Below are 139,157 nucleotides of genomic sequence, written 5' to 3' on the forward strand. Positions count from 1 at the left end.
ATACCACACTCAGCCTGGCCTGGCCAGATGGGGACAGGAGTGAGACAACCCCAAAAGATGGGAGCTCCCCCAAAGAGGATTTACTACCTTGCTAATCAAGTGGCCTGTTTTAACAGGGGCTCCCCTCCCCCTCCCTCCTTGCTTCCCTCAGACATGGGTGCAAGCAATGGCTCCATTTTCTGCTCCAGGAATCGTGGCACTTCCTAAAGAAAGAAAGCGGATTAGAAGACAAACTCAGAGTCAGCGACAAGATGCTCCCTCCTCTTGTGAGGCCGCCCCCGCCTCGCCTGGGGGAGGAAGGCACCACCTCTCTTTTCCAAGCAAGACCAGGTCCCCTCCCCCTCCCCTTGCCTCATCGCCTCCCGCTCCCAACCTGCTGCCCTCTTCCTCTGCTGCGGTTCCCAAGCCCCCGAAGCGCAATCCCGACCAGAACAGTGTCCCTGGGGTGCCACAGCAGCCTGCCCAGACGGCTACCCCCTGAACCCGCCCGCACCCCGACCCCACGACGGGGGCGGTGGTGTCAGCCCGCGAGGCTCTCCCGGGCCCCGGGTGATCAGGTAGAAGGGCAGGGGGCAGGAGCGGGGAGCGGCGGCATTCCCTCTCCCTTTCAGGAAAGGGGTACACAGCAGGCATCGCCACCCCCGCATCGCCTCTCCCCGGACTGCCTGCGCCCCCCTCAGCCCCGAGCCCTGAAAACCCACCCCTTGCCGCGAAGGGAACCCCAGTGTGTCGCCCGCTTCCAAGAGGAGGAGGACAGACCCGCGAGCCCCCACCCCCACCCCGCCCCGGCTCCGCGTCCTTCAAACGCCGAGGCCGGCGAGGGGCTGGCCCGGCGCCCCCTCCGCGCTCGGGGGGAGACCACGCCGCCCGCCGCCCGCCGGCCGCCCGGGCCAGGGGCGCCCTCCCCACCGCCCCCGCCGCGCCTCCCCCGGGGCGCTGCCCTCCCCGCGCCTCACCTGTCCCGGCGCCCAGCTCCGCGGCAGCGGCCGCCGCCTCGGCCCCGCAGGCTCCGCTCGCCTCTCGCCCCGGCTCCCCGGCTCCCCGGCTCCCCGGCTCCCCGGCCGACCTCCGCGCGGCTGCGCCCCGGCCCCGCTCCCGGCTTCCTCCTTCCTCCCGCTACCCCGCACCGGAAGCCGCGGCGGCGACAGGAGCAGAGCGCGGCGCCCCCACCCCGGCCGGGACACTTCCCACCTCCACGATCGCGCGAGATCTGCGCGGCCCCAGCGGCAGTTCTCGCGAGATCCATCACCATGGCAGCGGCTGCAGCAGAGGCAGCCCGGTGCTGGAGCAGAAGCCTGGGCGGGGGCCGATGTGGGGGCTGCTAGCTGCCGGCGGCAGTGGGGGCTGAGGTGAGAACCCCGAGCTCCGAGCCGTGCCTGGAAGGAGCACTGGGGCTGCGCGCTGGCCGCTCTGCGCACGGCTTGGACTGAGAGGCCCCCCCAGGGCTCCTCGGGCAGGGTAGAGGGAGCTAGCCCTGCTGCGGCCCGCAGTACCCCTCCACCGTGCACCTTTCTTTTTAACCAGAGTTAGCTGGTGTGAGCAATGGCTCCCGCTGAGAGCGCTCACTACGCCGCCGCCGCCGATGTTGCTGCTCACGACTGCTAACCCAAGACTAGGTGACTTTGGGATCTGAAGCAAGAGATCCTTGCTCATAGGGAAGAAGAAGAAGAGGGATGAATTTAAGAGACAGAAAGAAACAGCTGGACTCTGGGCCAGTTGGGAAGTTGAACTTGAAAGACAAACAGGTGAAACCTGATGTGCAGGGATGTGATCTGAGGAAGTGTACCTAGAGGAGCATGCATTTTAGTATCCCAAGGAAAGTGAGGGACTTTGCACTCATGATTCTCTATTCTTGCCCACCCCCACTTCCCTCACACTTATTTCTGCACCTGGTCTAGACATGCAAAGCTGTCTTGGAACAGGCATCCTTGTCATAGAAGAAGGGCACTAGTAATGCTAAGAACAGAGGAAGGAACTTTAAGTGTTCTCTCTCATTTAGCAGTATAAAGAAACACATGGTTTTTCCTTAGGACTTGAGCCAAAATTTTCTGGATTTTTTTCTTTATTTCTTGTCTGCTCCCAAGAAGAATTAGACTGGAGATACCTATACCATATCTACCCCTTGTCCCTATCATTCCCAGATATAAGCATTCTCTGATTGCTTCCTCTTATCCCCATTTTCTTGCTTATTTTAACCTGAGAATAACATGACCCTAGAATGTGAAGCCAAGAGGGCCTTAATTTAAGATAGTGAGGGATGAGGTGGATAACAACAAGCATGTTTATAACAAAGGCAGTTTTCTCTGTCCTTAATGGTTGCCATTAAAGGCCTTTGTCCTGCTAAATTCTGTTTGTTTGTTTTAAAGATTTATTTATGCATACAAGAGCTGGGGTGTAGGCCAGAGGTGCAGGGGGAGGAGGTGGGAGGGGGGCTGAAAGGATTCATCAGAGACAGAGTGGGGAGCAGAACAGGTGGATCCACTGAAATACACTGCTGAGGGGAGCAGTGGGTGAGACAGGAGAGGTCTGCTGCGCCATGTGGGTCAGTTCCCTGACCTGTGATCTAACTCGTGCTGCAGTGACCGCTGATAGCTTCATAGTGCTGAGACTTAACCCCTTGCTCCACCAGGGAAGCCCTAAAGTCTGTTTTAAATGGCCAACCACTCCTTCAGTCTTGTTACAAACGTCTAGAGTGAGCTCTGTGATACCGCCACATGATTTTACTCTTCTCATTTCTTTTCCTAGAATTTTCTAGGACTACCCCAACAGGTTTGCCCCCCACACTAACCACCAAAATTGTCTTACAGCCCTCTTTCTTAGTACCCCAACCATACCACATGCCTTGTGTGAGGGGAAGTGGAACCTGTCAGTGTTCTTACTCAAGACTTCAGATCATCTCAAAGTTCGATGCCAGATGTGACAAAGGATGGAAATGGTGACAGCTGAATATGGTTGGCAGCAAGCACCATAGTATTTGAGTCAAAACTAATAAGGGGGACTGGAGAATTCCCCAGCCCTTCTGTTCTTCACCTCTCCAAGGCTGAGGAGGAGACTGTCCGTTGCAGCATCTCTGGGAGCTTCCCATGAGGCAAACAGCATACCTGGCCACTCCACAGCTTCCCAGGTACCCAAAAGACTAAGGGAGAAAAACTCCTCCAGAGCTGAAGGAGGCCAGTTTTCCATCCTCCTCTGACTGCCACTGAAGCGAAGTAGAAGCTAAAATTGTAGCCACCCGCTCTGTGGGTTGCACACTCCTACTGTTATAGGGCAGCCCCGATATTGAACGGGTTGCCTGGCTGTGGGTCCTCACCTGCGTGCTTAAAAGGGACTTATTAATACTCCACTACAGACACACACAAAAGGTTAATAAAAGGTTTATTTACAAAGGAAAAGGAAATAAGGAAAATGTACAACTCAGGGAGAAAATAGGGAAATAAAGTCTTTAATGCGTCCTACCAGATCCGCCGACCTGGAAACCCAAAAAGCAGTCTCAGAGCTGGCCAGAGGCTGTGAGCTGGGGGAGAGCCAAAATGGGGGATCCCTCCAAAGCCCACGTGTCTGGCTTTATACCAACCTGGCTGCTTAACCCCACCCTCATGTCCCAGCCACCTTCTCTTTGGTGGTGATGGGATTTGGCGTTCCCAGTGTCTGGCTTTGGCCTGGGGTGGAGGTGGAGTCCACAAAGTTTGTATGGAATTAGCTTTAGGACAGCCCTTTCCCCCTAACACTACTCCCATCACTGACCCCAGGCCTGGGCCTGAGCCCAGCACATGTGCCAGGAGCAAGGGTGGGGAAGAGGGGGTGTTGGTCTTGCTGACAAAATCCATTTGGAATCTCTCAAGGTTGTGGTTTGGGGCTTAAGTTTGCCACAGAGTGAGTCTGACAAAAGAAGAGAAAAAGCTAGAGAGGAACTAAAAGGAATCTAGAAGAATAAAACAGGGAAAAGCTGAAATATTTTTGCTGTGACTCGATTGGGGTTTACCCTCCTCTTCCCGAGTGTGAGAAATTCCCATTCTGGATATTCCTTATTGTTATAGGACAGGGAGAGGGGACATTATCATTAGTCTCTCTCACATCCTGTGTCCATTCTGGCATCTTCCCCTTCTTCCCCCACCCCCCATACACACACTAGGCTCCAGTGCCCCAAATAAGGGTGAGCTATCTTCCTGCATCTGTATAAAAGTTTAAACCCCAAATTCTCAATGCTCAAGTGGAAATTTGGGCCATAACATTTTTCCATAAAGTACTGTCCTGACCCAAGACTCCACAAAATGCCCTTGCTATCCTGGTGCTGCCATCATTTTGTTATAGGACAGGGAGAGGGGCAGCCCAAACCCCGCAAACCTGCCTTTTCTAAATGGGTTCTGCCATCCGCCGCATCAACACAAAACACATGGGACTTTAATGGGAAGGCTCTTTAATAAAACTAGGAAACAATACAGGTAAGGCAAAGAGTCTAGTTTCTAAATGAAGCACCCAAAGTTACCCGTCCCCTCGTGGGTAAAACTCCATCCATATGGGATCGTCCCAGAGCAAGGCCCCAAAGCCTGCCACGGGGCCTGCCACAAGTCTAAAGCATCTTCCAGTGGGGACCCACAGAAAAGAGTCAGAAACAACCAGACAAGCCCGGAAGGAAAAGAGCAAAATCAACATCAAGATAAAAGCTGCCATTGTCACCTCCCCACCCACGGGTCTCACCCACATCTGTGTCACCCAGTCCACGACCAAAAGACAAGCGCAGTTTCTTCACGTGTCTCTAGGCTCCATGCGCCTCCTCCAGGTCTCCTGGCTCCATCCTGCTTCCTTCCTCAGTCTCTTCTTCAGCTTCTCCTCTTCCTGCTCAGCTCCACCCTCCCTTGGGTGGGGCAGGGAACCTCCCCCTTTCCTGGGGACCACCCTGTTACAATTTCACTTACTCATCAGGGAAATTGGGTAGCATAGCTCTTGCCTAGAGGTGTGGAAAGCCAAGGGGATGACCTGTCAGAGTCAGTGTCTTGCAACCCCATAAATGTCGGTCATTTAGAAAGTTCTAAATGTATGTTATAGATCCCTTTTCCAAATCAAAATATAATGGTTTGGGGCCTCCCTGGTGGCACAAGGAGTTAAGACGCAACCTAGCAACCTATGAAGCTATCCACAGCCTCTGCAGCTCCTGGCCAGGAAGCTCCCCACATGGCACAGCAGATCTCTCCTGAATTGCCCACCCCTCCCCTCAGCAGTGTATTTCAGTCATTCTGCCTGTTCTGTTCCCCACTCTGTCTCTGGTGAATCTTCTCACCCCCACACACACTCCTCTGGCCTGTACCCCAGTTTTGGTATGTATAAATAAATAAATATTTAAATATATATAATGGTTTGTTTTCAAAGATATTGGGCTAATAATTAAAAGATTGGATAAAAGAAATTCTGCTTACTCTAGTTATGGTTATCTCCTAAAAGGTATTTTACTAAAATTAAATGCAGAAGAGCTCTGAATAAGAAAGAACAAAATAGGGGCCTCCCTGGTGGCTCAAGTGGTTAAGACACGACCTATGAAGCTGTCAGCAGCCACTGCTGCATGTGATCGATTCCTGCCCAGGGAGCAACCCACATGGCGCAGCAGACCTCTCCTGACTCACCCGCTGCTCCCCTCAGCAGTGTATTTCAGTCAGGCTGCCTGTTCTGTTTCCCACTCTGTCTCTGGTGAATCCTTTCACCCCCAATCCCACACCTCTGGCCTGTACCTCAGTACTTGTATGCATAAATAAATTAACCCTTAAAAAAAAAAAGAACAAAATACATAAGCAAATAATTGAGTGGGAGAACATGTTGATTTTGCTGATTTCCAGAGCAAAAGAAACTCCCCTTTTACATGTTTCCCCTTAGTCTTCAAATTACCTCCCAGGTTCTCTGGTTGGAGCCAAGATGAAAAATACCTGCTTTTCTGGGTTCAAATTCAATGTTGAGCTAGTCAAGACTGAAAACCCCAAAACAGAGGTGACCTCAGGGTACAGGGCAGGGATCAACAAACTGCAGCCAGAGGACCAAATCTAGGCTTGTAGTCGTTTTGTGAATTAAGTTTTATTTGACACAGCCATGCCCATTTGCTTATATATGGCCTATGGCTGCTTTTTGGTCTACAACAGCAGAGTTGAGTAATTATGGCAGAGTTGAGTAGTTGCGACAAGGTCTGTAAGCCTAATATATTTACTATCAAGCCCTTTCCAGGGGAGGAGGGGAAGTCAACCTTTGTTGGAGGGCGGTGACCAAGGTGAAATCTAGCCTGGAGTAAACTGGGCCTAGGTTTAGATCTCTAGTCAGTCGTGTCTAGAAGTCCCCCCTCATTTTTCATATTAAAAGTTGCCAAAAAGGTCACTGAAGATCATTTCAAATCCTCTGCGAAACCACAGAAAATATACATAAAGTCACCAAGTGCAAGAGGGTAGGATAACTCAACTGGAAAAGAAGCCGTAAACTGGGACCCCAAGTGTGAGCAGAAATTTCACCCTCTGAATCCACTGGTCCAGTAACTTAATTTATTTTAGTTACAAACAGGAACCAAGAACACGTCTCAGTACAATAAATTATCCATCCCCACGCCTCCTGCTGAAAAAAAAGAAAAGGAGGCTCCGAGAGTTTTAGGTAAAACTCTTCCCCTAGAGGGTTCTCTTTAACATCTAAATGGGAGGAAGACGCTTCCTTAAAAGGCCGGAACAGAAGACTCAGACTAGGGGAGCGCATCCCTCGCACCTCTTTCCTTCCCTAAGAAAAACCTCTCTCTCACCGGCTCCCGTTGCCCCATCAGAGGGAGTCCAGGCTGCAGGGAGTCCAGGCTGCAGTGGAGGAGTCGGGGAACAGCCAGCGGAGTCTATAATCTTTTTCTGGATACAGGTCTCCAGGCTCCCACGGATGCCTGGGGCGATCCCTCAAAGGAGAGGCGTGGTCAGACTGCAGGGATTCCCAGCCTACCGGACGATGAATCAGTTCAAGGGACCCCAGAGCTGGGGAGAGGGAGGTAATACAGTGTATTTCCTCTTAGTTCATTCAGGTTTTTCAGGAGCAAAAGAGGGGCGGCAGCTTCTGCCCCAAATCCCTCCACTGTGAATGAGAAGGCTACATGTCACAGACCCCATCTGACTTCCTACATCTGCAAAGCCGTTTCCAGGTGGATACCTTGAGTGGCCGGGGGCCAAGATTGACCATGGTGTGTTGGGGGGGAACAGAGCAAAAGGCTGCAGAGGTGCCCCTCCTTTCCGCAGTCCCGCGTGAGGCTGACCCTCACTTGCAGACATTGACCCACTCCGTGACCTTGCACTCATCACACAGCACGTAGCAGCACCAGTGGAAGCGGCAGTGGCAGCGCTCCACTCGCGTCTGCCGGAGCACGTTGTGTCCACGGCCACAGCACAGGCTGCCACAGCCATCCAGCAGGCGGCTGGTCTTGTTGCAGGCCCGTCCTCGGGTGCCGGGGGAGCCCACCGCGGAATCTCGCTCACAGAAGTCAGGAGACTTCTCAAAGTAGACCAGCTCCCCCGAGAGGCGGCGGGGACGCAAGCGGGGTTGGAAGGCTCCGGAGTTCCGATTGTGGGTATCGATGAAGATGGCCCGGCCGAGCCGCTCCCGCAGCGCTGCCCCCACGGCCCGGAACTCCGGGGCCGCCCTCCAGCAGGTCTTGAACTGGCAGCTGCCTGACGTGCCGTGGCACTTGCATTTCCGCTTCAGGTTTTCTGTTACCACCTGGAGGGTCACGGGGGACAGGTGAAAGGGAGGGCAGCAAGAGGACCGAGCGCAGAGGCACAGGAGAGAGGATCACCAGAGCCAGGAATGGAGGCAAGAATGACCCCGAACATCAGAAGAGAAAGCCGCCTGTTGCGCAGGCGGCCAACAACCCGACACCCTCATTTTATGGTGAGAGAACAGAAGCCAGAGCAAGGGGATTTGTTCACCGTCAGTCGCTAGTTGATAAGGGAGACTCAGTTGGTAGCTGGGTGGGAAGAGGACTCAACTCCAGTTGTTCTGACTCCCAGTCCAGTGCTCTTTCCAGAATGAGCATGGTTAAAAGGGGGGTCTGACCCACACCACACGACCCCTAAATTCGGTAGGTCGGACAACTATAATAATAGCTACCTTGTAAGGAGTACCTGCCAAGGGCTAGATACCGTGCGGTGTGCTCCCTGTGCTAGCTCTCCTCGGTGTGAGGTAGGTCGCATTAGACTTTTCAGATGCAAAACTGAGGTAGAGTGACTTGCCCGAGGCCAAGCAGATGGGGAGAGGCAGGCGCCCACCACTCTCATCCTCGTCCTCTGCTGTGCCTCTCCCACTCTAGCCAGGCCTCCAAATGCTAGGGAGACCCAGAACAAGTTGCACCACGTACCTGGCGCCCCACTCTGTTGTTGTGGATTCGCATTCGTGCCTGGATGTCCCGAGGAGCTTCCCTGGAATCCAAGAAATCCCGAGAGAACTTCTCTCCAAAGTCCATGTCATGGTTACAGCCACCCCATTCCCATGTGTCCTGGGGGCCAGGGCTGGGGCCTGAGCCAGGGCCAGGGCTGGGCAGGGAGTGAGGGAAACTCTTGCCCCGGGACAGCGCCTGCAGCTGCAGCAACTTGGCCCTCAGCCGATCCTGCTCGCCACTGCCCTTCCAGCCGCAGCTGCAGCTCACCAGCTTGCCCAGGCTGCAGGCCGTGGCTACCGCGTGCATGACCCCGGCGGCCAGCATGGAGAAGGAGAAAGCACTCTCGCGGAAACCTGGGGGTGAGAAGGGTGTGATGGTGGGGGTCAGGTTGACAGGCAGCCCAGAGTAGGGAAGCAGAAGGAACTCAACTTCTACCTTCCAATACCAGAAATTCCTAGCTGAATCCTGCCCCTGCCATGTACCAGCGGAGTAATTGGGGAGAAAATCTTAAGAGAAAGAGGGAATAGACAGCACAGAGCCTCCGTTTTCTCATCTATAATGGGAGAGGATGGGTGAGAAGCTCGCGGAGGCCTGTTCTCTCTCAGTCTGGGGTTTTCAGGTGTGGATGAAAGCGCCCGCCTGGAGGGAAGGACCCCTGGGGTTGGGCGATGACTAAGAGGGAATCCCTGAGAGCTTTGAAGGTGTGTTCTCGGAGCTCTACATCTGAAAGCCTTAGAAATTCCCCAGACCTGCAGGGAGCTTGGGTAGGGCGAAAACGGAGGCCTTTGGGATCCGTGCCCACCCACCCCCCCACTTTATTTTAATCAGTCCCTAAGCCAATGTGCCTTCCAACATCCCAATACCCCCAAAAGCACTGTGGAGCTGTCCTTCCCCTTTCCAGTTTCTTGTTTTATATTTGCCCTTCAAGACTGCCCTTTATGTTTATCCTAACCTGCTATTACTCTATAAAAGCCTGGGAGGGGGGGAGAGGTGGAGTGATTTTCCCTAAGGCCCTCTTAAAATGTTGACTTCTTTGTTATGTTTTGGGGGGTCACAGAGGCTCAGGATGACAAGCCTTTCTCAAGCTTAGACAGACACCATCCTCATGTGGGTGTCAAAGCCTTCTCCCCCACCAGGCCCTGTGGAGTAGGTGGGGGTCTCTGACTTCCCTTCATTTGGGGGCTCCCTGGGCCCAGAGAGAATGAGAGACAGTACCTCCTTAGGGGTCAGGCCTCTTCCACCCCAGGATGCAGGGCTCCTGGCTCAGCCTCCTGATCCCCCCAACCCCAAGCCTCCAGGGGTGAAGCTGTTTGCACACGTCTTGGGAATTCCCCCGCAGATGGCAGCTGCCTATTAACCCTATAGTCCCCGAAGTACTGCCCCCACCCTTGAGTTGCGCCTGGGAGGGATCTTTATTCCTCCAAGGAGTAAACTTGGGCATAGCCTGGCAAAGGGCAGCGATGTCGCCCAGACCATGCCTCCCAGACGGGGCCCCAAATGACCTGTTCCCAGCCCCTCCAACCATCCCTCACCTGCTCAGGTGAGAGCCAGCTGGGGCCCCCACAGCAGAGAGGAGGGGGCTGCTCCCCAGCTTCAAAGCCACCAGGGTCTTTGTTCCCAGCTTTGGCTCCTGGGAACCCCAGCAATTAGGGGAGTAGGTTTAACCCTTAAACGGTCGGGGGCGTCACCCCACCCCCGCTGAGGCTCTGGGGATACCAGTCTGGGCTTGTCCCTAGAAGAGGGAGGGGGGAGGCAATTGGAGGAGGTGGGGTGGCGTTTGAAACTTTCAGGACTGGGGGCATCTCTGCCTCACAGGTGCAAGCCAGCTCGAGCTGGGAGGAGGCGGCAAAGAGGGGCCCTCGGGTGAGGGAGCAGAGACCCAGCTGCCTCGCCCGCAGCGCGCAGGTGGAAGTCGGCAGCCCCGCGGCCCAGACGAGCGGTCCGACCCGGCTCGGGGCGGCTCCCAGGGGGAATTCCCGCCCAGGCCCCTCCCCGAGTCGTGAACCTGTCCCTTCCCTCCCCCGCTCGCCCCGGCCGGCCCCCACCCCGGCTCACCGCGCTTGAGGATGGCGCTGTGGTGCGGCAGGCGGCCGCCGCCCTCGAGCGCCGAGCAGTTCCAGCGCTGGTCGCGCAGCTGGTGCTGACACTCGTGGACCGCGATGTGCAGGCCCTGGAGCGCCGACGCCGTCACGTCGGGGCTGCGCAGGCACAGGCCCAGCTGCCGCTTGCTCAGGCCCGACAGCGTCAGGCACACGGTGTTGGCGGTCAGCGGCGGCTCTCCGGGCAGCTTCAGGCCCAGAATCTCATTGCTGAGGGCCCTGGGGACGGAGAGGGTGGTTGGGGGGCTCTGGGGCAAGCCCGGCGCGCCCTCGGACTGCACCCCCACCCAGGGTGGGAGCCTCTGGCCCAGGACTGTCCTCCCCTCGGGCTGGGCTCGGGGCTCTCCTCACCGACTGCACAACGCCAGCAGCAGAAGACCCGCGAGGCCCAGGGGCAGAGGCCGCGGCCCCGGCTCCTCCGGCGTGGGCATGTCAGAGCCCCCACCCGAAGGCCCGGGTGGGCAGATGGGTCAGGGCCTGCGGGACAGAGAGGCTGAAGATTTCCCAAGGGAGCGGGATCCCCCAGGCCCCCTCCAAGGACGCCCAACCTCAGGCTCCTCTCTCCCCCATGCCACTGGCCTTTCTCCTCCTGCCCCAAACAAAACAAGAATGCCCCCTCCATGCCCAGAGTCCCTGGGCCGGGGAGGAAAGTCCACAAGGCGGCTGAGACGTCCGTGGGCGCCTCCGCAGCCCCCCAGCCAGACCAGAAGTCGGGCTCACGCCGCGCACATGCAGATCCAGACCCACAGACTCACGGGCTCCTGCTCCTCCACGCTGCCCCCCGCTCCCTGCGCCGGGGCCCCGGCTCGCCGCCCTGCGGAGCGCAGCTCTGCCCGCACACGGCTAGGGGGTGTGATCAGGAGGGGGTTCCCCACCACCTACAGCTGGTGGGGGTGGGGACCGTCGCTTCCAGGTGCCTGTGGCGCGGGCAGCCTCCCTCGGAGGGCGGAGGAAGGGGGCGAGCAGGGACTCCAGGTGTGGCAGAAGCAGGGAGGGGACCCGGCTCCCACCTGAGCGGGACCCGGGGCAGGCGGCGTCCTCCTGCGCTCCCTCCACCTCGCCCACCACACGCCCCCTCCTCCGCCAGCCACCCCAGGAGTCCCCCCAGGTCCCAGCGGGGTCCCCGCCCCCTGGCTCTGCTGTTCCTCGCCCCCCCTCCCCGTTCCGGGGCGCTCCTTTACTCGCTGCGCCCATCCCTGGCCATCTCTGCTCCCCTCCGCATCGCCGCCCTGGGCGGTGCGTGTCTGCGTGTCTGACCCCCGCGTGTGCCCGCGGCCCGGCCGCCTCCCGCCCTGATCACCTCCAGTGGCCGGGCTCGGCTCGGACACCCGCGGGGTCGGGGCGCCTGGACGCGGCCGGCGCAGCTCAGACGGCGGGGCGGCTGCGTGGGCGTCTGCCCCCTCGGCGGAGCTGCGTTCTTCCCGGGCAGGGCCGCTCCTCTGAGCCGCGTCCCCAGCGGCCGCCGGGAGGAGGGAGGGAGGCAGGGAGGGGGTGATCGAGAACGCTCGGGAGCCGGCGAGCGAGGAAGCGGGGCTCGGGCGGTGCTGCGCCCAGCTCCGGCGTCTCTGCCCCAGCTGACAGAGCGGCGGCCCCTCCCCGGGCCCCGGGCATCCCCACCCCGCTGCTCCCACCCCCACCCCTGCCTTGACCCGGGGAGCGCCGTGGCCCCCCCTCCTCCCAGCGTACACACACCCTCTCCCCAGACGCCCGGGTCGGGCCCGGCCCCGCTGCAGGGGGAGGTGGCTGGAGCGCCTCTCACCTGCTCCGGGATGGCCACGGCTGCGAGGGGGGTGCGCTCACCCCAACTGGGGAGCCAGAAAGCCGCCCCACGGTCCAATCTTTCATTGTTTCTCTTTGCCTCGGTTTTCCCACCGAGAACAGGGTGGCCGGAGGGAGCCTCTGAAAGGAGGAAGGTGAAGCCGAGGGCCCACTTCGGGCACGGGGCAGCAGCACAGCACGGAGCGCCCTCGCCGAGCGAGCCAGGCCGGGCGCGGAGCCGGCAGGAGAAGGTCTCGTCCCCGAGGCTCGGCATCCGCCCACCTCTGAACCCCGCGCCTGCCCCGCGGGAGGGGTCGGGTCCAGCCTCAGAGTCCGGCCCTAGCGATCTGTAGCCTGCCCCTGCCCCTTTGCGGTCCCCGCGGCTTACAGGTGTCCGCGCCTTTCCCGGGGTGTCAGGTCTGCACCCCAGGTGGCCCACGTTCCTCCTCCAGACTCCGACCAGCTTCGCAAGGGATGAGAGAAACTCCGGGCCCCAAGCTGAGCCTAGCCCAAGGACAGCAGGGAAAGAGTCTGATCGTGGGGTACGCAGACCAAGGCACACCACCTTAGGGAGATAGGGCGGCAGCGAAGGGGTTAGGCGCCGCTGCACTCCTGCCTGACTCACCCTCCCAGTTCTAACCACTTTGGGCTATTTTTGCCAGAGAGGGGCCCCAGGCTTCCCAGCCACCACCACCCACCCCCGCCCCTGCCAGACCGCAGCCCAAGGCACGACTAGCCCCGCTCACCAAGCCTGGCGTGTTGACTCAGAGACGGGCCCCCAGGGAAGCAGAGCCACGGGGCTAGAACCCACAGCCATACTCATCTCTTCCTTGGTGGTGGCTCTGCAGCTCTACCAGGCAGCCAGCCTGCAGCCCATGCTGCTGCAGGGCCCGCCCCGGGCTGCAGGGGGCACTGCTGTCTAGGTGGCATAGTCGGGGAGAGATCAGCCACTGGTCTGTTGCGGTATTTCTCCTTTTTCTATTTATTTATTTATTTTTAATTGAGGTGATAGGACATCCTGTTGGGATATTTCTTGAGCACCTTTAAGTGCCAGGCCTTGAGCAAGCTGGGGGGGGGGGTGCAAGTGCCATGGCTCCTGACACACCTGTGACTACAGAAGATTGCTTTCCTCTGCTTCCCCACCTCTGGGGGGCAGGGGGAGGTGGAGGACAAGGAGCCTTCTAGTTCTTGCCATTGCCTCCCATTTAAGGGCCAAGAAGCAAACCATGTGTGACTTTTGAGCTCACCAGAATCTGCAAGTCCTATCTCAGCAGCTTTTGTCCTGGCACCTGGATTTAGGAATCCATGCCAGTGCGCTTGTCCTTCACACATTATAGCCTGAGACTCCAGCCAGCCCCTAGGAGGAGAGGTTTCCTATGTCCTTCTTCTCTCTTAGGGACCTCTTGGATATATTTCTCTACGTATCTTCAGGTCTTCCTTAAGTACCTTTTTTTAAAAAAAAAAAAATTCTATCCATGGCAGGCTGCAGTAGAGTCAAGTGCCAAGGAAGGGGCAGGGTCTGAAGTACTACTGTAGATTTCAACTTCTCAGTGACCCCCAGGGCTCTCCAAGCTGGCCTGTCTCAAATCTCAGGACTGACACTTGTGTTCCCTCTCCCTGCAGAAGCGCAGATCTGGGACAGGAGGCCACAGGCAGGCAGACTGGGTGGCCTCAGTTGGCCCACAGTGCCCTCTGCCCGACCGATTGGCCTGAGCTCTGACCCGCGGGCCTGGAGGTTGGTGGGGCAGGCGGGGCCTGGAGAGGGCTGTGGGTACACACCCATTGCCTAATACCCCAAGCACGCGGCCAGCTCCAGGAAAGGGGAGGAGCGAGAACCAGAGAGACCTTGACAAGGGCTGGGGCCGTAGCAGGAGGGGGAAAGCAAGGAGCTGTCATTACTTCAGGGAGGGAATGGAAGCTAGCGGGTCTCCTTCCCTCTGTGAGAGGAGCAGAGGGCCACCTTCCAGTCATGGGGATGAAGGGGGTAGCAGAGCAATCTAGGAAGAATACTGGGGCCCTGGAGGGTGGGGGTCAAAGAAAAGAGTTGGGGGGGCCCCAGAGATTGGGGGATCGAGCAACCCAGGCGGTGGCTGAAGCTGAGCACTGCCTGGGGAACCTCCTCCTCTCCCCCTCCCTCCGTGTTTGCCTTGGCCCAGGGTCCTGGGTGACTCATCTATTGCTGAGCTGCTGATAGGGGGAGCCAGGCCCAGAGAACCCAAATTATAGGCCCTGGAGGGATGGATGCGCCTGCAGCGGTGAGCTCAGCTACGCTGCCCACCCTCTGCCTCTTGCCGCCTGCTGCAGCACCACAGGCCACCACCAGGAGGCGCCAAAGTGTCTATAGCCCAACAGTGCTGGACTATCAAGGAAACCCTCACATCCAGCAGTTGGCACCAACCAAACTGTGGGATTACCCTAGTCAGTCAGAATTTTGTCCCTTTTTCTACCAGAGGCGGATACCTTCCCCGCCCAAGGAGGCAGTGCCGCCTGCTGGTGCTTCAAAGGGAGGTAGTTCCCTCTGCCCGCAGACTGTCAGCCTCGTCTCCTGTATCCTTCCCCACTTTGGCATCAAGGTTAAATCCCCTCAGACATCTCCCTTATTCCTGTTCCAAAGGGGAGGGTTGCAACTGATTTTATTCTTCGAACTTTTAAAGTAAGGATGCTCGTAAGTGATAAGGGAAGAGGGGAAAGGAAATAAGAGAACAAACAACCATGGAGATATCGGAATATTCCAGAAAAGAGAAAAACAGGTACAAAGCTCCCTGAGACTGGAGCATGCTTAAGGAATTAACAAGGAAGCTGGGGAGGGGGAAGGAACCCGCAGAGGAGAGAGCAGCAGGTAATGAAATTGGAGGTCAAGGAAGGAACAGAGTCAGAACACATAGGCCTTGTAGGCCACAGTAAAAATTTTGGCTTTTCCTTTGAGTGAGAAGTGGGAATTCTGAATAATGGAATGAAATGATCCAACTTCTGTTTTAGAAAGAAGAACTCTGACTGGGGGCAGGTAAGTATAGAAGCAGGAAGAACATTGGGAAGCTATTGCAATAATGCAAGAGAGAGATGGTGGTGACTCTGACTGGGATTGTAGCAGATCTTTCTTACTGACTGGGCAGGAAGAGCAGGTTCTGCATATGTTTTGAAGACTGAGGGCAAATTGATTGATTGTTTTGACATAAAGTATAAGAAAACAGGAATCAAGGATGATTTCTGTCCTGAACAACTGAAAGAATGGAGCTGGCATTTATTGAGACAGGGATGATTGAAGAAAGAGCAGGTGCTCAGCTTCAGAGATGTATAGTTTAAGTGCTCATTCAAGTGTTAGATATGCAAGTCCGGAGTTCAGGACCAAAGATATAAATTCTGTAGCCTGAGACTCAATAGTGAGTGCAGACTGAGAAGCCCCAGACTTAGCTGGGGTGCACGCCAATGTTTAGAAGCTGGGTGCAATCATATAAGCAGGCACGCAGTCAGGGAGGTAGGAATGGTGTTCCAGAGGCCAAGTGAGAAAAGGAGGATGTGTTCAGCTGTGTCTGCTGGTCCTGAAAGGTAGATCAGGACGAGAACTGAGGGTTAGCTGTAGAGCAACATGAAAGTCTCGGATGCTTTTGATAAGGGGTGGGTTTAGATGTGTGACTAGGGTGGAAAGAGAATACCAAAGGAAGTAACACTAGTGAGCAAAGCAACAGTCTTCAGATTTCCAGTAAAAGAGAGCAGTGAAGTGAGACCATCTTGGGTGGTAAGTAAAGTCAAGTGAAGTTTCTGGGTTTTTTTAGATGGAAGATACTGCAGTGTATTTGCAGGCTGATGGGTATAGGCCAGTAGAGAGGTAAACTGATGCAGAGATGAGGGAACAGTTGATAGAATGATGATCTGATCTAAATAGAAATTTGAGCCAGTTCATACATAGTGTGAGCCCGACTAAGAACCCACTTACTCGTTACTCCTCGAGGATGGAATGGGGGAACAAAGGATGCTGGCTCTTTCTTTCCACCTCTATTTATCACCAGTGGCCTCAGACAGGGCTTCACTGTCAAGTCCACTTCTCACCTCCATGGGGTTTTATCAACCTCTCAGACCAAATTATGGAACCAGATCCCAGTGGGGGAGAAACTCCTGAGGGACAAGGAACTTGAGCCACTTGTGTTGGGCGCCCTCTGCAAAGACTGCTCACTTTTGGACTCATGGGGATTCCTAGGGCAGTGCACCTCATGGGGGTGGGGGCGTTCCTGGGTGTGCCAGACTCACTGAGCTGGATCAGGGAAGGACACGCCCCTCAAAAATAACCTCCTTTGGGTTTCATTTAACTTAAAGTGCATTTCATTTAAAATGCAAGTGCCCCTGAAATATCACACTTACAAAGTATTTACTCCTTAGAGTGATTTTCCTCCCTTGAAGGGGAGACTTGGTCATTTCTGGGTCCTGGATTGGGCCTGGATACGTCACTCTGTTAGAAGCATCCGGAAAGCAGAGGGGAGGGGAAAGAAGGGATCTAAAAGCGAGCCAGAAAGGCCCCAAAGATCATTTCTATTTATCTGTCAGTTTTGAGGAGAGCCCCCAGCATGCTCTCTGCTATGTGCACTCATAGCAGCTGGTAAGGTGCATGTTCTAGGTTTAACCCAGCTCTAGCATTTGTTCATTGTTAGCTGCGTGGACCTTGTTAGACGTGTGTGACCTAACAAGTGTCTATTCTGAAGTGGGGGGAGAGGAGAAGAGTGAAGAGAGAGCTCCTGTCTGGGTGATCGGGCCTGATATCCAGGCTGGCCGTACCCCCTAGGCTCTGTACAGGGAGCAGCAGCCACTTTAACAGACGTCAAGATGGCCTTTAACCTGAATAGTGTGTGTGTGGGGGGAAGTGAACAGCTGATGAGATGAGCAAGTGAGCTGTAAGTGCAGGACCTAAACAGGGTGGGAGAGGAGACAGGAGACGGCCAGAGTTTGGGGGGAGACAGAACTTAGTGGGAAAATCCCAAAAGAAGCAGACACAAGCTCTCTGTTCTGTGTTCAGTGCAGCTAGCAGCCCTGCTCTTCCCAGCCCACCCCCATCTGACAACCACTCTGCTGCCCGTCCTTTCTGAGCTGACAGACACACTCAGCCACTCCAGACCTCGACCATCTTGATACCACTTGGCTGTAGGTTCAGGCTTCTCCTCCAGTGACACACACCGGTCGACACAGGCCTCATGTCACTGAGGATGACATGAGGTACAGAGGGTGACAGTGAGACATATATGCATATTTAGCCCCCTCCCCCACATGCACACTCATCCATCCACCTCCACACACTGTCCCAGACAGTCTCTGTCCCTCAATCAACCTCCTGGGCCTTTCCTGACCAGTAGCTGCCACCTCCATCCAGACTCGCAGGGATGACGCACTACCACAGGGCGTGGCTACGATAAGGGGACTTTTTGATGTCTGACCTGAGCTAAATTCCCAGATTCCTTGGAAAGATTCCTATTATCCCAGCTCAGAATACGCCCTTAAAGCACACTCTTGTGCACTCACATTTTCACACTGACACACACACACAGAGCCACTGTGCACTCTTTCTAGCCCACGGGCACAAACGTCTGCTGCCTCAGTTTCTCTCCACTGCCGACTATTTGGTCTACACACACACAAACACACACACACACACTCACTCTCCTTCCCCTGGGATTTCCCTGACCACAACTCCCTCTCCACCCCTGGACTCCCACCTTTACTTCCCAGTCCAGCATCAGCGGCGGTGGGGGCTGGGCTGGGGGTGCGTCTTGGGCAGAGTCGCTGCCCAGAACCGCAGCTTCCCTCTCCTCCGCCTGGGGAAAAGCCGGGCCCCGGGTGGCGTCGAGGGGCCAGCCCCGTGGAGGACAGCTTGGAGCCTGCGCTGCGGGCACAGCCTCCCCGGAGCACACGGTCTCCGCGCCCCCTGGCGGACGCTGGTCCCCGACGGCCTCCGGCCGCGCCGAGGAGCGAGGCGAGCGCGCGTGGGAGGGCGGCCCAAGGGGAGGGGTCGGCGGCCAGTGCAGGCCCGGAGGCGGGAGCCACCGGGCAGGGGGCGGGGGTGAGCCCCGACGGCCAGCCCGTCAGCTCTCGGCTCGGACGGCGGGAGCCACGGCCCCGCTCGCCGCCCCATTGTCTGCGTCCCTGACCGGTGCGCCCTGGTGCCCCAGCGCGGCCCGGCGGGGCAGCCTCCTCGCGTCACTTAAGCCAGAGCCGCAACTATAAGAGGCGGTGCCGGCCGCCGGGGCTGCCTCAGCCCAGCAGCGGGGACCGAGAGCCATGCTGCCCGCCGCCCGCCCCCGGGGCTGGTAGAGCCAGACTGCGACCTCGCGCCACCGCCGCCGACCACCGCCGCGTCGTGCACCGCAGCGGGCCCCAGCCAAAGCCGCCCCAGCCGCAGCGCAGCGCGGGCCGGGCCGGGCAGGTCATGGGGCGCTGGGCGTTGCTGCCCGGCTGGGTTGCTGCTGCGCTGCTGCTGGCGCTGGCCGCTCTGCCCGCAGCCCTGGCCGCCAACAGCAGTGGCCGATGGTGGTAAGTGAGCGAGGTCGGGCGGCCACTTGGCCCGGGGCGCAGCGCCAGGAGCCAGCCCACCCAGCTCCCAGCGCCGGGATCGGTCTGCAAACAGGTCCCCTCCACCGCGCTGACTTCCCGCCAAGACACCACCCAGGGGCGCTCTGGAAAGAAGCTGCTCCAGAGAATGCAGCTTTGCCGAAGTGGGGAGAATGGTCCCGCCTCAGCGGTGCACGGTTCTCCAAGCGGGGAGCCACTGCCACCTCCTGAGGCCTTTCTTGCTGGTGGCCCAGACCCAACCTCCCAACCTCGGGGTGGCGGCCACACCACAAGGTTCCCTGACTCGGGAAGCAAAGGGGCAGGCAGGCAGGAGGCAAGAAGAGGGGGGGACCCTCCGCATTTCATGCCTTGGGTGGACATGGACTGCAGGCCGGGGTTTCCTCACGCAGGCAGCCGGGAAGCAGGCTCTGAGAGCCAAGGTGGACACCTCATCTGCATGCCTCCTCCATGCAGTCCCTGGATGGGCCATGCCACCCCCAGCAGCCCTAGTACGCCTCAGGCTCCTCATACAATATCTTTTATCAACAGATTTGTCAGACAAAAGTTGGGGTGACCAATCCTTTCGAACTAGCGAGCCCTGGAATGGAAGAGTGGTTACCTGATTATTGCACCCCCACCGCTGTTCCCAGGCAGAGAGCCCCAGAAAGAGACCAGGGCGGGCGCGGCCTTTTTGATTAGGTCCCTGGCAGAGGCTGAGCCCCTATCCTGCATCTCCCCAGGGGGATTGTCAACGTAGCCTCCTCCACGAACTTGCTGACCGACTCCAAGAGTCTGCAACTGGTGCTTGAGCCTAGTCTGCAGCTGCTGAGCCGCAAGCAGCGGCGGCTGATCCGCCAGAACCCGGGGATCCTGCACAGCGTGAGCGGGGGGCTGCAGAGCGCCGTGCGAGAGTGCAAGTGGCAGTTCCGGAACCGCCGTTGGAACTGCCCCACGGCTTCGGGGCCCCACCTCTTCGGCAAGATCGTCAACCGAGGTGGGTACCCAGGAAAGTGGGTACGCTTCCAGGACCAGGGGAACGCGGGGTCACAGTATCAGCCCTTCCAGAGTTTCCTGCCCAGCGCCAGCTCATCCAGACTCATTCTCGCAGCTGCTTTCAAACCACGCACCTTGGGCATGAAATTAACTTTACTGTGCCACTGCCCCCCAAGAAGGGAGCTAGGAGTAGTGGACGCTGCCCAGCCACCCCTCCCCCCCAGCCCCTTAAAGGTGCCTGGGAAGCTGCTCTCTGAGGTCCCAGCAAGGCTGCATGGATGATGCGGCTGAAAGGCTGGGCTGTGGCGAGGTCTTGGGAATGCAGAGTTCTTCTGCTCCCCACATGTTTTATTTTTCTCTCCGTCCGGGGTTGCCCCACTTTCCCTGAGGAGCCAAAATGCATGCTGAGCCTCAACAAGACGCGATTAGGAGTGTGGCTGTGGCCGCGCGCCTACACACGTGCTTCCTCGGAGACCAGCTTCCCAGCCCTGCCTGCCCGGCCTCGCAGAACCTCAGAGGCGCTGAAGCCGGAACTCAGGGGCCCCGGGCCCTCTCCTGAGGGTGCTGGTGGCACCTCCTTGATCCCTGCTCCCTCCTCCCCCCCAGGCTGCCGGGAAACAGCTTTCATCTTCGCCATCACCTCGGCTGGGGTCACCCATTCGGTCGCGCGCTCCTGTTCCGAGGGCTCCATCGAGTCCTGCACGTGCGACTACAGGCGGCGCGGCCCCGGGGGCCCCGACTGGCACTGGGGGGGCTGCAGCGACAACATCGACTTCGGCCGCCTCTTCGGTCGGGAGTTCGTGGACTCCGGGGAGAAGGGGCGCGACCTGCGCTTCCTCATGAACCTTCACAACAACGAGGCGGGCCGCACGGTGAGCGACCTGCGGGCTCCGCGCCCTGGGCGCAGCGGCGGGATCCCCGGACCCTGCGCGGGGCCTGACCTCGGGCGGGGGAGGTGGCGGCCAGCGGTAAGGCCGGGCTAGGGTAGGCAACCAGGAGGGGGCGTCCTGAAGGAGCGGGGAAGCTTGCGGAGGCCAGAGGAGGGAGGGCGGCGGCTGAGGTCAGGGGATGCCTGGGCTGAGCGCAGGTGGCGCCAAAGGGGTTAGAAGCGCCGCAGAGGATGCGCTGTCCACCTGCTCACGCCGTGCAGGTTCCAAACGCTAAGGCTGAGAGACGCGTGCGGACCCTCCGGCGCGCAGCAGAGGCGGACCGGGTGTCCCGATCTCTGCAGAGTAGTGTGCACCCCCTCGGCTCGGGCTCAGCCAGTCTGGGCCCTTGATGAGGCTCCGGGCGGCTTAAGGCTGGGGGGGCTGGGGGCGGCATCTGTGCTCGCGCCCCGGCACAACTTTCTGCCCCCCCCACCCCGCAGACCGTCTTCTCCGAGATGCGCCAGGAGTGCAAGTGCCACGGGATGTCCGGCTCCTGCACGGTGCGCACGTGCTGGATGCGGCTGCCCACCCTGCGCGCCGTGGGCGACGTGCTGCGGGACCGCTTCGACGGCGCCTCCCGCGTCCTCTACGGCAACCGCGGCAGCAACCGCGCGTCGCGGGCCGAACTGCTGCGCCTGGAGCCCGAGGACCCCGCGCACAAGCCGCCCTCGCCCCACGACCTCGTCTATTTCGAGAAATCGCCCAACTTCTGCACGTACAGCGGCCGCCTGGGGACCGCGGGCACCGCGGGGCGCGCCTGCAACAGCTCGTCCCCCGCGCTGGACGGCTGCGAGCTGCTCTGCTGCGGTCGGGGCCACCGCACGCGCACGCAGCGCGTCACCGAGCGCTGCAACTGCACCTTCCACTGGTGCTGCCACGTCAGCTGCCGCAACTGCACGCACACGCGCGTGCTGCACGAGTGCCTGTGAGGCGCCGCGCGGACTCGCCCCAGGAACATTTTCCTCAAGCCCACCCCACCCCCGACCCGAACATTGTCCGGCCCCTACGACGCCGAGCTGCACCCCCCGAGTCCCCCCAGCCACCCTCCGGATCGTTTCTTCCACCTCCTCCTACCTGGGCACTCCTGAAACCACTTGCCCTGGCGGGCAGCAGCGTGAACCCTCTGCCGTCCAGATGGACCTGCCCGGGGCGCACCTCCCTCCCTCTGCGCGGGGACCCCTAGTTGCACTGCCCCCTGCTCGGGCAGGAGGTGAGAGAAGGAGCCTCCCCAGCCCTGAAGGGGTTTGCTGCGTGACTCTGTCTCCCCGTCGGGCCAGCGAATTCCCTGCCTCTCCCCTGTCTGCCCCTCGGGCCCTCTCTGGTCACCCGGCCAGGAGTGCAGACCCTGAAGACAGACCTGGGCGTCAGGGCCCTTCTGGTCCCCCCCTACAGCAGAAGCCGGAGGGTCCAGGGTAAAGGGCAGCTGTGGTGACGTGGAAAGTGAGGTTGGGGACTCAGAAGAACCCCCCCCTTCTCCCAGTCTCTGTCGAGGGCCACTGAACAGCTGTGACCCAGGCCTCCCTCAGCCGCCTCCTACCCCTTCCTGTCCTGTCTCATCAGTGTGTAAATAATTTGCACTGAAACGTGGCTCCAAAGCCACGAATTTGGTTGTTGTAAATAAAAACTATTTATTGTGCTGGTTTGCAGCCTGGTTTGCAGAGACCATTTCCACGCCGCCGCCCCACTGCCCTGCTCTCTTTTTCCTCTCCAGGCTTTTCTGACCCTTCTCTCCAGCTCTCTCGCGTCTCCAAGATGCCTTTGCCTACAGGGATCAGCATTTCCTTCCACTGGAGCTATTAGTGGCTCCTCGCCCCCACCAATGTAGTATCTTCCTTTGCAGAATAAAATCTCTATTTTTATCAAAGACTTGGTGACTTTTCCTCGCATCCAGGGCACACACCGCTTACCTCTCTCAAACAGAAATGACACCTTGCCTGGGGATTATTTTCTTGGCCCTGCAAGAGGACCTTGAAATTCTGGCCTCTCAGTGACCCTCCTGGGCCTGAGGAGGTGCAGACCCAGGAGCACCTGACCAGGGGCCACAACACAGTGCAGGGAGCTTCCTCCTGACAGAGGACAACCGTGTGAAACCCGGCAGGCGCATAACTGCCTCGGGGTCTCCCCTTGTCCAGTGGGGTTAACACACTCAGGCTGCCCTTCCTACCTAGAAGAGTTGTTGTGAAAACAGTGGCAATTAACAAGACTGTGTTCTGAAAAGAAACCGAAGGAGAAAGAGAAAGAAATCCTAAGCACAGGGGGTGGCTGTACCCACCCTCCCAACCCCCCAACCCTGTGTAGAGCTGGAGGTCCCTGAAGTTTATCTGCTGCAAGATTGGCCAGGGCACTGGGCGGTGGGGGAGGCTCTCCCCTCTCTCCTGACAAGACAAGGAAACACTTTATTAGGACCCCAGCTCCCCACCTTGGTTTCAGGAGGCTCCAAATAACAAATAACAGGGGATGGGAGCTAGCCCTGAACCCAGAAACTCAGAGATGATGATGGGGCATGAGAGGAGCAGGAGGGCTAGAATCCCCACGCAGGCGAGGCGCACCCCAGCAGAGCCTAGAGGAACCTAAGTGTGCTCCGCAGCCAAAGCCCCAGCTAGCCAGCTGTGGAGAGAGGGTGCGGGTCTGAGGCTCACAACACTGGTACCTCTGCAGGTGCGTTGGCCTGGGCCAGCGGGACACTAATCCTGCCCACAGCCCTAAACCTGTCTCTAACTCTAATCCTCTCCCTGGCCTGAGGTCTAGCGCTAAGCCGAACCTTAACCCTATCTCCAGACAGACACTGGCCCCTTCCTGAGAGCTAATGCTGCCCCTAAGCCTAGCCCTCCCCCCAGGGGCAGGACCTGAGGGTAGAGGGAGCTAGGAAGCACCCCACCCCTCACCCTAAGGGCAACTGCTAGAGAATTTTCCTCTCACCCTGAGGCTCTTAGCTCGTTTACTGCCTCCCACCTCTCCCGGACCTGTGAACTTTGACCCCCCACTGGCCTTTGGGATACGAGTGGGGGTAAGGAAGTGAGCCCAGAGCAGCTCAACCCTGAAGGGACGTCCTCTCCCCCCTTTGTCTTTGTGCCCCAGCCAGCGTGGCTCTGATGGGTTGCTGAGGAGAGGAATAGATGCTGGGTGGGAGGCACCTGACAGTCTTGGGTTCCTAGCAGAGACCCCCTCCAGAAAGAATGCCCAGTCTATGATCCAGTGAGTTATTAGATCCCTCAGCTCCTAAAGACAGAGGTTAATGGGTTGCCAGAGGCAGGAGGGAGGGCAGTGGCCTCTGCTGGACAACGCTGAGGCGGGAGGAGCAGCAGGGCCAGGATTGGAAGGGCTGGCAGCTGGCCCCGCAGCGCACCGGCTCACCTAACCTCCAACTCCAGGCACCATAGTGGGCACCTGCACTCAGTTCTGGAAACTACGGGCAAGGGGTGATGCTTCGGGTAGGCCTGCTGGTCTGGGCTGACACGAAGGAGCAACGAACCCTACTGTGGCCTAAATAGACTCCACAAACCTCTGTCCTTCTCAGCCTCGGTTGCCTTGTGTTAAACAGGCACGGTGATCCATGGCCTTCTCCTGCAGGAAGGAGGTGAGGTTCACTGAGAGCATGTATATGAGAGTGTGGGTCACTGGGACACGTGCTGACACCCTCCTGAGCCAGGTGCTGGGAATAGGGTCCTATACTAGCCGTGCCCACCTGGTGAGTTTAGCTGGGGCCCGGATGAAGCTGTCCGTGCTATTGCCCGTGCAGTGGGGAGTCAGCGAGGTGCAGTGAGGAGCAACACCCCTGCATGGGGTTTGAGACAGATTCTCCTATCAGGTCCTGTAATGGGGCCCTTCACCCCCAGGGGCTGGGGCTTTGAAGGGGTGTAGGGAGTAGCAGAGCGTGGCTGCCCTCAGTGGGGCATACACCAGAGGCGCTGCAGGGTCTGCAGAGCGTTACATAGGAACGAGTTATTTTGTTCTAGTGATCATCTGCGTCCTCCGCACAAGGGGTTCGGGCGGGCAAATCCTGGGGAGCAAAGCTCTTGTGCCTAGAGCGAGACCTCCAGGTCCCGAGTGGCCTCACGCTGTGGGGGATGGCAGGGACCCCAGGCACAGGGTTGACTTCAGCAAGTGAGGGACACGCTCGTCCTAAAATATCCCCGGGAGGGGGAGTGGAAAAGCTGACAGCACTGAGCCGGCAGGCCCGAGCAGCCCCGGGGGGTCAGTGAGCTGGTAGCACACGCACCCTGCCCACAGCACCCTGGAAAAACCCCGTCAGTGGGGCTGCAAATACCCCAGGGTCTAGGTGTCTCCCCCACCCCACCCCCAGGCTGGCTCAGCCCTCCTCTCCAGGCCAGATCGAGAAAAATAACAAAATGAGGAGAAAATAAGCTGTTTGGCTGTGGTGTGAGCAGGAATATCCATACAGAGCTGCCCACCACTCACCCTTACTCACTCTTTCCACACCCAGCCGGGGCGCCCGGCATGAGACAGACCACCCCCCTGCCCCCTCCCCCGTCTGGGCTAAAAGCAGACGCTGGTGAGCGAGCCCAGGTTATAAATATGCCCGAGGCACTGTGGCCAGCTCTCTCTCTTGTCATCCCCTGGGAGGGGATAGGGCGGGGTGGCACCCAGGGAGGAGCCAGGGCTGCCCTGTTCCCTGAGGCCCAGGAGGAAGTGGGGCTTCCAGAGTCTACTGCTTTTTTTTCCCCTTTTCAAAGGGAAGGAACCATGTCACTCTGTTTTTTCTGGACATTTGCTCATCTGCCCACAGGTGGGGTCCCCAGCCTCCCCGCGCCTGGGCTGCAGCTCAGCAGGAAAGAGCCAAGGCCAGGACGCTGGCTGGGGGGGGGGGGGCAGCCCCACACTAGCTCTCTTCCCGACATCACTCCTTCTCAGCAAAACTGAGGTTCCTCCGCTCCTTCCGCAGGCGTCTGCGAGGCCCTGCTGAGCGCCAGGCCAGGCCCCTGTGCAGCACCTGAGAGCTCAAGCGGTGCACCTGCCCACCTGCCCACCTGCCCACCGGCTCCCGCACTCAGGCGGCTGCAGCCCCCACCACAGACGCTTGGCTTTAATCTGGCGGCCTTATGGGGGGGGGGGTGAGCCTCAGACTCCTGGTTTCCCTCCGAGGAGGTCGGGGTAGGGCTTGAGAACAGGGCCCTGAACATTCCTGACTCCACTACCTCCCTGATAATGGAGAAGGGCCTTTCTCTACCCCAGTCACCCTCCGAGGTAGGGCCCATGTGAGGGAGAAAGGGCCGCTCCACTGCGTGGGATGCTGGGGCGCATCTGCTTGGCTGGCACAGCCTCCTGTCTCTCGTCCCTTTGCCAAGTAGGTGCCAAGCTGGGCAGGAGGAGGCGGTGCCACCCTGGGAAGCTTCCAGCTCTTCTCCCCTAGTGCTGATCCCCTCCGTCTCTTCTCCCTCCTCCCTATTAATCCTCGGAAGTGAAGGGGCTGTCCCTGGCTGCCCCTCAGCCCCATTGTGGCCCCTCACCCTCCTCGGCTGGCGTCTAATTAACTCCTCCTGCCCCTGTTTTTGTGTGCCCCCTTTACCCCACCTTGTCGGCCCCGCCCCTCCGCTCGGCCAGCTTCCCCCCACGGACATTCCAGCCAGGCCGCGCTGGCGTGCCAGGGCAACCAGGGCCTGACTGAGGTCTAATCCCCCAGCCGCCTGGCCCGGCTGGGGGAGCCCCACTCACCTCCCCACTCTTTGGGGGCTTCCCGGCTCTGCTGTGTCGGAGACACACAATTGGGACAAAGACACAGCCCCCAGGGGGCTAACTCAGCCTTCACGCCCAGGTTGTGCGGCATTTGGGGAGTTTAATGAATTGTCCATCATGCCTTTCAGGGCCCGCCCGTCAGGCTGGATTAATCTTCGGAGCCCTGGTGGGGTAGGAGACACTAAGCCTGTATTTATTACTCTCCCATTGTCACTAATTGAGGTAATTATCTGTGACTCTGGCCTGGCCAACAATGCGGCATTCACTCCCGGGGACCTCGTTGGGCCTGGCTCCCACTCTCAGCACTAACCCTCCCTCCTCTCCTCTCCCAAACCTACCGAGGGCTAAGTTGGGCCCTGGAGCATGCTGGGAAAGTGGACAATGTCCCACCATGCTTCACCTTCAACCAGTGTCTCTCACCACTGCCGCAATGCAGCTGCAGCTAGGAGAGGCCAGGTTGCCCAAAGTAGGTGAGGAAAAAGGTGGCCCGTCCAGAGACAGGTCCAGCTGGCAGACCCCTCAGCCCACGGAGAGGAAGGCTTCACAGGTCTTCGGTTTTCTGGACTCTCCAGCTTCTCCTCTGTAGGCAGGTGGTACCAGGGGCTCACCACGCCATTCTGCGAATCCACCTTCATGTTCCTGAGGTCTCCAGAGTTCTAGGATAGCGGGTGGCCCTACCCCATAGCAGGCCTACTCCGGGGAGCCCCTGAAGATCCCAGGGCTGGCAGAGTGGCTGTGGGTATGATGGGGGGGGGCTGTGAGAGAAAATAGGGAAGGGTCTGTCATCAGGGGGTTCATGGGGAGGGCAAGAGGAGCTGTTCCAGGGAGCAACATCTACAGTCGCATCATTCAGGGGCACGCTCAGGTGGCGGCAATCTTGGGTTGAAACTTGGTTTAGAATGGGGAGCAGTGCCTAAGTGACATTTCTTTTGGAGATAGCTTCCCAGATCAAGGGGACTGGCTTTGGGAAACACGCGTGTGCGCGTGTGTGTGTATGTGTGCATGAGTGTGTGTGTGTGTAAAAGAGAAAGAAACATAGGAGAGGTAGAGCTGGACAACGACTCAGTGGTGAGTTCCTTGAGCACAGGCACTGTGCCTTAGTCACTTGTTTTTCCAAGAACCTGCCACTGGCAGCCATGTGTGTAGATACCATCCAATGAATGGATGACTGTGAGGCCTGTTCTTGCACTGGGGTTGGTCTGTTTGTTCTTCTGTTACATAGCTGTCCTTGGGCTCTTCATTCTCTCGGGAGTTGTGGGAAGGAAATGTCTAGACCATCCACGCACTGTTCTTTGATGAGCAGGCACTGCACCCGCTGCAAACGTTAAGGACCTTTGCAAACTCAGAGCGGGTAGGGACAGCGCCACCTTGTGGTGTCTCTTGGGAGAGCGCCTGGAGACACCCCAGCAAAGAAAACAAGGTCAAAGCGGGTGGGGGCGTCACATCGGGCAGAAGCCACCCCTCCTCTTATATAGCTGACGCAGAATTGCCCATTTCTGTGGCACCGTTTTATCATTTCTTCCTTCTGGGAGTATTCGTTGAGATCCTGCTGCAGGGCAAGCTCGTAGGGGATACGGAGCTAAATCGAAGGCACGACCCTTGAGTAACACGTGCTCCCCCAGGTAAGGACTAACAGAGATTCTAACCAAGGAGTAGGAAAAAGTTTGATAGATGTTAAGGAAGCAAAACCCTCTGTCCCTCACCCCTCCCTTAGTTCCTTCCACTAAAGCCCAGAAGGCGTGTGGCCTGCTTTCCAGAGACCTTCATGATTGCCTCCCACACGTCTTCCCAGGACCCCGTCTGCTTGCACCTCTGCATTTTCTAGAGCCTCTGTTCCCCCTGAAAGCTGTGAGCTTTCCCACCTCGCCACCGCTGCCACAGTCTGGAAGGCACCTCTCTAGAGCCCACTGCTGAAAACCATCTCAAATGTTCCTTCCTCCATGAAGGCTCTTCAATTTTTCTTCATAAACTAGAATTGCCCCTTTTGAGCTCCTGAAGCCTCTTCTCGGCAGGGTGCGCAGACAGCACGTCCTGGACCCCCTATGGGTGGTCATCTGATGTTACCCATCACGGTGCCAGGCTTCCAGCTTCCTGAAGACATGGGCTCTGTGTTTTGCTCATGTTGGCATCCCTTGAAGAACTGACCTAGACACATCATATGTCCTCGTTAAGTGAAGGTGGGCGGATGCATGAATAAGCGCATGATGGAGAGATGGAGACACGGACAGATGGATGACAGATGAGTTGGTGGCTGGATGGATAAGTAACGGCTGAGATATATGCGTAGATGGATGGAAGGACGCATGGATAGATGGATGGGTGAACAAAAGGATGGATGGATGGACGGATGAAGACTCTATAATGGACAGATGGATAATCTCTTCTCTAAAAGGATTCACAGGCTTCCCTGGTGGTGCAAGGGGTTAAGTCTCAGCACTATGAAGCTCTATCTGCAACCACTGCAGCCGAGTTCAATCTCCAGCCAGGGAGCTACCCACATGTGCAGCAGACCTCTCCTGGCTCGCCCACTGCTCCCCTCAGCAGTGTATTTCAGTGGATCTGCCTGTTTTGCTCCCCACTCTGTCTCTGGTGAATCCTCTCACCCTTCCTCTCCCACGCTTCTGGTCTGTACCCCAGTTCTTGCATGCATAAATAAACAAATGTTTAAAAAAAAAAAAAGGAAGGAATCACAGAAGGCTGTATAATACCAGGGATGCCTTCTGGGATCAAACTCCTGCTGCAGAAGCTGTGGATTGCTTCATAATTCTGTGCTTAACCCCTTGCGCCACCACGGAGGCCCAATACCAGGGATTTTTTTTTAAAACAGGGAGCCCAGGGCCTCCCCTGTGGCACAGCTGTTGAGCGCTGGGTTGCAAAGCTGCCCGCAGCCTCTGCAGCGCCGGTTCGATCCCCGGCTGCTCCCCGGCCACCGGAGGAGGGTCCCACATGGCGCGCAGACCTCTCCTGCCGCCCGCTGCTCCCCTCAGCAGTGTACTTCGGTCCTTCTGCCTGCTCTGCTCCCCGCTCTGGCTCTGATGAACTGTCTCACCCTCCTGCGCTTCTGACTGTACCCAGTGCTTGGATAAATAAAAAAAAAAACAATTAAAAAAAAAAAACAGGGAGCCCACTCTATGTCAAAACATGCAGAGGCGGGAACAGCTTCCAGCTTCCTTCACTAGCATATGCACCCTCAGCAACAGGTTCCCCAGGGGTCTGGGTTTATTCCCACTCCCCAAAAGACAGAGTCTAGGAGCTGCCCCTTCCTTCATGCTCCCCTGGGCCCCACAGGAAAAACTCCACTAACATATATTACGCTGTGCTGCCTGCACTATAGCCACTCTTGGTTTCTCCTCCACACCCCCTTCCTTATCTCATAACACCCTAGATTGTGAGCTCCCTGAAAACAGCTCCCATGTCTGCGTCTGGCGTGGCTAGGGCCTGGCACGCATGTTTAATAGGTGAACAAATGGATAACTGAGTAAATGCCAACTCTCTTTCTCATAGGCGCACTTTGCACAGTCCCCATAGGCTCCCCTTCAGCCACGCTCCTGGTGCTGTGCTCTACACACGTGTGCAGTCACTCTCCTGATGCGGAATGCCTCAAGACTCAGAATGATGGCCTGGCTCTTCGTTTCACGAATGACTGTGGCTGATCTAGACGAGTCTTAGGGCTCTAAAAGGGAAGCAGATGCCTAGCTTCCCTAGAGCCATCCTCACCGGGCCTGGGAGGGCCAGAAGAAAGGCAGGTGGGAAGAACCTGGGTATTGAGAGAGTAGCCGGGCCTTGTGCTGGTCTGAAGGCCGCTGCCCTGCCCTGATCACCTCCCCGCATCTGGTGTCCCTACCCCGACCTCTGAGGCTGTCCCAAGGTGGGGGAGGGTTGTGGCCTCTGCCTTGAGGCTGCCTGGCTGGCAGACACGGCCAGACTTAGAAGTCATTTTCGCAGCAGGGAGCCTCCAGCCTCCCACCCACAAGGTCCTGCGGGGCCAGTCTGAGATATGGCTCCCCAGGAGCCGGGCCCCAGGCCTGCAGTTGCTCTTCCCCTTTTTCCTCAGATCATTAGCAGTTGGTGCTGACTCCACCCTTAGGCAAACATGGAGGAAGTCTTGGGAAGGAGGGCTGCTGCACTGACACCCTAAACACCCAAGTGCTCCCCAATACCCAGTCAGGGGGCTGTTTTCTTTCATCCAGGGCTCCCCCCCACTGCTCAGCCTGGCTGCTTCTGCCTAGTCCTTCCCTTTCCCTCCCTCTACTCGCTTTGCCGTTCTCCTATTCCCAGACCCCAACACTAAAGAAATAGTCCTAGGGAGAGATAATCAAAGCTTGTAAACCTATATGTCACTAATTATATACCAGGCAATGTTCTCAGTGCCTTACACGCTGAAGCATTTAATCCTCCCAACAAGCCCATGAAAAAAGCACCATTAATGCCCATGTTTGTACGCCAAGGCACAGAGCGGTGAATAACTTGCCCAAGGTGAGTATGAGGTTGTGGCAAGATTTTAACCCAGGCTGCCAGACCCCATAGTCCATAATCTAATGTAATAGTAGGGCCTCCCAGGCCTTCCCGGTGGCGCACTGGTTGAGCGCTGGGTTGTGAAGCTGCCCGCAGCCTCTGCAGCGCCGGTTCGATCCCCGGCTGCTCCCCGGCCACTGGAGGAGGGTCCCACATGGCGCGCAGACCTCTCCTGCCGCCCGCTGCTCCCCTCAGCAGTGTACTTCGGTCCTTCTGCCTGCTCTGCTCCCCGCTCTGGCTCTGGTGAATTCTCTCACCCTCCCGCGCTTCTGACTGTACCCAGTGTTTGTATAAACAAACAAACAAACAAATAAATAAACAAAACAATAGTAGGGCCTCCCTGGTGGCCCAAGGGGTAAAGTCTCAGCACTATGAAGCTATCAGCAGCCACTTGTAGCACAGGTTTGATCCTCCCCACTCTGTCTCTTGTGAATCCCCTCTGCCTCCCCCCCCACCTCTGGCCAATACCCCAGCTCTTGTATGCATAAATAAATAAAATAAATCTTTAAAAAACATAGTAGCGGTGTTCAGTCAAAGAGCCACCTCCGGTCACCTTATGATTGCACGCAGCTCCTCTTGCACCAGCCCCGGAGCTCTGGAGCCCCTTGTGTGTAGTAAAATCCAGGCAGATGTTCTCAGTGTCGCCCTGGCCTTCCTCTATCTTCCCCATAGCTCAAAGCCTAGCCTCTTCTCCAACCCAGAGGGCTAAGGCACACACTTTCTCAGCTGGCCCAGGCTCACCTCAACCTGGCCTCAGTTTTCACTCCCGCCTTTGTCTTCCAACAGCACCCCTGCCTGTGCGCTCCAGTCCGCCATTGGATAAGGTGCTAACAGACCTGGTTCCCACACCTGTGCCTCTGTTTTTGCTGTTTCCAATACTTGGAGTCTCTTTCCCCAAATTCTTTCTCAGCTGCCACCTCTTCCACGGAGAGTTTCTGGATGTCATAAAATCCATGCAAACTCCCTTGTTTGACTCTATGCTACTTAACAGTCACTGCTCAATACTACCACTTACATTTTAAAAATCTTTTTAAAGATTTATTTATTTATACATACAAGAACTGGGGTACAGGCCAGAGTTTTGGGGGATGAGAGGATTCACCAGAGACAGAGCGGGGAACAGAACAGGCAGACTGACTGAAATACACTGCTGAGGGGAGCAGCGGGCTAGTCAGGAGGGGTCTGCTGCGCAGTATGTGGGCAGCTCCCTGGCCAGGGATCCAACTACTTGTGCTGCAGAGGTGAGCTTCATAGGCTGCGTCTTAACCCCTTGTGCCACCAGGGAGGCCCCTTAAATTTTTTTAGTGCTATCATCTTGGTGTGTTTTCATCTTCACCCCTACTCATGTCTTTCCTGGAGCCCAGACTAGAGTCTGATACCTCTCAGGTGCTCAGTAAATGCTCAATTGTTAGAATGGATGGTAATTAGAATTGTAGGTGGAGGGGTACAGACTTCAGGCACCTCTGATCTCTACCCAAAGTGAGCCCCCACTTTCTTTACTTCCTCCAGCAAGAGTCTGGGCTCCAGGCAGGTTCTGGATGGATCTTACTGGGTGACCCTGACCAGTGGTTTCCTCTCAGTTTCAGATTCCCAAGAGCAGTCAAGCCAGACCATTTGATAATGTCCTAAGCAGACCTTGGTTCCCCACTCGGTGGCCCCATCTTTGCTGTGCCCGCCACTTGGAATCCCTTTCCCCAAATTCTCTTTCAGCTGCCACCTCCTCCACCGAGGCTTTCGGCGTGCCATAAAATCCACGCGAACTCCCTTGTTTGACTCTACACTACCGAACCCCCCCCCCCCCCCCCCGCTGAACCGAAAGCCGCCTGCGGGTGGGTGGAGAGTGACGTCGAGATAATTGGAGACCAAAACCGTAAGTGGTTTGCGAGCAGGGACTGGGGCTCCGCAGCCAGTCGGAGGGCGCAGGAGTCGGCGGGACTCCGTGGGGGTGGGGTGGGGTGGGGTGGGGGTGGGGGTGGGGGTGAGGCCCTGCGGAGCGACGGAGTCTGGGCGAAGCCCCCGCGCTGCCAGAGCCGGTGGCTAAATTTACCCAGGTGACTCAGTCCCTGCCCGGAATGGGGGCGTGGGGGGTGCACCGGGCAGTGGGAAGAGCCAGCCTGGGTGCGGCGGGGTGGGGTGAGTGGGGGGCAAAGGAGAATCCCGACGGGGGGCGACAGGGTGCGCCTGGAGTCCTCCCCAGGCCCCCGCCGCGCGGAAGGAGCGGGGAGCCCCGAGGGACGCGGGGCCCGGGTGGGGGACAGGAAGACCGCGGCCTGGACGCCCGGGAGCAGAGGTTTATTGAGCGCTTGCTGCGCGCTGGGCGCTGTACATACATGACCGCGTGAAATCCTCACAACAACCCTGCGAGGTAGGTGTTTCTAAACCCCCATTTGACAGATGAGGAAACTGAGGCTCAGGGAGGTGAAGTGACTTGGCCAAGCCCCCGTGGCTGTGCAGAGCAGAGGCAGAGACGTGGCCAAGACCGGAGGGAGACACACGTCGGGGTCTGGGGCCCCAGCCGCTCGGGGTGGGCGCGTCGGAGGAGGGGCCGGGCGCGCCCCCGAGGCCTGGCGGTCCCTGCTCCCCTAAGTTGCCGCCACAAGGCGGGGAGCCCGCTCGCTGCAACTGGGGATCCGAGGATTGACTGGTAGAGCTGGGGGGGGCGGGGGGCGGTGGTGGAAACTCCGGGGGAACCGCGACCTGCGCGCGCCCCGTAGTGGCTACAGAGAGTATCACACCCCCGCACCTACACATTTTGGGGTATCGACCTCCCTCTTCCTTCCCCGGCAGGTTTCTGGAAGAGGGAGAAATATAAAAAATTCCCAGGAGTTTTTCGGGCGCGGGATACCGCCTAGGTGGGAGATCGTGGGGACGATCCAGAGGCTCACTAGAGGACACTGGGGCGGGGGCAGGGGCGAGGCCTCAAAAGGTCCCGAGCTGGTTCATTGGTTGCCTTCCCTCTGCAGCCGGGACGCGCGGCCGGGGACAGTGACGAGGCCGCCGCCCTGCCCTGCCTCGGCTTCACCTAAGCCGGAGAGACCGGGGTAGGGGCCCTGACCCTCCCGCTCACTTCTGCAAACTCTAAACCTTGTCTCGGTTGAGAAGGAGGGTGACAAGGAGCCCCCCAGGGGCGCTCAGGCTCTGTCCAGGGACTCCGAACTCTCTTGGCTTGTGGAGGGGAGGAAGAGCTAGAGGCCTCCCCCACGACACCCCAAAGGTCAAGAATGCACCTTGCAACCCCCTCGTTTTCCTCGCGAGGATGCCTGGAGAGAGGCAGTGACTTGCCAAGGCCACCCAGCAAGTCAGCGTCAGAGCTGGGCCTGGAACCCCAGACTTGTGGCAGCACAGTCAGGAGGCGCCCGCTGATCTGTCTGGACCTCTTCCTCTTCTGCCCAGAGCCTGGCACCTGCTCACTCTAGCCCTAAGTTCCTCCATCGCTGTCCCTCTCCTGCTCTGAGGTTTCCCTGCCCAGACTCTGCCACCCGCCCCGGCCCCGGCCGCTCCGCTCACCTGCTCACCTAGTGCCTGGCTCCTGCTGACGACCCTGCAGGTGTGGTCTGGATGGAGCCGGCATAGCGGCTGCTGCTCACCCTCACCTCTCCCTTCCTTGCGCTCGGGCGGCTCCTGCTGCGTGGACGGGCACAGGTATGGAGGGGCCACGGGGAGTCTAGAAGGAAGGAAGGGGCCCCGCAGGCCCGGCGGTGGCCAGGTCAGGGGCATAAATACAAGAAAGGGCTGTCACTGCCACTCTCTGCTTCGCTGCGGGGTCCCCTCAATGTCCCTCGCCCTCGAAAGGGCCTCGTCGGTCTGGCCGATGACCCCCAGGATCTCGCGGGTGTCCTCGCCCCGCTCCGCGGTCTTCCCGGCCGGCGCGGGCCGCGGGGCGTCCCCAGGCCCGGGCGGGGGCCGCCGTGTCCGCCAGGAGGCGCCCGAGGCCTCCGTGTCGCTGCCATCCGAGGAGCCGCTGTGGGCGCTGCGCTCCGCAGCCTCGTCCGAGTCCGAGTCCGGGGCCGTGTGGCGGCGGATGCGGGACACGGCCTCGCGCAGGGCGCCCGCGTAGGGCCCCGGGGCCGGCGGCCGGCCCCGCCCCGCGCGCCTCGGCGCTGCGGCCCCCGCCCCGCAGCCCGCGGCCTCGCCCGAGCCTCCCGGAGCCGCCGGGCCCTCGGCCGAGCGCGCGGGGCTCCCCGGCCGCGCGGGGCCTTTCTGCAGCTTCGCCTCGCCGGCCCGGAGCCCCGGCACACCCGCGGCGCGCTCCGCCCCGGAGGGGTCCCCCGGCTTCCCGCCCTCGGCTTCGACTTCGCGGCCCCCGCCGGGCTGGGGAGGCGCGCGGCCGCGCGGCGGCGGCTTCTGGCGCGGGGAGGACCCCGGCGCGCGCTCGCCCTCCTGCGCGCGGGGCTGGGGCGGGCCCGGGGCCTCCCCCTCCCCGCGCGGCGCCCCGGGCGCGAGCTGCCCCTGCCGGGCTCGCGGGGCCGCCACGTACCGGGCCCGGACCGCCGCGCGCGTGGCGTCGATGACGAAGACGCCGCCGGCGCCCGCGGGGCCGCGGGAGCTGCGGGGCAGCGTGTGCGCGCGGCGGGCCGCCGTCCAGCTCCCCGCGGTCTCCGGCCCGGCCCCCAGCGCCTCTCTCCAGCCCGTCCCCCCGGGAGCCCAGGGTCTGGGAAGGGTCTGGCTATGTTGGGGTGGCTGCTTTTTAATGGAGGGAATCCAGCATTTGGGGGGCCAGTTCTGTTCTCTACCTTCTTTCCCGTCCCCCGAGCTCTTGGCGGGGGGCCTGGACCTCGGGGCCGGGCGCGGGAGGCCGGGAGCCGCCGCCGCGAGCCCCGCAGGCGCCGTCTCCGAGGCCGGGCGCCCCGCAGCCGTGGCCTGGGGGGGCCCGTCGCTGCCGCCGCTCCCGCCCGCCGCAGCCGGCCCCGGGCTTTCCTCCGCCGCCGCCTGGCCGCGGTCAAGCTTCGCCCTCACCGTCCCGCAGCCTGAGGATCCCCCCAGGAGACCCCGGCCGGGGCGAAGACCCCAAGCCCCGAGGACGTCCCGGTAGATTCGAGGGTCCAGCCTCTTCTTCGCGCCCCCTCCCTCTGTCCTGGCCGGAGCCAGCGCCGGGGCCGGCGAGGGGGGCGCCTGGCGGGGCTCGGGGCCTCGCTTGGCCCCCAAAGTCCGGTGCGGGCCCTCGTAGGAAGGAGGAGCCACGTAGGGCGGCGGCCGGTCCCAGCGGCGTCGCGGGGCCATCCCGGCGGCGCCTCTCAGCAGCAGGTGAGCCTCGTAGCTGGGGGGCCCTGCGCGCCGACCTGCCCAGGGCCCCGCCCACGCCGCCCCCGGGTCGCCCTGCGGCTGCGCGCCCGGACGCGCGGGGCGCCCCACCAGCCCGAGGCGCGGCGGCCGGGCGAGAGCGGGGAGTCCCGCGGCGGGCGCCGCCCGAGGGGCGCTCCGGGGCTCCGGGCCGGCCCAACCCGGGGGGCTCCTTCGGGCCCCAGCAGCCTTGCGCCTTTTTCTCTCCGTCTCTTTGGCCTCCCGCTCCTGAGACGCCGCCTTCCTTTTCTCCTGCTCCCGGACTCGGGCCTCGGCCGGAGGCCCCACCCGCCAGTTGGTCGCCTCCTGCAGCACCCTGGAGGCCCAGGACCGGCGGGGCGGCGGCTCGGGGGATCCCGGGGGCGGCCCACACCTGGGACAACGAGCAGGAACCCAGGTGAGCAGCTGGCGAGGGAAGGGAGCGGAGGTGCGGGCGGCTGGGAGCCCGGGGACCCCCGAGGACTGCGTGTGGCGGGGGGTGTGTGAGTGCACGGGCGTGTGTGCACGTGCGTGTGTTCGGGCTGAAGTCGGAGCGGGGCTCCGCACCCCCTTCCACGCACACTCTACAGCGCCTGCCCTCCTGCCCCTCTTCAACCCACGCCTGTCCCCCAAAAACGGGCGCGTTGAGTCTGGGCCTCTCGGTGTGAGGACTGGGGGGGAGGGCCTGGGAAAGAGAAGGGGGACCGGCGGCGTTGGCTGACGCCTGCGGGGAGGTCCGGACCCCACTCCCCGCCCCCCCTCCTCCCCTGACCCGCTCACTCACGTGCGGCTCTGGGTCGCGCGGGCCCAGTGGCCGGGCTGGAAGTCCATGGGCTGTCGAGGAGGGGCGCGGCGGCTGTAATGACAGGAGATGGTCTTCACTTCGATCACCAGCAGCTTGGACTTCTGCACCCAGAGGCAGCTGCCAGAGTCCTCATCCTGGAACTCCCGGGGGCTGTCGGGCCCCTCGGAGAAGAGCTGGCCATCCAGCATCCTGCCCCACCCCACCCCGGCCCCCCACCCTCCCACCCTCCCCTAAAGCCCCCTCCCAGCCCTGGGAGCCGGCGCCCACTGCAGAGCGGCGGACCCAGTAACTGGGGACTATATATACCCGGGCACACGTGTGTGCCTGTGTGTGTGTGCGTGCGCATGTGACACGGAGCGGGATGGCTCCGCGTTGCTACCTCCCCCATGTGCAAGCCCCCCCCCCCCAGGACTGGGCGCCCCTTCCCACAGCGCTTTCCCCCCAGCGGATGGGAAGTGCAGGACTTATTATTCTTAACTGACAGGGCCCCCCACCTCCGCCCCCATTTCTTGAGCCTTCTTGCCAGTTTTAACCCTTCACTCTCCTGCTTGTCAGGGTGCCTTACCCACCGGGGTTCTGCCCCAGACTTCCTGCCCCGGACTTCAGTTTCTCTGATAAAGAGGTGATGGGAATGGAACTCAAGGTCTCTCCCTGCCACTCTGCTGGTTTCCATGGGGTTGGGGTGCAGGAGGGGCTGGTCCAGGCAGGGGGGCTATTTTTAGCGGCTGTTCGGGTGCAGAGATGAGTAACCAGCTTCCATGTAGGGAGGGAGGAGGCGGTGGCTTTCTCTGCTTTTGTGTGACTCTGGGGGAAAGCTACCTCCTCCAAGCTCAAAAAGAGTGACCCCCAAAACCCTCTGTCTTGGCCACAGAAGCTGCCCCACAACTACCGTTCCAGGTGTTTGTCCTTGGGCAAGCATGGAGCCCTCTCCCAGCAGCAGGTTCTCTTCCCCATTCCAGAAGCCAGGACTTGGCTTTTGTGTGCCCACATAGTTCTGCTCAGCCTTTTAGAGGATAGACTAGGGTGCTTATATACTTGCAACCTTTCTGAGGTGACGAGGAATGGTGTTTCCTGGCCAAAATCAATCCCCTAGCAACTGAAATAGTAAGCAGCGCCTGTTTGTCTGCAGAGCTCTCCATCCCCACTACCACAGGCCTGGGTCACTCAGCACCCCCACCCCACCCCAAGTGGTGCTCAAGATGCTCACCTTTCAGACTCATTCTGTCCTAGGAGGTTGTTGCTTACAGCCACATGATTCTTTCCTCCTAAGCCTATACCAGGTGTCCCCTGATTCACCATGGTAATGTTAGTGGCAGCACAGCCCACGCCAACCCTTCCAAGCAGAGACTTAGCAACCATGCCTGGCAACCATGGCAGCAGCTCCAGTGGAGGGGCGGGAGGGGTGTGAGGAGAGGGGGGAGAGTGTATGGTAATGGTTCTGGAGGAAGAAGGGATAATTTGCCCGAGAGGGATATGTAAGAATAGAAAGCTATGAGGGTCCTAATTTTGTCCCTTGTCTTCCCTTTCTGCCCCATCCTCAGTCTTGAGGCTGGTTAGGGGGAATGGGAGAAGCAAGAAACCCCAATGTGTTTTCTAGTAAAGAACATGCAAGGCAATGCTTTGGGGACAAGGGGTGGAGAGAGGAAGGTTGTTGTGGGGTAGAGACTGACATACTAAGAACCAAAGTAACAAATCCCAGGCCCTCTGCCCCCTAACACACAGACCTATAGTCAGAACCCGAACATTCCCTATCCCATCCACTTACCTCCCGCCGCCACACACCTACCAGCTGCACTGACAGCTCTTGAAGTCCTTCCTTTCACTCCAGGGCTTGCCAGAGTCCTAAGGCTTTTTAAAGTCCCTGCCTTCTCCCTGTACAAACCCACCTTCAGGATGGAATGTGACATAAGGAGACATCTGTCCTTTCCACCATGCACCCACCCCCACATACATAAACATGCGCCAATAACTTGGAAACCTCCTCCCGCAAGTCTGGAAATGTGCTGAGAGAGCTGTGAAGAGGTGAACACAGAAGCGGGGGCTTCTTTGAAACCCAGAAGCCCTACAGAAAGCTGACCCCTGATGAGTGCCTTCCAAATCCCATCAGGAAGCCTGCTTGGGGGGAATCAGTATGGTGTGGCTAGGTTCCTCAGGACTCTCATGTTGTGCAGGTAGGGGCAAGGAGTCACTTGCTTGGAGAGAAAATGATATCCTACAAAGCAGTGGTGAGACGTTACCCAGAATTCAGCTTATACCCAACAGTCTAGCAGTCCTATGGAGTTGGGTGCTGAATCCCATTTTGATCCACATGGTCAGCACAGGAAAAGGTCTGATGGCTGACCATAGTCTTGCTGCTCCTTCACACCCACTCTCTAGCTCATTCTCCCCTTGGAAGAAAGGCCGGGAATCTGCAAGTTCAAGGACAGTGCCAACTTAGCAAAACAGAGTCCAATCTCCTTTAAGAGGAGGGGATGATGGCAGGTCTGCCTGAAGGAGCTCTTCAATCTGTCTACTCTTTGGAGAACTAATACTTCACGGCATTTTTCTGGAGTCCCAGCTGTGCTACAGGCAGAGGGCAAAGTGAGGTAATAAGAATTGCAAGGAACAGAATAAGAAACATTTCATCAATGAGTGTTAGAAAAGCAGTAAGTTTAGTGTGATAAAGGAGCATGAGCTGTGGAGTCAGCCAAACTGTTTGGGTTCCAATCCAAGCTCTACTTTACATTAGCTGTGTGATCTTGGGCTAATCAGTCTCTGTGCCTGAATTTAAAAGTAAATCTATAAAACTGGAATATCTACCCTTGTTCTGAAGATTAAATGACTTAAACATTAATCATTATTAATAGCAGTCAGTGTTTAATATTAAATGAATATACATAAAACACTGAGACTGGTGCTCACAGCTTCGTGTGTGTAGATGTGTGTCCTATTCTTATTGCTGTTGCTGCTGAAGAAGCCATACGAAGCAGGAAAGGTGAGAGCAGCAGTGTCTATCAACTACAAAAAACAAACACCGCAATACCATGAAGAGGTTCCTGTCATTTTAATTAGGTTTACCATAAAAAGCAATAACTTCAGCTAACCACTCGGTCCTCCTCCACCTCACCCAAGTCTCCCCTCAAATGCCTACGGCACAGGAACCCAAGGCCCTCCTCCCTACAACCCTCCCCACTTCCCATTATGGGAAGAAATGTCTCTAAGTGGACTCAGCCTCCTCCATACAGCATGAAACAGAATGAATAAAAATATCTTTTAAAGACTTTTGTTGTGCTATATTATCTCAGGGCAGAGTCAAGGGCAGAGAGAGAGGGACTGGCTGGGTGAGGTCTGGGGATCTCTTAGAGATCAGATTTGCCTGAGGGGGAAAGAGTCCATCATTTACCCAGAAAGGGGGCGATGTCTAAGAGGACAGGGGCTAGGGTGGGCGAGGCGCCACAGTTTGTTCCCCTGTGTGTGAGGATAAGAACAGCTGAGAATCCACTCTCTTTCCTCCCCACTCTTTCCCCAGCCGCAGACAAGAGGCGAGGTGGCGCCCGTGCAGAGCATGGAGTCACAATTCTCTCAAGGTTTCATCTGTGGTTCCCGGAGCTGTGGGCAGGCAGTGAGTGGGGATCTCCCTCAGCGCTACCTGGCCCGTCCCCCCCCTCAGGGCTTCTTCTCTCCTCCTGTGAGCACCAGGGCCTGCAGGATATCAGACAGCGATACAATGCCCTTGACCACATCATTCTCATCCACCACTACAAGCCGGTGCACCTGGCACGGAGCAACAAGGGAGAAAGAGGATGTTTAGTGCCAATCTCAGCTGCTCCTACCATCCCTGCCAAACCCCACTCTGTAGGCTGGTCCCCCTACCTCTGCTTCCACCAGCCTGTTGATTATGGTCTCCAGGGTCTCATGCAGGTAGCACTTGAGGACGCCCTCGAAGTAATGCGAGCGATGCTGCAGGGCCCTGGTCACAGACACGTCCAGGTTGTTGTAGGTCTTCTCTGCAGCCAGGTTCTGGGGCGGGAGGAGGATGCTTGCAGGGACGTAGGAAGCTGGGCCCCAAGCCCCAAGCCCTCCCAGCCTCCCCAGAGGCATTCAGGGTAGTTATTAGCCAAGCCCACAAGCCACAATCAGCTCATTCAATTCTTTTTCAAATAGGACTTGAAAACCTGCAAGTTTTCAAAGACTCTCTTCCCTCTTCACACGCAACACCCCGCCCCTTTCCCTACCTCCCCGCCCCTCCAGGATCACTCACGATAACATCAAACTTGGAGTAGATGTCCACCACACGCCCTAGGGGGACAGAGGCAGCTCAGCGAGGAGGATCTGGCATCCAAGGATCCCTCCCCTCCTTCCACAGAATCACCCTCCAGGCTGAGCTGAGGGGACAGATTTTCCCAAACCACCCCCCCCAATCTCCTTGGAGACCTCCCTCTCTTGCCCAATGTCTCACCTTTCTCATCTACCACTGGCAGGGCTGAAACCCGGTGCTGTACAAAGATGCCCAAAGCCACATAGACTGGGGTGGTAGTGCGGACCATAGCAATATTGGCATAGGTGCCAATCTGTAGCTCTTGCAGAGACTTAGACATGAATTCTGGCTTGGGGAACTCAGTGATCTGAGGAAAGAGCCAACAGCTTGATTTTTAAGGTTCCCCCAAACCACTCCTGAATATCCCTCCAATCCAGAATAAAAGAAGTAAAAACTGGGGAAAAGAACACTTACAAATAATTTGAGGAACTTGAGAATGCGCTTATGGGTGAGGATATACAAAGTGTTGCCTGATTCCGGGTCAATAACTGGCAGCCTGTGGATCTTGTTTCGAATTAACGAAGAGACAGCATCAAATAAGCTGTGGGAAGGTGGGGGGCAGTAAGTTCCATAGTGCTGGGGCTAAGGGTGGTTAAACAGCTCTTTAGAGTATGTTTAGAAACAGGGAAAACTGGTGGTTGAAGGAAGGGGGCAGAGGTCCGAACAGAACTAAACAATGTGTGTGTGTGCGTGTGTGAGAGAGAGTGAGAGAAAGAGAGCGAGCGCACAAGAGAGAAAGAGAGAGGGGGTGTGTGTGTGTGTTTGAGAAGAGAATTTTCTCTCTTCTGCCCCTGGATCTTTTGGTGTTTACAGCTTTAGTTATGCTGATAAGTCTCTTCCCCTTCTAGAAAAATGGGTAGCTAGAACTCACCTGGCATTAGGAGAAATGCAGACAAGCGGTTTAAAGGAGTCCTGTAGATACACCTCTGAAGAGAAAAGGGAGGCTCATAAACTACAAGTGTTGAAAACGGTTTCCCAGGAATTCTCCATCCCTTTATCCATTCCTAGCCCCAATTCTCAACGCACCTCTCCAGGTTTCTATCTTGTGTTCTTCTAACTCATAGATCTGTACCTGGAAGAAGCAGCAACAAAATTTAAGAGTTGCTATCCCTCCTCCATTAACCCTTGCGGCTTGCTTGAAGGAAGAGAGATGTGAGAGGGTAACTTTGGAGAGGAGCAGTCATTTTGGTCACTGGGCTAACATTTCTTACCAAGGCTGATTTATAGTAGCGATGCAGGATATTGATGAAATCAGTGATGGTCAGCATGCCTAGAGGCCAAGACAAAGAGTCCTCAGCACTGCTCAAAGCTTCCCTCCCCTACCAGCACAAGATGCTGATAATATGGTGTTCCAAAAACTTTTGCTTACCTACGAAACTTTGCTTCTTACTGTCCCACAAAGGGGCAGCTCGTACTCCATTAGTCACTAAAGCAAAGAAAGCCTTCTTCACCTAGAGAGAGCCAACAAGAGTAATAATCACAAAGGAAATTCAGTTGGGAGATTTCAAAATATCAGGATTGGGTGTTCTGGGGAAAACACAAGACTAACCCCAAAGAAGGACAAGGATATTACCCTTGGTGAGAGAGACATGACGAGAGGTTTGAACCACAGGCTCTCAAGGAGGGAGAAAGGAAAGGACGGTCACCTACCTGCAGAGAAGTATCAAATACGACCAATTTGGAGCTTGTGGGTATCAGGTCATAGCAGCGATGAGACTTCATGAAGGAAGTATACACGCTATTGTTGGACTCTGGGGTCTCTGCATAGGGTGGGATAGTTAGTAGCATCCTTCCATGTAACAACTCACAATCAAAAGAACACAAAAGTGCTGGAGAGCTGCTGAAATAGTTGCAAAATAGTTGCCAAATTTTAAAAATAAGGTCAATAAATAAAATAAGGTTTTATTATTGTCCCCACAAAATCTGGATAAACTCCTTAGAAATCACTTCCTCCAACCCTGATCTCCAGGTGGGACTATATCTATCGGCTCCTTAGGCCAAAGATGGCTGCTAACACAAAACCTGTACCATCCTCATTAGCCTGTTCTAGCCTTAAGTGTTTTCTTACCTCTCACTATAGTTTTCCTTTTCATACAGTCACTATATTTTCACTTGTTCTCTTTTCTCAATTAAGATGTAGTTGTTTCTTAAATTCTTCTGAGAGCCAAAGATGTGAGTCATAGTCCAAGTTGGGCTATTTCAGATCAAACTAGACTGGAGCCTAGAGCTAATCAGCCTGGCCAAGATGACCCTGAGAATCCATCTTGGGATGGCCTTGTGAATCAGAAATCATTCTATATGCTCTATGTTTTTAAGCACATCTTATTTATTTTTATTTATTTATTTTTGCATAGAAGAACTGGGGGGCAGGCCAGAGGTGGGGAGGGGTAAGAGGATTCACCAGAGACAAAGTGGGGAGCAGCAGGCGACAAGAGATGTCTGCTGCACCATATGTGGATGAGCTGCCTGGCCAGGAATTGAACTCAGGCCAAAGGGGTGATGGTGCTGAGACTTAACCCCTAGACAATCAGGGAAGCCTCCATTCTACATACTCCAGAAAAATGGGAGACCATGGATGTGTTACTTTTCCATTCCTCTGATTTTAATTGCTTGCTCTAAACTGGAAAAGCACCCCTCCCCCATAATAGCCTGAATGTACTACACACTATGTGTACTTTTTTTTTTTTTAAAGATCTATTTATTTATGCATTCAAGAGCTGGGGTACAGGCCAGATGTGCAGGAGGTGACAGGACTCACCAGAGACAGAGTGGGGAACAGGACAGGAAGACTGACTGAAATACTCTGCTGAGGGGAGAAGCAGGCAAGACAGGAGAGGTCCACTGTATCATATGGGTTAGCTACTGGCCAGGGATCAAACTCATGCTGCAGGGGCTGCCGAAAGCTGCATAATGCTGAGACTTAACCCCTTGTGCCACCAGGGAGGCCCCATACTATGTGTATTTAAAAATATTACATAATTTAATCCTTACAACAAATCTGTATGGTAAATACTGTCCACATTTTTCATATGAGAAAACTGGTGGAAAGTAGTTATAAATAAACTACTCAAGGTCACCTACCATCAGTATGACAAGAAAGACTCAAACACAGATTTATTTGATTCTGAAGTTCATGCTCTTTAATCAGTTATTTTTAATTTTTTACCCAAGTATAACCAAGGTTATATAGTTACACAGTTTAAAGTCAAACAGTTCTACAAATACTGTTTTAAAAAACTGCAATCCCTGGCACCCACCTCCTTGTACTACTCCTAATCAAAGATGGGTCCTCTTTTAACTGATTATTTGGTACTTAGAGTTTTTAGTTCTCTTTCTACCAGGACTCCACAAACATGAACCTCCCACCACCTCTACCCACACTCTTCCAGAAGTTCAACTACAATGGTGGTTACATCATTATTTCACTAATTTCGACTAAGTATTTATTGCTCAGAGCTAAACCAAATAGTAAATTCTCATTTTTTTCTTTCTTCCACAACTTCTTCCTAGGGTTAATAATTATTTTATCTTTTTATTTGCTTAATTCTCTATGCATTAATACTTATAACTAATTCAACCCCCAAACTCTTAATTGTTTAACTCTCCTTTCAAGAAGTTCAGAAGCATTAGCCTGCCAATTTAAACTACCAAAGTCTTCTCTGGAGCCTTCTGACCTGCTCGAATCTGGGCTGTCTGGCTGGTGAGCACTGCTATCACCCTGACAGCTTTCTTTGGTCACTACCCAGGAAGCCCATGCACACCTCCAATACTGACACTCCTGTATTCTGTGGCCCATGTTTTCATCTTTTTTTTTTTCCCCCAACCCCCATGTTTTGGTGGAGCAAAACAAGCTTCCAGTAGCTTTTTAGGAAACAGTGCATGGAAAGGAAATTTTTTGAGAACTTGTGCCTGCAGGTATTTTTTATTTTACCTTTATCTTTATAATTTGGCTAGATATAAAATTCTAGGTTGCAATTTATTTTTCTGCAGAGTATTAAAAATATTGCTCCACTGTCTTTTAGTTTGGGTGTTATTGAGGGTCTAAGTCAATTCTGATCCTTGGTTTATTCTTTCTGGGGACTTAGGGTCTTCTGTTTCCAGTGTTCTGAAATCTGATGATTGTGCTTTGGTTGGGTCAGTTTCATTCACTGTGCTAAATAATCACGAGTCTTTTCACTAGGGAAACTAATACCCCTCAGGAAATGTTCTTGAATTGTTTCCTTGATTATTTCTTCCCTCTGTATTGTCATTTTCCTCTATCTGTAATTCCTATTATTTAGATACTGGATTTCCTAGACTGTTCCTTTGTCTTTGTTTTAAAAATGTCTTTTCTGTCCTATTTTCCATTTCTTTGATTTTTAATTCTACTTTCTGGGAGACTTTCTCTGCTTATTTTTAAACGTTTACGCTATTTTCAATTTCTAAGAGCTCCTTTTTGTTTTTCTAAAATTCTCTTTTTAAAAAATTGTATCCTGTACGTGTTACTTGTTTCATGGTGAAAATATGTTCTTCTGAGTATAAAACAATGTTAATTTTATTTTATTTTCTAAAGATTTATTTATTTTTTCATACAAGAACTGGGGCACAGGCCAGAGGCATTGGGCGGGGGGTGAGACAGAGTGGGGAACAGAACAGGCAGATCAACCAAAATACACTGCTGAGGGGAGAAGCAGGTGAGTCAGGAGAGATCTGCTGCGCCATGTGGGTTGCTCCCTGGCTGGCCGGGGATTGAACTCGTGCTGCAGTGGCTGCAGATAGCCTCGCAGTACTGCATCTCAACCCCCTGTGCCACCAGGGAGGCCCTAAAATAATGTTAATTTTAAACGTTTTGTTCTCTATGCATTAACTTTTCCTCTCCATTGCTTTTTTTCCCTTTTTTTTGGGGGGTGGGGGGGGGATATGTGTGTATGGGAGTACAGTTTAGACCACTCTTTTCATGTTAGAGATTTTCTTTAAATGTCGGGTAATCCATGGTTTAAGGAGGATTCAAAACATATTTAACAGTGCAATCTTTAAAGCTGATTAGAACCTCTAAGTATGTAAGTAAACTTCATTGCCTGTTATTTAGATGGGACACCAATACCAAGGCTTTCTGCTTAAGGGCATTCTGGAGAAAATTCAATTTGCTCTTGGAGGGTAAAGTCTTCTCTGTCACCATTCTGGAAACTGAATGGGGGGAAGTGGGATCTCAGCATCTAGTATAGTTTGTTTTGCTTCATACTCCCGTTTCTAGTACATACTTCAGCCCTCAAACAGTTCTAAGGCCTTTCCAACACCGCCATTTTTGCCAAGTTGGGAGCAAAGTTGCCCAGCTGCTCTCAGTGGAACAGGGAGTCTTGCGATCTGACCGCTTCTTAGGCCATCAATGCTGCTTGGCTTTACCTACTGCTAGTATGTAATTTGGTCTTCTCAGGTCTGCCAAGTCATTTACCGCTCTTCTGTTTGCTTTCCAGCTTCCAAAAACTCACTGCTATTGTCTCTTCTCTTGTTTTCCCTATTCTGGTGGGTTTGTGACTTTTTTCCTAAATTCCTTTATAGTAGTTTTAGTAGTTTTCTGTGAAGGGATGAAAATAGATGTGTGTATTCAGTGCATCACCTTTAACTGGAAGCCCAGCATTGTTTCTATTTTCTTTTTTTTTAAGATTTATTTATTTTTATAGAAGAGCTAGAGTACTGGCCAGTGGCATGGGAGGGTGAGAGGATTCACCAAAGTGGGGAGCAGATCAGGCAGATAACCAAAATATACTGCTGAGGGGAGCAGTGGGCGGGACAGGAGAGGTCTGCCATGCCATGTGGGAATCTCCCTGGCTGATCAAGAATTGAACCCGCACTGCAGAGGCTATGGACAGCTTCACAGCGCCGTACTCAACCTGCTGCGCCACCAGGAAAGCCCCCAGCATTGTTTTTCAAACAATGAAAACTCACAGACTCCTAAGAAATTGTTTTTTGATTCCAGTTTAAGTCATGCTACATTAACAGTTAAAAACTATCATTTTAGGCCTATAAATATAGTCCTATATGTTTATATATTTAGTGCTATAAATATATTTGAAATGGCTTTCCCAGTATTTAAAAATAATTCAAATGAGTTAAATTTTAAAATATGGAGATTTATATAAAAATCTAAATTCCCAAGTTTCCTTTAAATATCAGAAGATCTGACGAAACTAGATTTTAAATTCCTGAGTAGTAACAACTGACTAGGCAAACCTAGCTGCTGTCTCCTCTCAGACATCACAGGCATATGCAGCCCATGTCATTGATGGATCCATGTAGAAAATCTGCGTTTTTAACCCCTGCCTTGGTTCTAATGCATATGCACTCAGAAACATAAAACAGGCACTGATATTACGTGGCAATGCTACAGCATGAACGGTCATCCAGATAATTCAAAACATGACTACATTAACTTTCTTGGATACCGACAAAATGAAAACAGAACATTTAAAAATTCTTGCGAAGAACTCACAGACCCTTAATAACATGTCCTAGCATTTCAGCCTATACATCAACCCTCTGAGAAAGTGTATATCCTAATGATATAAATGTGTCCTACAAAGACCTAGGAGGGTTCCTGGGAAATATTTTTTTAGCAGAGATGCCTGTAAGTTCTGGTTCTCTCTAGATGGACTTGGGTAAGCTATTCCATCCTAACCAAGTATACCTTCTCCTGTACCCTGGATTTTAGGGTTTAATGCCTCTATTTCTAGACTTATCCTAAGGGTTCTTAGGGGAGCAGCGGACGGCAGGAGAGGTCTGCGCGCCATGTGGGACTCTCCTCCGGTGGCTGGGAAGCAGCCGGGGATCGAACCGGCGCCGCAGAAGCTGCGGGCAGCTTCGCAACCCAGCGCTCAACCACTGCGCCACCGGGGAGGCCCCTATCCTAAGGGTTCTTAAGGCCTGTCTATAATTTCTTTCTTTCTTTTTTTTTTAACTGACATTTCTTCCATTTTATTTATTTAAAAAATAGTTTATTTTATATAATTCTTACATCATTTTTCATTTTTGCACAATGTATGCATTTTCATTTTGGTTATATTCCCCATACAATTGCACCCCCCTTATTTTGACCCTATTCCTTTCTCTTCCCGCACCCCCCCCCCATAATTTCTTATGTACACTTAGTACACACGATTTAGTGAGCTCACTAAATGCTAGTTAGGATGATAAAATCCTAGAGGCACCACTTCTGAGTTACTCAGAAAGTAACCAGAGACTTTCAAAACATGGTCAGCCAGCCCAGAGCTGCCCATGGAAGTTTTCCCTCAAGTGGTATGATAGGTGAAGATATAAATCATCCCCACTCTGCCCAAGATTTATTCCCAGGTGATCTTGCCAAATTATTGTTTCTGATTTGTATGGTTTGGCTTTGATTTTCCCTGGGGAGACCCCAGGAGAGACTCAAAAGCACTGTTGAAGACAAGATAGGGTCCGGCTACTAACTTCATACCCATTTCCTTTCTTTAGGAAACTTACCTTGAGGATGCTCATTTTCTAGAGCTGGGGAGCTATCTGAAGAAGTGACCTGGACAGACAAGAAAAGCAAGGATTCAGTCTATCCTAGGTTCTGTCCATTTTAGCCTAGTCTTGAATTAAGGTCTTTCTTTCTTTCTTTCTTTCTTTTTTTTTTTTTTTTTGTGGGACCCTCGCCTGCGGCTGGGGAACGAACCGGCACTGCAGAGGCTGCGGGCAGCCTCGCAGCCCGCGTTCAACCGCTGCACCATCAGGGGAGGGCCGAATTAAGGTCTTTCTTTAAAGCACTTTAAGTCCCTTTCAAAATGTTATCTAATTTAGTTTCTTAACAGTCCTGACATAAATTATTCACCCTTTTTTCACAGATTAGGAAACTGAGAGTCAACAAATATTAAGCATCTTACCCAAGGTCACATGGCTGGTAGGGGTGGAGGAGAGATTTGAACATAAATCTGCGTGACTGTAAAGCTCATGTCCTTTTATACTACACTGCCTACTGAAACATTCAGTCTTAAAAGCTGAGATTAGAAAGCACAAGATTCCTACAGATCTACTTTATAAAAACATAGAAGTCAGAGAAACAACACTGCTTTCCCCCACTCACTCACTAAGCATAGTCGTGGGTACTAGAATCATTGACATGTCCCTTACATTGAGGGAGGACCACACCTGGGTAGGAATCCAGCAGCTGACTGTCAGAAAGAAAGTCAATGCATGAATAACCGAGGGGTAGATGCGGAGCATAAAATAGGTTGTTCAGGTCCTCAGTTGGCTGCTAAGCCTAGAAGATACTGGTTTTCCAAGTTTACTTACCCACAACAGCCTAAGATTAGAGAACGCTTTGAGTACAGAGAAACCTTCAGAATCATCTCTGTGCTCCCTCAAGTGGGAACATTTGGAAATTTCATTGTTATTTAGAAAACCTGGAGGGATCATCATTTTCACCCACTGGAATTTACAGTTTGGGATCCACTTGCTCTGGGTAATATCCCAAAACTAACTTAAAGTCATGCTTCACCCCCATAGCTTCTGTAGGAATAAGAAGCTGAAGGCCTTAGCCTGAACGGTGGAGGGTGGCTGGTATACAGGGTTAAGCTGGCAGGACAATCCTAAATTTTCTCCCCTAACAGGCCAGGATGGGGACAGGGGGAAGAGGGAGGAATAATCTTCCTCTTCTCTCTGGGTTGCATAAGACTATCATCTGGGCCTCGTAATTTGGCAAGGCTATGGGAACAACAGCCTAGACACTTACAAGTGGGAGACAGGGCTGTTCAGTCATAATGATGCAGGAGTGTCTCACAGACATCTCTGCAAAGATACAGAAACAATACCCTCCAAAAGATACACACTGTGCTGTGCAACAGTTATTTTGTTTATCTAACCAAACAGATGGTAAATTCCTGGAAGCCTGGAACTATCTTATACTTCTTTATATATATCACTCATAACACTGAGCATGGAGTTTTCAATATATTTCTCAATTTTTTAATCTTTCTAATGGATAATGATAATAATGTACTCTAATATGAACAAAGACACCTAAGACTCAGTTACAGAGTGAAAAGAAGAGTTGTACAGCTTGAGATACAGATAAATTAAAGAGTCAGACACAATTGAAAATGTGACTTTGTATTTCTACCCATTTCTCCACAGTGGGGTGGGATAATCATGACTGTCCCTCTCTATTTCTAGTAACACAGGGGACTGAAGAAAGTACCACTATATTACATAAGTCTAAAATATTATTAGAGACATGGCTAGATGTGACACATAGACTCACAATTCCTTCCAAACTCCTGATCCACATTTCTTTCTTTTTTTTGGGAGGAAAAAAAAGATGGACTTACACTGCTAAGAGAAGCAGAAGGCAAGACAGGAGAGGTCTGCTGTGCCTCCTGATCCTGTTTCTCATTGCTCAACAACCAGAGTCAGAGAGACTCCGCAAATGATTCAACACAAAACAAAATAGTGCATGTCCTCCCACCCTTTCTTCTTCCATGGTTCCCCACCTTTGTTCTGTTTTTGCATTTCTGTGTTCCCAGGTACCAAGAATGAGTTATGCCAACATGTCTGGTTCAAACTACAGAGGAGGGCATCACCTAAACTTGTCCTTAACATCTATCAGCTAATCTGATCTGTGAGGGATGTCTCAACTTCATCTCGGCGAAAACTTAGCTTTCACCTCTCATTTCTGCAACGTTCTTTAAATCAGTTTCTCTGCCCTAAGCCATGGCCTCAATTTATCTTTTTTTTTTTTTTAAGATTTATTTATTCATTCATACAAGCATTGGGTACAGTCAGAAGCGCGGGAGGGTGAGAGAACCCACCAGAGCCAGAGCAGGGAGCAGAACAGGCAGAAGGTCCGAAGTTCCCCGCTGAGGAGAGCAGCGGGCGGCAGGAGAGGTCTGCGCGCCATGTGGGACCCTCCTCCGGTGGCCGGGGAGCAGCCGGGGAGCGAACCTGATGCTGCAGAGGCTGCAGCAACCCAGCGCTCAACCGCTGCGCCACCTGGGAGGCCCCCTCAATTTATCTTTGATGTGGTCACCAAGTTCTCACACCAAGCAGTTCAGGTTTCATCTCCAGCAACCAGGAACTCACTACTTCCTGAAGTAGCTCCATTCATTTACAGAAAGCTGTTAAGAACATTCCCTAAGCTATTCACTGCCTTCCTTATAAATCATCCCTCATTACAAAACAAAGTTCAAACTTTGCATGGTATGTAATAACCTCACCCTGCTCTCAGCCTATTTTTCCAGTCTTTTCTCCCACGGTGACCAAAATCCAAAGCTCCAGTGCTCTCAAACCACTGATTCACCCTCAGTGAATTTCTCCATACCCACATCTCTATCCCCTTGCTCACTCTCTTCTTTCAACCTGTGATGGTTTCTCCCTGGCCCGTGTTCCACAATCCTTTGTTTGCATCTCAATAGCATTTATTACTGTCTACTTTAAATGACAGCAGTCACTGACTTGCCCCTACTCTCACTTTAGTCATGCTGAGCATTTTCTCCTCTTTTTAAAGCAATTTCCATTCCAAGAACCTAATCCGGTACATAAAACATGACGGCTAAATTTGAAAATTCTTTGTAAACCACAACACATTTACAAGTAAATACTTATATTATTTTAAATTTAATGAAATCACACCTTTTATTCTTGCTCAACATTCTCTTAACCTGTAAGAACTGACTCCCTTGTCTGAGTGAATAATTGCAAGTCACTTGACACTTTGGTCTGTTTCCTTTATTAACTCAGGGGCATGAACTCTCTGCAGGCAGAGAAAGGGGATGGTAAAGGAGTTACTCTGGGCATGTAACCCATCCAAAGAAAGGTGAAGCTACAGCCCTTCACAACTACAGTCGCAGATGTTAACCAAGATGGGCAGAGTCACTCTGTCCGCCAGCGGATGCACAGTTAGGGTTGCTGGAGAAGGAAGTGAATGGGAGAGGTTTTAGAGTATTAGAAAAAGGATCCTAGTGGTGGGGATGCAGCAGGCAACCTGCAGCATCTCTCTGAGAGGGTGGTGACCAGCTACAATGGCCAATGCCTGCCTGCCAAGAATGAGCTATGGCCAACATTCCTTCTCAGAATCGCGGGGCAGGGCATGACCTAAACTTCTCCAGAGACACAGCAGCCTCTAAAACGGAAAGCTTCCCACCTTCAGGCAAACCCCACTTGTTTTATTAAGGAAACGGGACCTCACTGGCCCTCGATGCCGCCTAAGTGGTCTTTCAACTGCTCCTTCTGCCGGGAACTGCAGGGTCCCACTCCCGGGGCCGGGCGCTCCCGCAAGCGGGGCGCCCTCGGACCCCGCCCTCGCCCAGGAAAGCCGGGTCACACCCCTACTCTCAGGCAAACCTCTGGGGCCTGAGGCGCTGAGCCGCCCGGAGGCCGGAAGCCGCCAGGAGCGCGCGGGCTGCGCGGAGGCGGCGGGGGTCGCGGCCCGAGGAGCGCGGGCGGAAGGCGCGCGCCGGCGCGGCCCAGCTCCCGGAGGGGCGCCCCGCCGAAGGCGGAGGGGCAGGGTCGCGGCTCGGGGTGCTCGTCTGCTGGTTACCGGCGGCGGCCCCGGCCTTCTAACGGGGACTGGGGGGTGTCGCAGGCTCCACAGCGCCCCCCGCCGCCCTCCCGCGCTCCTCACCGTCTCCATTACGAGAGGCCCTGGCGGAGTTCGCCCGCTTTCGGCGGCTCGCTGGCGGCGCGGTGGGGGAGGGGCGCGGAGGCCCCGCCCCACGCCCGGCGCCGCGACGCCACTTCCGCCTGCGCCGGCACGGACGCAAGCCGAGGGCGGAAGGCCCCGCCCCGCCCCCCGCCCCCCCCGCCCGGGCTGGGCCGCCCCCGCCCCCCCCCCCAAGACCCCGCGACGGGTCCTCCCGGATCTCACGCGTCCGGCCGGCGGCGAAGGTGGCGGGAGGAGGGTGACGGGACGGAGCCGCTTGTATTTAAAATGTTCTTTTTTTATTTGTCGTTTAAAAACAAACTTGGAAGAAGCAAAATCCAAAACTTGCCCTTTGCCTCTTGCAACATAAATTATGTACAGTTCAGAATGATCGCTGATACAAAACATGCCAAGGACGGGGGCGCTGAGGGCGGAGGGAGAGAGGGCGCTTTAAAAAAGGTAATCATTTCATCCGCTGTTACGAAGGACCAACCTTGCTGTACAGGATACACACAACACAAAATAAAGTCTTCACGGGATTCACACTTGTCAGCGATTTATTTTTTAAAAAGGGGGAAGGGTCCTGGAGGTGAGGAGTAGAGGACTGTAAAGGGGAAAAACTGAAAATTGAGTATGTGCAAGTGTAAACCAACCCAAAATACAAACACGGGGGTGGGGGGGGTAGGGGAGGAGGGAATTCTGATGCAATTATACAGGCGGGGTACTTAAAAAAAAAAAAAAAAAAAACCAACAACCAAAATTCCAACCTTGTAGCTTGGGTCTGAGTTAGTTTATATAAAAATTAAAAACAGTATAAGGTTTCTTCTCTAACTTCTACAGGACTACCGGATACCTAGCATATGCTTACAAAGTCTGCCCCATCCCCTTTCCCAGGCCCAAGGCCCAAGCCCCAACCAGAGCCTGACTCACGGGAGCCAATCTCCCCCTCCCTGTAGCCTAGGCCTTTTGCTCTTGGAAAAGGAACGTCCAATGGTTCGGGGGCAGCAGCCCAGTTACCCCACTGTAAAATTTTATTACAGTGGTTTCTGTGGGGGTGGGAGATGTTCTCTTAAACATCTGCAGCTTGAAACAGTTGAGGAAGCAGCTTAAAAAAAAAAAAAAAAAAACTCCCTATCCCCATCAATCCGCAACCCCCCAAATTCAAAAACAAAACAAAACAAACCTAAAATCACAACAGCAACCATGCTCCCCCTCCAGCAGGCCTGCCCATCCACCATCACCAAGCCCACCACTACACTCCAGACATTTGATTCTTGAAAATATTAATTACAAAATGCCCTTTGCCCACAGCCCCTAGGAAAGAACTGCATATAAGCTTCATCTTCACCCCCATGGCTCCCTATCAGAAAGGGGTCTGGGGCCTCACCCACCCCCTGACCTACCCCTACCCCCAGGAAGAGGTTCAACTGCAGCACAAGCTTGGGCAGAAAGGGGAAGGAAAGGGAGGCAAGGAACCCATCACCCTCTGGCTCCCGCGGGGCCAGCTCACTTTTGTGCGTTATAACATAGTCCAACTATACAACAGGGGGTGGGAATTGCCCAGCCTCAAGACCCCCACCATACAGCAGTCACAGCCAAGGGGTGGGGAGGAGGGGGTGAGGAAAGGGCGGTAGGTTGGGTAATGGAGGGGGCCCCCCCACAAGGGGAGCTCCATGTGTCCGCCCCATGCCCCCCTACCATTTATAAACTGGTTTTGTAAAAAGAAAATAGATATATTTATATAGAATATATAAAGCACAAAAATTAGTAGTTTTACATTTGCTCTCCCCGGGGGTGGGGGGAGAGGAGAGGGTTCTCACCTCCAGCCGGCTCCCCCATGCCCCACAAGACTATGTACAATCCCATGTATAAATAGATAAATACCCCCCACCCTCCCCGTGCTGACACTAAGCTCCCCACCCCCACATCACCACCCCTTCCCACCAGACCAGCAGCAGTTTGGTGACTGAGGGAAAGTGGGAGCTCCGGGCCACACACCCTGCCTCATTGGGTATGGGCATGCCACTCAGGGATAGCCCTCACCCTACCACCCACCTACCCCACCTAAGGGTTGGAGGGCAAATGGGCTCATGATGGGGTTGGGAAACAGGAAAGAGATATCCTGGTCCTAGGTTTAGCACACTCCTCCTGCCCCCATGTCCAGATGGAGAAGGAAGTCCGAGAGCAACGAAGGGCCAGTCATCCCCAATCTTCACCACCATTAGCCTCAACCACTATCCCATGCCCATAATTAAAAACAAAGATGGATTTTTTGTTGTTGTTTTTTCTTCCTCCTCCTACCCCCCCTTCCACCCACTCAGAAGAGGGCAGTGAGGTGGGGGAGAGGGTTGGGGCAGTAGGGGGTTCAGAGAGGGTCTCACATTTCAAAACAGCAAAAAATCCAACATTTAAATGAGGTAGGTGTGGGTGTGGGGTCTCCTTGCCTGGCTTGCCGAGCTTGCCCTCCTGGGCAGCTGGTGCCTCTTTCCCGTTCATGTTGCATTTGTCAGAGTGGAAAACAAGGAAACACAACCCATAGAGAGACAGAACACAGGGGAGAAGAGGGAGACAAAGACGGATCGAAAGGTAAGGGGATGGGGGTGAGGGTGGGGGCAGGACCCGGCAGGCAGGGCCGGGTGTGGGTCCCGGCCTTTGGGATTGTCAAGCTTAGTCAAGTCTCTTTGCAGCCTTGAGTTGGGCCGGAGAGGTCGGTGGGAGCAGCAGGGCTGTGAGGCCCGGCCACACATCTTCCTCCCCTCTCCCTGCTGCCTCCCAGATGCTTCTGGGTAGTTCCCGGCCCATATCCCCCTCAAACCTGAGATGCCCAATGGCTGCTTCTGTCTGGCCCCTCCCGGAGCTGGGGGCAGAGATGCCAGCCTAGGGGCCGGTAGCGGGGAAGAGGGTTGTCCCTGGTGCCCAGGGTGGGCTTGGCCTAGGACCCTCCGCCCCAGCCTCCTGCTCCAGGGGCTCCGGTCAGCCGGCAGCCCCAACCCTGGGTCCTGGCTCTGGCTGCTACCTCTCTTCCCCTCATCCCTTTCAGGGAAGAGGTTGGGGTAGGGGGATTCCCCTGCCTGGTAGCCTCAAATGCTCCTTAGTTCATCCATTTCCGACAATTCCAGGCTCCACAGTGGCAGGGGATCTTGTGCTGATCGTCTTCAAAGTCAAACTGATAGTCGTAGGTCAGCTGAAAAGAGAAGAGGGCAGAATCAATGCCAGCCCCCTAGAGAGAGTGAGGAGGGCAGAGGACTTAGAACTGAGCTCCTGGTAAATGGTAGCACAGAGGGAGTTACTCCGTCACTCAGGATGCTTCCTCTCACCTCCTCTCCTTTGGGGATTCGCCGGCTGGAGATGATGATGATTTTATCCTCCTTGTCAAATGTCACAACTTCCGCCACGCAGTTCGGGGCACAGGAATGGTTAATGTACCTAGGCAGGGGGACAGGCAGGGATGCCAGAGAACTGACTTGGGAGGATTCTGGCGCTCTGTTGGCCAAAAGTGCCACCCTCAAGGACCCCTAAATCCCTCTGTCCCCATCCCACTCTCACCTGGCAGGGCCTCCAGTCAACGTAGCATCAATCACATGTTCGTTGTTTATTCGGAACATGTAGATGCCTCGATTCTAGAAAGGGTGCGGACGGAGCAAGAGAATCAGAGAGCGGCAGTGGTGGGGACTCTGGGAGCGGGCTTGTCTTCACTTGTCACTCTTCCTTTCACCTCCCTCCCTCCCTCCCTCCCCCCCTCACCTGCTCCTGTGGCCCCCGATCCTGCCCCGGCTCTTAGACTGAGCGCGTGGACCACACACCCCCACGGTCTCTCTGCCAGCCCATACCTGCTCCTCATAAATTTTCTCCCGCCGGTTGGCCACCTCATTTCGAATGATGGTGCCAATGTACTCGATGACCATTGTGTGCTTTTCTAGGTCCTTGGCTGCATAGAGCCCCAGGCCCTGGATACGGGAACGAGCCAGATACACATTGTTCTTCCACTCGGTGCGAAGCCGCCGGTACTGAGATGACTTTGAGTGCACAAACTGCTTGCTGTACGGGGTGTTGGTCTCGCCTGTGAAGGTGCTCTGATATGCCTTGGACATGCTGGTGCTGTTCAGGGTGTGGGGCCTGGGAGGTGACACAGTCCATGACAAGATAGTTCTCCTTCAGACCAAGCACAAGCCACCCACCCTGGGAGGTGCAACACGCCAGTCAGGGGTGTGTGGTGCCTGGGGAATGGATCGGGGGGGCATGTAGGTCTTGGTTTTGGTGAGGCAGCAACTAGCTACTGGGACCCTTCCGACAGCTGGGTAGCACAGAGAGCCCAGGGTAGGGGGTAAGGAGTGGAGGGGGGGGGGCACCAATTCCCCTACACTGAGCCTGCTCTCCCATCTCCCCGCCTCCTACCACACCACCCTCCTGCCAAACCATACTCGAGGCCTTGCTCCTCTGGGAGGTCTTCCCCAAGCAGCCCAGGCCTGGAATTTAAACTCATGGTTTGCTCAAATGTCAGAGACCTACCCTCTGGTACAAACTAGTAGCCCTGAGAACAGAGACTGTGTTTAGCACATCGGGCTAGATTTGAATTAAAACTGGCTCTGAATTCACAGCCAAAAGGTGGGATCCTTTCCCTTCTTCAGACCGTCCCTTTTTGGACATAACATTGGGCTCTGTGCAGATGGCTCAGTGCAGGGGAATAACTGCTGCCTGGCAAGATGCCTTTTCACCACCCTAGGGCATCAGCCAAATTCTTGCCCATCCCAGAACAGTGGTTTTCAAACATTTTTGTTCCTTTCTTTTTTATTTAGCAGAAATCTTTTTAATAACAAAATGTTATTGGAACTCCAATACATAAACTAGATGAGAATGGAGCTCTTCTAGATGAATCCAATTTGGGGAAGGGGGAGTTATGCATAGGAAGTGCCAAGTTCTGCCCACTCATATGTGTTCCAGGGCTTTTTGGAACACACCAAAAAGCAGTTTGAAAACCACTGCTGTAGAGTATCGAGGACTAGGGAGAACTGGGGTAGAGTGTGACACTCTACAGCAGCTGGAGGAGCAACCGAAGGCCTTCAAGAAAGCCCTGCTACCGTGGACTCTGCCTCCCTCTGCCCAAGGGCCAAGGTCATGCCACTGCAGAACACAGAAAGAACAGTGACCCACAAGTCAAGAGGTAAGGTTCTAGTCCCAGCTGTGTGACCTTGGTCTAGTCACTTAACTTTTCTGGGTCTGTTTTCTCAGCTGTAAAATGGGGGTCATACCACCTGCCCTACCTACCTCATAAGGTTGTTGTGAGGATCAAATGAGATAATGGATGTGAAAACGCTTTGAAAAAAAAAGTATAAAGTGCTATACAAATGTAAGGTTTTAATATTTTTCTATTATATTTCTATTTATTTTTGACACCAACTCAGCCTGGGGAAGGGAAGGTGACCCTGGGCACTCATGGGGTGTCTGAGGTTTGGGAGACTCATAGGCACCCACCCCCTAGAAGCAAAACAAGAGCAGGAGTCACTGGATTCCTTATATATTCCATAAAGTTTTACCAGTGTCTACCCAGAACCACCCAGCAACCATTCCCAAGGTCCCCAAAAGAAGTCTGTCCTAAAGCCCAAGTGAACCCTGTACACCTGGGCAGGTTAGGGGACACCCTAGCAATACCTGTGCACCCTCTATCCAGAGGGCCTAGAGTGAAGCCCCCGTCTCTCCAAGGAAAAGCTTGATATGTAACCCTAAACTCCTGTAATTGGTCAGAGCACCCCTACCAACCCCCACTCCCATATCCCTTGGCCCCAAACCCACAAGCTCACCGTTTGTAGTGTGTGAGGATTTTAGGCTCTGATCGGGCACAACCAGTGGGGTTGATCATGAGGGGCAGCTCCATCAGAGGGTGGCGTCCATAGCGGAATAAGTAGTTTTGACAGCTCTCTACTCCAGGCAGCTGTGGGCAGATTGTGCTCGCCTTAGCATGAGCGCTTCTGGGACAGGACCTCAGTTCCCCGTGTCCACCTGGCCCCTGAGTCCCTGCCCCTCACTTACTGATTCAGCGATGCGGAGCACAGCGTGCACCGTCAGCCCGAAGAGTTCCTCGCCTTTCAGATACTCTGGGAAGAGCCGCAGCATGTCGGCCTCTTTTCTCATGGCGGCCACCGGCTCAATGATGCGATTCCACACAGCTGAAAGGTAAAGGAGACAGCAGCTCTCAGAGGCAACTCTGCTCACTGACCTCTAGCTCCTGATCTTGATCCAGAGCAACAGCTGTTTTCTGTAGCCTGCACAGCTCCCTGTCATTAGGTGTGTGTTCTTCGGGACCCCCATGAGGGAACCCCAGGCCCACTCTCCCTCAACAAGCCAAGAGACTTCCAACCCTGGAGCAGCATCACAGAATCGTGAACCCAGGCCCCAGGAGACCCAGTCCAGCTATGCTTTGGAGTTGGGAAGACTTGGGTTCAGGTTCTAGTACTGACCATGGGACCTTAAGCCAAATGCTGACGTCTCTCTAAATTTCAGTGTATGTATACACTGGGCAGGATAACAGTACTTACCTCAAAGGGTTGCACAAACAAAATAATCTATAAAAATCACTTAGTTTAGTTTGTGGTATGCTCGCTAAAAGGAAACTGCTCTTGTTGTTATTTTTATCGTTAACGCTAAGACAAAGGACAAAAGAATTTCTTCCAGGGAAAAGCAACCACAAGGAACTCGAGGTCAGGATCAGATTGGGTGAGCCAGGTGACAGGGTCTCAGAACGCCTTTCGTTCCACTGAATATAGGAAAGAGCTAGAACATGTGAAATTAGACAGCAAAAATATCTTCAATTACAAGGGAACTTAAGGTGACTAAGTGAGGCTAAAAGACTTTCTCAGGGGATCTTCAAGAGACCTCCGACTGCCCGAGGTGGGGGAAGGATGGTCACTCACAAGCACCCTGCAGAGATCTCTTCTCAACACTGTAAAGGTGATTCCAGGAGAAACTTGCCCAATTCCATATTACTATTTCAAGGGCCCAGTGCTCACCCTGGGGAGAGGCGTCGGTGAAGACCAGGTCCTCCAGACCCTGCTCGATGACTTTGATAACAAACTCTGGCCGCCCGTTGTTCTCGCCAATAGAGCAGCGGTAGCAGCAGCGGCGGTTGTTGGTGCGGAGGCTCCAGTAGATGCGCGTGGCCTCATAACCCACAGGATACAGGGCAGTGGCACTGTGGAAGTCAGCCATCTGGTGGGGCAGCAGCTGTCCGATGGCATGGAACACAAGGCCTCCCACACGGAACATGTGCACCCGCTCGCCCCGCTGGATGATGCTGGCAATTTGTTTCACCTCATCCCTCTCAATGTAGACCCGTCGGAAGACGGCGAAAGAGCTCAGCTCCTGCTCACAGGTGCCCTTGATCTTATGCATGGGACAGAGCATGGTCTTGTCCTTGAAAAACATACATTTCGCACGAATGGCGCAGGCAAAGTGGTAGACGTTGGGGCAACGCATGCGATTGCAGCTGCTGGTGGCACCAGTGCGCTGGCACAGGGAACACTTGGTTAGCAGGCCTCGGTGCAAGGCGACCTCCACGTTCATGAGCGCCCCGCCCTGGGTCTCATACACCTCCGTGGACCACAGGGCACAGTTGAGGTGCACCCACAGGTCCAGGTCCAGGTTCAGCAGGCGGGCAGGCCCATCGGTAGCCCCGTCACCCTCCTCGTGACAGAAGCAGCAACGCCGCATGTCTCGAGGCACCTTATCAGGTCGCAGGGCTGTGCCAAGCTGTTCCATAAACTCTGCCACTTCCCGCTCATCCTCCTGCCGCCCACTGCCCTTCTGGATGGTCAGCAGCAGCCTCAGCCGCTTCCAGCGGACTCCCTTCCACTTCTTGAGACGAGGGGGGCGGGCATCTTCACTTTCTTCGGGAGGCCGCGCTCGGGGCTTGGGCCGGGCTGACTCAGGGGATGAGGCCAGTGGCAGAGGCGAGGGGACTGGTGGCTCAGTTGAGGGTTCAGTTGGGAGTTCAACCAGGGGTTCAGCAGGGGGGCTGGCAGGAGAGGGTGCCAAGGGGGATGGGGGTGGGGAGGGTTCCTCAGGTGGTGGGGCGGAGAGCTGTCGCACATCCAGATTGGAGACGTTGTAGGTGTAGCTGTGTTGGGTGGGTGGCTCTGGGGCGGGGCTCTCCTATGGGAGGGCACGTGCCCTGTATCATTAGTGCCAGCTCTTCACTTAACCAGCCCCTTCCCTCTCCTCCCACCCAGATACACTCTCCCCAAAGCCCTCTGCATTCTTTGCCCTAGCCAGCACCTCTTTCCTAATATCCACCCCCTGTTCTCCCCCCGACCCACCTGTTTCAGGAGGCTCAAGATGTCTAGCTGGCTCTTGAGCGTATAGCCAGGCAACACTGCATCAAACTGCTTCAGCCAATCAGCTTCGGGGCTCTTGCCTCCCAGACCCTTTTCTTTCCCACCTGCGGGAAGGAAGGGGTCAGAGCCTCCCACCAGAATCACTGCCCTCAGATCCCAAGTTGTTTTCTTGCCACACTCACCAAGGCCCTCAGCGTCCCCCTTCTTATGCTCAATGCCTGCTCGGGCAGGGCCTTCTGGGAACAGCACCTCGTAGGAATTGGGGATCTTCATGCTAAGCAGTTCTGCCACTGCCACCATCACACCATTCAGGTTCTGCCAGGGCAGGGAAGGAGATGGGAGAGCTGTGTCAGAAGTGTGTGGTGGTGCAGCGGTTGAGCGCTGGGTTGCGAAGCTGCCGGCGACCTCTGCGGCGCCGGTTGGATCCCCGGCTGCTCCCCGGCCACCGGAGGAGGGTCCCACATGGCGCGCAGACCTCTCCTGCCGCCCGCTGCTCCCCTCAGCAGTGTACTTCGGTCCTTCTGCCTGCTCTGCTCCCCGCTCTGGCTCTGGTGAATTCTCTCACCCTCCCGCGCTTCTGACTGTACCCAGTGCATGTATAAACAAAGAAACAAACAAATAAATAAATAAAACATGCCTCTATAAAAAATAAATAAATAAATAAAAATTAAAAAAAAAAAAAAAAAAAAAGAAGTGTGTGGAGTGGGCACTGCCACCAGCTTAGTGGAAACAAGGATAGCCAAAAGGCCAGTCAGGCCTGCCCCTGTGCCAGCCAGCTCTTCCCACAGACTTCCTTTATAGCGGCTTTTCCAAACTGCTGTGGGCACTGATAGGAGTGCCACAAAAAGGGACCCATGTCAACTGAGTTTAGGAAATGGTGTACATTACACCCACTAAAAGATTTACATACACGTTAGCAAATTAAAGAACCTGAGGGGTCCCATGGTAAAGAAACCTTTAGGTTGTTTTAACTGGGATTTCCTAGTTCCACAAAACCCTGCTAATGTTTGAAAAACAGAGTGCCACCTAATGTGCCTGGGGACATGCTGTCTTACAGTATTTGTCATATGCTACACTTTCCTTACTCGCTGACTTGTGCTTTACCACTGGCCTATGAGGCCCTGGAGGGGAAGGGCCATGCTTCATTTACCCTAACCCCCGAGTCCCCAGCCCAGGCTTTCACACACAGTAGGTCCTCACTGCATAGTTTTGAATGGTCAATAATCCAGATACGCTCTGACCAGCATTCCCTTGCCTCCACGGCACCCCCCGGACACACCTTGGCTGCAGCAGCGGAGACTGTCAGCATGACTGACACCTCACTTCCTTTGCCCTTTTCCCATGTGGCAGCAGGCAGCTTTCCAGGGGCCTCCAAGTCCAAGGCCCCACAAGGTTTGGTATCTGGGAAAACTGAACAAAAAAGAGGGGCTCCAGTAAGTTCCCGTGGCCTCTCTTCCCCAGCCCCTGACAACTCGGCCCAGCCGGGCCTGGCTCAGGCTCAGAGCAGCCCCTACCTGGAATGCTGGCCCGGGGAATGATGGGGATGACAGGGGAAAGCGCCCGATCTTCCTGCTCCCACCGGCCTGAGCCCAGCTGAGGGAAACGAGGGGCCTCTTCTCCCAGGACGCTCTCAGGGGACGAAGCTGGCACAATGCTGTCAGGAGAATCGCTGTCCTCGTCACTCTCCATCCTGAGGGAAAAAAACAGACATTTGTTTAACAGCCTGTAGACAGCCCTTCCCAAATCTAGATTAGTCAATATTGTAGCCTTACTTGAAATCTGTCATTGGTCAAAGGAAAAACGCAAGCGCTTATCCCCCACCCCGGTTCTTCACCTCCCGTCCTCACCTGACATCCTCAGTCTGATTGTGAGGGGGCGTAGGCAAGGCGGCCAGCAGGTCTAGACTCTTCACCTCTGAAGCATCTGAGGGATAGGTAAGGAGAAGAAAAGTTGGGTTGAGGGTAGACAGACCTGGCAGTGCTGTCCCCTCACATTTCAGGCCTCCAAAATCTAGAACAGGCACGAGGACAACTTACCACCTGCTACTGCCCTGCCAGTTTGGGGCAAATAGGTTTCATTTATTGAGCTTTCCTAATGTGCCAGCCCCAGACTCTAGGTACACTTGTTATTTATTAGGTTGAATATTAAAATACCTATTTTTACAGTGGGGAAGTTGAGGTTCACACCAGTCAATCCACTGCTTGGCCACAGTAACACAGCTAAACCAACGCAGGAGCCAGCATTCAAATCCTCATCTGACTGTAATTCCATAACCACTAAAGCTGGGTGCTCCTTATAAGCAAAACTTAATTTATACTCGCCCTGCCCCCACCTCATCATTGCCCTTGCTCTAGATACCAGAAGTCCATCCTTATCGCCAATAAGTGGGTCAAAAGAGGGGCTTCTTATCTCAGGCATCCTATCATGCATACACAAGGGGCAACATGCCACCTACTCTTCTCTGAAACTGTGCCAAGGCACACCAACTGGCTTTGACCCCCACCCCCAAATCCTAGGGTTGGAGAGGGTCACTCTGCTCTTCACATACCTCTCAGTGTCCCTTCGGTCTCCTGGGCAGAGGCGGCGCCCTTGGGCTGCTCCCCCAGCTCTTCAGATGGAGTGACACCATTGACCATCTTCTGCTGCACCGATGGGGGTGGGGTGGGGGGCAGCGACGAGGGTGGTGTCGGCGGGTTACTCAGGTTATTCTGGGGGTGGGGTGGGGTGTTGTGTGCAAGATGGCATAGGGAGACTGACATAATTTCCAGGCCCCACAGTACATCAGCAATTCCCTCAAATCTCCTATTCCCACCCCCACCTTCCCAAGAACTTTATCATCCCCTCAAAGTATTGCCATTTTCCTGACCTTGGTAAGCAGTTGGGAATAGTAGTCAGGGCCAGTGGGCAGCGCGCCGCTTCCAAAGGCCCCCCTCAGCTGGCACTGCCCATTGATTGGGCTGCCACTGCCAAAGGGAGCAAAGAGGCTAAAATTGGCGGTGATGGTAGGCTCCGTCAGGGGCAGCAAGGACAGCTCCTAAAAGGGGCAAGATGACAAGGTTGACAAAGTGCAGCATGTGCCACCGCACAGTGGGGGCCAGGGTGCCTCCCTATCCTGGGATGGGACCAGGGGAATAGCTCCTGGGGGGCTCACCTGTTTCAGTTGTTTCAGCAAGGCCTCGCTGGCCCTGACCCCGTCCTCCTTCCGCAGCTTCTTTCGAGAGCTCACCAACCTGTCGCTTGCCTTCTGTACCCTCTTTGGCTTCGGTGTTAAAGGCTTCCTTGCTGCTATATCCTAAACCAGAGAAACCCACAGTGAAGGCTGTGGTTGTCCTCAGAGCCCTTGCCTCTTCTGTTTGACCCAGAAGTGCTCACTCTGTCCATGGGCTCCAGGCCCCTCTATCTGCTCCACTCAATCTAGAATACTCACCTCCTTATTGCTGGGGGTACCCTGTAGTTTCTGTTCCAGCCCAGCCAGCTTGCTGTCAATGTGCCCGTTGATCTCAGTTCGCAGCCCCTCAGGCCCCCGCCCAGTGCTGAGTTGCACATTCTTTGCCCGTAGAAGCTTCTGCAAGAGCAGATGCCCGGCCTCTGAGCGGGGGCCTGCCAGCAGGAGGTGGTTGCTGGTACCTGGCACCCCTACTGGCTCCCCATTCGCCTCCCTCTTCATAGTCTGGGTTCCCAGGGCACATGATTCTTCCCGAGGCTCTTGTTTGATGCTGAGATGGGGTGACTCAGGCACCACCTGTCCATTCATCTGCTCCAGATGCCCAGGCACCAGGCTGCTCTGCTCCGGCTTCTGGGCTTCCACTAGGTTGTCTGGGGGGTCCCAAGGTCCTACTCCCTTGCCAAAGAAGGTATCTGCAAGCTGGACGGCAGCAGGTGAGACCCTTCCAGGAGGCAGCTCCAAGGGTGGCCCCTGGGGTTTGGGGGTTCCTGGCTGGGTAGGGGTGAGCTGGGCTTCAGAGGGAAGCTGGGAGCTGGGGGAAGATAATTGTGAGGATTTCTTTGGCTCTTGGGGGCTGGATGGTGGAGGTGTGGGATGGACAGGGCCAAGGACTGGTCCTGTGGATAAGGCTCCTTGTGGGGCGGGGAGCCGGGGTGGGCCCTGAGGTCGAAGCCCTGCCCCTAGCTCTTGGAGGGGGCCTGTCTGGGATCCAGGGAAGGCCCCAAGTTGGGGCTGGCGGCCGAGGAGCCCCTGGAGGGGAGAGGGCTGGGTCCCAGGCTCCTGGTAGGGTGGAGTCTGGCGTACTGCCTGACTCTGCTGTAGCTGCCGCTGCATGAGGAGTGCCTGTAGCTGCTGCTGCTGCTGAGGGCTCAAGTGCCGTAGCTGCGGATTTTTGGCCAGGACTCCTTGGAGTTGTGCTCGAAGCTGACCCACTGTGGGCATGACTGCAGGCCCAGGCAAGCCCTGCCCAGACGACGGAACAGGTCCTGGTTTGGCAGGCTGTGGCCCTACGTTATTTTGCATGGGCCGTTCTAGTCCAAGGGTCTGTTGTGAGCCCAGAAGGTTCTGAGTCATGGACGCAGGCTGCTCCCCCAAGGAAACAGAGGACTGGGTGAGCAGGTGAGGCACAGATGAGACCTCAGAAGATGATCCACTGCCTGGCTGCCCATGATTTCCCATACCTGCTGTGTGGATTAGGTTAACTTGAGGCTGCTGTCCTGGGAGCCTCAGGGGTGGTTGCAGCTGCACAGGGTTGGGCTGAGGCTGGGCCGGGGGTTGGATAAGCAGGAGTTGAGAGTCCGAAGAGAGTGAGGGCTTTACCTCTCCTGATTCAGCAGCCACTGGCTCAGTCATAGTCCCCATTGCTAAGGGCCCTCCCTGATGAGTGGAGGGCCCCTCAGTGACCTCTGGAGGAAGAGTTGTCTCTACAATGCTTTGTTCCTTGCCAGTTAGGAGAAGGGTTGGACCCAAGGTTCCAGGGCTAGAAAAGTGTTGGAGAGGCTTGGCTGGCATGCTGGGGCCAAGCGTTACCTGCTGCTGCGGTTGCTGAGGAGACAGTAAAGTTCGACTCTGGCTCAAGAGACCCATCTGCTGCTGCTGTTGCTGTTGTTGCTGCTGCTGCTGCTGCTGCTGCTGCTGCTGCTGAAACTGCTGTTGCTGCTGCTGAAGTTGTTGCTGTTGCTGCAGTTGCTGCTGCTGCTGCAGTTGCTGCTGCTGCTGCTGCTGCAGCTGCTGTTGTTGAAGCTGCTGTTGCTGTTGAAACTGTTGCTGTTGCTGCTGTAATTGTTGCTGCTGTAATTGTTGCTGTTGTTGCTGCTGTTGCTGCTGCTGTTGAAGCTGTTGCTGTTGTAAGGAGCCAATGGGTTGAGTGCCCAGTTTGGGCTGCCCACTGTGTGGCATCAGACCCTGCTGAAGATGAGAAAGTCCTGCCACAGATCCCTGTTGTTGGTGCTGCTGTTGCTGCTGCTGCTGCTGCTGCTGCTGGGCTGTGACCAGTCGGTGTCCCATAAGGCCTTGACCCTGCGGTGCCACCTGGGGGGAACTCAGCACCCGGGGCTGGGTCAGAAGCACCTGTCTGTGAGGGCCCTGGGGGCCCAAAGCTCCAGGGTGTTGTTGTTGTTGCTGCTGCTGCTGCTGCTGCAACACTGCCACCTGAGCGGGGCCCAGCATGCCCTGGGATGCCTGGGGTGGTTGTGGAGATAGCTGCTGAACTAAAAGGCCCTGATGGCTGCTGGGAGGCAGAAGCCCCTGGGACTTAGGACCCAGAGCCTGGTTTGCCTGTATTCCCAAACTCTGCTGCTGCTGCTGCTGCTGCTGCTGCTGCTGGATTGCCACCTGTCCTAGGAGGTGCTGCTGCTGCTGTTGCTGCTGCTGCTGCTGCAGTTTCTGGGCCAGTTGCATCCGCTGCTGTTGCAGCTGCAGCTGCCTTTCCTGTAAAAGCCTCGAATCAGGTCCTAGGCCTCGAAGAGCAAGATTGCCAGGAAAAAAGCCCCCTGAGGGGCCGGCGAGGGCTCCAGCCCCACCAGAATGTTGCTGTTGCTGCTGTTGGGCCAGGGTTGTGTTGAGGAAGGGGCCACCAGGCTGTCCAGGTAATGCCATGCCCCCTGGAGGCAGGCGAAGACCTCCAGCTTGCCCACCCGGGGGTCCTTGTGGTGGCTGTAGCCCATGGCCAGGGAGCAGCTGACCAGGGAGTTTGGTGAGTAGCCGGGGACTCTGTGAAGGACTAAGAGCCAGCACGGCTGAGTGCTGCTGCTGTTGCTGCTGCTGTTGCTGCTGTTGCTGTTGCTGCTGCTGCTGCTGTTGCTGCTGCTGCTTATTCCGATATTCTGCCATGAGATTAGTGTGCTCCTTCTGCTGCTTCCGGACCTAATAGGAGGTTCAGGGAGGTCAACCCAGAGCCTGCCCACCCATGTCATCCCTCTTCCCAGGTTCCTAGTTGCTAGGCTCAAGTTTACTTTCCCCACCTGATCCAGCTGTTTCTGGATCTTGCTCTGCTGTTCCGTAACCAGCTTGAGCTTTTCAGCATCAGCCTCTGGAAACTCACGGCCAGCCTTTTTGGCAGTGCGCTGCTTGGCACACAGAGCTTTCCGGGACTTGCGGTGCACACCAATCTGTTCCTCTAGCACCTTTAGCTGCATCTGTAAGAGCTGCTGGGTATGGAACAGCCACTCTTCGTACTGCCGCTGGTCAGTCTCATCTGGGAAAGGAAGCGGGCTGTCAGATCAGGCCAACAAAATGGTGATCCCGACCCCTTTTCCTCCAAATGCTTCAAGCCACTTCCTGCACAATCTTCCCTTTCCCATACTCACTGATCACCCCCTGGGCAAAAGTGGGTGGATTGGGACGAGGCTGGGAGGGGTCACCAGCATTCCGTTCCTGCAATAAGAGTGACTGTTAGAGGGTCACTGTCCCACACCAGGTCCTAAGGAAGGTGGCCCGATTGCATGGGATACTTCATTCCTTACCTGGCCACTCCCAGCTGCCACATGGTTCTGCAGATCACCACCAGGGCCTCCTGAGAGTCTCTGGGCTAGGAGGGACACTTGCTGCCTGCAGTCCACCAAAGCAGAGAGAATATATTGGTGGTGGGGAAAGGTGAATGGCAAAGAAGAAGGACAAATAGAGAGGGGGACAAGAAGGGGAGGGACTGGGAAAACAAAGGGCCATCCCTCCAGCCCCCAAGTCTTACCTGTTCATACCAGGTGCCACTCCAATACTGCCCTGAGCCATCACCTTCTTGATGCCTTTCAAAGCCACCATCTTGGCCTTGGCAATGGGATCAATGATATCTTCTGCAGCAAATTTGTCTAGGTCTGGGGAAGGAAAGTCAAGTGAGCAAGTGGGCATCGGATCAATTCTCGATTTGCTGTTCCTTCCCATACCTTGACTTCCACCAGGCGGGCAGAATGATGGCATGGCACAGTGGCAAGACCACTGGACTAGGAACCGGGCAGCTTGGGGTGTGACTCAGCTCTACCATTCACAGGGTATGTGGCCCCATTTCCACTTGCACGTACCAGGAAAGGTATTCAGTATTTGTTGAGCCAATATATCCATGTCATTTCACTTCTGGGTTTCGGTTTACTCCTCTATTTGATAGAGATCATGACCCCTACTCTGCCTACCTCATGGAGCTATCAAGAGGGTCAAACGTACAAAAATATGAGTATACATTATGACCTAGAAAGCTTTCTTCAGAAGTAATGTTCTTAGGGTAACTGGTACCTCCCAAGAACCCAAAATGTGGGCACTCTGACACAACCTGAGATGCCAGGGCTGAGCATCACCTACAGCGGACTTTCCTGCCTGCCCAAGATGCTGGTTACAAAAGGAGAAGTAATCGCAAAAAAAAAGGTAAATCTTCCTGAAGTTGTATACACTGAACATTGCTCCACTTCTCAGAAGTTTACTGACTCCCTGTTTTTGAAAGGATTAACAAAGATTTGAGGCTTCTGGGAGGGGAGCAGGAGGGACCAATGGGGTGGGGGAGAGGAAGAGCATAATGGACTATGCTCTAAAGCAGAGAGGACTAGGGGTGCTTGGTGGGAGGAGAGCTATGGTGACCACACCTGAGGGGAAAAATCCTATGCTACCAAAAAATTAATATAGATATAAGAAAGTGTTACTTTGCCAAATAAATAAATACACAGATAAATAAATGAACAAACAGACTAACCAAACTCCCTCTCCTGGTATTTTGAGGAAGTAAAACAGTTAAGAGGATCAGAGGACCAGGGTGCAAACTAGCTGTTAGTTGTGTATTCTTGGACAAGATCCTTATCCTCCGTGTCTCAGTTTCCTTTTCTAAAATCAAAGATCATAGCAGTACTGATTTAATGAGTTTGTTGGGATGATTAGACAATAAATGTAAAGTACCAGGCACACTGCTTGGCAAACAGTAATCACTCAATAAATACTATAATTTATATATAAACGCTATTGTAATAAATGCTAGGCCAGGCCTTACTCAGTATGGCTCTCCTTCTTCTCCAAAATTATGGCATGCCCATTCACTCTACCCCCTGCAACAAAGTATCCTCCAGCCTATCTACTTCACTGTCCCCAAGTATTTTCCTGCTGATGACAGGCCCACAAGTCACTTCATCTACCTGGTCTGCTTCTTGCACCGCTTCTCTCCAAGTCCTAAACTGTCAGCTTCACCACAGCTCCTAGGTCTTTGCTAATTAGATTTCACACACTCAGCCCATTCATTCAGTCAACTATCTCAATGCCAGCTATGCCGGGAACTGGTTCCTCCCTTTTTGAAAGCTGCAGTGCTTCCGCCTATACCACTAGCATAGTGGTTACAAGGTTCTTTGTGTCCCATCTCCCGAAACTAGGGATTATTTTAGGTCTGTAGCTTCAGTGCCAATTTGGTGGTAGCAGTGACTACCCCTGAGTAACTAAGCCAGTGCTCCCTGCTGAGATTACCTGTGTCTGGGAAAAAGCTGTTGGCCAGTTGCTGCTGCATTGCCAGTTGCTGGGGTTTCATGCACATGGAAGGTGGCATGGCACCCATGGGCTTCTGTGCCAGCACTGGCTGTGAGCTCTGCTGGGCCACTAAGCCTGCCTGCCCTCCATGCTGCCCACTCAGCATGTGTCCTTGATTGGACACCATGGCCATGGATGGGGCCAGGCGCTGCTGGAGGGCATGAGCTGGTGGCTGGTTGGGCATCAGTGGCTGTGTCAAGCCTGGCTGCCGAGAACCTCCGAGTCCCAGGGCAAGTTGCTGTTGGGGCCCAACCAAACTGGGAGAAGAACCCTCATGGGGCAAAGTCATGACCTGGGCAGGACCAGGTGTGGACAATAGGGAATGCTGCTGTTGCTGCTGCTGCTGCTGGGTAGGCTGCAGCTGTGCCGAAAGCTGCTGCTTCTTCTGCAGCTCCTTCTTCTCATGTTCCAGCAGGTCCTCGATAAGCAGGGGTAACTCACTGGCTACCAGTGAACTCTCCATCTTGTCCAGCTCATCCCCAGGTGCTGTATGTCCACTGGGCAAGGTGAGGGTTCCACTCTCTAGCTCAAACTTTTCCAGTAAGGAGGATCCTCCTGGGCCACTCAATGGGCTGGGGGTCAGCAGGTGAGCTGGTGGTCCTCCTGTGGCCCCAAAGGGGCCCTTCTCAGCTGTGTGCCCACTGCTAGAAAAGGGTCCCGGGCCCATCCGGGTGTCCCGGCTGCCCATCACAGTCTGTCCTGGTTTCAGTGTCAGACCTAGGGAAGTGGTGGCTGGTGCTGCCTCCATTTTGGGGGTGGTAATGGTGAATTGGCAAGGGGAAGGGTGGCGCCCACTCTCCTCCACCTTGGGCTTCACCTCAGGAAGGACCGATGCCAGCCGGGGCTCAGAGTTATCAGCAGCAGGGGGAGGGCGCTCCTCAGGGACCAAGGGTCCTGGCTCCACACCCCGCAGCAGGGCCTCCCGCTCAGCCTTTTCATTGGCTGACTCCACCAGTCTCAGATGCTCATTGAAGATGTCTTTCTTATCCCCAGTGTCCAGCTCAGGGTCAGTATAGGCCAGCAGGTCAAACTCATCCCCATTGAGGAGGTCATCGAGGTGAGGGTCATTGGTCTCCAGGTTTTCCAGGGTGCCCAGCTCATCATCTCCCTTGGCGACATCCACACCCAGGCCCAGGTGAGCAAGCTCCTCATCATCCTCTAAGGCCTTGTGGGCGTCAAAATCATCGTCCAGTTCAGGATCCTCACAAGGTAATTTCCCAGCCTCCAGGGCCAGAGGAGGGGGGCGGCCAAGCTCAGTGCTTGAGGGGGGCCGGCTGACCAGCTCCAAGCCAGTGGGCAGGGTGGGACCCTTGGTGTGGGGTGGTGGATGAAGGCTATTGTTCAACTCAGGGGCTGGCGGGGCTGAGGGCTTCTGTGGGGGAAGACCTGCCACGACCAGTCCGCGAAGACCTTCAGGAGCCAGTCGGTGGGAGTCCTCACTAACAGGGTAAAAACGGGGCCGCTGAGGGAGCCCCTGACCAGGAAACGGAGCCCCTCCAGGTCCCAGTCCTTTCTGTACATTGTGCCTCAACTCAATGAACTGGGCAGGACCAGCCGGACCAGGCACTGGCTCACCAGGGCCAGACAGGCGAGTGGGAATTCCTGCCAAAGGGGAGGCTAGGGCCTGGCGGCCAAGTTCAGGCCCAGAAGTTGGTGGAAAGCGAGCAGGCATGGCAAGTCTCATGGAGGTTGCTGCTGCTGCCTGTTGCTGTTGCTGCTGCTGCCACAGCTGCTGCTGCTGCTGCTGCTGTTGCTGCTGCTGCTGCTGTAAGGGCAGGGGCCCAGGATAGGGTGCTCGCTGATAGAAGGCTTGGGAACCTCCCACCATTTGCCTGGAAGAATATGCAGAAGTTAGTAAGATGAAATTAGAGCCTGGGCTTAGGGCAGTGAGCAGGATAGTTAATGATGGTGAGGGTGGGGAGAGAACGGGAAATTGAATGACACTGGACAAGAATTAGTGACAGAAAATCAGAGGCAGCACACAACAGCAGTACAATCTGTGCCTTTGGTGTACCCCCCATGGAACCTCCTAGAGCCTCACCGACTATTCACATCCAAAGAGGAAGGGGTGGCTGGTGGAGGCGGCCGGGAGAGTCGGTCATCACTAGGGAAAGCCCCAGGCCCTAGGATGGGGCCACCCACTTTGCTTGGGGGCAGTCCCACAAGGTTACTCTTGTCCTGGGAGAGAGAGAAGTAGGTGAATGGGACCACTCTCCGTATCAGACCCAGCACCACCCCTTGCCACTCTACCCACCTGGGTCCCAGCGAAGGGGGTCTGGCCTCGACTCAGCTGCTCAAAGGCAGGGCTACCAGGTTCAGCGCCCCAGTTGCTCGGGGGCCCCACTGCTCCCACAGCTGCTGCAGCTGTTTCCTTCTCCTGCCGCAGGGTGTTGCGCTGGATCTGCTGTCGAATCAGCAGCTCCCGCAGCCGCTGGCGCTGCGCGGACAACAAAGAGGGTGAATCCATCCTCTTCTGCTTACAACGTTGGCGCAGGACAGCTCATATATGGGAGGATGCTAGGATGTTAACTTACCTGACGCTGCTTCTCCAGCTCTGTCTGGCTGAGGCTGGACATGCCTGGGTCTTGGGTACCTGGAAGCTCAGGTGCCGCCAAAGAACTGCCCATTCCAGTCCCTGAATCTTCTCGCTTATCGACTGGAGAGGTGATGCCTGCCCGCTGTGAGGCTCCATGGGACAGGTAGGGGAGGGATCCATCGGGTGCAGGTGGTAGGACTGATGGGGGTCGTAGTGGGGACAGCCTATAGCCCTCTCCTGTGGACCCACTGCTAGGTCCCAGGGGGCTGCCCAGTGGGTGGAAGTTCCCTGTGGCTACTGCGTAGTTTGTGCTTTGAGGCTTGCCCAAAGTAGGGCCAGGCCCAAAATGGCTGTTGATCCCATGGGGTGGAGGGAGACCAGACTGGGGGACAGGGGGCTTTAGGGAAGATTCCCCTACTGCCTGAGGGAAAGTGAAACGCATAGGAGACGGGGTGCCCACAAATGCACCTGTTCCAGGGGACCGGGCAAAATTAGGGGGCTGCCCACTTGGGACCTTGGCATGGAGTTCACCTGCCGGCCCCGAGGGCAGGGCTGCTGGGAAGCCCCCAGCCCCCAGCGGAGTGTGGGCTAGCGGTCCAGCCTTGAAGGCAACTTCAGGGGGCTGGGGTCGGGGTGGCTTATGCAATGGAGCAAATGGGTCACGGGACTGAGGGCGTGAGGGTGGGCGGGAGTACGGGTCAGGGGACTGGAAACGAGGGGTAACAGGGGATGGGCAAAAAGCTTCAGCAGACAGAGGACGGGGTGTCAACGGGGACTGGGAGCTCGACTGGGACTGGGGGCTGGCAGGCACTCGGGAGAAAGGGTCGGAAGGCAGTGAGCGAGGGGGCAGTGAACAGCAGCTCTCAGGGGGTGGGGGCTGGGGCCGAGGGGTCAGTGGGGGCTGGGCATAGGGGTCAGGGCGAAAAATATCTGAGTGGCTGGGGGGAGAAGGGGCCAAAGCCTGGGCGGGGGGCGGCTCCTGGGGCCTTAGGCCTAAGCCCGGGCTCTGGGGCTCTACCTGAGATGCCCGAGGGGTCATCGGGGCTTTGAAGACATCAGGTGCCTTTAGCTCCAGGCCACCCAGGTGGGGGCCTGAGGAAGGCGAGTCAACAAAGCCCAGGTTTGGGGGACCATAGCTAGGAGAGGAGGCCCCAAGCTCTTCCTTTTTCACATCTAGGGCCTTGCGAGACTCCCCGAAAGGCGGGGGCGAGAGCAAGGGCTCAGGAGCCTTGCCTCCCCCTCCCCCTGTGTTCTCAGGCACTGCCAGGTTGTCCAGCGAGGGGCAGCGGGGTTTGAGGAAGGGGTCAGGCGTGGAGGGCTGGTGTCGGGGGGTGCCAGGGGGAGTAGTGTGGAATTCCCCTGGGTGGCCAGTCCCAGGACGAGATGAGGTGCCCAGCGCTTGGGGCTGCGAGGGGGCCCCGGTCGGACTAGGATAGGGAGGGTAGGAGGGGGGTGCCGAGGGGAAGCGGGGCTCCAGAGCGTACGCGGGGGTCAGTCCAAAGGGATCCTGCGAAGGCACTTGGGCGGGCACCTGGGGTGGGAGCTTGAGGAAGAGCTCACCGGGCGAGTCGGGGCCGGGCACGGTGCCCGCCGGCGGCTTCAGGAACCCATCCGCAGAGGTAGACAAGCCGGCGGGGGTAGTGGGGCTGCCAATGAAAATGGTGGGGGCGGCAGCAGGGGGCGGACTGCCCAGTGCCCCTGGCTGGGGGGGAATGCGGAGATGGAGGGCTGGTCGGTCAGTCTTACGGGCCACGTCGCCCACCTTGGTCTGCTTGTTGATCTGGCTCTCAGCCTGCTACGGGGGAGACCAGGCACAGAGCAGTCAGGCTGCTGCGGGCGGGCCCTGCACTCCCACCCCCTCCCTGAACAAAGCCACCCACCACAGTGGGACCCCAATCACCTTTTGCACCTTGTTGATGCGGTGAGCTGCCCGGTTATCTTTGGCCTTTTGCTGAGGAACACAGGACACAGCCTTAGGGCTAGGGCTCAGTCCCAAGCCGAGCCTTCATCCCTCACAATGTCACTCACAGTCCCTACCCAGAGGCTGATCCCTTCTGGCCCAGGCTGCTTCAGGAGTGGGGAATGGGAAAAACCGAGGTGAACTTCCCAAGGACAATCCCCCTTTGTTCCCACACGACCCAGCTCCCCTCTATCTCACCAAGTAGGGGGCTTTGTCAGCAGCTGGAACCTTTCTCCAGAGTTTCATGATTTGTTTGCAACGGCTAGACCAGTCTGGAGGGCAGAGGGACTGTGTCAGAAGAGACTTGGGGACCCCTGCACCCACCATGTTAGCAGATTGTCTCCCTTCCCCTCATCCCCCCAGTACCTGGGTAATCTTGCTTGAGATTGGGGAAGTTAATGTTGGCATAGAGCACAGGTGAGATGGTGGAGAGCTGGCCCAACTCTTCATCCTTCTCCCAGCGTTGAAGACTCCTCTGGTTATAGGAGAGCCCGTCGCCCTCACCCTCTGTGGTGGGGGTGGTGGGAGTGGAGGGCGTGGTGCCTCCAGAGCCTGTCCAGGGGCTGTCTGGCTCACCGGGTTCCGGGCTAAAGAAGCCCCCGCGCTCCCTGGGGCGCAGGGGCAGAGAGTCACAGGGGGCAGGGATGCCAAGTCCCACCCCAGACAAACTGCAGAGACCCCAGGCCACTGCCCTGACCTAACCGAAGGCCACAAGAAGGGAGAACAAGGGAGAAGTCCAAGGTTCCCTCCCTCCTCTCTGCATGGCCCCAATAAAAGGGAAGTGGCCATGGGGACTCCCCAGGGAGGCTAAGAGTGGATACCAACCTTGAATCCAGGAATGGGGACTGGCAGAGGCCCGGGTAGGAGTCCATTGGGCTGCCAGAGGGGAGACTGCCCAAAGGGAGTCCACCTATAAGACACACAGAGGAGAGGAGGAAATGGCCTTTCCTGGGACCAAGCTTGGCTCCCTCTATCCACCCAGTCTTCAAGCCACTCCCACCTGTATCACCTTGAAGAAAGGGCCTCTGCAGGGGTGTACGGCTGCCATCTAGGCCAGGGGTCCCACAGCCTAGATGCTGCTCTCGTTCAGAACCCAGAACATCCTTGAAGAGCTGCTGCAGGTCCTTGGATTCCATCTTGGGCAGTTCTGTGGTGGATTGATAAAGAATGCTACTGAGGGAGACCAGAGAACTGAAGGGGCACCAAGGTCGATAAATGGTCATGACCAGGGAAGATACTACAGACTCCCCACCAGAGTAACTGTACACAAGTCCCACAGACAGGAACTTCCTCTTCCACAGAGGGCCCTTTAGCATGCAGAGTGTGGGTCACAGCCTCACCTTCTGTGGGAATCCTGTCTAAGTCAGAGCTAAGCATCCCTTCACCTGGGGTGCCTGGTTTCTCAGGGTCACTGGGCACAGGGGATGCCTTTACGCCCCCATCCTCAGGTCCTGCAATTGCCAGGAGAAACCCATCAGTCAAGGTCAGTATGGAGGTACCACCACTGGCCACCCTGAACTCTGGAGGACACAATAGTTTCCAGCCTCTAGCCCTAAGGGTGCTCAGGTGCGAAACAGGACGACAGGGGCAAAACCAAAATCGGACCCAGCCTTCTCAGCAGCGCTCACCTGGTGTATCAGCTTTGCCCTCTGGGCCGCGGGATTCTTCATCTGCAACATCTGGGCCATCATCTCCTACAAGCAATAGTTCCCCACTCCAGTCAGAAATGTCTTACACTTGAGGCCCCGAATGGGTTCCCAGGGCAGAGGCCAGACCCTTGGCCTCAACGCCTACACACCAACCATTCTTCCCCAAATTCTCTTGCCAGCTCCTAAGCACAGAGGGAAGCTGAACCCCATCAGACTGGCCCCTTCTCGTATGACTGACCTTTCTGTGAGGTGGGAAGCTCCTTCCTATCTGAGCCTCCATCTCCCTTGGCTTTTGGGGTTCCTAGTCCAAAGCTTGGCCGGCCCACTCCAACTGCAAAAAGGGCCTTCCGGCTCAGGTCCAACAGCTCCTTCCCAAAGAAGGCCTCCTGTGGGAGAAGTCAGGGAGAAACAGGCTTCTTCATGCCCTATAGGACAGACACTGCCCTTCACCCCTCAGAGACAAAGGCCGACCTGCAGGTAAGCAGGGAACATGTCCTCTAGTTTGCTCTTCTTGCGTCCTCGCCGCTGCTGCTTCTTTTTCTCATCCCCGTCGGCTAAGCTCTGGTCCACGGAGCTTTCTGCAGGCAGGTCAGCAGGCATCACTGGGGACAGAACTGGAGGTGTCAGGTGCTCCAGGAAACATGGCATGCTGCTCCCAACTCCGCCTGGGGGTATTTTGTCAGCTCTCCTTCCCACACCAGCTGGGCCCATCACGCTCTTGGCCCTTTCAGGGAGCTTCCCCTGACCCCAGCCCACCCTGGCAGCACCCAGAGATCCTGTGATCCCACCGCCCCCCCCAGCCCCACTGGTGCCCTCACCCGTCTCACCCTCGTCGGGCTGCCCATCCCCACTCAACACCTCCGCCTGTGCAGCAGGCCCCTTTTTCACACGTGTGTGGGATTTCCGCTGTCGCACCATAAAACCACCAATGCCTGTGAAGAAGCAGAGCCGAGGCTGAGACGCTGCTGGCGACTGCAGAGCTGCCCTCATGCCTGACCCCTCACCCCAGGGCCTCACCAGGCCGGTAGGGCTTGCGTTTGCGTTTCTTGCTCTCCTCAGTCTCCTCCTTGCCAGGTTCCACATCAGGGCTGACAGGGCCCTCCAGTTTGATTTCACATTCCATGTGCTCCACACCGCCTGTGCGTGTAACAGGAAAAAGAGGAAGCAAATCAGAGGCGTGGGTCATTTCCACCCTGCCATGCTGTCAACCACACCTGAGCGCTGGCTGCCTGACCAGTCATTAGAACAAGACTGGCAGTAGCTGGAAGGTGACTGGGCGTGACGGTGCTGCCCCCCCCCCCGCCCCCCCAGCACCCTCGACCCTCCCAGGCGTCCACCACCATGGCACTTCCTGAAGATTTCCCAGCCTGACCTTCACCCTTGAGCAGCTCATCAGTGTCCATGTCCCCGTCCTTTTTATCATCAGGGCCAAGAGCATCTGAGGGCTCAGGACCCTCCAGCCCTGCCTCGCCTGGAAGGCCAAGCCGTCCTCGCCGCTGACGCCGCTTATGCAAGGGTGACATGGTCAGGTTACGCAGCACAGCCATGCCAGTTTCTGTCAGCCACACGCCCTCGAAGCGAAAGTACTGAGGCTCTGCACAAAGGGGAAGAGAATGTGATCCCTGGATGGCGGTACCAGGGAAATCAGAACTCCAAGTTTCAGCCTAAGTCCCCAGCTGGGACAGTATGAGAGAAACCAAAATCCAGCCTGGGGTCTGAGGGCTGGACAGGAGAGCCCACCAAAGGGCGCTAGCTGCGACCCGAATTCCCAGTGACCTAGGGGGATTCAGAGGCCACTAGTGTAGAAATCAGACTGATGATTAACTCTAGGTCCACTAACTACATTCTCTGGCTGTCTGTGGCTAAGCGGGCCACTATTTGCTGAATGCAGCACACCAGTGCCCCTGACACCAGGAGCAGCACTCACATTATGATGGAGGAGATGGCTAAGCACCTTCACTGAGGAAAAAGAGCTATGTTCTCTAGGACAAGATGCTGGCAGTATAGAGGCCACGTTCCCTGGTGAAAGGAAATGTGCCTGGGAAACTGGAGGCCTTGGTTCTAGTCACAACTTTGCCACTAACCTAGAGGGTGACGTTGGGCAGGCCACTCAATCTCCCCGGGTCTTAGTTTCCTCCTCTGAAATTGAGGAGATGAAATTGGGGGTTGGAGCTGGACTAGATTCTTTCTAAGGTCACTTCTGGCTTTGCCATTCAGAATTTCTGTGACTTACCTGGTTCTTTCACCTTCATAGGCACCAACTCTGGGGGCGCAATAGGTGCTGTGGAGACAAACCAAGGCAGCTTGAAGCCCTGCCCCTCAGCAAGGCTCCCTTGCCCTGACTTCCTGTCCCCTTTCTATCACCTAGAACTCACCTGCAGGCTTTACCACATAAGGCTGGCAGGAGACACAGTCAAATCCCTCGTCGGCTGCCTGTTCCACATCATCCTCTGTGAAGAGACTCTCGCAACCAGCATGCATCCACCTTGGAGAAGGGCGATAGCAGATATGAACCCAGACAATGAGAAGCTGAGGACAGGGAAGAGAGGGCCCATATGAGGGGAAAAGGGAGCCCTCACCGTTCACAGTGGCGGCACTGGATTAGTAGGTCTTCTTCCACGTAAGGAGCATGGCAGATAGGGCAGGTCACCAGGCTGGCACAGGGCCCACAGTGTGTGTAACTATTCTGCCATTCACAATGGAAGCCAGGGGAGGCGGCCCCACACTGCATACAAGACACACACCTGGTGGGGGCAGAAAGAGAGGCCTTCAGCACCTAACCTACTCAAGGAAACCAGAGGCACCCTCACTGAGAAGCCAGCGGCCAGCCTTGTCACGTATTCAAGATCACATCCAATCTAACAGCTCAGGTCCTGGCCCCTCTGAAGATCCTGGGTTTCCTTACCACTTGCACTTCCAGCCGCCCTTAGGCACGGTGAGCAGTGGGGGGTCCAGGCAGTATGTGTGGTAGCTAATGTCACAGTCATCACAGAGCAGCAGGCGTGAGGGGTCTGAGGCCTGGCCGCACACCTCGCACACGATGCACTCCACACAACGCCAGCCCTTTAGCAGCATCACCTTGGTGATCTGGTGTAGAAGACGGCAATTCCTCAGGGTGTGATTCAGAGGGAAGGACTGACATCTTAGGGGAGGGTGGAACTTACACAGGGAAAGGTGGGGTTGAAGGACCCCAATGCACAGATCAGACTTCCACATGACCCCAGGGAGGCTATGCAGAGCATTCTGCCGCAAAAACAAGGACTCTAACCTTAGCTTCCCAGGGATCTCTGCTCATCAGAGAACAGCCTCACCCTGCCATTGTCTCATTACAAGAGTAGAATGGCAACGTGTCACTAGCCAAGTCCCCCAAAAGATTGTGGAGTTAAGAATTAGGTTTCCCCCAATCTTTCTTGAGCATTTAGAACCTGTTGCTGTTGCACATTCGTGAATACTGGCAGTAGAGAAGTGTTAATATTAATGAAAACACCGAAACAACTGATCATACATGGGTCAAAAACACAGCTTTATCTGTGCAAACACAAGCCCATAGTTCTGACTTCATATTTTGCCTCGAGACCACATCATGTTTCCTACCAAAGGAGTTCTTGTAGTTTATATGACAGATTGATTTATATTAGTAAGTCATGGTCTCCCATAAGGAAACTATAAAGACCACCACCATTTCTAAAGTACTTTTCCCCAAGCTGAGTTTCATAACCACTGATGACCAGTGAATTACTTCCATGACCAACAGTCACTTTTAGGAAGTAGTCTGGTCAGGACAGGGACGCAAGATAAAGACCATCCCCAGCACATGCCTCTTGCCCTGAACTCACCTTGCTGTTGACACAGTAAGGGTGATAGCACTGAGAGCACTGGGAACAGGCAAGGAGATGGCCCTCTGCCCCCCGGCCGAAGCTGCCACATACCACACACATATCCTGGAGAAACACAGAAACCCAAATGTCCAACTGAGCATCCTTGTCCCACTCGGCCCCAGCAAATGCCTTCAACACTATTCTGAGAGGGAGGCAGGGATCCAGGAGCCCACCCCAAGCTTTAGGACTCTGTACGCCATCACAGGATCCTAGTCCTTCCCAGGAGGCCTTGCTCATCTGCTGGCCAGGTAACTCGCAGTGATACAGCCTGACGTGGATTAAGGTAAGAAGTGAAACGAAGATAAGCTGGGTAAAGACTAGTCAGGTCGAGAGGGTACGGATGTGACAAAATTCCATCAGCTTTGAGCTTATTCAGGAGAACATACAAACTCCCTCGACCACACATCTCAATAGAGCAAAGCCCATTCCTGCCTTTCTCACTATTCCATCCCGAGCTCCTAGCTCAGGGCCAACCTCAAAGGAGACACTCAAGAGAAATCTGATGGATGGACAAATGAATGTGATCCTGATGCGCTGACTGTTTTCTGATGAGCCGGTTATCCCCACAGGCAGGTCCTTGGTTTCCCATCTACACTCCCACCGGAGCATGACACCGACGCTCAGCCTGCCCTGTCACCACCGAGGACGCTGCTCAGCCGCGCGGTACCTGCATCAGGACAAACTTGTCGGTGTTGGAGAAGAGAACCACGGTGTTCTGCATGGTGTCATCATCGTCGTCTTCCTCCTCCTTGCTGGGGGAGCTGTCGATGTCAGCGACCTAGAGCCGAGAACAGCGGAGAGTGAGGCAGGTAAATCTGCCCCAACCAAGCTGCTTTCCCTCTTTGGTTTTGAAGGACAGTGACCCCCGGGCTAACCTGAAGCCCAGGAGCCTGGACTAAGGCAGAACACCCCAGCTCTTAGGCCGATGGCAGAGACTTCAGGGAGGGCTTTAGGAGCAAAGCCAGATAGGCAGGCCCCGGGCTAGCAGGGAGGCAAGTGAGTACGTAGGGAACAGGCAGGGTTTAAGGTATATTTAATCTTCTGAAGGGGCAGCTGACGTATGTTTGGGGGGTGGGAGGCGTCTCCTTACTACCAGAGTCTCAACAGAAGAAGTAGTTGACTTTAGCCGGGCCCGTCCTCTCCCGCGCCCTCCATGTGCTCCTCCTCGCGGCCGGCGTCGTCCTGGGAAACTACTGCTGCGACCCTGAGTGATGAAAAAGGACGATTACCCCACAGCCAGGGAAGCTGGAGGATCCTATGTTGGGTGCACAGGCTTGAAGGAAGAGAAGAGACAAACGGAAAGACAATGGGCAGCAAAGCCAAGGAGTCCAGCCAGGGCAGGAGGGAAAGCACCAGCATGCGGCTCTGGCCCCAAACCATGCCCCTTCCCAAGAGTGGCCAATGTGGTACAACGAGAAAAAATACTGGCTTGAGAGATCCAAGTTTCTAGGTCCAATTCTATTACTGAGTAATTACGAATCTGAGCACATTACTTCCCACCCTATGTACAGTACAGTATCCGCCTTAATAAAACAAGAGGACAGATGAACGGATCCCCGAGCGCCGAGGACCCAGCAGGCCCGGGGAGAAGGTAGCAGTAACAAAGGGCTCCACCTCTGACAGTGGCATGGCACTGATCACATCCAGTGGCTGGTGAGCTCCTCACCTGTTTGATGCGGGAACGAGCTGGGGAGCTGCGCCGCCTCCCTTTGTCCCCCTCAGCTTTGCCTCCACCAACAGCTGTCCCAGCATCACACAATAATGAGTCATCAGTCTCTGGCAACGAGTCAGTGCAGAGCCGCAGGGAGCCCTCATCTCGGGCTGGACTGACGTCTGTAGATACCCCCAACTCCATAGACAGGGAGCCACCGCCCTCAGGGTCAGGAGAGCCCAGCAGGGGCTCTGAGCCAGGAAAACTGGCACTGGCATCCCCCTGGCTCAGATTGGAGATCTCATTAACGATGTCAGATTTGATCAGAATGGGTGGGGTAGGGGCCACTGGTGCACGTGGCTCCTCTTGATCTTCACAGGGTGAGCCCTGCCCTGCCTGTTTGCATTCTGGGCCATAGACCTCCATAGGGGTCACAGGGGCCAGCTCCTCGGGATCCAGGAGCACAGGGGAACCCTTAAGTTCGTTTGTCAAACTGCCAGGGGTCTGCCCAGCCTCTGGCTGTGAACTAGGAGTGTCAGTCCCATCCAGAGGGGCAGTGTCTTCCCCCAGGCCAGAGAAGTCATCCAGGGCTGGGGCAGGGCTGGGTGCAGGGCAGGAAAGGTTCCCCATGGGGGAAGGGAGAGGACTGGTAGGGCTGGGTTCCAAGGCTGGGCACTCAGGCTCTGGGATTTTCTCAGTCTCCATCTCATGAAGCTCAGCGTCATCTGCGTTCTCCACTACCTTCTTCATGGGACTCAGTGGGGAAGGAATGGACAGTGGCAGAGCAGGTGGAGAGCACTGGGAAGGAGGGGAGTTCTGGGGAGGTAAAGAATGCTGGAGGAGTGGAGAACACTGAGGGGGAAGAGGCTCCATCAGAATGGGAGAAGCCAGTCCCATGGGGGAACCTGGGGATGGGGGAAGGATCATAGGGGGTACAGGTTCAGGGTCAGTGCAGTTAGCTTCTGGAGGAGGGCTGATGGGTGTCTCTAGGATGGGGGCAGTCAATGGCGACTCAGGATCACTGTCCCCCTTGGCACCAAAGGGGTAATCCAACTCCCTCAAAGGAGACAGGGCTGGTGGGGCCACAGCTGTGATCATGGGTGAGAGCGGAGGAGGAAGAGGATCTGGAGAGAAAGAAAAAGGCAGGCTCTTAGATTATATGTGCCACTAAGAGCTAAAACTCTTTCAGAGTAAGGGGGTACTAACATCACCCTACCTGATGGCATCAATTGAGGTGACAAGGATGGCTCCTCAGATGGGGACAACGGCAGTTCTTCTGGTAGAGGGGACAGAGGTGGTTTCCCAGGCTCAGACAGGGCCGGCTCTCCAAGCGAGGGAGATAAAGGTGGCTCCCCAGGTGGGAGGAACAAGGGCAATCCCTCAGGTGCAGAGCATACACCTGGCTCTTCAGGTGGAGGGGTCAGGTGCAGTTCCTCAGGCCTGGGGGACAGGCGCGGCTCCTCAGGCCTGGGGGATAGGCGCGGCTCCTCAGACCTGGGGGACAGGCGCGGCTCCTCAGGCCTGGGGGACATGTGTGGCTCCTCAGGCCTGGGGGACATGTGTGGCTCCTCAGGCCTGGGAGACAGGCGTGGCTCCTCAGGCCTGGGGGACAGGCGCGGCTCCTCAGGCCTGGGGGACAAGCGCGGCTCCTCAGGCCTGGGGGACAGGCGCGGCTCCTCAGGCTGGGGGGACAGGCGTGGCTCCTCAGGCTGGGGGGACAGGTGTGGCTCCTCAGGTAAAGGGAAAAGACACGGCTTCTCAGGTGCAGGGGACAGCTGAGGCTCCACAGGTCGGGGGGACAGATGCAGTTTCTCAGGTGTAGGGGACAGAGGTGGCTCCTCAGGTGTAAGGGACAGGTGCGACTCCTCAGGTGCAGGGGACAGAGGTGGCTCCTCTGGTGCAGGGGAGAAGTGTGGTTCCTCAGGGCCAGGGGATAGGTGTGGCTCCTCAGGGGCAGGGGACAAGTGTGGCTCCTCAGGGGCTGGGGACTGGGGTGGCTCCTCAGGCTGGGGACAGAGTTGTAGCTCCTCAGGCCGGGTATGAAGTTGCAACTCCTCAGGCAATGGTAACTCCTCCAGCGGAAGGGACATGAGTAAGCTGTCCGGTGGCGGGCAAGCAGGTGAGTCTTCAAGTGGTAGGGATGTAGGCGAGTCCTCAGGCGGTGGGAATAGGCGTGAAGCCTCAGGTGGAGGGGATGAGGGCGACTCCTCAGGCGGTGGGGACAGGGGAGATTCCTCAGGCGGTGGAGACAGGCGTGACACCTCAGGTAGGGGGCATAGGCATGACACCTCAGGAGGAGGAGACATAGGCGAATCTTCAGGTGGTGGGGACATGGGTGAGTCCTCAGGTGGTGGGGAGAGGCGTGATGCTTCAGGTGGAGGGGAGAGAGGAGATTCCTCTGGTGGAGGAGACAGAGGGGATTCTTCAAATGGTGGGAACAGACGAGAAGCCTCAGGTGGTGGAGACATGGGTGACTCTTCAGGTGGAGGGGACATGGGTGACTCCTCAGGTGGTGGAGATAAGCGTGATGCTTCAGGTGGTGGGGAAGTGGGCAATTCTTCTGGTGGAGGGGACAAGGGAGACTCCTCAAATGGTGGCGACAGGGGTGATGCCTCAGGTGGTGGGGACAGAGGTGTCTCAAGTGGGGGAGATGGGGGCGACTCCTCTGGTGGAGAGAAGGGTGACTCCTCCAGTGGAGAAAAAGGTGATGACTCAGGTGGGGGAGACAGAGGAGATTCCTCAGGCAGTGGAGAGAGAGGTGATTCCTCAGGCGGTGGGGACAGGCGTGATGCCTCAGGCGGCGGGGACGTGGGTGATTCTTCAGGTGGTGGGGAGAGGGGCGACTCCTCAGGTGGGGGCAGCAGTGGCATCTCCTCATTTAGGGGGGTGTCCAACTGGGGCTCAAGTTGGGCCCCTGCTCTCCCTGTAGACACAACACACTATGCTCCTACCTGGCTCGGTTCCAGTCCACAGAAAGCACAGGGTCTGGGGCAAAGCAGAAACTGTCCCTCGCCACAGAATAGACGGAAATTACTTTTGGGGACCCTCGAACCCTACTCACCTAGTGGTTTGGCTTCACATTGCAGGGGCCCCGGTTCCTTGGGTTGCATAGAGGTCACGTGCCCACCCTTTGGCTGCCCTTGGCATGCAACGTACAGAGCATCGGGCTCATCACTGGGGGTATCGCCAGGCTCTGGGGGTGAGAATCTGCAGAGGGTACAGGGGAGCAGGCACCGTGGCTCTCATCAGCTAACAACTCCTAGAGAGCACACTGGGGCGAGGCACGATTGCTATGGATTGTACTGCCCGCCTTAGGGTTCTCCTCTAGAAGTCCAACTGATTAAAGATGGCGCCTACCAATCTAAACACTTCCTACTCCCCATCCCAATCTCCTCCAGTCCATACCACCTACCTGTGACAGACAGGGGGATGCTGCTCAGCAACAGAACTGATAGGCTGACTTCCCTGGGCCTTGTGACAGCGGTGACAGAGCGAGTAATTTTCAAACCACTCGGAGCTGGGATTCAGCTCTGCTGAGCCTGCTCCACAGGCTCGGCACACCCGGCATGCCTGGGGAGAGGAGTGGGCAAAACAGGCACTGGTCAGACAGTCGAGGCTGGACGAGAGCACGGGACTTGTCATAGGAAAGAAACTCAGGATATTACAAGAGGCAAAATCGGGGAAATGGACAAGCAGGGGACACTCACCTTGCACTTCCAAGAATGAGCAGGCAATTCCTCCATAGGTGGTTTCAGGCAGAAGGTATGGTATCCTTTGTCACACGTCTCACAGACCAACATCTTAGAGTCATTCCCAGGTTTCCTGCAGGGGCACAGGGCACATAACAGGTTCGTGTCTGCCCTCAATTTCAACGCTCACCTGTGCTTTGCCTAAGGCTTCCGTCCGTCCCGCTCTCCCATTTACCTGCAAGCTTGGCACACTTTGCACTCAGGGCACTGCCAGCCAGCACGCTTTCGGGCAGTCAAAGCAGTGTCCAGGCAGGCCCCATGATAGTGATGCCCACAGCTGGTACAGAAGAACAAGTCACACAATTCCCCTGGTCCCTCACAAACTGCACAACGAGCCTCCTCTGCAGTGGGAAGGGACAGAGAACACAGCTAAGTTACAGATTCCTTGCAAGATTCAGCACAGTGCTGTCTGCATAACAGACAACCCATGGACAAAGAATAAATACCAAATAGTCACTGAGTGTTTGCCTAGGATATGCCTAGAACAGGCACTGTTCTAGGCACTGCAGACACCATGGTAACAAGACAGTCAAAGCCCCTTGGACTGACAAATTTCACATCTTTGTTAGTGGAGCAGGCTGACAGTATATAATTACAAACTTCCATGAGGACTCAGCGTAGAAAAACCCCAGACACACTTGGCCCCGCATGTGCTCTCTGCCCAAAGAGCAGGACTTCTCACCCAGATGCGCAGCCCCCTCACTGTGCTCCGGGCATAACAGCTGCAGTGTTTTCATGGACAAGAAGGAACCGCTGGCAGTTGCACAGGGGAAGTGGTAAAGCCGTGGACATCCGGGTGAGCGGCAAGGGATAGAGGCACCGAGCCTGGTGCAGTGGGAACAGCGCTGCCAAGGAGGAGACAAGGCCTCAGCAACAGCAGATTCTCTCCAGAGCAATAGGACAGGCACTAGAGCGCTGCCCTTCTCATTCTAGCCCAACTCGGAGGTCCTAAAGCCCCAATTAGCCCACCCTCCACCTATGCTATCCCTCGGCGCCAGCCCCACCTGTGAGATCCCTGAGAAGATGGCCTTGTCCACACCACATAGTTCTGGGCCCTCGTGCCCCCATACACCTGCCGACCACGCAGCACACCAATGGTGAGCCCAGCAGGACCCTTTGTAGGGAGAAAGAGGCAGGTAAAAAGAATTAACAAAAAAGATGATCACTGACTTAGGACCACCCTCAACCCCCCTTTCTGGGTCAAATCAGTCCATTTCCCCTCACTTACCTCCAGGTTCTCCTAAGTGGGCAGGTGTCAGGCCCTCAGGGAAACCAATCTGTGATAGGTCCTCACTGGGCAGCACTGCTTCATTGGGTCCTGGGTTCCCCCCAGGGGACACCACTGGACACTGGGGCCAGTCAAACGGCAACTCAAAGCGCTGTAGCTCCCTCTGCCCATGTAGACTAGGCTCCCCACAGTTACAGAGAGCACAACGCCGCACTGGAACCCCACTGTGGACACACAAGCATCAGCACCATGCCAGGGCCCCTGCCCACAGGCACCCCTAACAACCCCAAGATTTGGCATACCCATGCTTCCCAAACACTCATTTTCTTAAACCTTCCTCCTTGAAAGCCCCAGACTCTCAAATCATGTTCCCTCATACCCTATGTTGCCCAAACTAGTTACCTGCAGTCCTGGGGAGGCTCCTGAAGCCTGAGACCCCCAGAACTGGGTACAGCGACCTCCCCCACGTGTGGGTTGGGAAGGTCTGGCTCAGTGGTGCCTGACTCCTCGGAGGCTGCAGGTCCATCAGCTGAATGAACAGAGAAACACACACCATCTTCTATTTAGTATTAGCCCACACTCATCAGACCCATGTTATTATCCAAAACCCCTGGGAGATCACAGTGATGGCATTTCAGTTTTGTCCCCAAAGTCCTTCAATTACCAATACATTAGACAGACTTAACACCTATCCTTGTGCCAGGACCAGAGATCTAAGATTGCCTGGGGAGAGGAGAAAGCTGTCAGCAAATGCAAACATTGCCCTACTCACCAGCCGGTTCTGAATCTTTATCCTCACCAGGCAGCTTCTGGCTGTCCATCCCTCTCTCCGACTGGGCAGGGCCCTCTCGGGGAGACCTGTCAGTGTCGAGATATCTTTTTAGAAAGTCTCCCCATTTCCCCCACAATCCTAGAACAAAGGCAATAATGGTATCTATACCCCAAAGAAATCAGAGCAAACTCCTCTACTAATGATAAAGAAAATCATTCTAACTCTTATCCCACAACCTACTTCCTCCCCAAATAAAGACCATACTCTCCTCTTCCACTGGATTCTCAGGGGACCCACTGCCAGCCTCCTGTGTAGGAATTCTCTGGGAAATAGCACCCATCAAGAAGAACACCCAGTCTGTCTCTAGGATCATCCTTTGCCTCATCTCTTGAGTTCTTGGCTTCTGGTGGGCCCTACACCCCTGGCCTTTTTCAAGTCTCAAGTCAAGCTACCATCCTAGAAGCGTGTCAGTGCCAACCGAGGGGTAGTCTGGCCCAAATCCCTCTCCCAAAAACAGAGTCTGGGGTATTGCAGGACATAAAACACATTATTAGAACTAAAGCCTGTCTATGGATGTATCTCTTCTACTTTTACTGGTTTCCATCAGGTTATCTCAATCACAACAGAAAAAACTCCCCAATTTCCACCCATGGCCTATCCAAATCCTGCTCATGTCTACCCACTGGCCTGACATGACTGACCTCCACCCAGTATGAAGGCCTTAACTGTTGCCCTTAGCAACGCCAACTGCCCTTCTTCCTCAGATGTCTCTAGTAGTTAACAGAAGTGGGCCCTAGGAGTTACTGAGCATGTGTAACCAGGCCTGAGGCTAGGCATGCTGGGAGTTGTAGTCTCAGGAAGCACACCGCCACTCGGAGTTCTAAACAGGGCAGGACAGAGCAGAACAGAGGAGCTTCCTTCCTCTTCTGTCAAACAAGGTTTCCACACACACTGGGGGGGGGGGGAGGTGCGGGGGGGGGCGGTGGTAACGGTCCCCTCTTCGAAGATATGCCTGCTTATGCCAACAAACTAAAGTTAAACCTTTGGGTATATTTTCCGAACCCTCAGAGGGAACTAAGCACAGTACAAAAAAGACAGGAGTAAAGAATAAGAAGAATTAGAGGTGAGGAAGAGGAAAGAAATCTGATAGAAGGGAGAAAGGAATAGGTGCCAGCAGCTCTCAGTAAGAAAAGGCAGGAGCTTAGGCAAAGAAAGCAAGTATAGTATTCCTACAGGAGGGGCTGGGAGTGGGGAGATCTCTAAAACAAAATGCTAAATGAAAGTTTGAGATATTTATTTCTCACCTTTTCCTATCTTGTTTAACCAAAGGTACCACACCAACCTAGTAAGGACAAACCCAATACCAAATACCTCAGCCAGCCACTTGGGGTTGAGTGACAGAAGCAGATGAGACATGGGGAACCCTCAAAAGTGCCCAAGATTGGCAAATCAATTAACTGAGAACCACAATATTACTTCTTCCCTTCCCAGTGTGAGGGGAAACAGAGCTCACACTCCATTTTCAGAGACTGGTAACATACCTTCTGTGACATGTCACAGGAAAGGAAATTATTTTACTTCCCCACACACATGCACTAGGTGGAAAAGTAAAGTATCACCTGATACTGTTACCTCCATTCTCAAAGCAACTCTTTCCCAAACCTGACACATAACTACAATTGAAAAGCAAGCAGTACTCAGAAAAGCTGCTCCGGAACTTCAAGGGACCCTTAGAAGCCATCTATGGGGAGCAGGAGTCGGAGGTCTGCAGACCAGACAGGTCCCTCTTCCTACTCACTCATTCAAGGCCTGACCACACCCTGAAGACTTCAAAGTTTCCCAAATGTGTTCATCTTACTGTATCTTGCCACCACATTCCCCTAAAGATCTCCCACTTGCTCTGCTCTCAAAGTTGAGGCTAAAGGAGTCACAAACAGCAAGAAATAAAAAGCAACAGTGATAATACAGTGGGTGGGAGGACTGCCTCACACAAGGCCAAAGGAACAAATTCCTCTGCCTCCCCCAAGGCACAGCCTATCCAGCTAGTAAGGCTGGTACTGCCTGGGGAAGTCCAGAACCCACCTTCACCCAGCCCTGGAAGAGAGTACCAACATCTTCCAAGCCAGAGTGCTGCTGGTGGGCCCATAGGAGATAAGAGATCAAGAAGTGAAAAGTAGAGTGTCCTCCAAGCTTCACCAAAAAGAACATAAAGGCACCTCCAAGAAGCCTGGTGTCCTGATGTTTATTCCCCTGTCCCTGCAAGTCTGGCACCTGCACCCCAATGCCAAGTCCCAGTTAGCAGGCCCCTGAGATCTAAACAAATAAAGACCACAGGTTCCCCCGTCCCATCATTCACAGCCAGAAACCACAAATACACTTATACACCAAGGTTTCTTTTCCCCTGGATCTAAACTGGGCTAATGCCTGGCCAGGCTTCCTTTGGGGAGCTAGAGATCTCATAGAAGCAGAGATCTAGGTAGTAAAACTGCTGGTTCCTGTAGTCCTAGGTCTAAGGGGTCCAAAACAACAGGGAGAAAGGCAGGAATTCATCCCAATCCACTCTCCTCCCTGCCTCCATCCCAGACTAATAGCTTTCATTCTGTTTTCCCAGCCAAAGGGGAAATGGAGGCTTGGGGAGGTGAAAGGCTGAAGCAGGCCCTTGAGTGAACAGCTCCTCTGTAGGACTCAGGACTTCCTGGTTCCCAGCCTGAGAATCAAACCATACCTCTCCCCACCCCCACTCTGGGGCAGCCCTCCAGGAAGAAAACAAATGGCAACACTGGCCCTCTAGACCCTCCAGTCCATTCCTGGGTCATCCTGGCTTAGTCCCAGCTAACAATGAGCGGTCCCTCCTGAGAAGTTCTTTGGGGACAGACAACAGGAGGGGCTCTCCATAGAAGGCAGGGACAGAGCATGGGTGACAGCTAGCTTCCGTCTATCACCCGATACCACCTCTAACCTCAGGGGTAACCACCCAGAAATCTTTCAAGGGCAAATCCCCTATTTTCCCCTTTCCAACTAGATTCAAAGAGAACTATCTATATGTTGGAGGGGATGGAGTGAAGGAGCAAAAACACACCAGTCAAATCCCTGCAGGGCAGCATGACAGCTGGGAGAGGGGCTGTCCCAGTCCAGGGTCCAGAGGAATGAGGTCCATCCTGAACCCTCCATGCACTCACATACACACCCCTTCTCCCTAACACTTCCTGCCAGGGCTGGAAACATGGGCTCCAGGAGAAACAGCTCTAATCAGATCATTTCTCCTCCAGAGAGGTACTGGCCACTCTAATCTGCAGGGTTGGGACAGGATCAGAGGGTCAGTTAACAAACAGTCCCTGTTAACTGAAAGGGGTTGGAGAGGTCTGGGAGGGGCCTACAGGATTGGCCAGGGACTTATGGCAACCAGTTCTCCCCACCAGGCCCCTAGAAAGCAAGAGACAAAAGCCATTTTTGTAGCCACATTCACCGGGAGCAAATCTCAACGGTGTCCTCTATAATCCCCTAGAGATTATGTCCATCCAAAGAGGGGAGGCAAAGCAGGCTAAGACAGCACTAGGCCTCACTAGGGTCACTTGGCCCAGACCCGGGTAGTTTAAAGTTGAACAAGACCAGAGCTGCCCCCAGACCCACCTCCTTCTTGCCTCAGCCACCCCTTTTCATCTCTCTAGTCAATTTCCACTCTCTCCCCTTTGCAGGGTGAAACGAGGCCTGGTTAGGGATCTTGGGTTTCTTGAGTTTCCCAAAGACTTTTTTTTTGCCAGGGATGGCCAAAACAACCTTAAAGTCCAGTCTGGCGGTAAGTCTGACTTAGCAGTGGCACCTTCCTACCACCACCCCAAGTTGTTCTGTTCCCCAGGCCCACAAGGAACCCCGAGAGAGAAGCGGTCACCTGGGGTCGGGGTTGGCATCAGGGCTTGGGTCCTACTTTAGGAGAGCTCCCCCCAACACAAAAAATAAACCGGCAGAGAGACGATCTGGCCGGGTTCCCAAACTCCCCTGGTTCCCTGAGCACCCCCCCACCCCCCCGGCCACCCCGTCTTTAAAGAGGCACACACCCCACGACACCAGGCCTCGGTTCTGTCGAGGCAACTGGCTCAGGTTCCCTTGACAGACCCTGCCAAAGGAGCCCTCCTCTGCTCTGGCACCCCTTTCTCCAACCTCAAGGCCAGCTCCGGCCAAGATAGTCCATCTGGCTATGCCCCCAGTCCAACCCCTTCTGGGCCCTGGCCGGCGGACTTCACTCACCTCTTCACAGGGCGGTCCAGAAATCTTCATCCGAGAACATGGCCAGAGCCCGGGCCGCTCCCCGACCTCCAACCGCCAGAGTGATCCCAGACGCCCCCCGCACGGGGGGGCTCGGAGGGGCCAAGAACGGTAAATCCAGTTCGGAGTGGCCGCCCTCCCCCCCCCCAAAAAAAAAGGGCACGAAGTCAAAGAGGGGCTCGCTGCCGCGGGGTCCAGCAGTCTAGGTTTCCATGGGCAGCCCCAGGGCGGCGAATCCCGAGCGGACACAAAGAGCGCACCGGCGGCTTTGATCTCGGGCGAGCAGGCTCCGCATCCGCGTCGCCGGGCGGCCTCTCAGGCGCAGGCCGGGCCAGCGCCCCGGCCGCCCGCGCCGGGCTCGGGCGGAACGTCGAGGCGCTCCAGATGGAACGTCGAGGCGCCTCCCCGCCGCCCGGAAGGAATGCCGCGCCGGGCGGGCGGGCGGGCGGGCGCGCCGGGGCCGGGGCCGGGCCCTCGCCCCTCTCCCCTCTCCCCGCCGGGCCGGCGCCCGGGGCCGCGAGCGCTACGGCGAAGCGGGGCCGGCGGGGCGGCGGGGCTGCGCCTGACACACACCCAGCCCGGGCGCCGCGGCCCGGAGCGCGCCCCCCGCGACTGGGCGCCCCCCCACCGCGCGCCCCCCCGGGAAGGGAGAGGGCGGGTGGGCGCGGAGGAGGAAGGGGCGGGCGGCGCGAGCCCTCTGCCCGCTCCCCGCCGGCCGCGCCAGGCCCCGCGCTCGCCTCCCTTCCCCTCCGGCCTCGGGCGCTGCCCCGCCCCCGGCCTGGCCGCTCGGATCCGCTACACCCCGAGACCCCCGGCTGGTTGCGATCGCGGGGGGCCTAGAGGTGCATGGCCCGGCCCCGGCTCCCGGCGCCGGGGGGTCAGGAAACTGAGCGGAAAGTGGGGAACGAGGCAGCCATTTGCAACCGGAGAGGAAAGTAGTGCAGCGCGGCCGCTCCGCCTCCCCCCTCCGCCTCCTGGTCGGCCGGAGGGTGGTTCCTGCGAAGGGGCGAGTTCCCGGCCCGAGATCTCGGCAGCGGTCGTGGAGATCCAGGAAGCCTCCGGCGCGAGATCCAGGGGGGCCTTTTGCCCGGGGAACCCCACTCGAAAAGGGGAGAAAGGAGAAGACGCGGCCCTATTTTGTGTTGGAGCGGAGCGGCGGAGGGGGACGGCCCTATCGGACGAAAAGCTGTGACTCTGCAGTTCTACGCACACGCCGCGGATCCCTCCGCCGCGGGTTAACCCCTGCCGCGCCGGGCCGGCCGCCGCGCCGACACGTGGGGCTGAGTTCCCCCTCCGCGCCGCCCGCGCGCTCCGGCGGCCGCCCCGGCCGCCCGGGCCGCGAAGCGAGGACTCCGGCCACTTTCTGATTCTGTTCCCTCGGCGCTAGCGGTCCCTGAAACTCCACTGCCCCCTTCTCTCGGGCGGGAGCAGGCTTTCCCGGGAGGGGGTTGGAAGAAGAGGCTGGAGATTGGCCGCTGCTCGGCATCCTGGGAACTGGAGTCCCCGAATGGAGAAAGTGAGGCAGGGCGCCTGGCTGCTGAGGAGGAGCGCCCGCCGGGCTCGGGGGGCCCGGGGCCGACCGGCACGAGCCCCTAGTCGTTCCTCTGAATCTCAGACCCCTTAGTGAGGAAAAAGGACTGTCAGTGTCCCACGGTCATCCCCACACACGCCGCCCTATCGCAATGTGCATGTGGAGTTCCCCTGGTGTACCTATTCCTAGCCCCAGTCTCTCGGGATACTCGAGGCCCGAGCCCCTTTTTAGGTAAACAGAGGGGATGTGTCTTGGAAGCTTGAGGCTACCTGGCAGGGGTACTGTGCATCTAGACAAAATCCCCAAACACCCAGCTCCTCATAAATCTGGGTAAGAAACTGAATGCCTTCTGCATTCACTTTACCCACTGGGTTCACGGAGTGGACAGGAGGAGAGTATGTGCTAGATATTTCATGTGCTTACTTATTCCTCGTTATGAGTAACATGTAATTATTTCCGTTTTACAGATGAGATTGCGCTAAAACGGGTTAAATTGCCCAGAGAACCTCAGCTAGTAAGAAGTTGAGCCCTGATTCATACAAATGGTGGTGCTTTCCTAGCATTTATATGTGTGTATAGGGATGTGTGTTCGTGTGTGTACTCATGTGCATACACACATACATATATATATATAAATAAATGAGGGGGGAATTCTTAAAGATATGGAAAGAGACAAGCAAATCATGTGCAGGACTGTTTTTGTGGGAAAAGGCTTTCAGTCTGTCCAATACAACTTTCTGCAATGATAGAAATGCACAATATTTACATTAATATGGCTTAGCCATGTGTAGCTATTGAACACTTTGAAATGGAGGTGGTGCAACTAAGGAACTTTTATTTAGTTTTAATACTAACTTACACCAAACTAGCTTTATGTGACTTGGATATGAGGCTATTTCCATATTGGACAGGCCTAAATGTCTTCATAGTCATAGGAGGGATCAGGATTAGATCTGTCCTCCACCAGCCACACAATGACAGCATGTGCCCTGCACTGACATCACATCTATTTCAACAAGAGTCCAGCAGTCATCCCACACCTGCCCCAGCTGAAGTAAAATAAGTTCTCCAAGAGACATTGGAAAATGGAAGTGTGCTACCTGCTTTCTGACGCAGGGAAAAGACCCTCACCAGATAGCCACCATTTCTTTAGGGTTTATTGTGCATGAGGAACTATACTAAGTATTTCATGATCACCTCATTTAATTAAGAAGGTTTAACTGCACTTCATAAAAGAAGACCTGAGTTTCAAAGATGCTAAATAACTACCCAAGGTCACACAGCTACCCCAAGGCGGTAAGTAAGCACTATTCTTTACTGCTATCAAACCCTGATGTTGCTTGATATATTTCTAGAAAACATCTAGGCATGTGCCCTTCTGAGACCTCATGGAAATGGTAGCAGGATAGTTGGTCCCTCCTGCTTTTTTTGTATATCCAGGTCAGATGTACAAAAGGACTTAATCTAAATGTAAGGAGAGGGGGTAATGATGACCCTAAAGAGATTCCTTAACTACTGAGATCGATCTCTGGAGTATGCTTTTTCCAGCAGCCCCTATTACTTTTTAGATTGTTGGGTCAGAGATGCAAAAGCAGCTGGCAGTACTTTTGAAAACCAGCATGCCAAACCATCATCCCCACCTGTAAGCCTAACCAGCCTGGGGCCCAGTGCTAACAAGGTCACAGCTAATAATCACACCTAGATTTTGTCAGCTCTCCCTAACAAAGTTACCTCAGACTTCCGTGGTTGGCAGAAGTCTGTGCCTTCCCTGTGGATGATTACTATTTAGGTAACCCTTATAAGTCCTTGGAGGAGGTATAAACCCTAGGGCTGGAGTGAGTGAGGGTGAGGGGCAAGACAAGTAGAGGCAGATAAGAACAAACCTTCCTCATTGACACATCCATCCATTCTACTGAGCTGCTGGATCAATAAAGAAGGGCAGAAGCAATTGGCTTAATACCTTAAAAAGGTAGCACAACTCCAGAGGTGTGGAAGGTATGAAAAGGTCATTACCAAAAGCATAAAGACAGCAAAAGACATCCATTTTAATGAAAGACACCAGAGACATGGAGGGGCAGGGAGACTAATACAAAGCAGGGGCATTATTTCTTACTTAACTGTGGGAAAGCCAAATTCACTTTAGTCCCTAACTCTCCACTCCTCAATTAGAAATGAGGTGCATCCTTCCTCCTCTCCAAACCTTACCCTCTCTCAGTTCCAGCAAATGCCAAGGCCCCAGGATGGACGCCAGGGCAACATGTGGGAGCTGGCCACTAGAGGGTGGTGTTTCTGTAGTTAAGGGGATCCTTGAAGCCCTACAAATTTGGATGGGAGTGGCAGCCAACTGGTACCTTTACATTATAGCAAGAAGCCAGTAGAAAAGTGAGTGTTAGGGCAATGATCCGGAGTGAGTGAGGAGTAAGGAATAGAAATGAGGTAGGAAGAAAGAATTAATCCTGATTTTCCATCAAAGGCCATCAACAAGGATATTGGCCACAGCTCTCCCCAGAGGCAGAGAAATAAATGATAAAAAGATTCCTCAATTTAGGGCCTCCCTGGTGGTGCAAGGGGTTAAGCACTGCACTATGAAGCAATCCACAGCCTCTGCAGCACGAGCTCCATCCCCAGCAGGCCAGGGAGAAACCCACATGGCAAAGCAGACCTCTCCTGTCTCTCCCATTGCTCCCCTCAGCAGTGTATTTCGGTCAGTCGGTCAGTCTGCCTGTTCTGTTCCCCACTTATCATCTGCCTGCATCTCTGGCCTGTATCCCAGCTCTTGTATGCATAAATCTTAAAAAAAAAAAAAAGATTCCTCAGTTTATTTGCATATATACATTGTCAACCCTAGGGAGCCAGCTCCACTTCGGGTATCCAAGCTCCTCTCACCCACCACACCCAAAACCTACATAGGAGACTGGGTCCTAAATAAACAATGCCCAAGAATCATATTCCAACCCTGCAGGTTATAACAACTCATCTAGGGTTAGAGGTCATTGCCCATGAGACATCCTTGCCCCTTTGTAAACATTGACAACCAGACTCCTGGAGCCTGGGTAAAGTGTGCAACATGAGGGTATGCCCAGAGGGCCAGGGACACACCAGAAACCATAACCATGAAGTCCTGTGGTTTTTGCCCCTGCTGGAACCTAGCAAGTGCCAGGTCCAAAATCAAGACAGCTATTCTATGCCGAATGGATCACATGAGACTGCAGTGGCGCTCTTGTCCATAGGAATTCTCTACCCGGGCAATCTCCTGGATGACTTTGGAGAAGATGCCTCGCGTCAGCTACAAGGCATAGATTCAGGGCAAAAAAAGAAAGTTAGTTCACTACTAATAACACCCAGCCCAAAGGTAAACATCCCACCCCTTCTCTATTCCCCCACCAAGTAGTACCATAAGAAAAATACCGCTAGCCCCCCCACCCGTCTAATCTTCAGGTCCAGCACCTGATTCTCTCGAGCAGATGACTCCATAAATGTTGCACCCCAAGACTCTGCCAGCTTCTTCCCTTCAATTGCCTGGACCTCCCTAGAAGCAAATATGGGAAATGAAGGTGGAAGATTAACAATAACCCATGTTCTTTGCAAAATCTTTAGACTCTAGACTTCCTCTGATCTACCCCCACTTCCCTGAGGTTTCAGAGGAAGGTTAGAGAAGGAGAAAAATATAGGAAATCAAGCCTAGGACTGAGGGTTGAAATAAAAAATCTTAGCTTCTGCAATAGAAGGGTTATCTTGTCTTAACCTTCAAATTAGAAACAGAGTAGTGAACTGACTTGCTCAAGTCAATGCCAGAGTCAGAACTACAGCCTGATTGACTCGTAGTTCAGCTGCTTCATCTTAAGCTACAGAGATTTCCATACCTCTCTGGTGAGAGATCTGCCTTGTTTCCCACTAGCACCACTGGCAGCCTGTAAGAGAATAACAGTTACTACAGGACTCCCTCCTATTCCCCATGGATTCCAACTTCCTTTACATCAAAACTGGAGAGCGCCCCATCAGACAGGATGTATATCTCAGCCTCCTCTAACTTGGATGTATATCTCAGCCTCCTCTAACTTGGATGTATATCTCAGCCTCCTCTAACTTGGACCAACCCTCCCCTTCACTTGCTTCTATCCCATCATGTCCACACTGCGACTCTATCCCCCAGGACCACTTACCGAGTTTTCCCATGACCTTCATGCAGCTTCTGGTACAGATTCTCAATGACGTGGAAGCTTTAAACACAGGAAGCAGAGTTACAGCCTTATTCTAGGAACTAACTCAGATACCCCAAATCCCTTACTGGCAATCTTTGTCACTTACCTATGCAGAGAGGTGACAGAATACACAAGCACATAACCGTGGACCCCAATGATGAATGAGTAGGGCAGAATGCTGTACTCATCCTGACAAGAAACAGAAACATCAACACCTAAGTCCACAACACTCAGATGGCAAGTTAGTGGGACTATTCTGGGGACCCTGGGGACTCTCCCTGGGATGCGTCCTATTCCAGTGACTACTGTTCAACAAGTATTTATAGAGTAGCTCCAATAAAGTGCTGCACACTGCTGCTATTAAAATGCTTTTCTTTTAATACTACTTTACAGATGAGTCACAGAGGTTACCAGACTTCATCTCCCAGGACTGATCAGATACCCTACCCCAAACTGGTACCTGCCCTGCTGTGTCCACCAGGTGTAGGTGAAACTCATCTTTGCCAAGAGTCACTATCTTGCTGTAAGCTGAAAAGAAAAAAAACTTCACTGTGAGGTGCCTTGTAGGACCAGCAGTGTGTGCCCCCACACTTTCTTAGCCCTGGAAGTGACAGAGATGGCCCGCCTCCAGGGAGTTTTCTGAAGAGATCATGTTAGGGTTCTTATTATCTTATCATCTGCCTGTGAATCTTAGACTTAGTACCTTGTGTCCCTCTTGGACTCAGTATCTTTCAAAATCCACACTCTAGCTCCACCAAGAGAACAGGATACTGAGAGAAGGGATCAGATTTACGTCTAGTTAAATAAACCTGTTAGCACCAGGCAACTCCCAAATCATGGAGTCGGAGATGGGGCCCCCAAACCCTCCCTACCCCATCCCTAAAGGAAAAGTCCACTCACTGTTCTCCACTGTAGGGTCATAGCCTTCGAGGAACTCGCCCTCCACAAACTGATGTGCCAAAGATGTCTTCCCTGTGGGAAACAGTGATACTTGTACCCGTGCCATCCATTCTCTGTCTTTTTCCAGCTGTGACCCAGAACTAAGGGGGACCCCAAATTAGCACTCCAGGCGGCGCATCCCGTGCGATACTTCACCCTACCCTTCCATCACCCCCCTTCTCACCCTGGCCTCCGCACCCTGGCGACCGGCTGCACTCTGCAACGGCGGGGCCCTTCCCCGTCCCACCCAGGAAGATCCAGGCGACCCTGCACCAGAACCGCCACGCACCCGCGCCTTGCAACTTGCCCCCCACACCCCGCACCCCGTCGGGAAAGCCTGACCCTACCTCCCAGAATAATGCTGGGGCCGTTCTGATGCTCCTGCAGCCAAGCGCACATTAACCCTTCATGCTCCCGCCTCCTGCAGCCTCCACGCCCCAGCACACTCCAACCCCCCCTCCGCCATCCTCCCCAGCGCGCTCTGCGCCCGCTCCCAGCGCTGCCACCCTTGCTCCCGGGGCCCGGCCCTGGAGCGCGCCCCCGGCCCGCCCGCGCCCCGCCTCACCTACGGAGCGGTACCCCAGGATGACCACCTTCCTGTAGCGCACGAGCGCCATGGCGCCGCCGGCCCGCGGGGCTCGCAGACGCGCCGGCCGAGCGCCCTAAGAGGCGGCCAGAGGCGGCAGCGCGGGAGAGGCGCGCACCCCTAAACTGCCGGGGGCCGGGGAGACGGAAACCAATACGAGCGCCGCGCCCGGCGCCGGCCACGTGATCACAACACAGCCAGACCCGGGCGGAGGAGCCGGCGCCGGGAACCGCCGCGCGCGCCGCCCCGGCCCCGCCCCCGAGGCCCGCCGCCATTGGTCCAGCCGGCGGGGAGGGGCGGGGCCTCCCGCGGGAGGGAAGGGCGGGCCTCACGTGGAGTGGGAGAGCCGCGGATGCGCGTGCGCAGACCCGGACTGGTTCATTCATAAAGAAACAGAAAGCAACCCGGGGTCCTAGAGGTGTTTGCCGTTTGCAGCCGAGCACAAGTGGTTGCGAAGAATCGTCGATGGAAAATAGCCATTGTGGCTGGGCTAGAGTTTATGTTCCAAAGACTGTAGGCCTCTCTTTTGCAAGATCTCTGGAGTCCTTGGCTGGGGGTGGGGGGAAGGCCAAAATTCCAAAATATTTCTCTTTCCCCCGCCTTCAGCTCCGATCTTTTTTTTTTTTTTTTTAAAGATTTATTTATTTATGCATCCAAGAGCTGGGGTACAGGCCAGAAATGCGGGGTTTGGGGGGTGGTGAGAGGATTCACCAGAGACAGAGTGAGGAACAGAACATGCAGATTGACTCAAATACACTGCTGAGGGGAGCAGCAGGTGAGTCAGGAGAGGTCTGCTGCGCCATGTGGGTATCTCCCTGGCTGGGGATCGAACTCATGCTGCAGTGGATGCTGACAGCTTCATAGGTTGTGTTTTAACCCCTTGCACCACCAGGGAGGCCCCAGATCCAGATCTTTTATTGTCAAGTTTCCATAGCCATCCAGGATCTAACTTCGGGACTGCAATTTTTATTTTTGGGAAAATTAGAATTTGTAGCCGTGTTGTATGTGGTTTTATCATCTCTCAATGCATTTTTTTCCAACAAATATTTTGCATATACGGTATATTACAGACATTGCTCCAGCTTTGGGCCTAAATTAACAAACATGGGCCTCCCTGGTGGCGCAGCGGTTGAGCGCTGGGTTGCGAAGCTGACCGCAGCTTCTGCAGCGCCGGTTTGATCCCCGGCTGCTCCCCGGCCACCGGAGGAGGGTCCCACATGGCGCACAGACCTCTCCTGCCGCCCGCTGCTCCCCTCAGCAGTGTACTTCGGTCCTTCTGCCTGCTCTGCTCCCCGCTCTGGCTCTGGTGAATTCTCTCACCCTCCCGCACTTCTGACTGTACCCAGTGCTTGTACAAATAAATAAATAAAATAAATAAATAAAAAAAATAAATCTTTAAAAAAAAAATAAATTAATTAACAAACATGACAGACGTGCTCTCTGTGCTCTGGAAGCTTAAAACTTGTGGGGAGAGGCACACATATAAACAAAGAAATATTAGCTAGTTAAGTACTATAAAAGGTGGTGTAAAGACATGACCACTTTAGATTAGCTATACTTCCTCTCAAAGGAAGCCCCCACTTAAACTGAGGTCTGAATGACAATAAGGAACCAGCTAGTAGAAGTTTCCAACAGAAGACTCCTTCAGTGCTAAAGTGCTAAAATGGAAATAAATTTGTTAGTTTCCAGGGGAGAGAGAGACCAGTTGGGCTAAAGGAGATGAACTCTTAGATACTGGCAGGGTCCAGGTCATGTAAAAGTTTGGGCTTATTCTGAGTACTCAGAAAGTTTTAATGGTGAAGTTGGGGTGTGACATGATCTGGATTATGTTTCTAACAGATCTCCCTGGTTGTGTAGAATGGATTCAGGTTTGATGGGGCCAGGAGCAAAAGGGTCATCACAGAGATCAGCTAGGAGGCTGTTACTTGTATTCCTGGTGAAGGTGGCTTGACTAAAATAGAAAATTCAGAATATGTTTGAGGCTGAGGTCAAACTGACTTGTTAAAGGATTTGTTATATATAAGAGGTAAGGGATGGGAAGAGAGGGAAAAAAATAGCCAGATTTAGAGTGCTGATTTGTGCCAGGTGCCTTTCATTATCTCATTTAGTATTCACAACAATCTTTAGGTTGATAATTGGTATTTTTCATTCCTTTACCAACACATATTTATCAAACAACTGCCATGTACCATTCCCATGCTGGGAATAGAGCAGTGAGCAACACAGACAAGGAGCAAATATTCTTTTGGGAGAACACTAACAATCTACAAGTAGACAGTAAATTATAATTTAAAAAGTAGTAATTGCAATGGGGGGGAACAAGATATTAATGGGCTAGAGAGTAATTTAAGATGTGAAATTCCTCTTTTTTACATATATAATATCTTAGAAAGCCTGACAAAGTGACATTTGCTGCTGCCTGATACTTGAATGATGTTAGCTCTATCACCCTTTTCTTACAGGTGTAGACACTCAGATTGAGTCCAGTTATTTCTTCTGGAAGGCCACCTAATGAAACTGGTATGTAGGAATTAGATTGTACTAGAAGAATGGTTTTATAAAACTATAGAACCATCTAATGCTTTAAAAAGCCCAGATATACAAAAGCTGTTTCAGTAGAGTCACTTCTTAATCTTACCTCAGAAAGGAACCCAGATACCTTTTCTATTGAGTAAAGGAAATTCCTTGCAGATTAGCAATTTTGTGTTGGGTTATTGGACCTGAGTGAGTTGTTGGTGATTCCAGGTTGGGTTTTAAGCTCTGTAGAACAAAACAAAGAACTGGATTCAATTAAGTTCAGTAAAAATGTATTCATTACCTACTTTGTGGTAGGCACTCTTACACTATGTTGCACACTAGAAACAGTGGCATATAGATAAATAAGAGATGCTTTTTGTGCTGTTTATCTTTCCAGATTAACTCTCCACCCTTTTCTACCCAGATTTGTGTCCAGAAGGCAGACCTGGGGGTCAGCCAAAGGGGAACACTTACAGAAGACCAGATAGAAGAAGAAAGTGTCTGTGTCCACCCCTAAAGATCACTAAACACACACACATTCTGGAAACATATCTCTTTCTGTTTCCAGTGCTCCTCTGCTCATCCTCAGGCCTGCTCTAGTAACAACCTCACCATTACTCACCTTGGAGTTCAGTTGTGGGCCTTTTTGGTTTCCCTATACTCTGCCCATACCTTTGTATAGTCTCTTTATTTAATCATTCTCCAATTCTCTTGTTTTCAGTCAGGAAGAAAACAAAAGAACTAAGACAAAGAGCTTTTGGCTTTTTCTTTTTTATACAGGAAGAGAAGATTTCACAGCAAATTTTCACTTACATTTCCTTAAACAAAATTGTATGATCTCTAGCTGTATGATCTCTAGCTGAAAAACTGTAGTGTTTTCTTTCCCAACCTCTACAGTAAGGGAAGATAAAAGAGAAGGTGATTAGGAATAAATGTTTATTGAACCAATCTATAAGACCTGTGTATCCAGAAACCAAGATATCTGTTCATTAAATCTCAATCACCTTAAAAGTATTGCATAAATGGTTACTTTGCAAAGATGACAGATATACAAAGATCACCAACGTAGCATTAAATAAAGGAAGCAAACTATCCTAACATTAGGTAAATGTGCTTAGAACAAAATTTCTAGTGACTGCATCCCATATTGCTATATCTCCAACAACTTAAGACAAAAATGCCTGAAATGCCTTCAGAAAACTGTTTCAAGTATCTCTGTGAAAAGTGAAAATATTTTTACTATGTTTGCAGCAAAATTATGGGTTCTATTACACAGGTCTTTAGGGCTTCTTGGTTTTCCAGCTTTGATGGAGAAACAATTGTGGATTCACCTCCCAGTTGACTTGATATTTATCAATTCTTGCATAACAAACTATATCAAAACTTGGTGGTTTAAAACAACAGTAATGTAATCTTTCTTAGGATTCCTTGGGTGAAATTAGAATTCTTCTGTTGTCTCTCCTGGACTCATTCATAGGGCTACCGTCAGCTGGAAGCTCACTGGGAATGGGGCCTGGGGACTAGCTACCTGCCAGGCTTCTTTCTCTCTGCACATGTCCTCCATCCTTGGGATAAAAGTGGGGTGTAGGCCAAAGGTACAGAGGGGGCTGTTGGTGAAAGGACTCAGCAGAGACAGGGTAGGGAGCAGAACAGGTGGATTGACTGAAATACACTTCTAAGGGGAGCAGCGGGCAAGACAGCAGAGGTCTGCTGCGCCATGTGAGTCACCTCCCTGGCCGGGGATTGAACTCATGCCACCGTGGCTGGCGATAGCTTGATAGTGCTGAGACTTTAACCCCTGTGCCACCAGGGAGTCACTGAAAGGCGTTTTTAATGATGGTGTGGAGAGAGTATTGAATTAATGCGGTCTTTTCTGATATGTGGATTTTGAGGCACATCTGAGATGTTCACATATTGATAGACCAGTTAGCCTGAGTCCACAGCCATGCCACAGAAAAATAACCAGAACACACAGCATGTTCCTTGCATGTTCCTGGTGTCTGATTCTCCTCTCCTCTACTCTTGACTTTCTGCTAGCACAGGGTATGATAAACCAACCCATTTCAGGGAAATAGTGTAAATAGGAAGTGCTTAGTTCTTCTCAGGGGAACTTGCTCAATCCAGAGACCACAACCAGCAACTTACAAAATAGTTGAATTGAACCTATTAGAGCTAGATGAACTTGGTGATGATCAAGTATAACTGCTCTCAAACTGGGATCCACTTCAGAGTCATCTGGAACGTTTTTAATGCAAAGGTTGTTGGGCACTACCTCAGAGTTTTGACTCAGGAGGTCCAGGCAGGACCTAAGAATTTGCATTTGAATAAGTTTCCAGGTGATATGAGGTTGCTGCTCTGGGGACTACACTTTGAGAAGCTCTGACACAGCACAACTTTTCTGTACTACAGTTAGGGAGACTACCACCCAGAAAGACAGCAGCAAAATATTGGGGAGAGAACATTGGACTTTTCATCAATCAGATCTGGCTTCAAATCCTGACCTTTTCACTATATGATCTCAGGCAGTTTACTTAACTGTTCTAAGCCCGTTTCTCTCATAAAATATAGTTAGAAAAATAAGATAGAGGATATTTGTCATCTGCAGAAAGATTGAGTTCCAGGGCTACCAGCCTCGGAACACAGACACAGTCTTCCTGTGACCTGTTTAAATCCCTCTGGAATCAAGTACTCATTTTTTAAAAGATTTATTTTTATTTATGCATACAAGAGCTGGAGTATAAGCCAGAGGTGTGTGGGGGTGAGAGGATTCACCAGAGACAGAGTGGGGTACAGAACAGGCAGATCTACTGAAATACACTGCTGAGGGGAGCAGCGGGTGAGTCAGGAGAGGTCTGCCACACCTTGGTCTGGGATCCAACTCATACAGCAGTGACAGGTGATAGTTTGATAGCGCTGAGACTTTACCCCTGCACCACCAGGGAGGTGCTCAAGTACTCATTTTTGCACAACTGTTGTAAGAAATAAATGAGATCACATGTATGATATCCCTATCCCTCCTTAAGAAAGAGTTGGTAGTGGGCCTCCCCAGTGGCTCAGCGGTTGAGCACTGGGTTGCGAAGCTGCCCGCAGCCTCTGTGGCGCCGGTTCGATCCCCGGCTACTCCCTGGCCACAGGAGGAGGGTCCCACATGGCGCGCAGACCTCTCCTGCCGCCTGCTGCTCCCCTCAGCAGTGGACTTCGGTCCTTCTGCCTGCTCTGCTCCCCGCTCTGGCTCTGGTGAATTCTCTCACCCTCCCGCGCTTCTGACTGTACCCAGTGCATGTACAAACAAACAAACTAATTAATTAATTAATTAATGCCTCTTAAAAAAAAAAAGAGTTGGTAGTCATTACATAAAAGCCATTATAATAGTTATTAATAGCAGTTTGAAAATGAGTTCATAGTTTAGCTAGAGGGGTACCCCAGAGGAAGACAGATCATCTGACCCCTTCCCTGGATGTCACTGAGAAAATGATTTTGGGGAGAGCACTCAGTTTAGCAGACATAGGGACTGGATTTGCTTAGAATACCTCTAAGGGCTCAAGTGCTCAAGAAGTCTCACAGCTGACATGGGTCCCCCCACACAAGTGTGGCCATTGTTTTCCCTTCCCAGCATGCAGGATAGGATATGTGTCCTGTATGTAGGGCACTCCCTTTCCTGGTATTTAGGTACCAGATTGTTGCCTGATGAGCAGAAAGTAGGATAAGAAGATAAGACCACCTCTGGGGGCGGCATTTCAAAGGTCATGTAGAGACTGGAGAAAGCATCCCTCCCCCAGCAAGGGGACCAAGTTCAGCACAGGATCCCTCCCCAAGATAATGCTGGGCACACCGTTAACAATTCTGCCTAGCTGAGTTGCCCATTGTCACGTTCTACTTTAAATTAATAGGTTGATATTGGCTGATCAATTACTTTCTCTTTAATTTTATATACATTAAAATCAAAATTCAGTGAAATCTTGTTCTTTCTACTCTTCACTCCCCCTCTCATCCAATCAACTATCAGACCCTATTAGTCCCACATGTAAGTATTTTTGAAGTTATCCTTTCTTTCTATCTCCCTCACCATCCCTTATCTCAGCCAACATTAGCAGGAAGGGGTGACCTTTCTAAAACCCAAATTTAATCAGGTCATTAGCCCAAGCTAAAACCTAATTAAATTAATTGAATCTGCTAAAATCCCTGTTTCTATTGAAAACATAGGAAATTCTTAGCATAATACAATGCAGGATTCATAATAAATATTTGTGAAAACATTTATGAATCTGGGAGGAATAGCCTTGTCCCTTTGTGTGTTAATTTGCTTTGTTTAAATGTCAGAACACCTCCTTTCCAACCCCCTAGAAGCACCTCTTTGTAGACTCTGGCATTTCTTACAAAGTAATATCCTCAAGGGCACACAGCTGGTGAAAAAGCACCACCAAGAATATACAGCCTTATTGTTCTTAACTGTAGAATTCCAGTTAAGTGAGAAGCAATGACAGTTTAAAAGTTACAACCACCAGTGTTATGTTTGAATCTCATGCAACACTCCCACCAAGTTTCCAGACCTTGGTATAGTTTCAAAGATAAAGGAAATATACCTTCTCACCCCATCAAAGAAGCTCCTTCATCTTTAGACAATTCCCACAGTTATTGAAAATGAGAAATTTCAAAGTTTAAAAAAATAAATAAATAGGGCCTCCCTGGTGGCCTGAGGGATTGGGCACAGCACGGTGAAGCTGTCCGCAGCCTCTGCAGCATGAGTTCAATCCCGGGCTGGCCAGGGAGCTACCTATATGGCCCAGCAGACCTCTCCTGTCTGGCCTGCTGTTCCCTTCAGCAGTGTATTTCAGTCAGTCTGCCTGTTCTGTTCCCCACTGTCTCTGGTGAATCCCTTCACCCTCCTGCACCTCTGGCCTGTGCCACAGTTCTTGTATGCATGGATAGATAGATCTTTAAAATAATAATAATAGGGCCTTCCTGGTGGCGCAGCGGTTGAGCGCTGGGTTGCGAAGCTGCCCGCGGCCTCTGCAGCACCGGTTCAATCCCCGGCTGCTCCCCGGCCACCGGAGGAGGGTCCCACATGGCACTCAGACCTCTCCTGCCGCCCGCTGCTCCCCTCAGCAGTGTACTTCGGTCCTTCTGCCTGCTCTGTTCCCTGCTCTGGCTCTGGTGAATTCTCTCACCCTCCCGTGCTTCTGACTGTACCCAGTGCATGTATAAACAAACCATCAAACAAACAAATAAATAAATAAATAAAACATGTCTCTATAAAAAAAATAAAATAAAATAAAAATAAAATAATAATAATAATAATAATAATAATAATAATAATAATAATGGGGGACTCCCTGGTGGCACAAGGGGTTAAGATGCAGCACTATGAAGCTATCAGCAGCCACTGCAGCACGAGTTGGATCCCCAGCCAGGGAGGTGACCCACATAGCTCTGCAGACCTCTCCTGACTTGCCTGGTGTTCCCCTCAGCAATGTATTTCAGTCATTCTGTCTCTGGTGAATCCTCTCAACACCACCCCCAAGACCTCTGGTCTGTACCCCAGTTCTTGTATGCATAAATAAATAAATCTTTAAAAATAATAAAATGATAATAATAATAAATAAAAGGAAATTTCAAAGAGTAACCCATCCTAATTAGTTGATCAAAGGATGAAGAGAATGAGGGAAAGGCGTCCCTCTGTGAGGAAGACTCACACCCTCTTTCCTATGGTAGTTCTAAGGTGCTTTGGGCCAGCTGCCTCCAAGAGACGAGGAAGGTGGGTGACTTTGGCTCCACATTATTTCATGGAGAGATTTATGATAGACTAGTCTCAAAGATTCTACAAGATACTATAGACAAGCCAGGGACTAGAACAAGGAAGGGATGTGTGTAGAGGAAATGGGATTAATCCCAGCTCAAATGTTTGGTGGAATCCCAGCTGCTACAGCTGCTCAAGGCTTAACCAGCTGTTCGCCGGGCAGCTGCAATATTCAGCCCAAACTTGGCTCTTAGGGTCACAGCTCTGTCTCAATTTAGGGCCACCAGCTCCAAATGAAGGCAAGACTCTGCTGAAAGAATCGCTAGAAAGCAGAAGAGAATTGCAGAAAGAGTCCCCAGTTTCAAGAACTTCTAGTAGACTTCATGTGGTTTGAAATCAGACACTTGTGTTCACAGGTTATATGGTACCAAAGAGTGAAGTTGAGAGACTGTTGGGATTAGGTTTCATAGGGAAGCAAAGGCAGAGCTGAGTGTATCACCTTCAGTTCTGTTCCTGTCCTAACTGTCATGCTTCTGTCCTAACTGTCATGCTATGCTGCCTATACTGCCTCCTACCACCTGCTCCCAAAACAAGTTCTCTGTGGGGATGGAGACAGTTCCTACTTGTGTGATCAGAATGGGCAATATGAGCCTCTCTGTTGGTGCAAGGGGTTAAATCTCAACACTGTGAAGCTATTGGCAGCCACTGCAGCACAAGTTCGATCTCTGGCAGGGCCATGGAGCTACCCACATGGCACAGCAGACCTCTCCTGTCTCCCCCACTGCTCCCCTCAGCAGTGAATTTCAGTCAATCTGTCTTTTCTGTTCCCAACTCCGTCTCTGGTGAATCCTCTCACTCTGCACCTCTGGCCTGTACCCCAGTTCTTGTATGCATAAATAAATACTTTTTAAAAAAAATAATGAGCAATCCTCACATGCTCTGCTGTGGACCACACTGTTTAGAGATTAAAAACCTAAAAAGTCCATCCAATTGCCAATTTCCTATCTAAAATGCAAGCTTGAATTTTCCTTTCACCTGCCCCAAATCCTACAATTGTATTTCATCTTCAGAACAAAATTGAAAATCCTTAAAGTGTGTCACATATCCCTCTAGCTATCCTGAACTTGAGGCTCCTCAGATTCATCTTACTTTTGCCCCCCAAGTCTAGGCCTTTGCACATACTGTTCCCTCTGCTTGGACAACTCTGACCTGTCTTCCCGGTCTCAGTTTCAATGTCACTTCCTATCTCTTTCACCACACCCAAGAGCCTCCTTTCCACCTATTCCTGTCTTAGCAGATAAACTTAAAAGCCTGTCTGACTTCATTGTTCCATCCCCTGGCACAGCGCATTTGACACACAGTAGGCAGTAAACTCATACTGAAGAGAAACTGCTCTCATGAGAATGTCCATCTGTGTACATCAATATACACACAAATCACATATACAGACAATAACAGGGGGAGGAGGGTATGAATGTGCCAAATGTCCACAAATCCCTCACTGGGAATTACCCTGACCAGTCATAGCTTTCTTCCCAGACACAACTGCTTCAGTCTCCCAGCTAGAGAAGAGAGCTTCCAAACTCCCTCTCATATAAGCAGGGACCACAAAAGTAGCCAAGGCTAAGCATGTCAGTCAAGCTTTCGGTCAGAAATGCTCATTTTTTAAAAATATTTATTTATTTATGCATACAAGAGCTGGGGTACAGGCCAGAGATGTGGGGGGTGAGAGGATTCACCAGAGACAGAGTGGGGAGCAGAACAGGCAGACTGAATGAAACACACTGCTGAGGGGAGCAGCAGGCGGGACAAGAGAGGACTGCCTCGTCATATGGTTTCTCTCTGGCTGGCATGGGATCAAACTCATGCTGCAGAGGCTGCAGATTGCTTCATAGTGAGGTGCTTAAGCCCTTGCGCCACCAGGGAGGAAGAAATGCTCATTTTTCAAGTAGAGTTGATTATTTTTCACTAAGTAAAGATCCTATCTTAGATTTGGCCTCTTCTTTTTTTTTTTTTTTTTTTTTTTTTTGTGGGACCCTCGCTAGTGGCCGGGGATTGAACTGGCGCTGCAGAGGCTGCGGGCAGCCTCGCAACCCAGCACTTAACCGCTGCGCCACCAGGGGAGGCCCAAGATTTGACCTCTTCTTATTTCAAACATTTCTAGAAGCTTATATTAATATGCTAAGACTACCATAACAAACTATAACTTGGTGGTATTAAACATCTATACATTTATTTTCTCAGAATTTAGGAAGTCAAAACTCCAAGATTGGGCCTCCCTGGTAGTGCAAGGGGTTGAGTGTAAGCACTGTGAAGCTATCCACAGCCTCTATAGGACAAATTCGATCCCCGTCTGGCCAAGGAGCTAACCACATGGCATAGCAAACCTCTCTTGTCTCGCCCACTGCTCCCCTCAGCAGTGTATCTCAGTAGATCCGCCTGTTCTGTTCCCTACTCTATCTCTGATGAGTCCTCTCACCCCTTGCACCTCTGGCCTATACCCCAGATCTTGTATGCATACATAAATCTTTAAAAAAAATACCTTTAAATTAAAAAAAAAAGTCCAAGATCAAGTTTCTGGCTAACTGATTTCTGATGCAAGCTCTCTTCCTGTCCTCATATGGTCTCTCCTCAGTGGGAGTAAAGACACAAAGCAAGCTTCTTATGGGGGTAGGATCCTGTCAGATAAGATCCCCACTGTTAGGATCTCATTTGACCTTAATCATTTCCTTAGAGGCTCCATCTCTGATATAGCCACACAGATCTTCAACAGGAATCTGAAGTTAGGGCCACACACATTCAGCCCATAACAAAACTCAACCTCCCCTCTCCTCTTATCCAAAAGAAACCAAAAGTCTTACACCAGCCTGCCATGGATTCCTGCCAGAAACCTGCACCTATCTATTTATTTCCTTAACTGATGTCTAGGTAGCTTTAGTTGGGGAGGTCTGTGATCCAGGTAGGAAGAAAAAGTCAATGAAAATAAGAAATAACTGTCAGAAGGTAGGACTTTATTAGTGACTCCATAAAAGGAATGAGGAAAAGTCAAAACAGTTTAAGACCCAATTGGCTGGGCCTCCCTGGTGGCGCAAGAGGTTAACTGTCAGCACTATGAAGCTATCCACAGCCACTGCAGCATGAGTTTGATCCCCAGCCAGGGAGCTGGTGAATCCTCTTACCACCACCACCACCACCACCACCACCCTGCACCTCTGGCCTGTACCCCAGTTCTTGTATACACAAATAAATAAATCTTAAAAAAAAAAAAAAAAGACCCAATAGGCTGCGGCTCCATCCATCAAGGCAGTTTTATTTCTTGTTATTCTTCCTCAAGTTCCACCATTTTACCCGCTGGGGTAACTTCGTCAAGTGACTTAAACTTCTCTTTACCTCAGTCTCCGCATCTGGAATACGATCTCATAGGGTTCTTGTGTGGGTTAAATGAGAATGCACATGAAATGCTAGAAGAGGGCCTGGCAGGTAGTATGTTCCCAGGAAACACTGACAACATATAGTTAATACTTCTTGGTCTCCAGCAATAACCAGACTGCACATCTTCATCCCAGATTCCAAGCCCTTGTCCATGATGTCACTTCCGCCTGGAATGTTCTAGGTACCCCCCACCTATACATGCTTCAACATCCTATTCAGGCCTTACTTTCTCCACAAGACCTTCGCTGACCCAACATACACATTCAACCCATTCTGACTAAATAGCCGTGTTGCTTTGGTAGTTGACAATCTTGTATCTCTATGTGTATTCAGGGGAGACGCTGTTTTTTAACCTTTTGTGCATTTTCTCGGTGTCTAATACAGTGCTTACTCTGCAGGTGTTCAATAAACTCTGCTTGAAGGAAGAAATGGGGGGAAAGCCTGGATTCTAAGCAATAAAAGGTCACCTTAACTTTTCAGTAGTGGTACTCAACTGGTTTCCCAGATGCAGAGGGCATTTGCCAGGATTACAACGAAACTCTGCACTATCTCAAAACAAGATTTTAAAATTATACTTGTTTTAAAACAAACCCTAGTCTGTCACATAGCGCTTTCTGAAGAATGGCACATTTCTGAAATCAAAGTTATAGGGACAGGGCCTCCCTGGGGGCATAGGGGCTAATTCAAACCCCCACCAGGGGGCTAACCCACATATGTCACAGCAGACCTCTCCTGTCTCTGCTCACTGCTCCCCTCAGCAGTGTATTTCAGTAGATCTGACTGTTCTGCTCCCCGCTCTGTCTCTGCTGAATTCGCTCACTCCTTGTACCTCTGGCCTACACCCAAGTTCTTCTACACACACACACACACACACACACACACAAAAGGTTATAGGGACAACACAACTCTCCAAAAGTTTGGGAACAAGTGATAACATTTCTAGTAGCGTGATGAGGCAAAAAGCAGAAAGCAGCAAAAGCAGTGAGAAATGGATGCAGAGTATAGAAAACATTTCCAGATTGCACAGCAGTCACACACATTTCATTAACAATCTGCCAAGGAATATTGTCTCCGGGTCTTTCTTTTCCCTAATCCTCATTGCCTAGTTGGTGGGTGAAAAGTGTTGCAGTTGGAGATGTGTAGCCAAGTGATTGTGCCCTCCTGGCCTGCTTCATGGAAATGAAATGCTGCTTGAGGGCAAGTGGTGCCTTTTTTTTTTTTTTTTTTTTTAAAGGCGCTAGGAGGGCCTCTAGGGGACAAAGTTAATAAGGAATGCAAGTCAAAGGTAAGAAGTGAGCCTCAGGCCTGGGAAGTAGGCTACAGGATGTAGTTTAAGGGAAACCAATTAGTTCTTATCTCTAACTATCTCCCTTACCAAGGTGCTAGGAATCAGCGCTATTTTGGTTTTATGGCTTAAGGCCTTATTTTCAGCAGAGCTTTACAGTATACACTTTACCTGAAAGGGTCAAAGGAGCCCACCAACAAAGAAGGACTCTTAAGTTTATCTTATTGGGCATCACCTGAAGTGACATGACAGGAGGACATCAAGATCTGATGGAGGGATAAAAAGGCAAGTTTAGAAAGAAAGTAGGGAAAGGTCCACAGCTTTGGAGTGTGTTTTTGAGATCAGGAACTGGGGAGACAGGTGGCAACAAGCTCCCCGCGTAGTGTGAGGCAAATGGCTGGGAAAAGGACAATAAAGGTAAAAAACTCAGCCTGCAACCAAATGTTACCTTTATCAAGTACTACCTGGAACCCTAAGAATGCTTTCACCTCCTGAGTCTTAAGAGGGAGGGAGAAGAGGGGAATGCACAGGAACTCTGGACGACTACAGGCTACTATACCTCCAATGTCCAGAAGCCACAGAGCTAAATGAGCCATGAAGAGTGCAAAGGTGCCCTGGTTTGGAAGGGCTTTCCCAAGCGGAGGCAGGTGGGTTCCTCCCTAGCCTGACACCTGTAGCTTAGACCTCACAGCTTAATAAGCTCCACCCACCATCTCTCCACACTGCACAGGCCCAGTCCATCGCCTGCTTGTTGTTTATAGCAGGTCTCTTTCTTATGATCTGAAGGAAACCAATCCTGATGGCCGCCAGAGGGCAGTCAGCATATATGCAGGCAGGGACAGGGCTGCTGCTCCAGCGATGGGTGGACTCTGGGTTGTGCCACCCACTTCCGCCACCCTTATCATCTCTCAGACCCTAGATGGTCCCCTTCCAGAACAGTCCAACTTGCTTGGAGCTTCTGTTCCTAATTCTGCCTAGATTATAGGTGTCCACTGAGTTGGGACCCAAAGGTCCCTGAAACACCAGGTCAGGAAGCAGAACTGTCCAGGAAGGGGGGTGGGTGTGGAGGAGCCAGTAGAAACAACAACCAGAACAGGAGATCTGAAAGGGAGCCTTTGCTTGGAAAGCTAATTTCCTGCCCCCAACTGGCTCCCAGTATATTAGGGCTAAAGACACTCCTGCGAGCAGTCCTTACGGATGGGTTTCAGACCTCTGTTCAGGTTCTTTCTCTTGGCAGTCTGTGTGGGGACATCCGTTGTGAATTATAGGGATTCCCGCTGGTCACTGGTTGGTCCAGTTACATCCCGGGGCGGGGGAAGTTAGCCCTATCCAGACCTTGACACCAGGGTAGGATGGGGACTAGGCTGATTCTTGGCCTGGGGAGGGGGCAGGACTGCAGGCTAACATTAAGGGGCTAGAATTCTTTGAGCATTGATATCAACAATGGCCTGATCCCCCCCACTCTGCCCAGCCCCCACGAACAGTGACTGGAATGTGCAGGAGTCTTTCACTCTTTGGACAGCCCTGGTGCCTCTGACAGTCGGTATGCAACCCCGTGGGCAGACTCTTGATCTTTTCTGCATGACAGAAGAGACCAGCCGCCTAGAACAGGGCATGTCTCTTCTGGTCTCTGCTGATGATCCATTGGAACCCCCCATCTGCAGTGGGAGGAAGAGCAGGAAGACCTGTTGGGGAAGAAGGGAGGAGCCGGAAGTAGGGTATAAACTCCAGGTCAGACCCTTCTCTCCTCCCTTCTGGAGGTGAATCACCCTCTGAATAGAGATATTTTCCAACGAGCTTCTGGAAGCCTTCCCTTTATTAGCTCACCTGTAGGAAAATGTCAGTTGTCAGATTGGCTGATTATCAGACAGTATTAACCCCGCCGTGCCCCAGCTCCTCATCTTGCCAGGCTCGGCAAGCAGATCATTATATTACAATTTATAAATAGAAAATAAAATAATCGGGTAGGGCTGAGGCATTGGGGCAGAAGAGACTAAACAGTGCTCGTCAAAGACGCCCATCATCACCCTCACCTACCTGGGACCCAGGATCACCTCTTCTCGGCAGGAGGTTGTCCCTAACCCAGGTGCTCCCTGCATCGCCTCCACATTCCCCCCTCCCCTTCCCTCCCCCCCTCCCCATCAGCATCGTCAGCTGCCCACATCCCCGGATCTCTGCCTGCAGGCCCAGCTTTTCGAGGAGGGGCGGCTGGAGGTTGCCTGGCCTGCAGCGCTCAGCCCAGCAGCTCCTCGGCCAAGCGATAGAGGAACCGGGAGTACCAATGCATGCCCGTGGGCTGGACGGCCCCTCCCGGCAGCAGCGCCCCCAGCGCATGCAGCAGGCGCAGAGGAGCAAAAGCGCGGTGCGCCCACTGGTGACTCTCCAAGACCGCGTAGCACGAGGCCAGGACGTCGTTGACCAGCAGCGTCCCGTGAGCTGTGAGCGGCGCGAACACGCCCACGGCTTCCTCCCGCGCCACTCGGGCCACGCGCGCCGGCCGAAGCGCATCCCCGCCCGGCGCCAGCACGGAGTCCCCAGCGCGCAGCCGGCGCGCGAACACCGGGGCGAAGTCGCCGGGCGCGGGTGCCGGCCCCCGAGCTGCGAACACCAGGTGCCAGGGCGTGAGCAACAGCTTGCGCGGGGGCCGCTCGGTCTCCACAGCCACGAAGGAGGCCCTGCGCTGCAGGTCCCGGTCCAGGAAGAGCAGCACGGGCGTGGGCACCACCCGGCCCGCCGCGTCTGCCGCCAGCACCCAGTCCCCGCGGTGCAGCTCCCGCAGCCCCTTCCGCTCGCCGCTCTTCAGGCGCACCGTGGCGTTCCCCGGAAAACAGCCGCCGGCCCTGACCGCCAGGGAGTTATCTGCGGGGAACAAGCGTGGAGAGGGCGGACTCAAGAGCTGCGGTGCCCACCCGGGGTGGGGGCAGATTCTCAAAGGCGTGGGTCAAACCCAGCGCCGACCTCGCCAAGCGGGGGACAACCAGGCGGTGCCCCAGGCTCCGGCCCCACGCCGGGCAGCCGGGCGGAAGGGGGCGATGGACAACACGGAGGCCCACCTGGTCTGGCTAAGGTGGCCAGAGGGCTGCGAGTCACGGTTTTCCGAAGGGGCCCCCTCTGGGCGGGTCTCACCACCCACCACTACTGTACCGGCTTTGACCGACACGTGGACGTGGTTTCGGGACTCGTAGTAGACCCAGTCGAAGCCGGCCTCCACCGCCAGGCGCGCCAGCAGGCCGTACTTGTTGCGGTCCCGGTCGGACGTGGTGATGTCCAGCGCGCGACCCTCGTAGTGCAGCGAGTCCTGGGCGTGGTGCCCGTCCTCGTCCCAGCCCTCGGTCACCCGCAGGCGCACGCCGGGCCACATGTTCATCACGGCGATGGCGAGCGCGTTCACCCGCTCTTTGCAGCGCTGGGGGGCAAAGGGGAATCGGTTTCCACGACCGCGACCGCCACGGGGGAGGCGCGAGGGACCTTGGGGGCAGGTCGATTTTTGCCTCCCCATCCCGCCCTCCTCCCGCCCAGTGCGAGCGCGGTGGGGGCCGAGCATCCGAATAGGCGTGTCCGCCCAGCCGCTCTGCCCGCCCGGCGCTCCGAGGGGGAGCTGTGGGGACATTTCTGAGGCCCAGAGGGGTGCCCAGACCTGGCGCCCCCCACCCCCACTTTGAGCGCCCGCCGCTCGTCCTGCGCCTTCTGGGAGCGGCGGGGGCTGGAGCGGGCGGGTGGACCCGCGGCCGGGGAGGGGCTGGGCGGCCCGGCTCCCCGAGAGCTGCCCGCGGAGCCGGCCCCCGCCCCAGCCCCCGGCCGCCCTCCCTCCGCCTGATTCATCTTTTGTTTCGTTGCCTTCCCTGGCACCGGGCACCGTTTCCTTCCTCCGTTCTTTCCTTCCTCCCTTCCTTCCTTCCTCCTGCGCCTCCTTTGGGCCCCCAGCATTAACCCCTTCGTGCTGCGCGCGCCCCCCGCCCCCCCGAGGTGCCCAGGCAGAGACACCCGGGGCCGAGGCTGCTGGAAAAAGGCCGGGGCGGCGGGGGCCGCGCCAGCACAATGGCCATTCTCCGGGATGACTTAACCGAGCGAGAATCCCGGGCCGGGGCCGGGGACGCGCCGGGAGCAGCGGACTCAGCAGCTCCATCCACAAAGGCGCTTTTCAGCCGCCGCGGCTCGGGCAGAGGAAAGGGCAGAAAGCCGCGCCCCCGAAGCCGGCCCCGGCCCCGGCCCCTCCCCCGCCGCGGCGCGGCCGCCGGTTCTGGCCGAGGACCTGCCGGTCCTGCACGCCCCAGCGCCGCGGCTCCGCGCCGGGGCGGCCCCGAGAGGCGTGGGAGCGGCACCTGAGAACGGCGGGCGGCCCTGCGCGGGTCTGGGGGGCCCCCTGCAGGGGAGGAGGCGAGGAGGCGCCGGGCGGCAGCTGGGCCGCGCCGGGGGAGGGCACGCGGCTATCTCCGCGCGGCGAGCCCGAGACCTTGGCGCGCCCCAGAGCGCGGACCCGGCGGGAGGAGGTGCCCGCGAGGACAGCTTCCTCTCTCCGGCCCCTCGGACCGCTCACCTCCGACTGGGTTTTCTCCCAACCGCCTGAGGAATGCGTTAACCCCAGCCCGTCTTCCCGAGTCTTCTACACCTCCGCGGGGTTGGAGAAGAGGGGAGGGAGAAGATAGCAAACGGGGTAATTCCTTCCCACTTTTTGTCGTCTTGTCCCCTAGGGAGGCCCTGAGGCCTTGACCTGCGGGGGCAGTAGCCCAGCGCAGAGCCAACTCAATGGAGGCCTTTTGCAGGCAGGGTGTGGGAGATAAGCAGGACCGACGGGGTTCCCAAGCCTATCAGAGCCCTTCCCGGGCCTGCCCCATGTTCTGGCCCTCGGTCGCAGGGAGCAGCCAGAGGAAAAGGCCACAGGAGCCCATGGCCAAAGGGAGGAGGAGGATCCACTTCCAATTTCTGGGTAGGAAACAGTCTTCAGGGCAGGAACAAGAATTCTCCCCTGGACAGGTTTTCCTAACAAAGTAACCTGGAAAACTATGGCAATTAATCAGAGGAAATCCGTCCTCCTCCCTCTACCCCCACCGCCCCACTCCGTACACAATTAGGTGGTGTAATGGAAAGTGTATACGGGACTCAGAACCAGGAATCCTGAATTCTGGTCTCGGCCACGCCGCCACGAATTGTGAGGTTCTGATTAAATCGCTTTTCTCCTGCGGCCCAGCGCTCAGCTGTAGAGTAGAGGGGAGGGGGTGGAAGAACGTGACCTCCAAGCCTGCTTCCGTTATGTTTGAGGTCACTGGCCAAAGAGGGTCCCCCTCTCCCAGAGCGTTCTCACCTCACCCTAGGCTGGTTAGGCTCTGGTCTGCAGGAGACAGATGCGCAATACATGGTAGTTGAATGATATAAACGCTTCCGTTCCAAAGAAAGCCTTTGAAATAAGCTGAACCTGAGGGCTACGGAGCCCTCTAATTTCGGGGGGACCTGTCTATTCTTCTAATAGAAAATTGCTTTTTACCCCACGACAGTTGTTTATATTCCAAAATAGTCTTGTAGGTTCCAGGATGTTCTAGGATGCCTTCTGCACACCAAAGGCAATTCCTACTCAGCCCCTCCTCAGGTGGATGGCCCAATGACCTGACCCTTGGCTACCCCATTCCCAGGCCCTGCAGCCTCTGGCCCCCCGCTTTTCTACAATCACGTCGGGAGGCAAGCTAAGGGTAGGGCTTTCTGTCTGCGGCCTGGCCCGCTTCTGGCCCCCAGCTCACCCCAGCCCTTCCTGCCTGGCTCGGTAACTGACCCCCGGTCCACGCCTCAGCCATTTCCCGTCTCGCCTGCCGCCATCCTCCTATCCCCGCCCTCCCCGTCTCTCCCAGCTTCACTCTCACTAGTCCCTCCTCCTCCTCCCATCCCAGTCTCTCCCAGTGGGATCCCTCCTGATTACTTCAATCCAGCTGCAGGTTTGTTGGTTTTTTTTTTTTTTTTTTGGGGGGGGGGTTGTCTTTGAAACTAAAGTCTATAGGTGAAGCCCGGCTCACCTTCCCCGGCTGCTGGGGGAGAGCAGAAGTGGCAGAGTCCCAGCCCAGGTGGGGAGAGCACCCCCTTACCTCGGTCATCAGGCGATCTGCGCCACTGTTCTCCTCATCCTTGAAGATGATGTCGGGGTTGTAGTTGGGCACCAGGTCCCGGAAACGCTCGGAACCCCTTGCCACCCTCCCCTCCGCGGGCCCACTGGCGCCCAGAGTTCGCTCCGGCACGCTGGGCACAAATTGCTTGTAGAGCAGCGGCACGAGCTGCTTGCGCACGTAGCGGCGCCGACCCACCGGCCCCCGGCCAGGCCCGCAGCTCTGGGCCGGCAGCGCCAGAAGTGCCAAGCAGCACAGGGGCACTAGACTGGCCGGCAGCGCCATGGATGCAGCGGACTGGGGCCCAAGAGAACGCTCTTGTCCTCACCGGCTCGCCCGTCAGTTGGGCATGTCCCCAGGCACCAGAAAACGCAGCAGGCAGAGCTGCCCCCCGAGTGCCCTAGAGCGCCTGTGGCTCTGCGCACCTGGCGGCCGCCCGTCCTGCCCGCATGTCCCTGGGGGTCTGGAACCTGCTACCGGCGGGCCATCAAAGCAGGGAAGGGGGGTCGTGGGTGAGTGCCAGCCCAGCCCTGGCTCTGCTGCCTGGCTCTGGCGTTGCCAGAACGCCTGGGCTCCGCCTTAAGTTGCCCCTGGCCCCGCCCCCCGCCCTTCTCCCAGGACTGTCCCGCCCCCTCCCCCTGGGGCGGGGGTTCTAGCCGGTCACTGCTGGTCCCTTTCGCGCGTTCCACAAGCCGACACCTGCTTTACAGTCCTCGCCTCTGGATAAGCATCCTTCCCCCCCAAACCTTAGCTTGGTACCAAACCTCCCTCCTGATACTTCAACTAGATCATTGCTCTCCCAAAGCCAAGCCTAACAGGCTGCGTCCTCTGCTGTCATCCAGAAAGTACCGAGTTCTCTGGGCACACAGTCAGAGCCTCCTTTTCCCTCCCCAAGCCCCCCACTTCCACCTCTGCTCACTCACCAGGAACCAGGACTGAAGGGGTGGGTACCAGCCCTTCCTTGGTAGCTTCGCAGGCTTCTACTAGGCGCTTCCCCACAATCAGGAAGTTTCAGTTACAGTCTGGTTTATGACCTCAAAGTTTTCTTGCCTCTTCTATCCTTGCCAGACCCCCAATAGCTGCTTCTTTTCAAATGAACACCATCAGCTGGAAACTGCAGAGGGCAGTGGGTTCTAAACGTCTAACAGGCTATTACCTAACTGTCTTATTTTCTACCTCCCTGGGCCCCCTGGGGCTTTGCTTTAAGATACTCAGGTCTCATCTCAGAAGTTTTGACCCCACAACGCTTCATCTACCAATCTATCATTTAAAAATCGCTTTCCCTAAGAAGCCTCCGTGATGTCCTCCTAATGCCAACCTGTTTTCTTGAGAATCAACAATGAACTGCCATGCATTGTGGTACAGTAGGAGACTTATCTGTCCTTGCTAAACAAGGCGGTTCTTAAGCACAAACCTGTTTACCATGTATCCCCATGGCATGAAGTGCTCAGTAAGTATTTGTGTAATCAACACTTTTTGGTGTTTTCCATACTCACCCCTCACTCTGTTCCACGGCTAACACTCAGCAACTCTGTGCTGCCTTTCCTCAAAATGCCTGACCGCCTTTTGCGAGAAAAACCACAGGAACTATACCTAAGTGACTACTAGGAGAGGCGAATGGTACCCCTAGAAGTTGTGCAATGCACAATCTGCATAACCTTCAGCAGAAATGTGTCCCTACCCCCAATGCAGCGGGGGTCTTGCATAGTATTCAAGGCACTCAGACTCAGGAAAGGTGGAGTTAGGTTCTTCTCCGAGTTAGAAATCACAAACCCTTGTGAGTCAGTCACTTCTTTTACTTTACATCCAACAGCCAAGTCAGGGAGGAGAGGGCTAATGGTGTGTGTGGGTTTACTATTCCTATACAGATGCCCATCTATCCCCAATATCCAAACAAGGCTACAAGCCCAGAGGTATAAGGAAAAGCAGGGGCCCAATCTGTTTTAAGGCCACAGTAGGCAGTTTCCCAATGCCTTATTGTATGCCCTAACACCACACCCAAGTCCCCAAAGGACACTAAGAATCAGGATGGAGAATAAGGGAAAGGATCCCTGTTTCTCAGCTGGTAGACTCGGGACTGATGGGAATAAGATCGTGCAAACAGATATAGACAGGCCCTTTAAAAACCAAACAAACCCTGGGGTCAACTTTATTGCTGACGGTTGTGGTTCTTCCTCCCTGTGCCCTTGTCTCCCCAGTGGTTCAAAGCACCTCCAGGATAACACAGTGCTTAGGCTCTTCTGGGCCAGAGGCCAGGGAGACAGTTCACTTCCAAGTCTGCCCCCAGCTCAGTCCCTCCCCTGCCCCCACCCCACTCTATTGCACATCAAATCATGTAAACATGGCTACAGGCATGGCCCGGAACAGCAGTGAGGCAGACTGATGTGTAAACGGATTTGGGACCAGGAGCCATACCCAGTCCCCCGGGCCCCCCCTCACTCCCCCGCAGTATTGAGGCCCAGTTAAATCTGGAAAAGCAGAGGGGCCTGGTCCCAAACTCTGGCTCAGATTATGCAACAGTGCAGACGACTCAGGTCCCCTATGCCACCCACCCTTCTCAGATTCCAGGTCCTGAGGTCCACCCTCCCTGGGTGCCCCCCCCAGGCCTGAGCAGCAGATGGCAGTGTCCAGTTTTCTTCCTCCCACTCCCAGCTGGAGATCACTGGTGCTGGGTCTTCCTAGACGCCCGGGGGAAACCAGAGACAGGCAATGGCAGTCTGTCCAGCCCTGGAGAAGAGGGGGATGGCCAGTCAAAAGTGGGGTCAGTCCTTAGGGATAAGACCTCTGTAAGCCACAGAATGGGTAAATAAGGCACATGACCAACAAAGCAGGGCACGCCATCTCCCCTGCAGAGATGAGCACTGCCCCAGAGCACCCCCATCTCACAACCACCCCCCACCCTGGGACTCTAGTCCCTCTCACCAAAGGCCCGGATCAGTTCTGCCCGCACAGCTGCAGTGAAGGTTTTCACCAGACAGAGGGTGGTGAGGCCAGCGAAGGCTGCATTGTAGAGGAACACGATGTAGAAATTGCCCAGCCAGTTGAAGCGTCCAAAATCACCCAGGAGGTCAAAGCGAGTGAGCCCTAAAGTACAAAGGTCATGATGGGCGGTGGGCTCCCCAGACCCTCAGGGGCTCCGGGCCCAGCTTTCTGCTGCCTCCTGGTGGCCACTTCTCTACACTGCAACCGACTGGTCAGTCTCTCCCATGCAGTTGCTACTCCCACTTCCTAAGCGCCTGCTCAGGGGCAGCTCTGACCCCAAGCCTCAGCAGCTAAGTCTTGTGCCAAGTTCCCTTTCCGCTCTGGCATCTTCTCTGCCAGTGAGGTCCCCTCTGGCTCTCTGGGCCCGATACTTGTTCATGGGGCAGGAACTTACAAGCTGGTTACCAAATATTTTTTGGTAGAGCAGTTTGGAGGCAGAGAGCTCAGTCTCTGACCCAGCTGCTTTGGTTCCTATCCGAACTCCGTATTCATACCTAACCTTATGATGGAGCTAATTCCATAAACACATGTATCTCAGTTTCCTCAACTATATGGTACAGAAAATAATGGGAGTGTGAGAATGAACTGAGACAACACACATAGGACACTGTGCCAGGCACTATTCTAACGCTCACCTAGCACTTACTAGTAATATCATCAATCAAAATTCTGGGGCCCGCTCCCCTCCTTTAAACAAAATATTCCTTTGCACCCAACCTAAAGGAACCACTGGTGAACAGACTGGCCTGGTTTCACTAAGTCCCCATGGCCGAAGTACAAATGATATACTGGAAAGAATATGAGCTTAAGAACCAAACAGAACTGCCTTGGGGAGAGCTACTTACACTCTCGAACATCCTTACTAGGTAATGCTAGATCATAGCTCTAAAGATGGGATGACTGAGTATATTATTTGATAGCTCCAATGTGTGGGAAAAGCGCTGGATTGGGGTTTGGGGTGTAAGGATTCCAACCCGGCCTTGCCTCAAATGAGTTACACAACTCTGAATAAATCAATTGGTCTCTGTTTCTTATCCTGAAAATGAGAATTTTAGATCATCTACCCCAAAGGAATATTTGGGGAAAAGTGATGCTTCTTTACCATGAAAATGGGTGAGGCTGTGGGATGTAACAAGCAGAAAAAGAATGCACTATGAACCTTAGTACAGGCATGTCAGACAGATTCAGTGTCTCCATCTGTATATTGGGGACAATACTGGCTCAATGGTTTGCTGTGGTAATGAGAGAAGGCTGAGCATGAAGTACCAGTTTGGCACCAATAGGTACTCAAAAAAAAAAAAAAAGGCAATTCCTTCCTCTTTTCACTACTTACCCAGAGTTCGAGAGAAGACAGGAAGCGCTGAGCTTAGGACCAGCAGACAGACAGAGTTTCCAATTATCTGAGTGGGAGTAAAGAAAGGGGAGGTGAGAGTAACAGAGCTCTAGCACCCACTGCCCTTGCAGGCCTGGGGAAGGCTTCCTCCACCACCCCTTACCTGTGTCATGGCTGTGTCCTGTCGTCTGGGCCGGAGGCCCCGGAAGAGTGGAGAGCTATAGAACCCCACGACTGAGGAGACCATCAGGTAGCTGCTGTGGTTAGGGAAGAACTGGCCAGCTCCCAGACAAAAGCTTCATCTCAAAGGAAATGGGCCTTTGCCCCCAGCCCGCCTTTCAAATTCACTCTTATCCTTTTTTCTGAACCCTAATTTGGTGAAGACTTGCCCCCTTCCCCATCACTCCCACCACAGCCCTGCCCAGAGTACCAGGAGACATGTTTGCCAAATGGAGGCAACCGTGGGTTTCCAAAAGGATACAAAATGAGTATAACCTGGATGACGGCACCAAAGGAGCCCAGCTTTGAGAAGGAGGCCTGGCCCAGGGAGGCACCCTAAGGGATGGAGTAGGTCACTGAGGAGCACTCCGCACCTCTAGAGCCACCCAGCCTTCCCTTGGGCCTCAGCTTTGACCCCCCTCACCCCAGCTGTGTTAGGCCCTCCCCAAAAGCTGTAGCATGAAGGCAGCCCCAAACCTGCATGCCCCGTGGCATGGCTGCCTCGTCGATGAGCAGCTCCAGAATGTGAATGGCCACAATGAGCACAGACAGACCCTGTGTGAGACAAGGTCACAGGCTCCGTGTCTGTCCCACTCACAGCTGTCCAGAGTTGACCCAGCAGACACTCTGGTCCAACAATTTTAGTTTCTAATTAGTCGTGTGGGACCCCCTCAAGACTGGTGCAAGCAAGAGACCACCTCCAAGGGTATTGCATGATGCACTTCTCCAGGAGGAAGGATTGTAAAAAGGCCAAACAGAAATGTGCACTTCGTCCTCCAGAGCAGTAAGATTTACTCCCAAGTTCAGGGTGTGGCAAGCAGAGGCACGGACTGGATTTCAACCCTTACTTTCACCCCCAAGCAAACTTGCATTACTACTCAGTAGCCCTTTGTGGTCTTGGACTAACTCCTTAGCTTCTCCGTTTCTTCATTTACAAAACTGGGATGTGCTCCACACGCAGAAGGTCATAAAGGAGGCACTCAGTGAGAGGCAACAGCTGTAATTGATGATCCTCCCCCCACTTTCCTGAGAAGGCCTGAAGTACTCAAGGGACTACCACCCACCCATGCCCACTAAAGCTGGCACACTCACTGTTAGCACCAGCAAACACAGCATGGCCAAGGGGTAGCCCAGGTTCCTCTGCCAACCTGAAGCCTTCCGCCGCCTCTCTGCACATGGATAGGAAGCTGTTAGCAAGGCCTGAAACAAAGGGCCGCTCTTCGGGGGACGACCTAGGTGTCCTATTCCCAGCGGTCCACTTACCCAGCATGACCCTCTGGGTCTGCAGAGCCAGCACCTGTCTGTGTAGCAGCTCCATGTCCAGCGGCAGCCAGCAGGAGGTGGGATCTGAAGGCAGAGAGGTGGTGCTGCCCCCCAGTCCTGCAGCCCAGCCTAAGCCACCACCACCCTCCAGCTAGGCAGAACTGCAACTCACTGCAAATCCTGCGGGTCAAAGCTGCCTCCTCAAAGTCTGAGCAGTGCAGCTGCTCCTCCAGGTCTTCCAGCAGCTGGGCAGGGGGAAGCAAGGGACTAACTGTCAGAGGCTCCACGATCCCGAGGACCCAGGCAGAATCCTGTTCATCCTAGGGCTCCACTGTCCCCTTCTTTCCCCTAACCCATGAAGTCCCCCCCAACTGCCCTGTGTGTCCGGTGACCAGCTCCAGATGAGAACCAGGTCCCTGCACCTGGCCAAGGGGTCAGGGACCAACAAAGGCCACAGGGTGCTTCATGGTTCCAGCCTCAGGGAAACTGACCTCTCAGGATCAAAGGGCAAGGGGCACAACATACCCGGGGCTTGACCAGCAGCTTCCCAGTGACCGAGAACATGCGGGCGAGACCTAGCGGAGTGCACACTGTGGGGACGGGGACCAGTCACTTACCAGACCCTTCCCCTCCTCACCCCCCTTCTCATCTCTCCAGTCCCCCTCCGCCACCCTGTCCCTCTTGTCTAAGGACCATGCCCATCCCTCCAAGAATCTGAACACTCACCCAGGAGCAGCAGGACCCCAAGGAAGGAGATACAGGAGTAGAGGTAGGGAAGATAGTACTCCCAGAAGTCTAGGGGGTTAAAAAAAAAAAAAAAGATACATTAGTTCAACTCTCTCCTGTTTACTAGGAGTTAACAGGACTCAGAGACTAGATAAGGATACACTACAGGGGTGAAGCAGGTATGCAAAAGAGAAAGCTGAGCAGCGTCAGCAGAAGATGGGGTGTGAAGGATTCAAGAAAATGGCGATTTTAAGCCCCTCTTAAAAGGCACACCACTAGAGGTCCCAAGCACCAGGGACTATGCAGTCAAATCCTCAACCCTGTTGAGCAAAATGCAATCTGGATATTAATGTGAAACCTCCCAACTTTAACAAGTCAGCAACTGACTCACACATTTTTTAATCATTGCATAGGCCCAATGGAACATTTCTGCAGGTCAGATTTGGCCCAAAGGCTATAAGTTCAAAACTTCAGGCTAAGAGAAAGTGTTCTAATATTCTCAACCTCGAGGGACACCACTGTTGCAGGCAGGGGGACGTCCATCAACGGAAGCACCACAGAGCCTGGAGTGGGGAGGAAGCTGGCCCTCTCACCATAGAGCGACTCCCTGCTGGCCTTGTTGTTGTCCACAATGGCTGACGCCACCCACACCATGCCCAGCACCAGCAATGTGAGGAGCACCAGCATCACCACAGTCTCGTAGACTCGGCCCAGGACACCCTACAGGAGGTGAGCAGGGAAGGGGGTAACATTAGGCCAGCGTGGGGAAGGAAGGGGACCTGGGGGATGGCAGCCTAGCTGTGGGAACCAGAGGTCTGGATTTGGGAGACAGGGGAGGCTGTTTCCCTCTTTATTCCTCTGAGTTACACTCATAAGTCCTCCCACCCCACATCCTAGGGCCCTCCCCTATGCTGGATATTCCTCGCATGCAACCTCCCTTCCAGGGTCCATTCCCTAGCCCTGTCTTTCCCTGGGAGGTTGACCCCGCCCTTCGAGTTCTGCATCACATAAATCTCTCTGTCCCTTGGTTTTCTGTTCCACTTTCCCAATGAGCAGGAAGAGCAGAAGTGTGGAAGATAGAAAAAGGTAGTCAGGGTATTTTTCCTGCCACTTTTGGCACTACGGTTTTGGCAGTGGCCCTAAGAAAATAGTTCCCCTGCTGGGTAACCCCACCCCCCAGGCATCAACTATCATGGGTTCCAGAAACTATTTCTTTCCTTTGTTCCCATAGGGCTAAAGATCCTTATGACTTCCTGGCTGTCACTAGCACCTCAAACTCTTTGTTGGTCCCTTTAACTCTCACTAAACCTCTACAAAATCTCTTCATTAAAATTTCTTCAGTTGAACCATTTGAGTGGAATTCTGTTTCCTACTTGGATTGTTTGATCGATCCCTTGCTCACCTTTCTGGAGCCAGCGAAGCCCTCAGACTCAGTGAAGAAGTATGCAAAGGGCATGAGAAAGATGAGAGACAAGTTGGAGAAGAGAAAAACAAGGTTCCAGAGGCCTAGAGAAAAAAGACAAAGTAGAGATGGTTAGTGGGTCTCCCTGGTGGTGTAAGGGATTAAGCACAGCGCTGTGAAGCTTTCAGCGTGAGTTCAATCCCAGCAGCGGCCAGGGAGCTACCCACAAGGCGCAGCAGACCTCTCCTGACTCACCCGCTGCTCCCCTCAGCAGTGTACTTCAGTCTATCTGCCTGTTCTGTTCTCTGCTTTGTATCTGGTGAATTCTCTCACCCCCCACACCTCTGGCCTGTACCCCAGCTCTTGTATGCATAAATAAATAAATCTTAAAAAAAAAAAAAAAAAAGGCTACACAATTTGAAAAAAAAAAAAAAAAGAGTAGAGATGGTTAGTAAGGCGGTGCCCAGCCCACCCTGACTGTTGTGGTGGTGGGGGGAGAGGAGTGACAGGTGACTGACTAGCCCACAGCTGCCTGGGTCTGCCTGACCTTGTCTGCTCCCTATCCCCGCTCCAAGCTGCAACCAGGAGCCACACACCATGGATGAGGGAGCCGTTGAGCCACTGGATGTAGTAGTTTCTAGGCAGTGAGAGCAGCACCTCATTGCTGATGATGGAGAAGGGCAGGAGCAAGACAGCACCCAGGGCGACCGCCAGGGTAAATGTGCAGAGCTCAAGCCTGGATGGGGAAAAGGAAGAACACAGTGCCCTTGTTTACCTCAGACACTCACTGGGCCCAAGAAGCTGCATTCCTCCCTGCAAGTACCTGTGGTTCATCCTAGGACCAGCAGTGATAGATCTAGGGGAGGAGCACCCAGCACCCCGCCCCCTGCCTCCATCCCTCCTCCCACTCCAAGCAAGCCTTGGCACACGGGATGGGCACACCTCAGGCATTCACCGGAACCTAGTCACCTGTCATGTCAATTGCCCAGACTGCCCCCAGGAATGTGGCCCTCCCACACATGCCTATAGGGCACACTGGGCATGGTGCCAAAGCTAAGGGGCCCAGCTTCTCTCCTCTGCTCAGGGATGTGAATTTCTGAGCTGGCCTCTTCACCCTGAGTAAGAGCAAGGTCACCCCATGTGGCGATGGCCTGCACAAGGGCAAAGTGGGGAAAAGGAGAGCTGAAATCCAGCTTCACAGCCAAGGCCTGAGTCCTAGGTTGCAAAAGCTAAAAAGAAGGGACATATTTATCTAGTTGATCCATCAAGGGGGGTGAGGTTGACCCAGAGAGGTCATCTATTTTTTTCTGTATATGCTAGTGAATAATCCTCTCAGAACCCAGCATGTCTGCCCTGAGGGGTCTACCTGCCCCAGCCCCTGCTGCTTCCATTAATCTGCATCCTGACCCTCTCTATCCCAATGCCATTTTGGGTGACTCAGGAACCACAGCTGACAGTTCCTGGCCACGAGGCTCCTAGCTGCTCCTGACCTAACCAGGAGGACAGGAAGAACAGCTTTTCCAAGCATCCCCAGAGTGTGGTAAAGCCGGAAGAAGCCAGAAGTGGGGCGGAAGGACAAACTCTGTCTTCACTGTGTGACATCCCATTCTCTCCCCATCTCCAGGAGCCTTACTAGGTCCCAGCTTCTAAAGCTGCTGGCGCCAGGTGCTCAGGCAGTGACACTTACGCAATCTTGTTGACCGTAGCATCTTCGTCATCCACTACAAGAGACAGAGGAAAAGGGAGGAGGCAGGATATCAGTGGGCAGCTCTAGGAGTCAGCAATAATGTGGTCCGCCCCTTCGGTGCTCCCTCAGAGAAGGGCCTGGGCCCACAGAGGCAGAGCTGGACAGCAGGCTCTGAGAGTGCTCACAGTATCAACCCCTATTCTCTGGCCATGGTGGAGGCCTAGAAATTAGTGGTCCTAGGTGGAGAGATTATGGGCCAGAAATCCCCCCATTTCCCTCCTTCCCACAATTTCTCCTATTACAGGCGCCTCTCCGCAAACTGAAAATACAAAACACTGTTCTGTGAGGTTGGTTTTATCAGTGGCTGGGTGCAGTGAAGGGAAGTGAGGGGAGGGACAGGGGAGAGTCATAGGTCAGGCCCCCAGGGTTTGGTGGAGGTTTATAAAGTCATGTGGAGGGAAGGACCAGGGCCAGGATGATCTGGCCAGGCTGGAGCCAGGAACTGAGGCAAATATGCCCTCTCCCACCCCATCACACAGTGCCTACAGGGAGGAAAGTTCCAATCTGAGCACTCTTAGGGTCTCTATGAAAACAACAGCCACCATCACCAGCAACTGGGACCTCATTGGTCAGGGCGGTCTCTGGTCCCGGATGGAGAGGCACAGGGAAAGGAGACGTGAGCTCATGCACAGGACAACATTCACCTGCAGTTGCCCTTGATGGGGTCACAGAGGGCTTCCACGTGAGCCATCTCATTTGGTCCACACAAAGATGATGGACTAAGTAGAGATTTTCAGGCCCATTTTGTAGAAGAGGAAACTGAGGGTCAGAAAGGTTACGTAACTTTCCCAATGGCCTTACTAGTGGAAGACACTTCCACCGAGACTGGCAGAAGGGAAGCAGAAGAGACAAAGACTCCAGAGCAGCCACCTCTCCTTTCCCAGCAGGCATGACTGGCCCATTCCCCGGAGGCTGGCCCCATGACAACAAGAACACTGGCAGAGGACAGGAAAGAGAGGGAAATCACAGGTACCTGTGGTGAACTCAGCAGGCTTCTTGAAGCGGGTCAGGGCAACGTGGCAGAGGATGTAGAGTGTCGCAAACAGAAGTGTTGAGATCTGTGGCAGAGTGTGAGCTGGAGTGAGAAGTTCTAATCCCTGGCACATTCTATAGCCCAGATGGTCTCTCTGTTAATTCCACCGGGTCACTTCCCCAAAACAAGGACCCACACTTTTAGGGGTCCCATCTTCTATCTGGTACTTCCTTCTAATCATAGACTCGAAGCAGGGTCTCCCCAGTGGTACAGCGGATTGAGCACAGCGCTGTGAAGCTGTCCACAGCCTCTGCAGCGCCGGTTCAATTCCTGGCCGGCCAGGGAGATCCCCACATGGCGAGGCAGACCTCTCCTGTCTTGCCCACTGCTCCCCTCATCAGTGCTTTCGGTCCGTCTGCCTGTTCTGCTCCCCACTCTGTCTCTGGTGAATTCTCTCACCCTCCTGCGCTTCTGGCCTGTACCCCAGCGCTTGTATAAATAAATAAATCTTTAAAAAAGAAAGAAAGAAACACAAAGCAGTGGCTGTCCCCTGCACCTGGGGAAACAGCACATGTCTAGCCCCATGAGGGTCTGCCCAAGAGACAACGCTTCAGTCAAACCCTGGTTGGTAAACGGGCACAGAAAACTACCAGAGACGCACATATATGCCTCAGGCCGCAGAACCAGAGGGAATTTATGCCTCTGGTTTATGTTACTGGAAAGGGAAGCAGGTGTGAGGGGAGGTAGGGGATGTCTGCTTTGTCCTCCATCCACTCTTCCTCCCTTTACCCTGACTCCACTGCCACCTCGACTCACCTTCCAGGCAAGAATTAAGTAGGACTCATGTTCCTAGAACAAGTCAGATTTTCTACCTCTGTGTTACTCAATGGCCTGAGATATCAAGCCCACTCTAGGCCAGGCCAGCACTTCATAATCCCTTACCTCTAACAGCACCCTTAGTTGGCAAGACATCTACAAAGTTTCTAGAGCTGGCATCAGCCCTTTTCTCAAGCCCTGGTTCCCACCTTAAGTGACTTCCAGGCCTCTCAGGGCCTGCCCCATGCACCTGGGCCTAGACTTCCACTCAACAGTTATGGCAGGATTGGGTTGGGTTACTTGGCACATGCAAGTGCCCCCACCCATTCCCAAGTCAGCTCCAGCTGTCTAGGAGGGGGGACTCTGATCAGGCTGTCTCCATGGTCAGAGAGTCTTGAGAAGAGATACTACTGAGTTGGAAGTAGGCCAAGCAGGTAGGTAGGATCAGTCTTGTGGGTCCTCCAGTTCTCAAGGAGCTGGCCCCACAGAGAACCTGCACACAACTATCTACTCAAGGAGGCCAGAAGTCACAGAGACCCCAGGAGAATCATGGCTCTAATACAATGTTGTCGTTTTTTAACATTTACAAAGCAGTTGAATGAGCCAGTGAGATTGTAACTGCAGGATTGTTATAGCCTAGTGCTCTGCCCTGGGCTTGCGTAACAGTCAGGAAGGTGGGAGGGCTCAAAAGGTCAGGCTGGAGTTCCACGCAGTTCCAGAAGTTAGGTCATACACTAGAGCTGAGGATGAGAGCCAGGTGGGGGAGGCACGAGATGCCTTCAAGCTGTCCTTGGCCAGCACTGATGTCCTCAACTAATAAGATTACAGGATGGGGGAGAAATACAGGAGGCTGCTTCTCTGTCCAAGGTCTCATCTCTCCCTGTTCTCTAGGAATGTGGGCCTCTGGCCCTACACTGTCTCAAGGCCTGGGCATCAGTCCAGAATATCCAACCCTCCATGTGGATTATCCACTGGTGAAATCACAAGGCAGGCTTCCTGAAAGCAGATCTGGAGTTCCACACATGAGCAGACATACGCCCTAATTTTCAGTCCTGACAGGATCTAGTTATGTCCTGGCTCACTTTACCCCTACTCCAATCTGAGGCTGCCAAGAGCTGACTAGAGTCCAAAGGCTCCAACTGAGAAAAAAGAAGGATAACCCCAACAATGGGTACCCCCCCACTCACTAACACTTCTCCCAAATCTTTCCCCTTTCCATTTAGTATTTGAGTGAGGCTATCCTGGGGAGCTCTGAGGAAGAAGTCAGAGAAGAAAGGAGAGTGATGTTCAAAGCAGGCCTGAGAAAGAGGAGACGCCCCCTAAGCTCCACGGGGTGCCCCTAGCCCTGTACTGAGAAGTCCACTGGCCTGTGATAGGTTCAATTGTTGCTCTCAGCGGCAGTGAGGGAGTAAAGGAAGGCATCGAAGTGCCCTCTGAAGTACTTGGGTGGGGGCGGGGGTGTGCGTAGGGGAAAAATGAGGGCCCACTTACAGGAGAAATCTGGGAAGTTGCAGGGTTTCTAACAAACATCAATAGGGGGAGAAAGAGGGGCAACCTTAGCTGCCCATCTCTACACATTAAAATCCACTTCAGTAAGAAATCCTTTCTTGCAAAGTGGGAGGCCCACCAGCCCCCCAGTTCTTCCCCGCCCGCCACCTCTACACCTCCCGTCTTTCCAGGCATCAAGTTCAGGGTGTTAGTGTGTCTCCCCTTTATGAAAGGTCAGCTGGGGTTCAAAGGGAAACGCAGGTGAGCCCTCCCCCAATCAAAGCTCTCTCTCTGGAGCTCACCAGCGTCTCCGACTCCCGGAGACTCACGCCCAGAACCTGGGGGGGGGGGGGGGGCGGGGGCCGCTGGGGGAGGGGCGTGAGGAGGGGAGGAACGGAAACCGACCGGCTTTGTTTATCGCGCAGCTCCCCAGCAGCTCGCCCCGGGGGTTCCCAGCCCGGGCACCCGCTCCTCCGTCGAGCCGGAGTCCCGGCCGGGTCTGCCGGCGCTCTGAGCCCGAAGGCTCACCCCCCGACCCGAACTTCCAGCTCCGCCGGGACCCCCGCGCGTCCCCCCGCCTCGTCCTGCCCTTCGCGCCCCGGCCCCGCACTCACGATGCACTCGCGGACCCTCTCGTGGAAGAGCTGCTCCCGCACGGATAGCACCTCGTAGTCAGCTGCTTCCATACTCTGCTCAGCATGGCTGGGCCAGGGTGCCTCCGGGCCCGGGGAGGACGAGCGGGGGGAAGCCGCCGCCGCCGAGCACCCGGACCCAGCCTAGAAAGAAGCCGCCTCTCCCCGCCTGCGACGGAAACTCGGGGTAATCCCGAGCTCAGATTCAGACGCCCCGACGCCCCGCCCTTAAAGGGGCAGGCACCAGCCTCCCGGTTTTAAGGGTTCCGGCCCCCCTCCCCGCCCCTCCCCTTTAAGGCTGGGTCCCAGTCACGTTTCAACGCAAACACCCGCCACCGCGCTCTCGGCGGGGACGCGCGGGTCCTCGTTCCAGCTCACGGGCGACCGCCTGACGTCACAAGGAGTGAGCGCGTTCCTTCCAGGGAAAGCAATTCATTGGCTCCCGGAGAGCTGCCACTCACCACGAGAGGAAGCTGATAGGCTGGTCCGGTGCAAGGAGGCGGGATCCTTGGGGCCTCTGGGTGCTCAGGCCAAAACTAAACAAACGTCTCCTTCCTCTCCTGCTGTGGAAACGCTACGATTTCTGGGTTTGAGTAGCAGCCAAGATTTTGGTTTGACAGTGAACATGAACCATTTAGGTGACACGAACCGTTGACACTAGGCCAGCCGGCAGGTGTGAGAGCGCCATGAGGGTCTCAGACCGCTGCCCGGTGACCCAGGTCCTTAGCGGCGTTTTTCCTGAAAAGGCATTTATGGGGGGGAAGGGGGGGCGGAGGGGCCCCTCCTCTTCCAGTTTTTAGGCGACCGCGCGGAGGGGCCCCTCCTCTTCCAGTTTTTAGGCGACCGCTTTTGTGGGAGGCGTCGTGTGTGCTGCAGGACACTGCAGCGAGAACGACAAATACCCTTCTGGAACTGAGGAGGTGTCCCCGGGGGATATTGCCGAGCGGGGCTGAGTCAGACTTTAACAGGCCACTGATGTGCCGCCGCTCACTTAATAGAATTAATCATTTTAGTATCACAACAACCCTTGAGCCCTTCCTCTAAACTGGAGGGAGCAGTACAGGGAAACTCAAAAGAAGACCTGAGTTTTGCAAAGTCCCCCCTAGTGAAGACTAGAGGCCCTTTACTAAAGGTCTACACCGTGTCCAGGTAATATCTCAGCTAGGGTCAGGGGCAGAATTAACTGAGTTCTGTACCCTTGTAACTTCTCCGGGACAAGTTATTTCTATCTTTTTTGTTTTCACAATAATTTGCAGTAAAATCTTAGGAAACAACACACAGTGTGTGGAGGAGGTTTGACTGGGGGCAAGAAAGGGAAGATACGAGGAGGTGTGGCTTTGGCTTATTGATTGTGTTAGATAAAAACAGGAGTGCAGCAAGCTTCTGTGAGAGAGGTAGCCTTGAGGCTTAACTATTCTCCGGATCTTTATTACCAGTCTACGTGTTTTAATGATGTTGTTAAAACACAACTCAGCTCTTGCTCCTGCTCAATATTCCTCAAAAGCAATCATTTGCACTTATAAATCACCTGCCTTAAAGTAAGCCTTCGGAGGTTGCAAAATGGTGGCCTTTAGACTGCATTAAACTATGCTATATTTTGTTTGACTCCCAGCGTTTTTAAACAAATTTGAACATTTACAAATCAGGAGATGACAATTTAAAAATTCAGATTTCAGGCCTCCCCGGTGGCGCAGCGGTTGAGCGCTGGGTTGCGAAGCTGCCCGCGGCCTCTGCAGCGCCGGTTCAATCCCCGGCTGCTCCCCGGCCACTGGTGGAGGGTCCCACATGGCGCGCAGACCTCTCCTGCCGTCCGCTGCTCCCCTCAGCAGTGTACTTCGGTCCTTCTGCCTGCTCTGCTCCCCGCTCTGGCTCTGGTGAATTCTCTCACCCTCCGCGCTTCTGACTGTACCCAGTGCATGTATAAACAAAACAAACAAATAAACAAACAAACAAATAAATAAAAAACATGCCTCTATTAAAAAATTATTAAAAAAATAAAATAAAAATTCAGATTTCATAAATGGAAGAGCTAGCAGAGCAGAGCAGCAAGGACCTATGCATGACTCTGTAGATGGGGTAGGATGTGCTCCAGTCTTCCACAGCCCCTATCACTCTGATAAGCACTAAGACCTCACTGATTTTTTTTCCATTTGCATCATCAGCCTAAAACAGTGCCAAGGTGGGGAGACATCACTATTTGTGGGTTCTCTCTCCTGTGCTCACAATTGCAAAACACTACTCAGGCTCAGGGTGCAACAACAGCTGGGTTTACTAGCAAAGGGGAGATTGGGGAAAAGAAGTTTCTAAGGCCACAAATGGCCAGCTGTCCTAACCTACATTGTGTCTGCAGTGTCTTATAGTCCAAAACAAAGACTCCTTGAGCAAGATAGCAGCATCCCTTTGATGAGAACCTGGACCTGGTGGCACACCAGTAATTAGAGGATCAGGATTCAGGATTCAACTCATGGTGGCAGCTGAAGGTGATCACAGATGGGGCTGCTGAGGTGACAGCACAGCAACCAATAGCAGCAGTCTGAAGGTAGGGCTGGACAGCACTGAATGCTGGAGTGGATGGTGCTGGATGCAACAGAACTAGGAGGCAGTGCCAGAGGATGAGAATTAGTGGACACCTCTCAGAGATGGCTGGATACAGGTTAGCAGGGCCTATCAGCACCAGTCAGTACATGTTAGTGCCAGAGACATCAGTGTTATAGCTCTTTGAGATCTGTTAGCATAGGCCAACATCAGACAGCTCTTTTAGATTCTGGGTGCTGACCTACAGTGCTCTCTACAAACAATGTTAGAGGGCTGAAAGCAGGTGCAGATGTCAGGTCTCTCTGATGGTCTCTGAAAAGGTCTATGAGGTCTCAAAGTCTGCAAAAGTCTCAGTCTCTGTCCTGATGAGTTTTCCAAAAGAATCTGTCTGCAGGGCCTCCCTGGTGCCACGAGGGGTTAAGACGCAACCTATGAAGCTCTCTGCAGCCACGGAAGTACGAGTTCAATCCCCAGCCAGGGAGATACCCACATTGCACAGCAGACCTCTCCTGACTCACCCGCTACTCCCCTCAGCAGTGTATTTCAGTCAATCTGCCTGTTCTGTTCCCCATTCTGTCTCTGGTGAATCTTCTCACCACCCCCACCACACACACCTCTGGCCTGCATCCCAGATCTTGTATGCATAAATAAATAAATCTTTAAAAAAAAAGAATCTTTCTGCAAAAGGTCTGATGATCAATCCAGCTGGCAGCTGATTTGTTTGATAATCTTCAGAGCCCCTGCCTTTCAAGCCTGATCAGTCTGTTTACAATCTCAGCTATTTGACTGGTGCAGATTGAGCTCCACTCAGATTGGTTCATTTACAATCCTGAATGGTTTCAAAAACCTTGAATGGCACTGATGAGAGCTTGAACTTGATTGATCTGTTTACAATCCCAGTGCTGTATTCAAAAGTGAAACCCTGGTAGCGTACTCAGACCTGACCCACGCTAAGGTCAGGTGGTCTCATTCACAGTTGGCTCAAAGGAGCCGCACCCAGAGTCAGCTTCAGTGGGGCCAGGTGTGGTGGTGCAGGGGGCCCCTACAGCAAAACTGGACATGTGTCCAAGCAACTGGTGCACAGGCTGATGCTCAGAGCCTGCCAGGCTGGCCTGGGAACTGCCATAGCACAGCCCAGGGCTATGCCACCAGCACTCAGGAGGCCCCTGACCTTTGAATCCAGTTGGCCTTGGGTTCACAGTCTCTAGGTGCTGTGGGGCTCCTGTTACAAGCCCAGCTGTGCGTTGGAGTTTTTGACCTTTGATGTAGTCCCTCTGTTGCTTCAACTTGGCACCATCATCACGCTGGCCTTTCATCACTTCCTGGTAGACCCACCATGCTCTTTCCTTCCTCAGGGTTCTGCAATCAGTGTTTCCTTCACCCAAAAGATCTCATTAGTTCCCCCTCTCGTTCTCAGTTCACTTTTGGCTGGCTACAGTTTCCAAGTTTGAGTATAAATGTTACATGTTGGGAGGCATCTTCCTCCACTGTTCTACCTAAAGAAACCTATTTTTGTCATATTATTTATTACAAGTTGGCATAATTCAATTTCACTCACTCCTTCATAGGCTCCTAAAGGGAAAGAATCATGTTTGTCTTGAACACAGTTTATTTCCTTAAACCTTAGCCTGGTACCTAATACAAGTGGGTACTCAAATATTTGCAAATATAGTGAGAAAGGTGGCAAGAATTGCTGCTAATAATTAGAAAACTGGGTTCTGGTTCTAGCATTCTCATCCTGGGCTACACTAGATCATATCTGCAAAACTAGAAAACCCTTCAGATTGCTTCCAAATCTATTAATCTAAGCTGTTTACAATTTACAAAATGTTATGACATCACCTGAGTCACACCTTAATCTTACAATAACTAGTTAAAATAGATTCTACTTAGAGACTTATCATCAGATTGTACAAATGTTTACAAATGTACTTTAAAAGGTAAAATGTCAATTAAAAAAAAACAGGTTGGAACAAAGAAAATAATCCAGTCAAAAAATGGGCAGAAAAGCTAAAAAGAAACGTCTCAGAAGAGGAAATGCAAATGGCCAACAGACATATGAAAAAATGTTCAACATCACTTGTAATCAGGGAAATGCAAATCAAAACTACCATGAGATACCATCTCACACCAGTGAGAATGGCACATATTAAAAAAACTAGCAACAACAAATGTTGGCGAGGGTGTGGAGAAAAAGGAACTCTTCTGCACTGTTGGTGGGAGTGCAAACTGGTCCAACCACTATGGAGAGCTGTGTGGAGATTTCTGGACCTACTAAACATAGAGCTTCCATATGATCCAGCAATTCCACTCCTAGGTATTTACCCAAAGGACACAGAAACATCAATTCCAAAGAGCACCTGCACCCCTATGTTTATAGCAGCACTGTTTACAATAGCTAAGCTTTGGAAACAACCCAAATGCCCAAAAATAGATGACTGGATCAAGAAGATGTGGTCCATATATACCATGGAATATTACTCAGCATTCAAAAAAGATAAACACATGCAATTTGCAGCAACATGGATGGCACTGGAAGGGATCATGCTCAGCGAAATAAGCCAAAAAGAAAAAGAAAAATACCGGATGGTCTCACTCATAGCAGGAATCTAGAAAACTTAAATAAGGGACCAGGAAAATGAATATAAGAAAGTGAAAATCAAAATCAACAAAAAACTATGAACCAGAGACACTTTTTGGGGGGTGGGGGGCGGGAGGGGAAGGATTGGGGTCAGAATGGGGCGTTTGCAATTGTATGGGGGAATATAAAAATAAAATTTAATATTTAAAAAAAAATAAAAAAAAAACAGGTTGGAACTGCATAAGACAAGCTCAAGCTCAAAATAAAAAGAATCTGAAAGACTTTCAAGAGAAAGTAGTTTGAAGCTCAGAAGCAATCCACATTATCTGCTCACAAGTCCTTGAGCCTTTGTTTAAATTCTGTTTACAGAATTAGTCCTCAGAGCACTACACAAAAAGATACTATACAGCCTCTTTAAACTTACCAAATGTCCCTTTGTCCAGATTCTATCTGCATCTAAGACTCAACCCAAATACTGTCTTTTCTTCTATTCCTTCCTGAAAGGATTTCCACCTCTAAATTCCTAAAGCAACATCCAGCTATATAGTTTAGTGGGTAATGAACAATTAGGCATTTACATACTGTCTTAACATTCGTTATTTTGAACTATTGTTTAAATCTTTTGTACTGTTTACTTTTATAACCATTTATAAAGGGAAAGTTGTATTTGGGTTCTCTTTGAAGGGTATATCTTTGAAGGGAAAGTTGTATTTGGGTTCTCATTCTCGTAATTCCTTCCAACCCCAATATTTAACACAGTTCAATTTCAATGTCTTAAACACAGTGAAGGGAATTCATACAGATTGAACCTCTACTAAGTGCTAAACATCAGCAGATATTTTACATAGATTATTCAGTGTCACAAGGACCCTATAAAATACTGATGACCCTATAAAAAAACTGATGAATCAGTTCAAAGAGATTGAATAACTTGTACAAAGGCCTACAATTTTTTAAAAAGATTTATTTATTTATGTATACAAGAACTGGGATAAAGGCCAGAGGTGCAGGGTGAGAGGATTCACCAGAGAGAGTGGGAAGCAGAACAGGCAAATCTACTGAAATACACTGCTGAAGGGAGCAGCGGGAGAGTCAGGAGCGGTCTGCTGAGCCATATGGGTTGCTCCCTGGCCAGTTAGGGATCAAACTTAGTGCTGCAGTGACTGGTGATAGCTTGATAGCGCTGTCGTTAATCCCTGCGCCACCAGGGAGGCCCTCTAGACCCATTCATTTTCTTCTCCAAACTGAAGAAAATGAAAACTTTTTCCAAAGAGAACCTAGTTAGTAGTGATCTTGAAGAGAACTCTGGCAGTAGTTTTCCCAAGAGGAAGAAATCGTTCCCCAAGGAGGAACCAGTTAGTGACCAGGAACAGACAGGAAACAAGGTTATCTCCAAGGAAAAGAGCAAATTCTCTTTCAAGGAGGAGCCACTCAATAGGACCTGAAGAGGCTGCCGACAGCACAAACAGCAGCTCCAAGAAAAAGAAAACATTCCCAAAACTATGCCAGGAAGATTGAATGGACAGGCCCCTCGTCAGGTATGTCCCATGGTGACATTTCCCAACCTATCCCCTGTATTCCAGTAAACATAAAAATGGGACAAGAAATGAAAAATTAAATCTCTTCTCTTGTTCAAAATGCATTCTTGGGCAATATTTATTGAGTGCCAAGCATGCACTGAGCACCTGAGCTGGGTTGGTGATGACAGTAGTAAACAAAACAGACGTGGAACTTAGGAAATCTGTTGGGAAACATATTATTTAAATATTCACATGAATAAATATTTAATTCCAAAATATGATAGTACTTTGAAAGAAAAGCAGAAGACTTTAAAAAACATTAAATATTACAAGAGAGGGCCTCCCTGGTGACACAAGGGGTTAAGTACAGCACTATGAAGTAATCCACAGCCTCTGCAGCATGAATTCAATCCCTGGACAGCCAGGGAGAAACCCACATGGCAAGGCAGACCTCTCTTGCCTCGCCCACTGCTCCCCTCAGCAGTGTGTTTCAGTCGGTCTGCTTGTTCTGTTCCCCACTCTGTCTCTGGTGGATCCTCTCACCCCCCGCATCTCTGGCCTGTACCCCAGCTCTTGTATGCATAAATAAATCTTTAAAAAATATATTACAAGAGAGGGCCCACGGACTGCAGTGCTGGGACCCCTGTCAGGAACTCCCAGCCTGGGGTATCTGTCCATGAATAACCTCGATGGTCCCCCAAAAGGAATATTTGGCCTAATTCCATGGCTGATGTGAGCTAGTACCCTGTGGGTTCCAATGCCGGGACTGTATTTTACTAGTAAAGTAAAAG

The 139,157-nt window shown here is 53.8% G+C and overlaps 8 protein-coding genes across 13 annotated transcripts; 1 reads left to right on the plus strand and 7 right to left on the minus strand.

Annotated features, from left to right (window-relative positions):
- Positions 1-7,257: 7,257 nt before the first annotated feature.
- WNT10B (Wnt family member 10B) lies at positions 7,258-10,904 on the minus strand (the record flags this gene model as incomplete). The annotated part of the gene is made up of 4 exons (XM_084256535.1): positions 7,258-7,716; positions 8,354-8,727; positions 10,430-10,692; positions 10,825-10,904. The coding sequence occupies 4 exons, from the start codon at positions 10,902-10,904 to the stop codon at positions 7,258-7,260; spliced, it is 1,176 nt and encodes a 391-aa protein (XP_084112661.1).
- A 7,736-nt stretch (positions 10,905-18,640) lies between these two features.
- On the plus strand, positions 18,641-21,613 carry WNT1 (Wnt family member 1; the record flags this gene model as incomplete). Its single annotated transcript, XM_084256530.1, has 4 exons — positions 18,641-18,744; positions 19,503-19,756; positions 20,362-20,627; positions 21,125-21,613. The coding sequence occupies 4 exons, from the start codon at positions 18,641-18,643 to the stop codon at positions 21,611-21,613; spliced, it is 1,113 nt and encodes a 370-aa protein (XP_084112656.1).
- A 13,015-nt stretch (positions 21,614-34,628) lies between these two features.
- DDN (dendrin) lies at positions 34,629-37,145 on the minus strand (the record flags this gene model as incomplete). The annotated part of the gene is made up of 2 exons (XM_084254848.1): positions 34,629-36,546; positions 36,937-37,145. The coding sequence occupies 2 exons, from the start codon at positions 37,143-37,145 to the stop codon at positions 34,629-34,631; spliced, it is 2,127 nt and encodes a 708-aa protein (XP_084110974.1).
- A 3,457-nt stretch (positions 37,146-40,602) lies between these two features.
- PRKAG1 (protein kinase AMP-activated non-catalytic subunit gamma 1) lies at positions 40,603-52,915 on the minus strand (the record flags this gene model as incomplete). The annotated part of the gene is made up of 12 exons (XM_084256531.1): positions 52,866-52,915; positions 48,731-48,779; positions 42,905-43,014; positions 42,624-42,705; positions 42,466-42,524; positions 42,281-42,326; positions 42,126-42,180; positions 41,669-41,795; positions 41,396-41,561; positions 41,198-41,235; positions 40,810-40,956; positions 40,603-40,710 (listed from the first exon to the last, which is right to left on the minus strand). Exons 1-12 carry the CDS (start codon positions 52,872-52,874, stop codon positions 40,603-40,605), a joined length of 996 nt encoding a protein of 331 aa, XP_084112657.1. The 5' UTR covers positions 52,875-52,915.
- A 3,059-nt stretch (positions 52,916-55,974) lies between these two features.
- KMT2D (lysine methyltransferase 2D) lies at positions 55,975-87,617 on the minus strand (the record flags this gene model as incomplete). Its single annotated transcript, XM_084254849.1, has 57 exons — positions 55,975-56,067; positions 56,201-56,309; positions 56,430-56,503; positions 56,714-56,999; positions 58,149-58,196; positions 58,682-58,812; positions 58,911-59,047; positions 59,888-61,028; positions 61,193-61,525; positions 62,490-62,662; positions 62,725-62,900; positions 63,058-63,133; positions 63,759-63,918; positions 64,077-64,244; positions 64,362-64,502; positions 64,638-65,699; positions 66,084-66,228; positions 66,418-67,520; positions 67,619-67,851; positions 67,964-68,030; positions 68,120-68,204; positions 68,344-68,467; positions 70,086-71,977; positions 72,187-72,323; positions 72,400-72,582; positions 72,680-74,476; positions 74,582-74,632; positions 74,840-74,913; positions 75,008-75,249; positions 75,467-75,551; positions 75,651-75,788; positions 75,982-76,092; positions 76,270-76,335; positions 76,529-76,676; positions 76,762-76,892; positions 77,118-77,222; positions 77,308-77,427; positions 77,639-77,884; positions 78,524-78,571; positions 78,666-78,775; positions 78,870-79,034; positions 79,196-79,377; positions 80,127-80,231; positions 80,836-80,946; positions 81,259-81,372; positions 81,835-82,635; positions 82,756-82,943; positions 83,036-84,742; positions 84,881-85,026; positions 85,232-85,389; positions 85,527-85,641; positions 85,744-85,909; positions 86,251-86,413; positions 86,573-86,682; positions 86,797-87,020; positions 87,199-87,325; positions 87,569-87,617. The coding sequence occupies 57 exons, from the start codon at positions 87,615-87,617 to the stop codon at positions 55,975-55,977; spliced, it is 16,380 nt and encodes a 5,459-aa protein (XP_084110975.1).
- Positions 87,618-96,558: 8,941 nt separating this feature from the next.
- On the minus strand, positions 96,559-99,120 carry RHEBL1 (RHEB like 1; the record flags this gene model as incomplete). The annotated part of the gene is made up of 8 exons (XM_084254974.1): positions 96,559-96,648; positions 96,810-96,891; positions 97,226-97,273; positions 97,526-97,582; positions 97,671-97,753; positions 98,025-98,092; positions 98,465-98,536; positions 99,069-99,120. The coding sequence occupies 8 exons, from the start codon at positions 99,118-99,120 to the stop codon at positions 96,559-96,561; spliced, it is 552 nt and encodes a 183-aa protein (XP_084111100.1).
- A 15,173-nt stretch (positions 99,121-114,293) lies between these two features.
- On the minus strand, positions 114,294-118,434 carry DHH (desert hedgehog signaling molecule; the record flags this gene model as incomplete). The annotated part of the gene is made up of 3 exons (XM_084256492.1): positions 114,294-114,919; positions 115,205-115,466; positions 118,132-118,434. 3 exons carry the CDS (start codon positions 118,432-118,434, stop codon positions 114,294-114,296), a joined length of 1,191 nt encoding a protein of 396 aa, XP_084112618.1.
- Positions 118,435-120,808: 2,374 nt separating this feature from the next.
- On the minus strand, positions 120,809-131,798 carry LMBR1L (limb development membrane protein 1 like; the record flags this gene model as incomplete). 6 transcript variants are annotated; one of them, XM_084254796.1, is made up of 17 exons in its annotated part: positions 120,809-120,876; positions 121,072-121,233; positions 122,465-122,531; positions 122,628-122,718; positions 122,946-123,019; positions 123,161-123,238; positions 123,776-123,852; positions 123,947-124,030; positions 124,119-124,191; positions 124,472-124,536; positions 124,673-124,741; positions 125,266-125,392; positions 126,075-126,178; positions 126,671-126,810; positions 127,762-127,795; positions 128,795-128,928; positions 131,713-131,798. In XM_084254796.1, 17 exons carry the CDS (start codon positions 131,796-131,798, stop codon positions 120,809-120,811), a joined length of 1,533 nt encoding a protein of 510 aa, XP_084110922.1. The 6 variants fall into 6 exon arrangements, with proteins under 6 accessions (XP_084110922.1, XP_084110924.1, XP_084110923.1 ...); XM_084254798.1 differs by having other exon boundaries at positions 128,795-128,879; positions 131,713-131,784; XM_084254797.1 differs by having other exon boundaries at positions 128,789-128,879; positions 131,713-131,784.
- Positions 131,799-139,157: the final 7,359 nt, after the last annotated feature.

The sequence above is a fragment of the Talpa europaea genome (genome assembly GCF_964194135.1).
Source record: "Talpa europaea genome assembly, chromosome: 15".
Lineage (NCBI taxonomy): Eukaryota > Metazoa > Chordata > Mammalia > Eulipotyphla > Talpidae > Talpa > Talpa europaea.